This window comes from Tursiops truncatus, chromosome 6 (assembly GCF_011762595.2).
Source record: "Tursiops truncatus isolate mTurTru1 chromosome 6, mTurTru1.mat.Y, whole genome shotgun sequence".
NCBI classification, from domain to species: domain Eukaryota; kingdom Metazoa; phylum Chordata; class Mammalia; order Artiodactyla; family Delphinidae; genus Tursiops; species Tursiops truncatus.
Window position 1 is genome coordinate 100,461,157 of NC_047039.1, and position 144,179 is coordinate 100,605,335.

Genomic DNA, 144,179 nt, shown 5'->3' on the forward strand with positions numbered 1-144,179 from the left:
TCTCCCCTTTTCTCTCTCTCATCTCCAGCTGAACTGGACCATTGCATGTACTGCCACTCCACATGGAACAAATTTCCCTTCCTTTTTGTTCAACTCTTACTTATCATTCAAGACTCTCATTAAACATCAGATCTTCTGGTGCTTTCCACGACTTTCCCCCCCTTCCCTGTCCGATCTAGGCTAGGGGTTCATGTTGTAGACTCCCACAGCATCTTATACTTCCCACTCCTTAACACGTATCACACTTCAAAATGAATGTCTATCTTTCACTCTGAACTGCAAACTTCAGGAAATATTTGTTGAATGAATGAATATAGAGTTGAACTCTGACACCTTCAATCTCGACTGACTAAGAACAGTATTCTCTCCAGATCTGACTTCGAGACTGAACTTGTAGGTGGTAATAAATGGCTGCAGCTGTAGGGAGAGGTGGCCCACATGAGCCGGGAACCTCGCATGTCCTGCTGGCCACAGTTGCCACATCGACATGCAGTGAAGCTGACTCACCAAGTCCTTGGCTCGGCAAATCTTTCTTAGCACATTGTTTCTGCAGTATTTGGAAGAAATTTTTTAAAATATTCGCTCTGTATTTTTTCCACTAATTTAGACTCTTTTCCCCTTTGCCAGCCTTCTGTCCAACCGAACCTCCCAGAAAACTCTCCTCCCGGGTGCTTCCAATTCGCACGTGTCCCTTGTGCTATAGGCGGGATTTTAAGCAAAAGTTTGGTCCTGGGCTTCCCTGGTGGCGCAGTGGTTGAGAGTCCGCCTGCCGATGCAGGGGACGCGGGTTCGTGCCCCGGTCTGGGAAGATCCCACATGCCGCGGAGCGGCTGGGCCCGTGAGCCATGGCCGCTGAGCCTGCGCGTTTGGAGCCTGTGCTCCGCGGGAGAGGTCACAACAGTGAGAGGCCCGCATACCGCAAAAAAAAAAAAAAGAAAGTTTGGTCCTTTTCAGGATGGCAGTAGCAGCCCTTAATGTACCAGCACAGAGCTCTCTCTGCTGTTCCTGGCTGGGTTGCTAAGCAACATCCCTGCTTGCTTGGAAATGGGGTGAGGCTGTACCAAGCTTTGTCAGAGAGGACTCTGGGAACAGTCACCACTCTTCTTCATCACTTCTCTTACAAACTCAGTCTTTCATTCTCTTTTTCCCCGATTCCATTTTTATCATTGAAAAATGATGTCTTCTTCCATTCTGCCCTCCCCCTGTGTGAACTGTTGGAAGCTGGGAATTTGTCTACCTCTTGCGCTTAGTTTCTGTGCTATAGCTGATAGCCAGGGAGCCACATACTCAACAGGGGAAGCCAAAGGGCATAATGGGGTCATGACTTCAAGCTCCAGTCTCGATGCATGCCTTGCCCAAAGGAATTATGAAAGCTAACTTTTACTGAGTGCTTCCCATGTACCAAGGGAGTTCTAGGCAGGCCCTTACCTGCACTAGAGGGTGTAAATCTGTAAAGGGTGTAATGGGTGTAATGTAAAGGGTGGAAATCTGCCAAGAGAAGCATCCTCATGGCAACGGATCAACTGGGAGTTTTTATTCTCCCCAAGCGACAGATGAAGAAACTCCACAGAGGTTAAGTAACTGTCCAAGGTCACAGAGTTTATAAGAATTGAACCTCTTCAGGCCCCAGATCCCACGCTGCTAACCATTCCATCTCACTGTTTAATTTTGTGCTAAAAAAGTAAATGGTGAAACTGCACTCAAGTTACCAACCTTTTTGGTGCCTAAATTCCTCACCTGCATGATGTCGATAATAACTCTCTCCTCGGCATTTATGAGGATTGGATTAGATACATGCTAAGTACCCAGGGCATCATAGAGGAGCAGTCAACATTACATGCCTTCTTTCCCTCTTCTGTGAATGTATGCTGAATCCCATTTCCTAAGACCTGATTGACCTTACAAGGTTAGAAGGTGAAATAGGCATTTATATTCCCCTTTCCATAGACATTGCTTGAAAAAGCACATGTAGAAGTAATTTTTTGGTAAACATCTAAAATTCTTTTTTTTTTTGTTTTTTGCGGTACACGGGCCTCTCACTGTTGTGGCCCCTCCCGTTGCGGAGCACAGGCTCCGGACGCGCAGGCTCAGCGGCCATGGCTCACGGGCCCAGCCGCTCTGCGGCACGTGGGATCTTCCCGGACCGGGGCACGAACCCGTGTCCCCTGCATCAGCAGGCGGACTCTCAACCACTGCGCCACCAGGGAAGCCCAACATCTAAAATTCTTTAATCACAATATAGTTTATTCATTCTGCCTTTCTGTCTTTGTGTCACTGTGAGAGAAAGAAAAATTGGTTTGCATGTTATGGTCAAGAACAACAATTCTGGGACTTCTAGGATAGGCGAGATACAAATAGCTTGAGAAAGTGGGGTGACAGCAGGAAGCTGAATGAGGAACAAGGAAGATATCTTTACACACCCCCACCCACTGTCTACAGAAGTCATTCTCCATCCTCCCCAATTATCCCAAAGATCCCATCCAGCTCTGGGGGGGGATGGGCCAGGGATAGATTTCAGGAGCCTTGGATCAGACTGGTTCCAGCCCATGTTGAAATGTAGGAATAGGCCCAGCTGGAGATCAAAGGCCTCCTCTTTGTATGCTAGGCATGGAGAACAGACTATGGCGTTCATCTCCCGCTCACCACCTGCATACTTCACTCCCTCAGCACTGCTTTCCCAGAGAAGAGCAATGCACAAATCAATAGCACTTTGCCCAAAGAGATGGTGGACCTACCTGGAGCCAGCAGGCTTCCCTGAGGTGTCTGAGCAGGACTATGAAATGTATCTGGGCTCTGTGCCAGGTCCTGCTCCTCCGGATGGAAAATCTGTCCTAGACAGCCCGTTCCTCCTGGGTCCCTGCTGAAGCTCTGACTCCAGGAGTCAGTGCATTTAAAGCTATCTGGGTACCCTTGGCTCTGGCTCACAGAGGAATTGAATGGTTCTGTAATAAAACAGTGGTGCCAGATGCCTCTTAAGGTCTGGATTATGCTTATAAATAACTTTGTTAGGCCACGTATTTTCACTAATTGGGGAAATCGTGCAGCATACGTAAGAGACCTATTTTTGGAGACTGGCAAATCATAATTCCATCACTAGCTGTGTGACCACAGACAAGTTATTTCATCTTTCTAAGACTCAGTTTCTTCATGTGTAAGCTGAACTGATAATTCGACCCCCCCTCATTGGGTTGCAGTGAAGTTAAATGAGTAACTCGCATCAAATTGTTACTGTGGTGTTTGGCTTGTAAAATGAGCCCAACTGATGTTAGCTAGTATTATGAAGAATATTATTTTGCGTATCTGTCTATCTAAAGTATATTTTTATTTATGTCACCTGTTTAACAGATAGGCATCCTATATGCCAGCCACAGTTTTAGGCTCTCAAACATATGTAATTCTCATAACCAACCATGTTAGAGAGAACCTGTTAAGAACCTCATTTTCACAGGAGAAGAAATTGAAGCACAGAGAGGTTAAACATCTCAGTCAAGCAGCACAGGTAGTTAAGTGGATGAGCTCTACTTTCTCTTGTCTCCAGGCTGTACTCTTAGCTACAGCCCTAAGCTGCTAGTTATTTTCTCATGTCAGGAATAATGTTGACTATAATGGTTAAATCACTCACCTGGAAGTTGGGGGATCTGAGTTTTAATCCGAGTTCTAATCCAAGGTGTCTAATAATTCAGGAAAACCCAGCTCCTGGGTCCAGGCTTTTAAGCACAGCATCCTTTTGCACACTAACAAAATGCTAAGTGATGTTATTATTAATTTAAATTATACATTATGCAATTACCACCATATAATTAACGATCCCTTGGCAGCGTTTGTAATCACCCTCTAATTTGTAAGAACGTTACAGTTTCCTCACTGATGCAAGCCTGTGGCAGAGTCACACCAATCTTGGGTCCCTGGTTAAGGTTTGCAGGGATCACTTGACAGGGAGAGCACAGCCATCCCCGGTGACATCAATAGGAAAATTTATACCAGTAGCTTGGGAATCCCTTCTTTCCCTTATCAATCAGCTTGGAAGCTTTTATTTAAAACTTTTGTCAAAGCCGTTTTCTTCTTGGCATAAATGGCTCCATGTAGAAGTTTTATGGAGACTGTGAAATCTTGACTGTGGACAGGCTCCTTGTTCATTCTTAGGATTCTTAGGGAAATATTGGCCCTGGGGTGGAGCCAGTGCAGTTCCGGTTGTGGACACTTACCAAGCAAGGAAGTTTGGGAGTGGAGGTCAGATACTCAAATGAAAGTCAACTTGTGACTCATGAAGCTCATTTGTTTATTCCAAGCTATTTAATGGAGGTTTTCACTTAAACTGATTTCACACTGTTATAGAGTAAATATCTGTGTCCTAATATTGATACATTGAAATCCTAAACCCTCAAGGTGCTGGTATTAGGAGGTAGGGAGGTGATTAGGTCATGAGGGTGAAACCCTCATTAGTGGGATTTGTGCCTTTATAAAAGAGACCCCCGGAGAGCTCTCTTGCCCCTACTGCCACGTGAGGACACAGTAGGGACACAGCCCTTTATGACCAGGAAGTGGATCCTCACCAGACAGTAAACGTGCAGGTGCGTTAGATCTTGGAATCCCCAGCCTCCAGAATGTAAGAAATAAATGTTTGCTATCTGAGCCACTCCATCTATGGTATTGTTGGAATAGACTGAATTGAGTAGGACAAACCCTCTCTCTTTCAAACTTCATGTACTATTGTACCAGGCTCAGTGAACCAGACTCTCTCTCCACTGATGATGCAGTACTTACCAATGCATGCCTGCTCATCCTGTAACCAAGCTCATTACTTTCTGGTTTAGAGACCTCTTCCTTTTAGTTAGTGCTTATACAGAATGTATCTACTTCATACATTTGGGATTTTGTATATTTTGGGTTTTATTAACGTGACCATAACTGTCATTTCCATTAAGGTGTTTACCTGTATGTTACTTTTTTTTTTTTTTTTTTTTTTTTTTTTTTTGCGGTACACGGGCTTCTCACTGTTGCGGCCTCTCCCGTTGCGGAGCATGGGCTCCGGACGCGCAGGCTCAGCGGCCATGGCTCACGGGCCCAGCTGCTCCGCGGCACGTGGGATCTTCCCAGACCGGGGCACGAACCCGTGTCCCCTGCATCGGCAGGCGGACTCTCAACTACTGCGCCACCAGGGAAGCCCTACCTGTATGTTTAAAACTGCCTTCCCTAAGGGCAGGATTCAGCTATCTGAACTACATTACCTTGATATGAGATTCTAGGCCAAAATATGCTTGAGATAGGGTAAAGGGAACTGAACCCACGCTCAGTGTTCAAGACTTTTAGGACAACTTTGGGTGCAACTCCTCATCTTTGAAAGCTGAAGTGTTAAATTTCGTAAAATAAAGGTCTAGGCGAGACCAGAGGCACTTACTGAAGGTTTGTAGTATTCTAGAATGTTCAAGAAAGATCATTAAGGGATCTGTGAAATATTATTCAAAAGTGTATGTGAAGTCTCCATAAAACAGTCTCTGTAAAACTTCTACATGGAGCCATTTATGCCAAGAAGAAAATGGCTTTGACAAAAGTTTTAAATAAAAGCTTCTGACCACATTTTTATTGGGAAAGAGTCCAGAGCCTTCACGTTTCTCAAAAAGATCCGCAGTTCCCCCAAAAGTAACTATGACTTTTGAGTTGATTTCCTCCCCATTGGTTCCAAACTGTCCCATCCCATTCCCTGCATCTGTCTTGATCTGTGAGTTATTGGGAGGAAAGGGGGTTCCAAGCCAGTCAGAGAATGTACCATATGCCTTGATGCTGAATGCTTACCATTAGATCCAATACTGAAAAGTGAGGGATGACCTTCCACTTGTAACTTCAGGCCCTGATAATGATTTGGAAACACAGGGATATTGAGAAAGGAGAGTTCATTCAGGTAACCTCTTCCGTCTGTAGGTTCTCAGGTTGGCAGAGCTGGAGCCACTGGTATTACTCTGTTCTTAGGAAGAGAGTACTCTCCGCTCAGCCTGAGCTCATTATAACCAACCAAAGATTTGCATTGATCTTCAATTGGAAAAATGCCTATATAGAAGATTTTGGTGACATAGAAAAGAAAGATAGAGGAGAGAGAGAGGATATTTGCATATGAGTTTCTGTACATTATTAGCTTATTAGTTTAAATGTCATGGAACTGATTCTTGGTTAGGAGGTTGGACTGGACAGTCTTTTACTTGGAGGTAGTGAAAAGACAACTGTAATCATGATCAGTGTTCAAGACTTGTAGAATAACTTCGAGTATAACTCTTCATCTCTGAAAGTTGAAGTTTTACAGATTCTTAATGACCCCTTTAGCCTAAAGAGTCTATGGTTCTATGTGTCCACTCTTCTCTCCACTTTCCCTACTGAATTGACCATCTTTAATCCTAATAATGTGTTTTGCCTTAAAGTCCACTTTGCTATTAACAGTACTACATCAGCTTCCTTTTAGCTAATATTTGTCTAGGATACCTTTACGCATCTTCTTATTTTCAAACATTTTTCCCATTACTTTTTTTTTTTTTTTTTTTTTTTTTTTTTGCGGTACACGGGCCTCTCACTGTTGTGGCCTCTCCCGTTGAGGAGCACAGGCTCCGGACGCACAGGCTCAGCGGCCATGGCTCACGGGCCCAGCCGCTCCGTGGCATGCGGGATCCGCCTGGACCGGGGCACGAACCCGCGTCCCCTGCATTGGCAGGTGGACTCTCAACCACTGCACCACCAGGGAAGCCCTTTTCCCATTACTTTTAAAAGTTATAACTTGTAGTCTGACCACCTCTGTCTCTTTACTGGCAAGTTTTGTCCAAGTACATTTATTGTGATTATTTGTGTGGCAAGTTTTGTTATTATGTCTGTTTATGTATTCAGCTATTTTAATGATTCTTTTGTTTCTCCTTTTCTGCCTTCTTTTTAATTAAAAAACTTTCCCCCTATTAATTTCAACGTTACACATTCTCCATCTATTATTTTAGGGGTTAATTGCTTCTCATGCTTTGACTCTCTGATAGCTTCCCCCAATCATTTATCACCATCTAGTGGATACATATTATTCTTCTCACTTTCTTTCCACAAACAGAGAATAGGAGAAAATGTTTGTCATTGAGATAAGTTTATCAACATAGACAACCCAATAAGATACTCTACATTTAAAATATATCCTTGGAATCGGATAATCCCAAAGCCTCTTTCCCTCTTTTGTGTCAATTTGTTTTACTTCCTAATCTTTCTTCCACTTTGTGACATGTAGTGCCTGTGCAGCTATGATTTTAATCAATGAAGGGAGACTTTGCTGTTAGTGTGAAGTCTTCTTGTCCTCCTCTTTGAAGGGGGCAGATATGCCAGGGTCCAGAATTTTCCAGTGATTTTATTTGATAGCTAATTAATGGCCTTCTGTGGTTTCCATGGCAATGCCATGCTTTGCTGCCAGGCTTATCCAAATGGGTACTCTGTTCACTCTTTTACCTTAGCATCAGCCTGTTAATCAGACACCATAGGTCCTTGGTTGCTGCATCAAACTGGTAAACACTAACTGAATTAAAATCTCACTTGAGGGCTTCAGGCTTCTCTTCCTCCCAGCTGGAGGGGAACCTTGTTAGCTCAGAGCGGGACCCAAGCAAGAGATACTTGGAAATCCACATAACTTTGTGTCCTTTTATAGAAAGTATTTTCACTTCACCTTTGAACAGATATTTCAATGTCTGAATCTCTGAATCTCTGTGTCCTTGAAAATTTATATATTTCCCTGATCTTTCCAATCATTTGATATTGCTGTATTCTCTTTGTAATATAAAGTGATGTAATTACTGTTGTTACGGTAATGGGAAGAAACCTTTCTTGCACACACACAAGCACACACACACACACAGTTGGTGAAGTCTGGGGAAGAACTCGGGTTGAATGCTGTAACTGAACTCAGATGAGGATTAGGTAGCACAGTGCATATGAAGATTGTCCTGTTACCTGTAAAGGGCTGTGTAAATATAAGGGGTTATTACGTTACGCGTATTTGGAACTTCTTGGAAGGTAGAGATGAAACAGAAAGGAAGAGAGACAATTGAATTCATTCTTTAGGTTATAAGGCTTATGGATGGTTATTTCAACTTCTCATTAGAGTCGAAATCCTCACTTTCCTTGGAAGGATTATCATTTAAAAGGATACCCTTTGACACTATTATTTTTACTATTTTAACTGACCCTCAAGTACCCATACATATTTATTCCTTTGTGCTTTCGCATTCTCTGTTCCTTTGGCCCTTCTGCTCCTTGTTATTCGCCCAAGTCCTGTTCATTTTCAACACTCAGGATGAACATGTCCATATAAAGCCCGTACCAACTGCATGAACAGAATTCATAACTTCTTCACGTCTCCTCCCTCCCTGTGTGTGACCCCACAATAGCACTCATCATAGTGCACTGTAATTACTGTTTACTTTTTAATTGGTTCATATGTCTCTTTCCTTAATGTGTGAATGGCACAGAAGCATGGACCATTTCCTTCCAAATCTCATTTTTCTGGCATGCCTCATTCATCTACTAGGTGTTGAAGACACGTTTAATAATTGACTGACTTTCTGCAAAATCTTGTGCTTGATAAATAGCTGCTATGTGACCTCTGGCATGAAGAATTTCCAACCTAAATGAACACCGAATCCTCTCAAAATCTGAGGTCAAACAACTATGTTGGTGTGAAGTGCACATTAAGTGTTAAAGTTCGTATCAAAATATATGCTAATTCATACTAAAAACTGGAACATTACATTTGGAATTTCACTATGCAAAACACAGGATAGATCTTCCCCTCCACTCCCCCCTGCGCACTCACACTGAAATAAGCTAGATAATTCTTTACTTCTTCTGCACTGAAGCCCTCTCCTTTCATCTTAAAATAAACTATAAGGGGGCAGGTATTCTCCTTGAGTCATATTATTACAGACTCTGGTGACCCCTGAGATAGTTTTTGTATTTTATCTACAAAAGCATTGACATGAGGAAGAAATGCACATTCTAGGACTGGAACCAGTGAATGGAAGGTACACAGAAGCTGGTAAAGGTACAGAGAACCATCTAATAATTAGCTCTATTTTATAACACAAGCTGGAATGAGCACTATTGCTCTCCCCCAGTGAAAGGGGAATCCAAGGAACGTGGAAGATAGATCTAATGAGCTTCCTGTTCCTGGAATGGTCCAGTTAGCAAACAAGGGTATCTCCCAAAGACAGACAGTAAAGAGATTTGCACTGGGCAGACGTCGAGACCAGAAGAGTCCTATTTTCTCTCCCAACCCTGAAGTGTGTGGTCCTGTTTCTCTGCCAATTTGGAAATGAAGATTCGAAGCACCTCTAGCTAGTACCACCCTAGCAAAAAGATAAATGCAGAGTTCCTGGAGAACTGGTAAGAAATGGTATTTGCCCAAATCCTCTACAGAAGTGCTTTGAGTTTTCTTTCTTGCATCTCTCCTTTCAGTTTAAACCCCACGTCCCAGACAAGGCTTCTCAGTTTTCAGCGATGCCCAAGAAGTGGCAGTGTTAGTGTATTTGTGTGTCTGTGTGTATGTGTGTGTATTGAGTTAAAGGTCCTTTTTTTAGATACCTACCTGGGGAAGTCAGCCTGGCAGACCAATGCAATATCAAAACCTACCCTATTTTATTTTGGTTATTGATTTTTCGTCAAACTAAAGTTTAATATGAAAAGCATTTCTAGGAAATCTGACATCATTTCTTTTTGGAGATGGTAGGTAAAAGGGGTTTCTTGATTAAAGAAAAAGAACTATCACAACAACCTGAGACTGAGAAACCCTCATCCCTTGGCAGTTTAGTCGGAGTAAACACACAAGTGGCCAGCATGATTTAGACGGAGTCAGAAGGCAGGGCTCAAATCGCTATTCAGGCAGTAACCATGTGTAGCCAAGGGCTGCCATTTCTCTCTGAGGCTATTTCCCAAACTGAATCAAGGAGGTCACTAAGCTGATATCCAAGGTTCCTTACTGTTTTGAACACCCTGTGATTATGTGAATGCCTCTCTCCCCCAGTCCCACCTATTGCCCAGCTTCGATTAGCTTCAGTTTATGCAGCGTGAAAGAAGCTATCTGGGTGAGACAGAATTGTCATTGCATCCCCACCCTTCTGTGCAAATGAATCAAAAGAACCACAAGGAATTAAGGATAAAGAGGAAAGAAATCATAACCGAAGAAATATCTTCTTTATCTATGTCCATTTCCTCCCACAAGGAAAAATGGCAGTGTCGGTTGTACATTACATATATCTTTCTTTTTAGTGTTTAATCTTAGCACCTGCACAGCAGAGATCTTTACAATTCATTGCATATGCTCTCTCTCATCTCCCCCCTCAATACAGCACCTGAGGCCTAAGAAGCAACTCCCTCCAAGCCCCTCCCAAGGCTGAGACCCTTCTTCACGACAGAGTATAGAAATAACAAACATGCCCAACGGTTTTATACAGTTGCTAGAATGTTTTCGTTTCCAACGAATGAAGATTTTTCCTCCTTTCCTTTGAATATTAATTAATTACATTTTACAAATTTGTGTTTGTTTTGCTTTGCTTGGTTCTGTTCTGTTTGTACAACAAAAGGGAACGTCCTGTGGCAAAGAGTCCAGGTTAACAGAGCTTGGCTGTCATCTGGTCTGACTGTTTGAGGATCTCGGTGTTGTAGAGGTCCAGCGCGTGGTTCACCCTGATGATCTCGCTGTTGGTCAGTTTCAGGCGGTGTTTCAGCATACACGAGAACAAGTCCAGCTGGGGCTTCCCCGGGGCCACAGGGGGGGCCAGGCGATTGATTCGGTCCCGAATATCTAACAAGAGGAGCATCACAGACGAAGAGGAGTAGAACTGGCCGCCCTGCGTGTAGGACTGGTTGACCTGCTGCACGGCGCTGCGGAGGAGGTCGGCGTTGAACCTCAGGCTGTACCCGAACACCTGCACATCCGAGATCTTGATGTAGAACTGCCTCTTGGAGGGATCGGACAGGTCCACAGGGCCCTGGCCAGTCTCATTCCGTAGGAGGGTAGGTAGCCGAGTCCGACTACGTAGGTAGATGTGGACCGTCTCAAAAAACGTTTTCCACCGATTGCCCAGCAGGAGGGTCCAGTTGTAGCACTGGCTGTTCTGGAGACGGATCTTCTCCCAGCGCGGGTAGCCGAACTCCCCGAAGGGCATGTTCCAGCCCTCCGAGTGGCTCCCGCTGAAGGGGTTGATGTAGACGAAGAACATGGGGTCCAGGCTGCTGTTGCGCATCTGGCAGATGCGCATGGACATGCCGATCACCATGTGGATGAAGTCCATGCGGTTCTTGTTGCTCTTGAGAGTGAGGGACATGCGCTTGCGCCACCGGGGGTCAAAGAAGGTGTCGAGACGGATCTCGTTGCTGATGAAGGTGGTGTGGACGTAGAGGCGCGAGTCCATCTTCTGCAACAGGTACTTTAGCTCCAGGTCCTGGAAGTCCAGGTCGGTCTCGAAGCTGATGAACTGCTCGCTCCGCTCCGAGTCCACGTTCTGTGGTTCGCAGCGGCCTCGATACAGCTTGTAGCCCTTGTTGCAGGAGCCGCAGAGCGAGATGTTGGCCAGGCTGCACATGGCACAGCTGTTGTTCCCTCCGATGATGCAGGGGATGGGGCGCTGGCACAGCGTGGTGCTGCCGTGGCACACGCAGCTCCTCTGGCTCTCCAGGAAGGTTCCCCAAAACCCGTTCTCATTGCAGTAGAGAAGCGACTGGACCCTTGCAAGCCACTGCTGAATTGTCCTGAGGGGTAGAGGTGAGATGGAGAATGTTAACCATCATGGGTGGGCTTGTGGTTGTCCAGCTAGTAATGCAAAGTGGGGCTATGCTTATCCAACTGCTAATGCAAAGTGGAGCTGCCCAAAGAATGAAAGGACTGGGTAGAACAGTTATCATAGGAAGGGCACCTATGATAGTACTACAAGAACTACACTGTAGTTCCTGGTAGTGCCACAGAGCAGCTACTCGACCTTGTACTCTACCCTTCTAATGTTCAGTGTCCTCATCTGTAAAGGGAAGGGGTTGGAGTGAATGTTCTTTGAAGCCCTTGCAGCTCTATAATTGTATTACTCATTCGTCCCGCAGAAGTTTGATTCAGAAAATTAAAGCATATGAACTCAAAAACCCCTGCCGGATGACAACAGATTGTAAAAGACCGGCAATAAGAAGAATTTAGGGGTTAATGCTTTTAACCTGCGCCAGGTGTTTCAACCCTCTTCACAGATTCCTCCCATGAGGTTATATAACATCCAAAAACTTCAACAAAAACAAATTATATTTTATATTACTCTGGAGATCAGGAAGTGCTTCCATATTTATGGTCTTATGTGATCCTCCTAGTAGCTTTTCAGAACAGGTAAGAAAGATGTTATTTCCCCCATGTTTTCCAGAGCTCCAAACTCTCAGGTCAGTGAAATTTCCATCACAACATGTACCTCTAGGCCCCCCTCTCCACAGCCCCTCAACACGTTTATAAACAAACCCAAGCCTGTCCGCACATTCCAGCCTCTGAAACATTCCAGTGAAGGTACATACTAGATCAGATAAGAAGCAACAGAAGAATAGGTAAAAAGATGTAAGACAGTCAGCTTAGTGGCCTCTCATCTTTCCTCATTTCTGTGCAAGTCCCCTCTTCCACGCTACAAATAATCCCTTACATGTGTCTAGCACTTTTTACCCTGCACAGGGTACATTCACTCCCATTTCCTCACTTGAGCTTCACAACCACATCCCCAAAATAGCCTGGGGCTTGAGGTCAGTCCGAGATCGCTTCAAATCCTGGCACGTCCACTCCTGAGCCCAGGGAATTCCCCCCACACCGGGCTGTGGTGAGGATGGCATGAATTGTTTTGTGAAGTCTTTGTCCCTAACTTGGTAGGTGTTAGGGACTCCATAAAAGTTAGTTCTTGTTATTCCTGCCAAGGGACTCTCAGCTCCACTTTCTAGACATGGTAAGAGAAGCTCAGAGGTGAAATCATACAATGAGTGAGTAGAGGAATCTCCTGGCTCGTAGCTCTTCAAACAAGAGTCAAGGAAGCCTTTCTTAAGGCTCTCACGTGCTGTGGTGATGTTGACGATGATGATGACCGTGGCGGCAGTGGCTCCTGATCCGCATTTTTGAAAACTGGAAATGGAAGCCCTTTTGCATTGTACTGCGTCTGGCAGGAAGTGCTAGCGATCTACCTATTCTGTCATTTCCACTGCCAAGCCACAGTCACCAAGCCCAAGAACCATGAGGTAGGCAGTACCGCCTGATATTGAAAAGCATGTGTGTTGGCCCAAGCAGAACTGAGTTCGAGGCTCAGTTCTGTAACCAGGAACAAGATACTTCGTGTCTTTGAACCTCAGTATCCATATCTAAAAAGAGAATAATGAAGCCCATCTTAGGCAGTGAGGGAGAGGATTGAATGAGACGGTGTATTTAAAGCATTGAGCACAGAGCCTGGCATAGACCAATTATTAAAAAGGTAATAAGAAGTACTCTCATCCCAGAGAATAAGCTCTTCCTTTGAAGGCATTGAGACACTCTCAGGGATTTCACTATCCCTCTGGGGTTGGAGGGAAACCGTGTGGTTACTTGGGACATTTGGAAATGGATACTGTTGAAACGGCTTCCCAGGATGCTGTGCTTTAAAGGAGGTGCTTATCGGCTGAGAGAAAGCGGAGGAATAATTAGAGCGCTCTTTGAAACAGCTCTGCCTTTTAACTTCACAGAACGATCCTGGCTTTGGCAATGAAACCTCCCTCATAACATTCAAAACACTGTATTGAAACCCCTGGTTTTTTGGTCAGTTTCCCCTCCAGGCTCTAAGGCTGGAGAGAGGGGACCCCTCCTTCCCTGAGCATCTAGCTCAGAGCCTGGCTCTAAATAAATGTTTCCTGAATGAATGAACAGACAAAAATTAATATTTTTCTTATTTATCACTTAAAAAACAAACAAACAAACAAACTCCTCTTCTCTCTCCCGAACTGCAGAATTAGTTTTCAATACCTTGCACCCGCACAGCTCCAGGCCTCCCCGCTCTCTGCTTCGTGGGACCAATCCCATTACAGCCTGGAGAACAGCAGCGGGCCCAGCCTTCAGGAGACGAAGCTGGAATGATAATGAGCCGTGCGGCTCCCAGCTCCCCAACCAGAGCATTGACTGAATATCGGCTATGAGTCATCTGATATTTTTGTGAGCCGCAGGGGCACGCCACACGTCTCTGATTGCGTGTGGTTCCATCTGACAAGAGCGTCATTTCAAAATGCCTCTTTCAAATGGCCCACACTTGCCCCGTCACTCCCTCTCCAAGTGACAGGACAGTACCCCATTTACAGCTCCTCTGTTCCCATCTGCAAGGCATTCTATAACCCCGTAGAGCGCCCCCTTTCTCGTGTCTCATCATTGGGACCCTTTGTCAGGACCGCATCCCCCCACTCCTTGAATCAATGCCTCATTGTGGCTGAGCTCTCAGCATTCTCAGTGAGGAAAAGAGGAAGATGCAAGTTCCCGGTGAGGCTGCCACAAGCAAAAGGCCGAGTGGCCAATTAGGATTCCAGCCCCGTCGAGCAGGAGGGACTGGGGACAGAGGCCCTCTGAGGCGCAGCAGAGAACTGCCTGGCACCTGCATCTCCTGACCCCAGAATAATCGTGAGGTTGTGGGCTGTATCAAAGAAGGCATTAATGATACTGCGAGAGGACTAAGAGGCGGGGCACGGGGAGGGGGGCTGGGAGCGCGAGGCCCAGGGAGAGGAGAAAGAATGGAGGAGAGAGATGGGGACTGGGGAAGCGTGAGGAGAGAAGGAACGGCCTCAGTGATGGAGGTGGAGGGGGAAACAGGGAGCCCGACCCAGGTGAGCAGACGGGGGCTGTGGACGAGGAGGGCTGGAGAGGGGAACGGTGACGGGATGAAATTAGTGTGGGCAGGATGGAAACGAAGACACTCAGGCAAGCCTTCATGCGTCGTAGCTCCCAGGGCCACGGGAGGGCAAACCATCCTTTTCTGAAAGGGGGGTGGGGGTCAGACGGAGAGCAATGTTATTGGTGAGCCCCGATTCCCAAGGTCAGTGAACGTTCCTTAGATTTCAGTCCTTCATTTTGAAGAGAAGAGCAAAACCAGACAAAACAAGCTCGTCCCAGTTTTTTGCATGCTTGTCCTTAGCACAAGCAACTTCTGATAATGAGGAGTCCACCTCAATCAGGGCAATCTCCTACACCTTCTCCATCTCCAGCAAGTGCTCTGGGTAGTAACTGCTGATATTCAGAAACCCTGCCACGCTGGAAGGCATGCAGCACCTTAAATCAGCCAAGGAATCAATGGCTCACAACCACCGAGCGCTCACTGTGTACCAGGCGTTGTGCCAGAGCTCTCCCAGAGCAGCATGGAGAACCGTCCACAGCACAGGTGAAGAGAGTGAGGCCTTGACAAGTGGGCTAAATTGTCTGACATCACAGAGTCAGTCCACATTCAAATACCAAGTTCTCTAACTGCAGCACCAGTGCACTTTCCGACGTACCACAACGTAAAATTATAACGACAAAGCCAGCAAGAAGGAGGAAGCAGTCCACAAGAAGAGAAATATATTGAAATAATGGAAAAATACTGAAACTTTGAATGTGTGAAGGGCCTATTATCACACTCCTTGCTTCCCCTGGACCTGCCAGGATCCCTCTCCTCCATTCACAGATAATTGGAGCTCACCGACAAGTGCTCAGGGAGAGGCTGGGGACCAGGGGTAAGCGGGAACGCGGTCTATAAATACCATTTCCCAGGCTGGCTGGTGACAGCCCACCTCAGCTCTGGCAACAGAGGAGCGGCTTAATAGGCCAGCTCCAGAGAGATGGGGCGGGGGCAGTTTTCACAGAGGGCTGACGCAGACCCACTGCAAGGCATTCAGTGTGTGGCAGTGAGGACCGCGATTTCAGATGCTTTTCTCTGTCCCTGGGGATCCAAAGCATCTTCTCTTTGCAGCCAAAGCTGAACTCCAATACATCCAAATCAGCATCTTTCTGCTGGATGGGATTGCAGTTCATTATGATGGGAGGGGTGGGGGGAACAGGGGTGAGGGGAGGGCAGGAAGCTGCATTTTTATTCCTAAAGCTGGAAAACCCTGGGGCCTGGTAAGTAGGCTCCCACAGAGGTTATACATGAAGCTACTTGGACCACAGAAGCAGAAAACCTCCGAGAAGCAGCCTTGGAAATATCCAGCCCATCTCCCTCATGTTGAGACCTGAACATTGAGAGTTAGCTGCTTAGGTGGGGGATCAATGTTTCTTGAGTGCTTTCTATATCATGGCAGTCAGCCTTTATCCTTACATCAGCCCCATGAGATAGGACTCCTTTGAGATGAAGAGAGGGCATGAAAGACCAGAGAGGGACTGTGACTTTCCCATGGTCACACAGCATGGACGTAGAGCAGAACTCAGGATTTCTGGATCCAAACCCTGTGTTCCCTCCATTCCCCGCTGTACTTTTCCTACACTCTCAAACCCAGGCTGGAGGAGAAGCTAGGCTCCGGGCCATGGGGACACCTCTGCTGCTCCCCTGCAGGCTCTGTCTTTGCCTCAGCCAGGATTTTCTGGCGACCTGACAGGCCTCCTGGTGACACAGCTGGAGTCGCTCATCATTTGGAGGACAGAGGCTATGCCACCCAGGGCTTCCCATCAGTGCTTTCAACAGGGCACGCCTCCCTTTCGGAACCACCTGGTGGGAAGCCCAGGCTGGGATTCCTAATTCAAGCAAACTTCCTGCTGATTTTAATTGGAGGTTTTGCCCAAGACAGGAATGCAGTGCCAGGCCAGTGGCATTTTAGGGAAGATCATAGGAATCGAGTGCCAAGGAGAAGGGGGGGAACAGATTTAGGCTAAAATAGAAAACTATAATCCGTAAGTCCCATTTGCCTACCAGGAGTGTTTATTTAAAAGGGAGAGGAAAGTTTAAAAAATGAAATCAGAGTTCTGAATCAATCATTCTTCTATTAATTCCTAAGACTCTACAAATTGTGTACTCTATAGACCAGAGACTAGTGCTGGACTGGGAAGACAAACAGTTGTTTTTAGGTTTCCGATGATGCACTGTTTAGGGGGTGTGCTGTGTATGACTCTGTTGTGTGTGTGTTACAGGAATAGTGCTGATACAAGATGAATATATCAATGGTGTCAGAATGCTTGGGGCTCTACTGAAGGAAGCCTCGATTTATGGATGTGCTAGGGTAAATTATAACTGGCCATCAGACCCAGTCTGTGTTCATTTTCCGCAGATTCATATTTAGCTTTAATCATTCCCCTCCTTGAGTTTCTATCATTGACTTAATAGTTTGTTTTCCTTCCTTCTGATAGTTCTTCACATAATGTCAAAGAGCCTCATGGAACAGCTCATAGCGATGGAAGAAAAAACCCAAAGAAGAATTTTGTGGTCCCTTGCCACGATGAAGATGCTTTCTGGTTTGGAACTGTGGAATGAAGGCAATAGGTCTTATTGGTGGAGGGCAGAGGCAGAGGGTAGAAGGGGGGAGGGGAAGAGCAGCAAAGAGAAAACCCGATGGAACCTTTAAATTAGGTTGTCAGGAGTTTAACTGGGGAGGATTATGAAACAATTTTTGCAAATTACATAGCTCTGTGTCTGGAAGGAGGTGACAGGCAACATCAGCTACATGTTCAAATTCAGCATTTTGCTTTGGGGCATGGATGTGCTGAGGGTAAGGAGGAAGGATCCAGAAGCTTCTTTAGGGCTGACAGAAATGCTAAAAGCGGCAGGAAGCTCCCAGGTGGAGAGCTGCCAGAGAGTTTTATTCTTCCTGGGCGGAAGTCAGGCAGGAGAATGACATACAGACCAAAGGTGAGAGAGTGAGAAGGGGCTAACCAGGTGTAACGGACCTCACCCTGAAGCACAGTGGTGGTCATCTAGATCAATGATCTGGGCAGTGACGGGGGGTGAGCCAGTTAACAGACATGGGAGTCAGTTAAGGAAATGCTGGATCTGCTCTACCACTATTTTGTTGTGGATATTTGACCTTGGATAAATCACTTCACCTCTTTGATCCTCAGTTTCTTTATCTGTCAAATGGGAAAGGTAACACCTACCTTACACTTTAACTTCAGAACAAGAATCAGATACGTGAAGCTCCTGGGAGGTTCGCAGTGAAAGGAAGCTATCTGTGATTGACCATTAACTATAATTATTACTGAGGGCAAAGGAAAACTGTGTTTTATATTCCTCTCAGGTAAAAATATTCCTCTCAGTTACTACAACAGCCCAGTTGATTATAGCTTAATGTCCTAGTCTCCCTGTCACTCACCCTCCACAGTTCTAATGAACGCTGTCACCATGATGCTTGAAGAAAGAGCTAGATGTGGGCTTTGGAGTCAGAAAAGATGGGGTATTGAATCAGAGCTCCGCTCATTACTTAACCTTGAGCTAATTGCTTGTCCTTTCTAAGCTTCAGTTTCCTCAACTACAGAATGGAATAATAATACATTACTTGCAGGACTGTTTTGAAGATCAGATAAGATAATGTATGTAGAGCTTCTAACATAGGTAGGTACACATTGTCTCTCATGAAAACAAACTATTGTGCTCCTCTTGAGCTCCCAAAGAAAATGGTCCCTTTGAAATAAGTATAGATTTAAAAATCCAGGGGAAGAATTCAATAAATATTGTTGGGTCCATTGAATATTGATATTAAAACAGCAACAACAACAAAACTCTCATTGATACTTAATCTCTTCTATACCCCAGAATCATTAACAGATGGATTGCAGATCTAAATGTGAAAAGTAAAATAATAACATCAACAAAACACCTTTTAGAAGAAAACACAGAGGAGCATCCCTATGACATTGGAGTAGTCAAAGATTTCTTAACACAGCTCACCATAAAGGGAAAAAACATGTTGATTAATAGGGATATATTAGGATTAAAACACATGAATCAAAAGATACCATTCAAAGAGTGAAAAGACAACCCTTAGTTAGAAGGGTTAGTTAGAAAATATATTTGCAATATCTTTACCCAAAGACTATACTTATAGTACATAAATAACTCCTACATTGGCTGGATGCTGGGCTAGTCAAAGGCATTTCATGCTGCCTGAGTTTGCCACTCCTTCCTGGGTCTCTTTAAACCAGAGTAGATGCAATTATCACAACTTATATTTTTCTTCAGAAGGTTCTCACTAAACTGTCTAATAAATGTGATTTGTCCCAGAAAAAAAAAAAAGGACCAAACAAGAAAGTAGGCAACTGATAACGATGACATGAACGGGCATGTCATAAAAGAGGATATTCAATAGGCTAACAAGCACATGAAACTCCCCGTCATTAGTCATCAGGACCGCGCCAATTAAAACTGCGATGGGATACCTCTGCAGCAGGATGGCTGAAATAAAAATAAAAAGGATGAGAAACACTAAGTATGGGCAAGGATGTGGAACAATCAAAACTCTTCTATGCTACCTGCAAGAGAGATCATTCGTTCAGCAAGTTTGGAAAGTGGAATTAACTACTGAAGTATCTGTAAAGCTGAGCGATCCCCTCCCTAGCAGACACCCAACAAAAATGCACATAGACGTTCACTCAAAGGCGTGTGGGAGACAGCAGCACTCCGCCACAGCCCCAGCCTGAAGACTGTGCAAGTGACCACCGCAGCAGAATGGACGTCTAGAAACACAGCGGAATACTCTTGAGAATGAATATGCCAAAACCACACAAAACAATATGAAGGAATCTCACGGAAGAATGAAAGGTGAAAACAGCCAGATACCAAAGGGGCCACACTGCACAACGAGAGGAAAAACTGAGCTACCGTGTGTGGAGCCATGAGAGGCATAATTCCCTGGAAGAGAAGGCTGATGGTATCGGAAGAGGACACAGTGGGTTTCTGCACCGCTAATAACGCCCTGTTCTTTGATCTAAGCGCTGGTTACATGTGGGAATTCATTCTGCGAAAATTCATCTTGCTGTACACTTAACGATATTTTCACTTGCTACATATCTCTAACACTTCCATAAAACATTTACCCCAAAAAATCGTCCTTTAAAACAACCAGAAAAACACTATTAAGGCAGCAATATGCTACATTTTTATATCACTTTTAAACTTTCTAAAGCTCTTCTGTTTGGTTCTCTGATTTAGATCTTCACGACTTTTCTGTGTCATAGGTTGGGTTGAGGGGTATCAAGGATTTTTAAGGATATGAAAAACTGGGCTCAGAGAGGTGACGTGACTTCCTGAAGGTCACCAGTGAGCTGTCCCATCACTAAGATTACAACTCACCCGGATGTGAGTTTGTTGGTCGATTTGGAGGGTGGAGGTGGGCAGGAGCATAGGGAAATGGTGCTAAAGAGGATAAAGAGCTACAGAAATTTTAAGAAATTAGTTCTATTTCTGACTCAATCCTCTAAGCCTCTAGATTTTTTTCTGAACAAGAAGCCACTTCTGAGCCCCAGGGAAGGAAAAAAACCCTGAAAATCTAAAAGCAACAAAAAGGGTCTGGAGAGACTTATTTTCTTGCCTTACATCAACCAAGGGAGTCAATTCCCTACTTGCTACAGATGTACAGTGACAAACAGGGATGGGCATGGAGACATCCCTGGTAGCGCTGAGCTGAACAAACCCTGCACATCACTCATGGTGAAGCTCAGCTGCCGACACGCAGCTCCCTGCCCCTCACCCTGACTGTGCATCCTTGGGTTGCCATGGGGTTAGGACTTACTGCCTTCTTAACCTCCGTAAATAGAAAAGAAATGCACAAGATATTCTTAGTGAAAAGCTTCATTGCCCCATGGTTGGGAGGGTACTTCTAGGATTCTGTGACTGACAGCAGGCTACCCCGAGCTAGCCCAGGGTTATCTGTTGGCTTGTACCTCTTCCTCAATAGGACAATTTAGTACACACTCAGAATAGGTCCTTGCCATGAATTTGCCACCTCCTCCCAGGGTGCGTGCACCTGTGCGTGCACGTGCACGCACACACACACACATCAGTAGGTCAGGGACTGTCAAAGTAGCAATTAACTCTGGTAGGTGGAGCTGTCTGCGTGTTTAGCGTGGCAGATTTTCAGAATTCCGGAGTGGAATGATGCCTAGACAAGGCTTAGTCCACGGGAAACAGAGCTTATGTGACTTGCCTGAGGTCACACAACTAGTACCTGGAAAGCCAGAGGCAGAATCTTTCCCTTGAGGAAGGAAGGACCCTGCACACAGCCACAAATGTAGACCGTTCATCTTTCCCCAACCTCTCCCAAGGGGACCGACAGCCCTTTACCTGGGTGACTGTGCATTGGGGGAAAGGAAATATTCATACTTTTCAAGGATTACTGGACACTGGCTTTGAACTGATAGTATTTCTAGGAGACACAAAATGTCACTGCGGTCTACTAATCAGCATAGGTGTTTATGGGGGGGGGTCAGGTGATCAATGGGACTTTGGTTCAGGTTCTTCTCACAGTGGGTCTGATGGTTATGTTTGCATTCCAGAGTGCATGCTTGAGATGAATCCATGATTGGAATTCTCTGCAACGGGCAGAAACCCCTTCCTTCCCACTTCTGGCATCCCCACCAAATAATAAAACTTATATCATGGAATATTCTCTCCCTTTAACCAGCTTCCAAGAAAACAAAACAAGACAATAAGAACAACAACAAAACACGTACCTAGGCCGAAGCATGTTGCAAGGGGCATAAGCCATACGATAAATCCGCTAAAACAAACTCTGTCTTGATTGACAAAGGTTCAAAAGGGCAATTTTGTATTACAAGATATTTCTTCATAAGGTCTCTGAAGAGTGCACGAACCTCTGTACTAAAATGTATCACAATGGAAAAATAAACAAATGACAAACCCACAATGTACGGCGGGTGGCCACGGATCCTTTGACACCCCTCCCATAGACAGGAGATCTCTGTTCCCCTCCCTTGAATCTGGGCAGATTCCACCACTCCTTTGACCAATACAGTTAAGGCAGAAGTGATTCACTTAGTTTATGGACTCAGCAGCAGCCTCTACTTCTTGTCTCTTGGAAAACTCCCCCCTTAGAGCTCTGAGGCCACTTACAAGCAGGCTGACCACCTTGCTGAAGAGACCACATGAAGGGACCCTGAAGAGAGAGAGCTGCCCAGCTGAGCCCAGCCTTTTGCTCACCTCTGCTAAGGAACCAGATATGCGAGTGAAGCTCTCTTAGAACCTCCAACTCAGCCCAGCTGCCACCTAAATAGCAATGAGTGACTTCGCGTCACCTCATGTGGACAGAAGAATCGCCCAGCCAATTCGGGCACAAATTTCCGACTCATAGATCATGAGCATAATATAATGATTGGTGCTTTAAGGCCCTAAATTTGGGTCAGTTTGTTAAACAGCAATAGATATTCAAACTATTATATACCATGAGCCCCCAGAGAGAACTCAGGATCTCTCTTCCTCCTTCCATTACTACCAAGCTATGTAACTGTACCAGGCAGAACTTGAAAAATGTCCTCCCTCCCCAAGATTCCAGGCTCTAACCCCCAGGACCTGTGGATGTGGTGAGAGATCACTCCCAAGACTGTGTCCTGTTATTTGGCACAGTTGATGTAAAGATACTGAGATTATCTAGGTGAACCTAATTTAATTAGAGGTGTCCCTTTGAAAGCAGAGAGTTTTCTCTGGCCGTTGGCAGAAAGAGAATTGAGAGAGATCCAAAGCCTGAGAAAGACTTGCTGGACCTCTGTTCCTTTGAAGATGGAGTGATCCATGTACCAGGACTGGAGAATAGCCTCTAGGAGCTAAGAGTGAACTCTGGCCAATGACCAGCAAGGAAAAAGTGACCTCAGTCCTATAACCATAAAGAAGTGAATTCTGCCAACAACCAGACTGAGCTTTGAAGTGGGTTCTCGACATCTTCGTTTCTGCTTGTGAGACATCAGCAGAAGATCCAGCTATACCAGGCCCAGCCTCCCGACCCATGGAAACTGAAGGATAATAAATGCATGTTGCTTTCAGCCTCTAAATGTGTGGTAATGTGTTACAGAACAATACAAAACCAATATAGTTACTCTGGCCAAGACACACTCTGTTCTATTTTATTCTTTAATAAAATGACAGGAATCGATTAGATGATCTTTTAGGTTCCCTGACAGCCACGACATTTTATGATTTTGTAATTTTAGGCTATTTAACCTTCCTGAGCTTCAGATTCCTAAGGTAAAGCACAGGTGCAGAGGCCCAGTCCTGTGCTGGTTTTCTTTTACCTGCTAGAGCTCAAGATCTCTGTAAACGGAGGCACCCCTGTCTTATTCATCATCTACCAAGACCTCATGCATAACGCCTGGCACTTAGTAGGTGATCACTAAATATCTGCTGGATGAAGGAATGCATGGATAAATGAAGATTCAGTATAAATATTAAGGTATATATTCTTTGACAAGAACAAAGGGCTATGCTTATATAGGATGGCAACAGAAGAAGGGGTATTATTTCATAATGTTGGACCAGTCATTAATTTCTGTAAGCCTTAGTTTTCTCACCTGTACATGGGGAGTCTAATCCTTGTTCTAGCTCCGCCCAACCCCCAGGTTATTATAACAATCAGCCCTTTGCAAAATAAAATAATCTATACGTAAGGTATCTGTCTTATACATTTGTCTTAGTAATAGTTTACTTTTTAGAATTGGGAATATATCTAAGCCAAATGAGGTAAATTTATTCCCTAATTATACCAGAGACTGAGTACCTTCCTGCTGTTATTTTGGCCGCTGCTGGTTAGCAGTCTTGCCACCTCTCAGCAGCAGTTCTACATGCTGGGATACAGAGCCATTAGCATCTGTTTAAGCAGAGGTGTTGGAAACTCAACTCGAAGAAGTCTGGCTGAAGGATGAGGATCTCTATTGTCAGGAAATCACAAGCTGTGGTAGCACACCAAATAACCTGGGTCATTGCCTCTTAACCTGGAGTAAATCATTCTTTTCCAAGGCTGTGAGCTGAGGAACCCAATCCCTTAAAAAGAATTCAAAAAGAATGGTTCTATGGCCAAACAAGTTTTTTTAAAAAATGCATATGACCCCTTCTCTATTTAATTATTTTTTTAATTCAACATTTCCTAAACTTATTCAATCAAAGACACCACTTCCTCCCCTCCCCCCATCCCTTCACCCCTTCCCAATATCCTATCAGTTCCCTCAAGGGAACTAACTTTTGCCTGGTTTTGACCAAGTGCACATACTGTGAGATGAGAACATATTTATGGCAGTGAAGAGAGGCTTCTAATCCAAGGTTAGTTCGGTCCCCAGACCAGCCATATCAGTATCACCTGGGACCTGGGACCCAACCCAGATCTACATAAGGAATCAGAAACCTTGGGGTGGGGTCCAGCCATCTGTGTTCAAAAGGCCCTCCTGGTGACTGTGATGCCCGCGCCAGTTTGAGAACCACTGCCTTAACCCACAGATCTGTGGTAAAGCTCATGTCAACACAGGACATTCTCTCTACCCCAAGTTCAAAGCATCATCATCCCTCAACTTCCGTCTCAAATGGTCCGTCACTTCAGTTCAGCAAATGCTGTGTCCTTCTATGCCAGGCACTCTACCTGTTACTGCGGGGGTTGGGGGGATACACTGGTGAACAAGAAAAACAGAGTCCCTGCCCTCACAGAATCTGTCGTCAAGTAGGGGGAATCTAGGATTAAACACACAATTGCAAACGTGCCGGGGGTAGAAGAAACTTCCACGCAGGATGCAGTAAAGACATACTGTTGACAGTGCAACCTGGTCCAGTGTGCCAGGACAAGCATCACTAAGAACTGAGGATTTGATCTGAAATTTAAAGGATGAACAGAACAATCCAGGCAAAGAGAAAAGGCGATTCCTAGAGTCTTCCCGACAGGAATACATTTCTCTCCTTTCTTACCTTTACTGCTATTCAAATTCCATGTTTATACAATGGGAAGCATAACAGCATCTATTTTACAGGGTTGTTGTAAGGATTCAGTGAGTAAATTATGTAAGGCATTTAAAGCTGTGCCTGGTACATAATAAATAGTTATTATACATTAACTATTATTATCATGGCGAGTTAGTAGGAATAAGAGCTGCTGTCTCAGGACAAGCTCCTGAAATTGACCTGCCTGTAGTGACTTGGCACACAACTGACACTCTCCCTTCCATCTGATCAGAGTGATGTGTGATGCTCTTGGCACACTGAATAGTCATGGCGGGTCGGTTACCCTCCTACAAAGCCCACGTGCTTCTGGTCCCTCCAAGTAACAAGCACATTTACCAAGAGTCGTTTTGTTTGTTCCCAAACCTGCTTATGCCAGTTGTATTTGCTATTATGTTCCTGAGACCAAAGTATTCTAGGAATGTGTCTTCTACTTTATGAAAAGTATGTTTAGATCTCTATTTTTGTGTTTGGACAATAATTGTAAAACGCTACACAAAAGCATAAAAATGTCTAGGATGAGAAATAATATTAGCTTATAAATTGTATTGGCTTAAACACTAAAGATGTAAGCAAATTAGCTTTAAGTATGCCATTTAACTATCGCTCTCCTTTCTTCCAAAGCGATTAAAAAATTAAACTTTTTGAAATTAAAAAAAGTCAAATAAATCAATGAAATGCGAGCTTTTTTCTGTGGGAACTCATTCTGTGGGAAAATTCTATAAAGACCAGTTGATGAAAGAATTGCCACCCACTTAAATAAAGGAGAAGTACCTGGAGAAGACTGGGAGGGTTCATAAAAACCTACAGACGTTTAGGTGTTGCTTCTTGAGAGTCTGTAAACTACTGCTCCACTCTGAATAAACCAAAGTTGGAAATACTATACTATAATTACTATACTATACTATACTATATATAGTATATATAGTATACTATACTATACTATAGTATACTATACTATAATTACCGGTGTGGTTTATGCAAGAAAGCCAGGAAAACATCAAATGGAATATATTATACAAACACCCTCAAAAAAGATTTTGGCCCGACTTCAAAAGGCTTGCCAAGAAATATATATTTATATTTTTTAAGTTAAAATAAATTGTGTTTATATATGTGCAGCATTGCATACATTTTAGCGTTCCTTATTTTAACTTTTTCTGTTAATTGAGAAATCATTGGTTTCGAAATCTGTCTGATAAGGAGCCTGTGCTTGACTTCTTACTATGTGCTAACAGTGGCATGTATGTTCTTTTACTGATTTTTCCGATGGTGGGTATCATTTTATCTCCACCATGTCAATTGGAAAAATGAAGTTCAGATGACTTAATACTGTACCAACGTTCCATTGTTAGTAAATGGCAGTCTACACCTTGGTCTGTCAGATTCCAGAGTCTAAAGCCTTAAGTGTCTGAAATTTCATTGCCTCTCTACTACGTTATTACATTTTGTTGGGCTCATGAATTATTTTCTCCAATGGAAAGATCTGTGTCTTAGAAGCAGAAACAGTGTCTTCATCAAAAATCTAGCATCTACTACAACTGTGATCTTGATTATATTAACATTGCATCTGTGCATTTCTTTATAGGTTATGAAGAGTTTTCACATATAGTATCCAAATTGACTGAGACATCAACTCCATAGGGTAGCTTTTCTTATTATCCTGATCATACAGGTGAGGAAACACAGGGCTCAGGTAGGTTTCGCGATTTTTTGAGGTCACACATCTAATAAGTGGGAGAGCAGGGACTGTCAGCCTAATAAACTGACACTGACTTCAGCTCAATAAAAGATAAGAAGTCACACCCCTCTGCCCCCCAGCAGGAGTCTGTGGAGATTAAATCCAGAGGCAAGTAAGTATAGGGTTCAGAGAGAAGAATCAAAATCAGTGTGGATACTGAAGGTTCTCATAATAGAGAGAACGATTATCCTGGTAGCTGGACTCTTTCCATAGACACCAATTAAACGCTGTCTGGAGCAGGAAGTTTGTAGAAAGCTGACCTGGGCTCAGAAGCTATGGCCCCACGATTGAAGCCTGAGGTGGATGCCCTCAAGAGATCTTCATCCGAACAATGCATAATTACATTGTGCCTGGCTAAAGCCCGGGGGCTGGGTCAAGTCCACGTGAACATGAGAAGTAAAAAGAAACCGAAGACCAGGAGTCACTGGAAAAAGGCCAATAGTTATACTGCCTGCCCTCAAGTTAAAGTTCCATGAATCTCCTTTGTCTTACAATACTATAACCGCTACAAAAATCAGGACAGGGTGTGGGGAAAAATATCAAATCACACTGTCCTAAAGCACCTAGTTGGTGCTAGGAATTTCTTTTCATCTCACTGAATTTAGTAAACTCTTAGAAGTGTCTATTTTTGTCCTTTTTTTTTTCACTAGGGCACATTTCCCAAAGTAGTGGACTTAACAACAGATCCTTGAAGAATTTGGATGCAGGTCAATTAAAGACAATCTCAATTTGCAGTTTCCATTTTACTGCCTGGACTGTCACAGTCAGAGGGTCTGAATTTTAATCACGCTCTGTTCACACATTCCCAGAGTGACCTTGAACACGTCACAACTCCCTTTGGCCTTAGTTCCTTCCTTTGTAAATGAAGAAGACAATTTAAACCACATACAATGTAGTATGCGAAAAATCTGTAGATTATTTGTATGGCAATGCATACAATTTTAAAATATTGTGTCAACATGTTTTGGGGACCCCAAGTAGAAAATAATTTATTTGCCCATTCATTGAGCACATTTTAAAAAATATGTGCCAATTACCATGCTAGGGAGTTATACTGTTAAAGTGATAAAAAAAACATGGGTCCAGATGCGTACATGGGGCTGACGGTCTCACAGGAGAGACAGGTGTTAATAACTGGGTAAACAAAGGTACAGTGGTAAACTGAGATTTGGGCTTCATTTGGGAAATCAGATCGCTAGGAAAACATATTAAACAAGTCCTGATACAGCCTTTCAATGCAAGGAGCACAGGCTTTTGAGCTGAGATCTGAAAGATGCATAGATACTATTGCAGATAAGGAAGAAGGAAGAAAGCTTCAGGGAAGAGCCTGTGTGAAGCCTATGGGGTGGGAGGAGTGTGCACACCTAGTGAATTGAAAGATTAGTGAGTTGGCTGAGCGAGCCAAGAAGAGGTGTGAAACACAGAGTAAGAGGCAGGCAGAGGCCAGATCACGACAGACCTGTAGGTCATCTTAAGAGTGTGCCCATTCTCCTAAGAGCAGGGATTAGTCACCAAAGGCTGTCGAGATCAAATTTGCTTCTTAAGTAATAATTCTGACGGCCTCCTGGAACATAGATTAGAAAGTGATTTGAGTAGATTTTGGGAGGCTTAGCTAAAAGGCTACTGTCATTTGGGGCAAAAGATCTGAGTTTGAACTGTAGGCTACTCATGAAAATTGACTAGCATCATCAGAAAGCAATATGGTTCAAAGATTCAATTTCCATTCTTGTATCAATATTTTGGAGTTGAACAGTTACTCTGTCACTCTCTGTGAGTGATATTTCTCCTAGGAGTTGGGAAGGACCTCAGAGATAACTGAGCCCAGTTGTTTTCAAATTGTTTTAGCAAAAATTAAAAAATCACCTTATTTTCCCAAATGAGTTTTAACGCAGAATTCTCATAAAGAAAACGGCTAAAGAGCTGCCCTGGTTAAAGGTGAGGTGCACCTGGTCTCTGCTCAGCCTGAACCCGCCCCGCAAGGCTCCTTTTTTGCACCCAGCGTTCTCATTCTGAAATATATGCTAACAGATCCAGTGTGGACTTAGTCGGGCTCACAACAGGGCCCAGCCAGGGGGACTTGAACTCTGGTTCAAACAAGTGTCCTTCTCAAAAGCACATCCTGAGGCTAGATAATGATGCTTTGAAGACAAAGACCCCTTCGCTTGTATCTTTAAGTGTCTTACAGTGTCTGGCATAGGACGGGAGACCAGGTAGTCAGTAAACATTTATGGAATTGCACAGAAGCCAGCAGAGTTCACTGCTCAAGGTGATTTTGTGCTGCTTTTCTTTTTTCTCTCCCTCTCTCCCTTCCTCTTTTCTTTCCTCCCTCCCTCCCTGCTTCCTTCCCTCCTTTGCAATGAGAGGTGATTTCCATCACATTGCAGTTTGTAGTTTAGGCAGGTAATCTGAACACCTTGGATCATCCTGCCTCAGGGGCAGGTAGAATAGCATAGATGTTAAGGGAAAGGACTCTGCCAGGGTTTGAATCCTGCCTCTTATATGATGTATAATCTTCAGCGAGTCAATTAACATCTCTGGATCTTAAACTTCCCCATTCATAACATGGGATGAGTTGATGCTGCCAGGTGAGTTGTCATGATGATTAAATGAGGTGAAAGTGTGTAGGACAGTGCCCGGGGCAAGAGAAATGCCTTAGAGTGTTACCTTGAACCTAAACTCAGCCCCATTCTCTTCCTGATGAATTTAATTCCAAGTTCACCCTGCTTGCAGAGCCCCCTTTCACAGAGCACTCAGAGTTTACACAGTGCTGGCAGACATACCATCTCAGGTGAGCCAGAGACCCTCTGAGGCAGGATGAAGAAATTATGCTGCCTGTTTCACAGATGAGAAAACCAAGGTTCAGAAAGTCTAGTAATAGTGACCAAACTCAAAGCCCACTTCCCAGTCTTTCCGCCTTTTTAACTGCAAAACATAAGGACATCCTGGTAGCGAAACAATCCACAGGAAACTTCCCTGTGGGTCCCGCCTTTCTTCGACCTGTCTAACTGAAGTACTGTGGTCTGACTCTAGGGCCAGCTCCTGCACAAGCCAAAAGAAATCCACCACAGTATCCCTGGGACCTCCCAAATTACCTAATACGTGATGGAAACCCAATCTGGTTGGGTGTTACATTCCCCATTGGCAGGTGTGGTCTGGAATTAATCCTGCTACCATCATCCCAACAAGCACTGACCCTTGGGGGTGGGATGGGTCTTATTTATCTTAATGCTTCCAGAGCCCCACACAGAGTAAGTTCTCAGGAACTCCTTGCTAAGTTGACCTGCACTGAACCTGACCTCTTCTCTGTACTTACAGGGGCTGTGTCTGGTGTGTCTGCCTGGGCTCTGGAGCTGATTCCGGGTTCTACAACTGGTGCCGTTTCTTGAATCTCAGCACACTACACTAGGGTCTATAAAACTCTACTCCTGGTCTGTCATCACCCACATGACCTTGAGGGGCTCACCCTGCCTGTGACATCATCCTACACTCAGGCCAAGGTGCCCCAACCCAGCGCAGCCGCCTCTCCTGCTTCTGCTCGCCTCCTAGAGCCTGCACAGGGCTCCTGACCGCCACACCCACCCATGGAGTCAGCAAGACCCTTCCAGTCCTGCTGCTTATCTGCCCTGTGACCTTGGACAAGTTAATTTAATTCCATCTCTGCCTCGTCAGTTTCCTTACCTATAAAACAAATCCAATCGCATCCACTTCATAGAGATAATGTGAAGATTAGATGAAAAAAATATACGTCATCATCAACACTCAGACTCACTGAATATTACTGTGGGCTAAGCAATTTGTATGCAAAATCAGTGCCTGGTAAAAATAAGAAAAATAGCTTAACACGTATTGAGTGTTTTCTGTGTGCCAGGCCCTGTTCTAAACAGTTTATGTGGGTTCAAGCATTTAATCCTCAGAACAACCTTATGAGATTGGCACTGTTATTAGCCTCATTTTATAGATGAGAAAATTGAGGCTCAAAGGTGGTAGTAACTTCCCCAGGGTTATAAGGTGAGCAGGCAATAAATCTGGGATTTGAACCCAGGCAGTCTGACTCCAGAATCTTTATACATAGCCAGCTCTATTGCCTATTATAATAGCTGCTCAGTTAAGTGTTTGTTATTGCTCTGTGATTGTGATTATTATTATCATTCATCTTATTTGCCCTACATATAGGATAGTCACCTCTACCTCCAATTATACTCAATTTATCCTGTGGTGCTTAAACTCCAAAAAGATTCCCTCTGCCCCCAGTGACCCACAACCCCCAGCATTCACCTGCTTGAATCTGGGCTGGGCTTTTGGCCAACAGAATATGGTGGAAGTGATGCTCTCTGACTTCCAAAGCTAAGCTGTAAGAAGCCTTACCGTTTCCTCTTAGTCTCAGGAGGCTGTCGTGTTTCAAGAAGCCCAGGCCACCTGGAGAGGGTACGTGTAGAGCCAGCATCCTGCCAGCCCTGGGAGTGAGCCATCTTGGATGTCCAGTCAAGGCCCCCTGTGACCCCAGCCCCAGCCGACCTGAGGGAGCCCCAGCTGTGCCCAGTCAGTCTACAGAATCCTGAGAGTTGATAATAAGTGTCGTTTTGAGCCCAGAAATCTTGGGTGAACTGTTTGGCAACAACTGATACACAGAACCCCCCTTTTGCCGTCCAGCTCAATATTAAAGTTCCAGTATGCCTTCAAACCAATTATCTATATTTGACTTCTCACTAGATTTTATAGGTAAACACGTCTTTGAAGTAACAATAAAATAATATTTATTGCCCTTGGGTACATTATTAAACCGTCTGTGCCTCAGTTCCCTTATCTGTAGAGTAGGAATAGTAAGACCGTAAGAGTACCTAGTCTGTAACGCTGCAGTGAGGGGGAAGTGAGTTAATTCACATGAGACGCTTAGAACAGTGCCCGATCTTTAGAATCCATATACAGGTGTCCCCTGCTTTTCAAAAGTCTGCTTTATGCCACTTCGCTTTTACAAAAGACCTTACAAGAGACATGTTTTCACTAACCTAAAGAAATCCAAAGATTTTAGCTTTTATGAAGAAAGGTAATTGCTTCTTTGCTTTATGGCATTTCAGCTTATGAAAGGTTTCACAGAAAAGCTCTATTTTCGGATAGTGGGGGAAACCCGCACTCAGTGACAACTCTCTATTAACTGAGTCAGGCTTTTTACTTAATCTGAAGGCTAGCGCAATTATCCCACGTTGCAAATGACGTACATAAAGCCCTGTGGCTAGTAAACGGAGCCAGGATTTGGATCCAGTCCGTGCGCTGCTAAAGACCCAGGCTCTTTCCCTCTCCCACCCCCGCCCAACAATGCCACCCTTCTTGACACAAGTGATGGCATCTGCTTGGTGGACTCAGCCCCCATGGAGCCCAGGACACAGACAAACCGCAGCAGAGCAAGTGGTTCATTTGCAAATTCCAGCTTGCTCAGCTCAGGTGGCCCAAGGTCCCCAGTGTTAGCACCTCTGTCTGACACTGCTTCGTGGCAGAGAGGTGCCCTGCCTGCTGGTGTGAGAGACGCTCATTAAAGCCTCTGGTTCAGATGGCAGGAAGCAGCCCACAGCCAGCAAGGAGGTTCAGTTCTCCTGGGAAGGCTTCAGACGAATCAGCACAGCTGCATTTCTATGTCCCCTGCCCACCCCAGTATCCAATACATACTAAATGAATATAACTGAGTGACATGCCAAAGTGGAATTCCAGGCACCCTCTCCAGGTGAGTGAAGGAGGGATGTAATGATTAGGGCAAGTTTTCTTATCTCAGGAGGAGAGATGACAACACTGCGAGTTCTTTCTTTGCAGGTCCCAGCGGTGGCAGGGTATTTCTAGCTGTCTGTGCCTTGCAGAGGAAGAGCAAATTACAGATGTGGACAGGTTTTGCACTCAGAATAGTGAGGCGACCTGCTCAAGGTCCACAGCTTGCTAAGGTTAGGGTGCAGTCTCATCCAACCCCCGATTCTGTTCCGTGTTCTTCCCGTTACCCGATTTTGTCCCTCCTTCCTCCCTTCTAAGGCCTGTCCAGCTCCTCTCTCCTCTGGAGCCCTCCTGAGCCTTCCCTAGACGCAGTGTGCTCAATGGTGCTCTACACTCTGTGCCCTGGGCACTCTGCTCACCTTTAATCAATGTGTTTTCCCCGTGTCTTTGGGCTTCTGGACTTTCCACTTCATTTTCTGGAGTGACAGCCAGCAACACTGACAGGTGCTTTTGTTTAAAGTCTGGTAATGGTTAAGTATGAACTCTTTTGCCCAGGTGCACAGCCAGTGTGGTCAGCCTGGGGATGCACCATTTCTCCACTTAGGGATCTGATCAAAAGCCACCTCTTGTGGTGTCTAGGCTCAATTATATCCCCCCAAAATCCATACAGTCAAGTCGTCACCCACAGTATCTCCGAATGTGACTCTATTTGGAGATAAGGTCTTTAAAGAGGTAATTAAGTTAAAATGAGGTCATTGAGGCGAGCCCTATCCCAATAGGACTGGTGTCCTTATAAGAAAGGAGGATTTGGACACAGATACACAGAAAGAAAAGACCCTGTGAAGACACAGAAGATGTCTAGCTACAAGCCAAGGAGAGAGGCCTCAGGAATAACCAATACCTCAGTCTCAGACTTCCAGGCACCAGAACTGGGAAAAAATGCATTTCTGTTGTTTAAACCACTCAGTCAGTGGTAGTTAGCTGTGGCGGCCCTAGCAAGCTAATATATGTGGGGAGTTCTTCCCGACTGCCAACAGATCTCCTCCTCACTCCTCCTTTAAGAGACATCTTTCACGGCACTGTCACCGCGTTCACTTCCGAATCTCCCCCAGTCCTGATGCAGGTCACTTGACTGATGCTCAGTGGGTCTAAATGGAATCCACTTCAGACCCTCACTCATGGTGGCAGTTTGGGCAATTGTCACAGATGACAAGGGAGCTATTTTGTGACTGGGCCCCTTTCCTAGTCCCTGGTTCTGCAGCATTTCAACAAGTAAGCCACTGCTGGCCGAAATTCCATTTGTTTCACAATGATCACAAGCTAGATGAAAAGAAAGGGGCTCCAAGTTGGGGGGAATGGGGAGAACAGAGATGAGCATGGACGAGCGCAAAAGGAGAAGGTTTTATTATGGGAAATAGAAGAAAATCTGCTGACTAATGTGTGGGTTTTAGGTTAATGGGAACTTAAAATAAGGGGCCCTCCATATTGGCTGGTGTAATCAGCAAAGACTTCCTGAAGGAGGCAGCATTTGATCTGCGTCTAGAAAATCGAGAGGAAAATGAGTGCTTGGGTGAGGGTGGTTGGTACAGAGGAGGGCTTTTTTTTAAAGAGTTTGGTGCTTTTTAAATTTTGAGTGCATATAGAGCAGGGTGATTAAGAACACAGTACTTAGAGTCAAAGAGTCGGGGTATCTTGTCTCTCGTTCTTATATCAGCATCATTGACTTTTGGGGCCAGATCACTGTTTGTTGTGGGGACTGCAGTAGCACTCACATGTGTTATGACACTCAGAAATGTCTTCAGACCTTTCTAAATGTTCCCTGGAGACAAAGCCACCTCCATTGAGAACTACTGACTTACACTGCTGTTTTGGACCAATTCCTTGCCCTCTCTGAGCTTCAGTTTTCTAATCTGTACAATGCGGGTAGCAATTGTGGATAAAATATGTGGCTGACACAGAATCTGTTAAGTGAAGGTGACTTAGCCTCAGTCTTTTTAAGAGTGGATCTATTTTCACTGAATAAAGTTGAGTGTGGAATCCCCAAACATGAAACAGATGAACGCATCAGCGCTCTGACAGACGCAGGGTGGACAGACCCAAGCCTGCTTTCCTACTCTTCCATGATGCCTTCATGGAAACCCTGGAGACACAAATACAGAAAACCCCCAGATGTAGCTCATGAATGCCCTGGGAGAGTGGAGTCTGAGAGACTTGCATTTGAATTCTCGCTCTTTCTCTGTGGGTCCCTGAGAAAGTTGATAAACCCTAGGTGCTATGAGGGCATGAGCCCTGTCTGGCTTGTTCACCCCTGTGCTCTCCATCATTCTTCAGAATACCTGGTACATCGCGAGCAGGGCTGGGACTAGGGTGAGGCCAGCGAGGCAGGTAGGCATTTGAGGAGGCGCTCCCTCCCAGGTGAGGACCCTGTCCTCGCATGACCGGGGGAGGGAGTGCTTCCTTCATGGTAGGTGCCTCCTTTGCTTCACTCTACTCCAGCCCCTGAGCAAAGGCCCTCAGTCAATAAATTGTTTGATTCATCAGTTAACCCAGTTTCTTCACCGTTAAGATGGGGATGCTAAAATCTGCTTTGCCAAGTAATTTTCAAGTTAGGTAATACATTTAAGCAACCAGAAAATGTCATGTAGCAGTCAGGGCTACTGCTAATTTCCTTCACCTGTCAGATGGATCAGACAGACTATAGAGGCTGAAAGTTCAGGGTATTTTCAGGAAACAGAAATCCAGTGCAGCCAGAGCCAGTAGGGGAGAAGCCAGAGACAATCAAGAAAACTGTGGGTCAGGACCATGCAAGGCCACGAGCTGCAGATACATCTTCCGTAGTACACGTGCCCCCGCGCCAGGTCTGAGCCTGTGGAGGTGGCAGGTGGGCCAGCACTTACCTCTCTCTAGGCAGCTGGTGGTTGGGATTGTGGCGGCAGCGGACGCTGAGGCCGAAGAGCTTGCGGGCAGTGCGCTGGATCTTCTGCCTCTGGGCCTCCGTGGCGCTCTGCAGGAGCTTGTAGCGGTTCTGCAGGTCCCAGTCGTTGCCCCAGTGCTGATGGATGCTCCCAATGGTCAGGAAGTGGTTGCTAGGGAGACGCTTCATGAACGATTTAAACTCATCTAGCAAGAGACAAAGGCCAAGAAGGCGGGCTGAGCATGACACAGCCCCCACCTGAGGCGCAAGTGCTTAGCCCCATCCACAAGCAAAGCAGGCGCACGATAAAGCCAACTTGTTGGAGGCCTGCAAACACGGAGCTAGCCTGCTCCACTCCTCGCACGCAGTGAAGAGGCCCCTGTGTTTTCAGTAACGGGTCTTTTACTTTGCTACCGCAGGAGTGAACCTGCATCCCGCATCCTTGCTTCAGACAGGGCTGCCCCAACTTCTGTCATTTGAATGCCAACTTTATGACATTCACTTGTACTTATATTTACTTGTACTTATCTTTGAATCAATTAAAACAGATTTTTATCCAATCCAAGTAGAGAATCACTATCAGATGCCCTCGGTAGAACGGGAGCTATAAAAATAAAGCTGTGAAAATAAATATAATGAAAATGATATTAATAAATTCTAGCCAAATGCTGTGGCCTGCTAGATGCCTGAGCCGCTGTGCCTGCTCTCACTTTGAAATTTAGGGAAGCAGCAGGTGATAGATGTGAAAGGATATTAGCAGCACCTGAGACATTCTCTGTGATGTAATCTTCAGGATCGACAGAGAACTGACATCGATCACCCTCCCCACCGTGTGCCCCACTCTCACTGGAAGCTGCATGTGTGGACCACCTTACATCAAGTCACATTTTGGGAAACTCCAGATGGGGACGAACTCTTGGGTCTCCTGGGTGAAGATTTCTGCCTCAGTTTGTGATGCCGAGTTTCAGTGTGTCAGCATGTGCTACAAGGTGACACAGCCTTAGAAGAAATTATCTAGGTCAGCTTTCTTGTTCTACATTTGGAGAAACTGAAGCCTCGAGTGGGAATATCATTTTCTGAAGGTAGAACAGTCCATGAGTAACAAGAGACAGGACTAAAACCTGAGCTGTTGTTTTCTGATCTAATACCTCCTACTCAATCCCCCACTCAACTATTGGGAAAGTTAAAAAATTAAGGGGTTGATCATTTTGCAGGAAAAACAGGCTAAATGGTTGGGATATCTATCTATCATCTATCATCTATCATCTATCTGTCATCTATCTAGCTAGCTAGCTAGCTAGCTAGCTAGCTATCATCTGTCTATAGATATCTGAAGCTTGATACTTTCCATAAAACCTACAAGGAAATTTCAGGTATATTAGGCATTCTTTTTTTTCTAAAAAATGCCTTCTAAGCTCTCGATAAGCACCAGGGTCAGTCTTAAACATCTACAATATATAAGTGATTTTACAGCAAACATACGAGGTGGGTGCTTTTAGTGCCCCCTTTTATAGAAAGTAAGACACAGAGAAGTTAATTAACTTACCAAGGTCACACAGCCAGCAAATGGTAGAATTAGATCTCTAGACTGGCTCCGAATCTTATGCTCTTATGTAGCATGTTACACTTACTCTCAACACATAAAGAGGATCAGTGAATTGAGAGGAAAAAAACTACATATTTTCTAATATATTAATATCTTTTCTGTTAAGGTGCTGAAACAGGAGTCTCTGACTCCTCAGGAACCTTGTTATAGACCGTTAGACATGCACGAGTTCAGACTGATTCCTGACCCTTGGATGGCTGTATAAGCATTAGTTTCTCAATGCCTCAGTTTCCCCATCTGTCAGTAAGAGCATCTAATTCAAATCTTGAGAGACGCTGTCTGCCTAAACAGTTTTCGATATCCAGAAGGTGCTGAGTGGATGGCTGTGTAAGATTGGGAGGATACACACGACGGTGCTGACGGATTTACTCAGTGGGCTGGCTGGGGGCAGGGGACTGGCCCTGATGACGCTGCTGCTCTGGCCAGTCCAGCTCTCCCCGCCACACAGCTCATCCTGCAGAGGGCTCTGCTGACCTCGGAGGAGAGAACAGTCCTTTCAAAGAACCAGAATTTGGGTCAGATATGAACACCTAATTAAAAAGTGAAAATGATTTCATTTTCTTGACTAAAAGTAGAAGGGTTCCCTCCCAATAAAGGAGGCATAGACCCCCATTTATGTGTGTAAACTAGGTCCTGTGTGACCACTAACTCTCGAGCCTTGAAGGAATCAATGGCTTTGACCTTTGGCCAGTCATCAATTCCTCCAAATTACTTGGGGCTGAGTCCTTAAGGTTATGGGTTGCAAAGGAAAAGGAGGAAAGTGTACATGTACGAGCCACATACACGCGTGGATGGATGGCTTTGTTTTCATGGGTACAAACATTTCAAATGGATGAGTTGAGTGCAGGATATCTAGAGGAAAGGTGTGCTTTTGTGGAGAGACAATCGTGACACAGAAATCATTTCTGTGGCCTTTTCAGCTTACCCTGCAGCATCTCAGCTTTCTGAATTTCCTTCCACACCCACCCACTCAAAGTGGCTTCTCTTCCTTGGGAATAAGGATTCTGTGCTAGGGATTCCTACTACTTGTGCACACAGCCTACACCCCCTCTGCTTTTTAGCAATCAGTAGAATCTCTTTTCAAAAGCATTTTATCAAATGCTTCTTTTGTTTGAGGCCAAATAATCATCATAATACATTTCCATCATGAACCTCTCCTCTTTCATGGATTCCCAGGATTTTAAATGGACTAATGGGTGCAGGTTCCTAAGGCGTCACAGCTCCGCTCGATGACCCCGTGAGAGCAGAATCACGGATGCATTCTGCGCTCCCAGAACTGGTGGGAGGCCTAGAGATCACGGAAACCAGTGGTTTTCAAACACAGCGCTCTACAGCTCCGCTTTTATCTGCGGTACACGGTGGCCCCAAGGTAAGATTTTGTTTGATCAAAGGGTTTCTTGGCTAAAGATTTAAATAAATTCAAATATTAAAAACACAAACATGCCCTCTCATTTATCAGATGAGGGAACTGAGGCCTGGGGGTGGGTAAAGTAGAATTAATAAGTTACAAAAGCTGCTATGAGCAGCGGCTTTGGAATCAGGCATTCCATTACCAGCGCTGTCATTTGCTAACTACGTAACCCAGGGGAAGACACTGGGTCTTGACACCCTCCCTCCTCTAGAACACAGGAATATCACTACTCACTTTAACTCAATCTATTAACGTTGTAATAGATTTAAGGGATATATGGTTGTGTTAAAAACAGAAACCCTCTCTACATACGTCCATTTATTTAACAGATCTCTGAGCACATATTAAATGCCAAATATCTACTTGGCATCTCTTTTTGGAAGTCTCAAGGGTTCCCAAGCTTTTCATGTCCAAAACTGAGTACACAGTCTTCTTTCCAAACCTTCCAGGGTGTTCTAGCTCTGTGAGTGGTACCAGCACCCATCAGATTGTCTAGCAAGCATACCTAAAACACATCCTTGGAGCTCACCTCAACGCCCTTCCCTTGAACTCTCAGAGTCAATCTACCATCAAGCCCTGCTAATTGTTCCTTCTAAATACCTCAGCATCTCTGCACGTGTCCCATTTTTACTACCTATACAACCCCTGTAACTCACATGGCAACCATCTCTCTCCCAGGCGCCTCCCACTGGTCCACCTGCACTCACCCTCTGGTCTCTGCACACACTCAGGTACTGAGACTCTCCCTCGAGGCGGCCTCTCCTGACTCCCTGGCCATACTGCCCTCCAACGCCACGAGATTTGCTCACAGGAGCCCCTCGCTCCTTACATACATAGGATTAGCATGTCACTATCCTCTGCAGAGTTACATGATCGGTGCCGGGATTGTCCATTAACTAGAAGCTCCACAAGGCAAAAACCCAACTTTGCACCTCACCTACTTTATGGCCTCGGGTGACTGATGTTCCTCCCCTGAAATTCATTTTTCTCAACCACAAAAACAGGAAATAGCTAAGTTACCTGAAAAGTGACTTCCAGCTATGAAAGTCTGTGAATTCGTTGGATATCTATAGCAATATCTACCTATGTATGTACATATATATAGATATATACATATCCATACTTACACATATATGTGTGTTCATTTATTCAGGGAGACAGGTATACACACGTGCACACACACACACACACACACACACACAGACTCAGGAATCAATACAACTAGCTTTGACTCCCCTCTCCAGAGGCTTCCTATGTGCTATGACGTGTTATTCTCTCTGTCGTCTGGGTACCACAGAAGCAATACATCATAGGACCACGAACTTGATTATGTTATTCAGTATTCCACTCGCTGGAGACTTACTGAGTGCCTACTCTCTGACGGCTGCTAGGACGGCTCTGGACCCTCCAACGTGAAAGGCTTGGGGGGTTACTGAGTGCTCCCCTCAGCTATACTAATTCCAGCGAGATCATTTTCCCGACTCGGCAGGGCACCATTCATGCAGTAGTAGCATCAGGCTCTCTACCTGAATTCTCCAGGTCCTTGTAAGCTTCGGCCCAAGACTTGGCCATGTTGGCCAGCGTGTACTCCATGATCTGGATGTCGGTGATGGGGCAGTTGCACTGCGGGAACTCCTCGGCACACTGGCATCTACACTGGCTGTTCTGGCACACGTATTCCCCCTCACCGTTGCACATGATGTAGCTCAAGGCTGATTGGACAAATTTCTCTTGCAGATACTGAGGGAAGATGATCTGAAGACCTGTTTGAGAATAGCAAGGAGGGGAAAAGGAAAGGTTAGAAAAGGTGTTTCATTAACAGTTTCGAGAGGTGATGCGTAGGACTCCGAAGCTGCTAGCTTTCTCTTTGTGTAACCAAACTATCTCTGGGCCTGCCTAGATCCACACAGGGCATAATTGGCAAGGCCTCCAGTTGCCTTGCTTCTAGTTAAACTTCTCAGGTCATGACCTTGGCCATCTCTGCACTGCATACTCTATTCTGTGATATTAGGACTGAAGCTAGAGCCAGATCTGTTAATATACCTTTTCCATTTTGGGAGAAAACCCTTACTGAAAGCACAAGATTGCCGTTTATTTTTCCTTATTTCCTTCTTTTCTTTCCTTTTCCTTTCATCTAATATTTATGAACCCTATTTATGAAGCACAAGCCCTGAGCTAGGCACTAGGTCTATAGAGATAAAAAAGACACGACCTTTGCCCTTGGGGAGTTTATAATATAATCAGCAGGGGTAGACATGGACACACATCATCATAACATAGCTTTATAGACCCAGAGCACAGTCAGCCATATGAGGTAACTGGACAGCAGAAGGCTGCAAATAGCATTGCTGGGATAGCAGGGAAACGTTTGCAGAGGAGATATTTGGGCTGGTTGAAAAGTGAATAAGAGATCATTATGTAAAAAAGAACAGGAAGCATACTCTAAAGAGAGGGGTAGCAAGAACTAAGACTTAACATGTCTGGGAGTTGCTGGTGAATGAAATGAATTTGATGGGTGGGGTTGCAGTGCTGGAGGAGAACAGGTTTTAGAAAAGGGCAGATGCCAGAGTGCAAAGGTCGTTATTATTATGCTAAGGAACCTGGACTCCATCCTGTGAATAATGGGAATACTTTGGTAGTTTCCTGGGTAAGGATGATAGAAATAGAGTTATATAATTGAACAGGACCACAGTATCACTCACACGTACACATAAATATCAGTGGAGAATGGCATCCAATTAAATTAATTATCTCTTCTTTGCTTAAAAATGAAGAAGGCAAAGCCCACCAAGAGGAAATGAGTAGTTCATGGTTATAAGATGAGTGCTGTTGACCACACCTCATGATTTTTTCTCTACACTTGACTAATCAAAGTCCTAAGCCAGAGGGCCAATGATGGAGAAGGATTTATCTGGGCACGAGTACTAACTACTCTTGTACCTATGAAATGTCAGCACAGCACGCCAGCGCCTATGGTGCCCAGAAAAAAGGACAACTCTGGGCTAAATTAATTAATTCAAGCACTTTTGCCTGGGACATTTCTCTCCACCTCATTTGGAGCTGCCAACAGTTTTTGCCACCAGTGCATACTGGGGTAATGGTTTTACTACCCACTGTGTAAAAGAGAACTGTGCTATTTGGATTAAATTTTTTTCTCATTCGTGCTTCAGGGACATCCCTAATCCTACTCATCAGGGATCTTCTGAATAAACTCAGCATTTCTTTCACTCTCGACTTCAAAGTTGTGTTTCTAGATTTTTATCTTTGTTTCTCTTGCTTTCAGATTATTAAAAAAAAAAACGAAGCCCATCATTTCAACCTGTCTTCATACGGCAGCTAAAAAAAGACTATTTTCAGAGGGGCCTTGTGAAAAAGAAGACTGTGCTTCTAGTATGCCTTCTGGTAGGAAATCATAACACAGTAGTTAAGAGCTGGGCATTACTAGAGTCAGGCTTCTCTACTGACTACCTAAGTCATCTCAAGTTAGTTAGTCAACCTCTCAAAGGCTCCACTTTCTCTTCTCTAAAATGGAGACACCTTTAGTACCTACATCAGAGGGTTATCGAGAGAGCTAAGTGAAATAATTCTTTAGAATTGTCTAGAACAAGTCCCTGACGCATAGCAAATGAACACATGTGATTTATTCCTATTTTTGATGATGATGATGACAGGGATGCCATTTCTCTGATTAAAGTTTTTTTAAAAGTTTCAACAGAAACTTCAGGATAAACAAAGGAACAATAGCTGTGAGTATCTAATCAGAAGAAGAAAATATCTAGAAGGCAGTGTTTGGGTATTTGGAGAGCTTCCACAAAAACGTGGGGTCTAGAATTATGTGTTTGTTGAACCAGCACTGGTGGGAGGGCTATTCGGAAAGGTGGATCCTTTGTCAACATGCACAGAAGACGTTCTAACAGACAGAGCTGAACAGCCCCGGGGCGATGCTCCATCACAAGGCTGGGTGGGTGAGTGCCACCCCAATGAGCAGAGGGTCCAAATGAGTGAGTCACTGCTCAGAAGGGCTCCTGTACGGAGGGGTATGATGCAAATACCAAAAGGTAGAGCAAATCAAATCAAGCAGTAAAGTCCTTCTAAAGCAAGTCTCCAATTCTTTCGGAGTATGCATTATTGAGTCACTTTATCTGTATCACCATGTTCACTTCCAAAGCAAAATTTATTTTTAGCTGATCCCAATCCCCTACAGGCATCTAAGTCTATGGATTGGGGTTAAGTTTCTGTTGCTTAAAGACATTCTACAGACTATACTCTCAGTCCTACTTTTCTAGCTTGCTCATCATTTTCTTTCTCCCCCTTTGTACGGGATAAAATATTCTATTCTTAGTCCCAGCCCAAAAGGAGTCTGGGGAGAGCATTTTTCAAAAATTGCATTAAATCATTTCTCCATCTGGCAAGGATACAAAAGGCAGTATTACCTACCCCATGTAACGCAACTGAAAACAGATGAAGTTTGGGATTGGGGGGTTTCTGGGAACAGCTGAAACACAAAACTGGTTGCTCTTTAAAAATGGAAACCCAGAACCTGCCAAGCTGTCTCTGAGGCGGAATCTCCTGGGCAAATTTGAAAGAGAATAATGAAGACATAGCAATTAAAAAGCACTTTTCTGCAAAATGTCATTACTGTTTAAAGTTACATAACCATTTCTCCAGCAGCGGAGGTTCACATAGCAGTCACCGGCAGTGTCGTCTCCCAATGACCTGTGTCCAACAAAGAGGCCCATTGCTGAGCACCTCCTACATGGGCGCCTGAGTCCTGCCGGCTTCAATGGGAACCATAAATAATCTGGAGGGGAATTTGGCCTGGGGAACCACAGTTCGAAAGATATACAGCTGCCGGCTGGGGTGGAATCTTCTGTCCCCAGAGTTCCCAAAGATATACACACACACACACACTCACACACACGGAAAGGAAAACTGAGAAAATGAGAGAGAGAAAAGTCCACCCTTGGTGCCAAGCATATAAATTTGGCCTCACAAAACCCAGGAAGGCAAGAGTTGAAAGCGCCATTTGCACAGCGACTATCCCAAGCTAAACATATGGACTCTGCACCCCCAGCCCAGTCTTGTTATACTTAAAAAAAAAATCTTGTACTTTAAAATGGCATGTTCTGCTGTTCCACAGTGGGCACGATGTCGATGTGGGAACCCCCATGTCATCTGCCTTCTCTTTTCCCGATTTCTGCCCCATCTTCCTCAGTCCCCCCTCCTGCCTCACTTCAACACGCACGTTGCACGATACCTTTTGTATTTTACGTACAGTCTCTGTGCTGTCACACGAGAGGGTATCTCTATTTCACTGACCGCGTCCTTTCTCTTCTCTCCTTATCCTCTCTTCTTTTTTTTCAGGACATACGGGCATCCTGCCCTTTTTCAGTCCCTCTTTTGTGCCAGTCTTATTCTTTCTACAGTCTCTGCACTTGTCCTCCCCTGTGCCTAGAATATTCCTTTTCCAGATCTCTGCCTGGCCCCCTTGTCCTGCCATCCAGACTTGTCCAGACCACCCGAGTTAAAATGTCTCTTCTATTTGCTTCACAGAATTAGTTTCTGAATGAAATTACCTTATTCATTTGTCTTCATTTTTGTTCCATCTCCCCCATTAGACAGTGGGCTTAAGGGGGACAGCCCACTTTTTTATTGGGGAGATGGGCTTTAGGGGGACAGAGGCTTATCTGTCCACGACAAGCCCCCAGAGTGTAACTTAAGACCAAGCCTGGTGGAGGTTTCAGACTCTCATTTGTTGAATGAAAGAAGCATCCCCTTTCTCATCCCAACTGAAGAGAAAGTTGTCCCTAAAACCTCTGAGGCCATTAGAATTGAGGACATGTCCATAGCTCCACAACTATAGTAAAAGACTCAGGACTTGAATCTCGGAATTTGGACTGAATTCTGAAACACTCGCAGGTCCTTCCGCATCTCCAGTGGGTACGTGTGGAAACCGAGACGAATGCCTGGCTTGGGGCCTCTGTGGTAACTATGGCACAGAGTGGCCTCTGGGAATGTCTTAGCCCCTCTGAAACTCAGTTTTCTTGCCTGTGAAGTTAAAAATTCCAATAACCACCTTCCAGGGCCGTTGAAAAGGGTAAATGAGGGGAGAAAAGCCATAAACAGCACTTTAGCAAACACCTGACTCTTATGGGCTGAATGTTTGTGCCCCTCCCACCCCAATTTCATATGTTGAAACCCTAACCCTGTCCCACCTTGTGATGGCATTAAGAGGTGGGGCCTTTGGAAGATGATTAGGTTTAGATGAGGTCATGAAGGTGGGGTCTGCACAATGGGATTAGTGCCCTTATAGTAAGAGGAAGAGACAGGAAGGCATGCACCCTTGCGCTCTCTCGCTCTTCCTCCCTCTCTCTCTCCCTCTCCCCCTCCTTCCCTCCTTGCCTCCCTGAGCACACACTAAGAAAAGGCCACGTGAGCACACAGTGAGAAAGCAGCTGTCTACAAGCCAGGAATGTGCCTTAATCGGACACTGAATCTGTCGGCACCTTGACCTTAGACTTCCCAGCCTCCAGAATGGTAAGAAATAATGTCTCTTGTTCAAACCACCCAATCTATGGTATTTTGTTATAATTAAGTGTTCAATAAATGTTAGGTTCCTCCATTTACACCCTATTAGAACATAATCCATTACCTGGACCAAACTTGAGCCCTTCTTGGAAAAATCCTTCTTGAGTAGCCCCATTTAGGCTAGTAGGAAACATGCCAAGAGTGCAACTTGTCTTAATAGCATTATAGTAATTATTGTAGGTGCTCATTATTATTGTTCCATTGTTTGTACTTCAATGAATTTTCCTTCCCTCCCTCCCTCCCTCCTTTCCTTCCTTCCCTTCTCTCTTCCATCTATCGTCGTCTTCTCTCCATCTCTCTTCCCTTCTTTCCACACATATTGCTTAAGCTCTACTGGGTGGCAGGCACTGTGCCACAGATACCAGGGTGAATAACGCAGGCAACTCCCTGCCCTCGCTGACCTCACGGTTAAGGAAGGAGACAGACCTGTAAACGAGCTGCTTGGATGCAGTGAGACCAGTGCTTTAGCAGAAGCACAGGATTGCTCGGGGAACACACGGGAAGAATACCTAGCCCAGCATGGAGTAGGGGTGGTCAAAGGCTCTCTTCTAGAGGAAGCAGCATTTAGGCTGAGACCCAACGGATTAACAGGAGTTAGGGGATGGGAGATCCACAGGAAGAGTGTTCTAGAAAGTGGAAACAGCATGTGCAAAGGCCTCAGGAAATATTATTCTTTCCAACTAAGAACCAACTTAGCCATCACCTTTCTTTCTGATTAAGGTTCATCTTTTTTTGTTTGTTCATTTACTTCCAAGTTCCCTAGAGAAGAACAACTTCCGGCACCTCAGAGAAGATCACAACTCTGAAGGGAAGAATAACACAGAGCAGAGATCTGTCAGCTCATTAGAGGAACAGCGCTTCTTACAACAACAAAGGTCAAGGATCCTGGTCTCTTACAGGCAGGGAGTGAACCTGAGATTCAGAAAAAGAAAGCGGCTCACTGTGCTTCTGAGTTTCAACCACTGGGGGGCGCTAAAGTAACAGAACTTTCAGGGTAATCTTACATTGGATCCCTGGAGACCTTTGAGGACATTGTCAATAGTGCTGTTGTCAATATTGCTGTGTAAAGCAGGCACCTGGTTCAGGTGACTGTGCTCAGTGAGCTACGGAACACTTAATGTCTGGAAAAGAGGACACTATCAACAAAAGCCAATCCAACCTTCATCCCTGACCCTGACCCTGCTCCTCTGCTGATAGGACCTCTTAGCCACTTTCTCCTTCCTTCAACAAGCAGTACCTGAGGAACTGCTGGACTAGATGTTTCCTACCTTCTAAGGACACAGAAGTGCTACTGGAGATTCAAAACTAAAGTTCAGAATCCAAGAGACAAAAGCCTTAACTGATGATTAAAACATAAAGTTGTATGATGTCTGGTAAATAGTAGGTGTTCAATAAATATATTTCAAATATTGAATAAGCCAGTGATCTATTATGAAGATGAAAGAAAATAAGCCTGGGCATGATAATTATGGAAGACTTCGTGATGTGAGTGGGATGTGGGCAGAGTCTTGAGACACGAGCCTGGTCTCAGTAGATAAAGAAGGGCATCCCCAGCGTTCCATGGAGAAGGCATACGCTGCACAAAGTTGGGTCAGTGTGTGCATACCTTGTATCAATCTAAGTCTTGTTCAAGGCAAGAGTTCTATATCTTCCTTTGGTTTCCCTCAGCTTTGTTTTTATTTTATTCTATATCCTAATTACCTAATATAGTAATATTTTTGATGGATTTGCTCTTTTCTGACCTATTTCATTAAACATTAAATGTACGATCTCTTACAGTGCTAAGAGGAAGAGGGAAAAATACAGGTTCTGTTTTGGTTGAGTATAAATATTTTTCTATCCTGTTCTTGCATCAGAATGTGGCCCCCTGTAGATCTCTCAGAGCCCTATAGGAGTCCCACCTGTTGTCTTGTACCTGCTAAGTTCTGCTTGTCAAATTCTGTCCATTTCTGAAAAGCACGAGGCGAGGAGAAGGACAGCAAGGACTGTACCTTTTGCAAAAAGTCAGCCTGACCCCCTTCCTGTGAAAGCCCAGGGATTTCAGACTGGCAGATAAAGGACTTCATGGTTGCAGCAGTCATTCTGAACCTCAGTGTAATGAAGGCGTGCAGGTCAATTACCCATCTGTTTGTGTTTCTATTGCCATGAATTACAGTATCTATCGCTGACAGCTCATTGGAGTGGAATGGAAATAAGATGATAATTCACAGGGTGAAACTGTGCAGAAAGGGCAAAAAGGCTATGATCTCATTCAGAAGCTCAGCCCTGTCTCCATGACGGGTCATTTGCACTCCAGGAAATGAAGAAGGGCAGCTACCTGGGGGGAAAAGTGGGTGGGTTCTGGCTCCCCCTTCTGGATAGAATAACCCTGCGGGATCTTGAGGAGTAGACATGGAACTCTTGGAGGAAAAGTACAGGTAAACGATATTCTGCACAATAAAATGAAAACCTTTTTAAACCAGCAGAAGTTTTGAGGGGTGACTGGCAGGATAGAAAGGTGACCCTGTAGGGATGCTCCAAAGAACCTATTAAAGCGTATTCAGTGCCCCTCCCTGCAGTGTCCTGCCTTTGAAAAGTTACACACTCCCACCCTCTGAACTCAGATAGGTTCCCGTGACATGTTTGGGTTAATGAAATGTGCAAGTGATGTTTGCAACTTCCAAAACGAAGCTACGAGGACCCACATATGGATCCATCAGATTCTCTTTTCCCATCACCACAAGAACAACAACGTTCCCTCTAGAGGCCACTGCTGTTCGCCAGATAAATGCCTTCTTCATTCTGTGAAGCAGAATCACAAGTGACTTGTGACCATGACGTAGCATCAGTAAGAAATGAGTATTTACATTTGCCAGCCACTGAGATTCAGGGATTGCTTGTTCGCACAACATAACCTAGCCTGTACTGATGGATACAGGAAGTGGCAAACGGGGGCCCGCGGGCCTATTTTCACAAATTAATTCTATTGGAATGCAACCACACAGATTGAAGTATTGTTTACAGCTGCTTTCACATTACAATGGAAGAGATGGACAGTTGCAACAGAGACTGTGTGTGACCCACAAAGCCTAAAATATTTACCATCTGGCTCTTTACAGAAAAAGTTGGCCAGCCAGTGTACTAGTTGTTCATGAAGATTCTTTCAACCTTGATTTTGAGTCTATTCTGTGCTGGTCTTATTTCAATTATTAAGCAAATAGGTATCTATTAGGTGCCAGGTACTCTTTCAGGCACTGGCGAAAAGGCAAGGAACTAGAAACAAAATCCTTGCTCTCATGGAACTTACTTTCAGTGAGGCAGACAATCAGAGGAGGATTTAAACTGGCAAAAGGGATTGGGGGCAGGGAGACTTCTAAATGACAGTTTTAACTTTGAAAAAGAGAATATGGTCTAAACTACGAAATCGCTAACGATAAGGAGGCCAAAATACTTTTTTTCTCCAACATAATTTAAAAATTCAATTTCATAAAATTGCAACATGAAGATGCCCTTGAAGCTTTAAGAAGGGGTTGAGTCAATTTAAACCTAAGCTTCTTCATAGAATTCATGATAAAAACCAAATGACACCTCTAAGATTCTGTGTCACCTGATCCCTAGGTCAGCTGATGTCTGCAGATTCTTTTCTCATCTAACTCCCCTTTTTTGCTACATCCTGTACCACTACCACCGCTGTCCCCCAAATGCTCCAAATTCTCTTTGTTCAAATTTTGGCTCCAGCTCTGATTAACGGCATGACCTTGGGAAGTTAAAACTAAGAGGCTTAACTTCTCTGATTTTCAGTTTCCTCATTAAAGCTTCCTGTGTAGGGTTTTTGTAAAAGTTAAATGAACAATTTTATATCTTGATTGTGGTGGTATCTTGATTACATGATTGGATATGTCTGTCACATTCATAGAACTGTTCACCTCAAAAGGGTGAATTTTTCTGGATGTAAATTATATCTCCATGAATGGGAAAACAAAATCAATTATGTAACCCATGTGAAGCTCTTAGTACATGATAGTTATCCAACTAACGTCATTTCCTGTCCTCACCCTGTTTTCTATTGCTTTCTCTGGAAGCCTTTGACAATCTGAGGCATTCTCTCTGTGGGCAACCAAAGCACCTAGCACATAACTCAAATTCTAGTAGAACACATATTGCATCATACCATGTGTGTCTATATTCATGTTCCTCCTGGTCTGTGAGCTCCTTGAATGCAAGAGGCAGTACCTCATTCACCCCCCACTTCCTTGTTATCTGGCACATTAGTGTGTACCCAGTAGTGAGTTTGAATGAAGGTGAATTTAGAGAGGATGGGCTTCAGAGAGGACTGTGTTTCTCTGTTCTGGGCTTAGCACAGCCTACCTCCCTAGAGCCATTCCTCATGAGCAGGACCTGTTTCATCTTTCCCAACATCATAGCTTGAAACCTGAAGCTACTTTAACTTCAGCTCAATAGTGAAGGGGACAGGTGCTCAGAAACATCTGAGTGAAAAAATGCACAAATTGAAAAAACATCCTAAGAGAACAATGATGCTAAAAGGCCTTGACCACTCATTTCAGCACATATTTTGTTTGGGATCCATTGCTACAAATTATGATTCTTGAGAGCTGTAACTGCCTTTTCATTCTTTCCATGCTATCAAGCACAATACTAGATCACAGTAGGTGTGTAAAAATAAAACTGTTCAATTCAGCCACTCTTAGGAAAGTCCTTTCACTCACCATGTTATTGAGGCAGGCACTGTACTAGATGTTAGAGATACAGAAATGAATAAGATGGTTTCTGACCTCAGGGGGCTCCAGTTGGGTAGGAGAACAAAATTCATAAATGTACAACTAAAATAAAATATACACACATTTCAGCAAAAAGGAATAAAGAAAAGACCTCTACTTCTGTAAGAGTAGAGGAGTTTGGAATAGTTATTGTGGACAGGATTGAACCCAAGTGAAATTACAGTCCAGCATTTGCCAAGCTGTATAACACAGAATCATAGATCTGCAGATGTAACCAAGATCAAATACATTCAGGAAACTCTGTATATTTAATCCAGCTCTTGAGACTCCTAATACACATTAGCCCAGTTGAGGCACTGAGAAGTCCTGCAGTAAATAAGTGTGGTTTATGTTATTTAATCCAGTGTTTCAGTATTATTGAGCTTTTGCTACATTTCTGTTTCCTAACAAACAGCCTCCAAATCCCAGTGGTTTACAACCACAAAGGTTTATTTCTTGCTCATGTTTCATGCTGGCTGGGCTTTGGCTCTGCATCAGATGTCTTCTTCTTTTGGGTCTATACTGAAGGAGTGGCGTCTCTCAGGTATATGCCATTCTCAAAACAGAGGGAAACAAAAGCCAAGCCAGGCAATGTCTCCTCAAGTGTCTTCTAAGATGAGGCATGCATTATATTCTCTTACATTCCATTGGCCAAAGCAAATCCTATGTCCAAGTGCAATGTCAACTAGGTGGGGTGTATACATCTCCCACAGGACAGCATTGCCTGTCACACGCAATGCACTGTTATGTATAATTCTCTCAGGGAAGAGAGAGATGCAATCACGCAATGTACCACAAAATAAACTTATTTTTCCACCAAAGCTTATTTTTTAAAGTTGAATTGTCATATGATCCAGCAACTCCACTCTTAGGGTATATACTCAAAAGAATTGCCCAGAAGTATTCAAACAAAAACTTGAACACACTATTCATAGAAGCAATATTAACAAAAAGGTGAAGACAAACTAAATGTCCATCAACTTATGAATGGATAAACAAAATGTGGTCTATCCACACAATGGAATCTTAACTCAGCCATAAAAGAATGAAGTACTGTTACGTGCTACAACACAGATGAACCCTGAAAACATTTTGTTACATCAAAGATGCCAGAAACACACACACAAAAACATATTGTATGATTCCAATTATATGAAATGTCCAGAATAGGCAAGTCAATAGAGACAGAAAGAAAATTAGTAGTTGTCTGGGGCTGGAGGGAGTGGGGAATGGGAAATTACTGCTTAATGAATATGGGATTTCCATTTGGGATGGTGAGAAAGTTCTGGAACTAGATAGTGATGACAGTTGCACAACACTGTGAATATACTCAATGCCCCTGAATTGTGGATTTTAAAATGTTTAAAACATTAAACTTAGTGTGATATATATTTTATCACAGTAAAAAATTAAGGTTCAAAGCAAACTGATTTGACAGTTCAAATAAATTTAAATCAGTAAATATTTATCGAGCATATACTACAAACTAAACACTGAAATAAGTGAATAATGAATACGTTAAAAAGGATATGATTCTACTTTCAGGGCATTTAATTGCAATTTAGTAGAAATATGAACAATTGTGCACATGAAACAAGGTAGAATGTATCTAGAACACAGTAGAAGTGCATCGAAAGTGCTGTATTTGCAGTGCCAAAGAAGAGCTTAATTGTGCCTAAGATGTATTGTGAGGGAAAAAAATAAAGATTGACTTAATAATCTTAAAAAATAAACAGGTACTGTGTTTGAAGAGAGTCAATGTATAAAAATTTCCACGGGTGATTTATTTAGGTTTTGGCCATCCTGACGCCTGATTTGTGTACAATCAGAGACCAACAAGGAATCAAGTGGGATGTGGTGGTTAAAGTAGGTCAAACTGTCACACTGATCACTGATCAGTCAGGAGTTCCATGCTGCACACTCGGCCACAAGTTTATTGAAAGGTATAGCCCCACGTGACCACATACCAAATGATAAATCTTCTGATATTCCCCCCCTCAACACCAGCTTATGCTCCATTAGCATTTCCACCTCTTTCTGTACAAGTCTGAGTCTTGAGTCACCAAATTATTCCAGATTTCCCCCAGTCAGAGGCAGCCCTTTTTATAGTCATCTATACCTGGAATGTTGCGAGGCTTTCATAATCGTCTGTTATAAAGGTATTTGATCTTTTCTGGTTCTGGATTCTTTTGAGAGTATGAGAATAGCTATGGAAATGGCACACCTACGCACATCCACAAGTTGGCAAGTAATTTTAGGAAAATCGCAGACTTTCTAAAGTAAATAGCAGAACCTATCAGCACATAGAAAGCGCTATACAACTACTTGCTCCAATAAAAACCATGATTATATGTTCCAGGTTGAGACACAATATGCTACACACTTTAAGAGCACTGGCATTGAGTGGACCTGTGTTCAAATTCTTGCTCTGCTGGCTACAAGAGCGTTACTAACTTCTGTGAGCCTCAATTTGCAAATCTGGAAAATGGGTCTGTGTTGAGGTTTCTGAGAGATGAATATAAAGGAATGAGCTCTATACCTGGCACGAGAGAACTATCCAGGAAATCACAGCTATGATTTTGTATCCGCCCTCTTGGGTTTTAGGTCAGGTGCTTTCAACACATTTTTCAAATAAATGCAGAACCATGACTCCGAGGCAGTGGTGTTTTTATTCCCATTTATTAGAAAACCTAGAGAAGCTCAGAAACTTAATTAATTAGTCCAAGGACTTATCACTATCACATGTGCTCTCGTACACTCCCTATTTGTCCTCTGAGTTTTTTTTCCGCTTTTTTTTTTTGCGGTACGCGGGCCTCTCACTGTTGTGGCCTCTCCCGTTGCGGAGCACAGGCTCCGGACGCGCAGGTTCAGCGGCCATGGCTCACGGGCCCAGCCGCTCCGCGGCATGTGGGATCTTCCCGGACCGGGGCACCAACCCGTGTCCCCTGCATCGGCAGGCGGACTCTCAACCACTGCACCACCTGGGAAGCCCTCTGATTGAGTTTTAATTGATATCTTCAATCCACTTCTTAAGAGGAACTTCACTTCTCACAAGGCAGAGAACATGGTGCCCCTTGGCTCATAAAGTAAAACCAATACTTGGAGTCAAGCAGTTGGGTGGAAGTCAGCAATCCCATTTGTCATGAAGGCGCTGCTCTTTTATTCAACAGGCTTTACAGACAGCGCCACAGGAAGACGGAAACACGGATTCCCATCAGTGCCTCCTAGGCCCCGGCTAATCGGCAAGAAGGGCCTTTAGTCGCAAGCCGTTGCCGGTGACCCCGGGCTAATTCTTAATGAGGATTCAGCCCGAAGCTGCTGACTAGAGCAGGCTCTGGCAACAATCACTCCGCCTTCCACTGGGGTCACAAGGCCACGTTGGGTGACGGGGCTTCATGAAAAGAAGGCCTGATGACGTTCCTTCCCCTCTTCCTCGACTACTGCAGTTGGGCAGGGATTTATTCCCATTCTACCCACATCTAGAATGTGTTGTGCTGACTCAAGGCTCCCTGAGAAAAGTAATCATGGATCCCAGGCGGCTAGGACCCAAAACCCCGGGGGATCTTGGGAAAGTGACTTCACCCCTTGGGGCCTCAGTTTCTTCATCTATGTAATGGGGAGTATGATCCCTATCTCTTAGTTGGTGGGAGGGATAAACTGGCTCATGGATATAAACACAATATGCCTAAGAAGGAGTAACAGCTCAAAATAACATACATTTTAAACAGTTCAAATACTCTGTTCCCCTTTCTCTATTACTTGTTGCAAGATGATTTTAAAAATCATTATCTTCGGGCTTCCCTGGTGGCGCAGTGGTTGAGAGTCCACCTGCCGATGCAGGGGACACGGGTTCGTGCCCCGGTCTGGGAAGATCCCACATGCCACGGAGCGGCTGGGCCCGTGAGCCATGGCCGCTGAGCCTGCGTGTCCGAAGCCTGTGCTCCGCAACGGGAGAGGCCCCCGCAGTGACAGGCCCGCTTACCGCAAAAAAAAAAAAAAAAAAAAAAAAAAAAAATCACTATCTTCACTCCATTTATGCCTACGGAGGAAAGGGATTATTGATGCTACTTCTCTTCCTCATCCTCCCTCTGCCTTTCCTCTATTTCCTCCTCTATCCCCTCCCTCCCTTCCTCTCCCTCTCCCCTTCCTCTTTCTCTCCTTCCCCCATCCTTCTAGTTCTCCCCTTTCTCCTGTCCCTGTAACGCCAATCCTATGCAAAATTTCAATTCAGCAAATACATATTGAGTCCCAATGTCCACAGCATTCTGTTGAATACAATGAAACACAAAGTTGGCAGAATCCCGTCCTTAACGAGGCCAATCATCAAATCTAATAGAAGAGGTAAAACCCAAATGCAAAAGAACATGTTGCAAGATGAAGTTTTTAAAAATGCTGTACAAGAGGTCTTAAAGAGGCTTCTCAGAAGAGGTGGCATTTGCAGGAGTAAAGGGGCATGACTCTTGCCTGAAATATGGATACATCCAACGCAACAGAAAAGGCACATGCACTTTGAAGAATGCTATCCATGCAAGAAGGCTCCTGGTATAGAGTAAGCCCTCAGGACATTGTCCTTAGGTTGAACTGGATCCAGCATGCTGGAGAATGAGAATCGTAAGAATTCAGAGAAAGGAGCTCACTATGGGCTGGGCGCTTCATTCATTTAATTATTTATCCATTCACTTATAAATTCATTTAACAAATATCTTCTGATCATTCTTTATGCGCCACCTTCCATACATCATGCTAGAGATAGAGATGGCTCTTACCAGTGAGGAATTTATATGCCAACTGGGGAGTCAGATTAATAATAGGATGATTATACTATTGCATGACAAATCCTAGGGAAGAAGGTGAGCAGGGTGTCTAACAACCAGGGCAGAAGCATTAAGAGAAGTTTTCCTGGGAGAAGTGAAAGTCCAGGAACTAGAGAGATGATGTACAAAAGTTTGAAGCAATAAAAAACAAAAAAAGATGCCTGTAGTAAAATGTAAGAAATTCCACAGGCCTGGAGTAAGGATATAGTACGTATTGGATGACGGAATACGACAAAGCCAAGAAAATTGGCAAGAGTTTGATTATGAATAGCCTGGTGCCCAGGTCTATTCCTTATACCCATATCAGAGACTGTGAAGGATTTTAAGCAGGGATGTGACAGTATTTGATTTGATTTTAAGAAGAGCACACTGGCTGCTTCGATGGGGATGGATCAGCAGACGTGATCAGAATCAAGAAGGCTGGTTTGACAGTCACTCCAGGGAAGAGAGAAATGATGATGGGAGGAGGTAAGCCATGACAGGGGTAAAGAAAGAAGGACTTCTAATAAGGGGATGGATATTAGTGCTGGGTATGGAAAGATGGACTGAACTCAATAAAAGAGAGAGGGGAAGTCATTTAGGGCGTGAAAAGATTCTGAGTTCATGAGTGATAGGAGATAGAGACTGGTCTGGAAGAAGCTGAGGTTTCAAGAAGAGACACAAGGAAAGTAAAGAAGGGGTAAGGAGGAGGAGGAAGAAGGAGGGATGAAAGAAGAAGGAGAAAGAGGAGGAGAAATAATTTAAGATCAACGAGTGAAATGGGCCATTTGAACGTGAATATTAGGAGGAGGCTCTCAAAACACAGCAGAGTCTTGGGTGGCCTCTCTGGAGGTGCAGAGTGTAGATGATGCCTGGAGTCTTGCACCCCATATCCCCTCACTGCCTAGCATCCCATCTTTTCAAGATCTTGACTGTACTCTTGTCCATTTTTCTCTTTTGGAAACTGAGAGTGGGTTAGTGACTTCACTCCTTTTTCACTGAGGAAAACACTACGTGTCATTGAATCTAAGATGCCACTTTTTGTAAAACGTATCATTCTTTTGCATACACTAAGAAAATAAATAACCTGCCAATTAAACTATGACATACCATCAGTTATAAGAAACATACTAATTTCAGAGATATTACAATCTGAAAAATCTTGTAACACATCTATGAAAAGTGATCAGAAGTAAAGTTTAAGAAAATGGTCCCATTACCACAACTGTGAATTGTACCCACCCCATCTATGGGTCCATAGGTTCTCCCTCCCTTCACTCTGTATGAACTTGCAGGAGCTCTTATCTAAGGCAAATAATTCCAGTCATATACAAGATCCTATTCACTCTTCCCTGCTCAACTATGACCCTAAAATAATCCATCTTACTCATAGAATCAATGTTTCCCTCTCTGAAGAATAACTCCCATCAGCATATAAAAGTTTTGTTGCTTCTATATTAAAAGAGAAGAAAAACTCACGCACTCCACGTCACCTTCTGTGTTGCTTCTATATTAAAAGAGAAAAACTCATGCACTCCACGTCACCTTCTGCTATTGTGCCATTCACTGCGAGATTCCTTCGTAGAGTTTGCTAAACCTCTACCTTCACTTCCTCTCTTCTTATTTTCTCTTGAACTCACGCTACTCAGGCTTCCACTCCCATAATTCCATTGAAGCATCATTGTTAGGGTCACCCATGACCTCCATGATGCTAAGTCCACTACTCTGTTCTCATCTTCATCTTTCTCATCCTGTAAGTGGCGTTTGACACGGTTGACAACGACCTCTGCTTTGGAAAACATTCTTCCCTTGGTTTCCAGGATACCACACTCTCTTGGCTCTCGTCCCACGACACTGCCACCCGCACCCCTGGCCACTTCTTAGATTCCTTTCCTTGTTCCTCATTAGTATGCCTTTACCCCAACTCTTCGATATTAAATTCCCCATGGCTCAATAACTGGATTCCTTCTTTTCTCTATCTACACTCTCTCCCAAGGTAATCTTGTCCAATCTCATATCATTAAATATCATCGCTATGCTAATTTATATCTCTGTTCTCTCCCCTGACTTTCCAAATGTCCACTCATCATTGACAACCGTATATATAACAGACTTCTCAAACCTAGGTTCAAACCCAATTAGGTTCGAACCCAATTCCTCATATCCCATCTGAACGGATCCCTCCCACAGTATTCACCACAGCAGTAAGGCAATGCCATCATTGCTGTCACTCAGGCAAAACTTTGGGAACATCCTCGGCTTCTCTCTTTTTCTCACAAGCATTTTCTCAGTCCATTGCCAACTAATGTCAGCACTACTTAAAAATATATCCACAATCCAATCATTTCTTACAACCCTCATTGCCACTGTCATGGTCCAGGCCGCCATTTTCTCTCACCTTGATAAACACTATAGCCTCCAAGCTGGTTTCTGTGTATGTGGTCTTGCCCTCTACAGTTCTTTTCTACATAACAGTCATAGTAATTCACGTAAAATGTAAGTGAGCTCCAGTTACTCCACTGCCTGAATTTCCAGTGGCTTCTCATTTCATTCAGAGTAAAATCTGAAGTCTGTTCCATGGTCTACAAATTTCTAGATGACCTATTCCCACACTACCTCTCTGATTGTAAAGAAAATATATTTCTTTCTTTCTTTGTTTCTTTCTTTCTGCTCCCCCAACACCCACACACTAAATATAAACTCCAAAATGACTGAGACTTAGCTTATTCACGTCTCTACATCCCGCTCTTAAAACAATGTCTGACATATAGGTGATGTTCGATAAATATTGCTAAATGAATAAGTGAATGTGTGAATGAATACATTTCTGGATTATCCCTAGATTTCAGCAAAAGACTTTCCCTGCATCTGTTTCCACTTCAGTGAGCTACAAAGGCAGAGGTCTGCTCTGTCTACATCCATCTCACCAGATGGATACTAGATTAAATTACATGACAACGTCGGTAGAACACTCAGTGGGCTTCTTGGAGAAAGGAGGATAAAAATAAGAAGTTATCATTATGCCACTAGCATTATTACAACTAGTTTAGTTCGGTGGTGGCTGCTTTGACTACTAATAGCCTCTGCTCATTTCCACAATCCTTTCTTCCTCATTTTGAGTCTCCTTCTCCAATCTTCCTCTTTCTGTTTCCTATTTCCCTCCATCTTTGCCCTGTTTTGTGAACCTTTTATGAAACACCACAAAGTGAATGTCATTAGGCTGTCATTCGTATCATCCTCAATCTACCCAAATAAGCCTCTGCAGAATCTCACGCCAGCCTCATTCAGAGGCTTTAGGAGGAGAACAGAGGAATACAGAGCAACCCGTTTTGAGAAGGAGAAACTCTGAAGTCAGGTCAGGTTAAAATTCTGGCTCAATCACTTATTAAGAAACCTCTCTCAGCCTCAGTTTTCTCACCTACAAAATGGGGATGTTATTTATGCCTTCCTTATAGGAATGCTATGAAGATTAAAAATGTTATAAATCCAGTTATACAAAACAAATAAATAAGAGTTAAAATAAAAACAAATACATAAATGTAAATATAATAAAAATAAATTAACACAGTCCCTGGCACTCAAGGAAGTGTTTTATAAATAGTATCTATTATTTCTGGTTCCTCCACTCCTCAGTCCATGCAGTTTCCCTTCTAGCTGGGCTGGATCACCTCCTGATCATTTGTCTCTGTTTTATTCATGTCTTCTCTTTGCAGAGGATGTCAAGATAGAGCACATTATTAAATAAATTTTTAATAGCTGCATATTGTATACACAGAAATGTACACATATAAATCATGTGTGTACAGCTGCATGAATTTTCACAAAGTAAACACGTCCATGTGTGGCTACTGTGATCAAGAAACAGAACATTGGGTTTCCCTGGTGGCGCAGTGGCTGAGAGTCCGCCTGCTCATGCAGGGGATGCGGGTTCGTGCCCCGGTCCGGGAAGATCCCACATGCCGCGGAGTGGCTGGGCCCGTGAGCCATGGCCACTGGGCCTGCGCGTCCGGAGCCTGTGCTTCGCAACGGGAGAGGCCACGACAGTGAGAGGCCCACGTACCACACACACAAAAAAAGAACATTACTAAGACTTCCAGAAACCTCTCTCATCTCTCTTCAGTCACTTCCCCATTCCTCCTCCACAAAGGTTAATGCTCTTTGGAATTCTAAAGCAATGTATTTGTTTTACTGTTTCTGAGCTGTGTAAGAATGGAATCATACAGCATTTCCTCTTTCGTGTCTGGCTTCTGTTACTTAATGTTGCATTCATGAGATTCTTCCATATTTTTGCATGAAAGGGTAGTTGATTCTTTCTCATTTCTGTATTGTAGCCCATCATGTGAATGTATGACAAGTTATTTACCCATTTTTCTGTTCATGGGCATTTGGGGCTATTTCCCTTTGGGGGACTATTTTGAACAAAACTCCTATGAACATTCATGGTTTTTGGTGAACAAAGGTCACATTTCTGTTGGGCATATTCCTAGGAGTTGTAATTGTTAGGTCATAGGGTGAGGACACATTGAGTTTTCAGTAGAAGCTGCCAAAAAGAGTTTTCCAAAGTGACTGTACTAATTTATTCTCCCAGGAGCAATGCATGTAAGTTCCCAGTGTTCAACATTGTCACTCCTTGATACTGTCAGATTTTTCAGTTGAGCCAGACTGATCGGTGTGTTATGACACTGTTTTAATTTACATTTTCTGAGGACTAGTAAAGTTAATCACCGTTTCAAATATTTATTAGCCATTTTGATATTCTTGTTTGCGAAGCGCCTGTTCATGCCTTTTACCCATTTTCTTGTCTTTCCGGATTGCCTGCCTTTCTCTTATTGGTTTTAGAGGTTATTTACATATTTTACACATGAGTTCTTTGTCAGATACATTTATCACCAATATTTCCTTCCACTCTGTAACCTGCATTTTCATTCCATGAATAGCATCTTCTGATAAACAGGAATTCTTAATTTTAAAGTAGTCCAATTTATCAACCTTTTTCTTTTACTTGGTGCTTTACGGATGCTATTGAATAAGTATCAGCCTATCCAAAAGTCATGAGATATTCTTCTGTCTTATATTTAAGAAGTTTTTTTGTTTTACCTTCCACCAGGAGAATATTTTTTCCTCCTTTCTATGATTCCTCTACCTAGACAGACAGAATGGATTACCTCCTTTTCCACATCTCTGTAATAGTACGCATTACTTTTACTAGCTCTACTATATTACACACTACCTTGAATCATATGTATTTTCCTGTCTGTCGGCTCTCTTATTCCCACTCTTCATTCACTCAAATACCTAAATCTTTCATGGTCTTTTCACTGAATCCTGGTAGTGACACCTCCTAAGTAACTCCAAAATTGGTCTATTTCTCTCCATCCCAACTGTTGCTTCCATGGTTTCAGTCTGTGACATCTCATCTTCAATACTGCAGTAGCCCTTAACTAACCGGTCACCAACCTCCAAACTACTCCTCTCTAATTAATTGACCACACAGTAGCCAGAGTGATCTTCCAAAACATTAATAATCTCTTCCTGCTACTTTGTTTTTTAAAACCCTTTTATGGTTCCCATTACTCTCAAATTAATATTCAACTCATTAATGTGTTACAGAGGCCTTCTAGGATATGACATATTATTTTGCCTTTCTCACCATTGATATCTCTGCTTTAATCTCTTAAGATCTTTTCAATTTCCTTGAATGCCATTCACGAGGACTCTGCTCCATAGCTATGTCCCTGCCCCCTTCTCCACTCTTCAGGTCTCATTCTGTGCATCTTTTTATCAAGAAAACTTCCCTGATTCTCTAGTAGGTGAACTCTCCATACTACTGGGTATCAAAGAACCGTCACGATTTTTTTCCATCCAAACTCATTGCACATTATTATTCGTCTAAACCCATGTTTTTTGATAGAGTGTATATTTCCTTGGGGTAAAAAGTATGTCTGTCTTGTTCACCACTGTTTTCTGTGCCTAGCCCAATGACAACATGAGTTCTTGAAAAATATTTGCTGAATGGAGTTGAACTGATTTGTGCTCATAGGCCCAGGATCTAGCACTGAATTTGGCACATAGTCAGTCTCGATAAAGGTTTGTGATTCAGCATCTTCCTAAGCATCAGTATCGATTCAATCACCAACACGGTGGAATGATGATTAAATAGTTTCTATAACATCCCTACCAAACGTCACCAACGTATAAACCTAATAACAAGAGAGTCACTATATGCTTCAGCAGGACATTCCAGGTTTGGACATGAATGTGCATTAGAAGATCTATTTTATACTGAGTTTAAACTGAGATCTAGTTTAAACCTGGGATCCTTGTAGTTTCCCACATGTAGATCAGGTTTGCCCCATTTTATCCATATTATCGAATTTGACTAACTTTTCTGCAAGACAGCCCTTCAGGTATCCACAGACACATCCTTCTGCTCTAAGTCCACCTTCATCAGTTATGTATTATAAGACACTCTCCTTCAGTTTCTTGATGTCCCTCTTGAAATGTGCTGCCCACACTTGGACCCAATCCACCAGGTGTGCTCTGACCAATCTAGAACAGAACAAAGCTGTCATCTCCTTCTTTTGTGTGAGTAACATGCTGCTAATAATGTAACCAATGGCAGATCTGGGTTTTAGGACTGAGGCTTAGGCTACAGGTGCTTATTGAGAAACGGAATTCAAAATTACATGTGAACATGAATATGCAGAATGAGAAAATTTAGGGACTTAGAAGGTGAGGGAACCCTGGATCTTAAGCTTCCTTAGCTTCACTGTAAATCAGCTTCTAAATGGCCCTAAGATCTTAATAAATTCCTAGTGAGATCCTGTTAATCCCAACTAATTTACTCTGATTATAACTCACCTCCTACGTGCACAGCAGGGTGACCAGACACAGACCGGAGCCGTACTTCCTGGATTCAAACCCTGCTCTCATCCCACAAGCTCACTGTAGGCATCACAGGAGCTAATATTGAAAATCCTGGTGCACCCAAGGTAGGTCTGTCTTCCTTATTCATTTCTTATCAGGCATTACCAAACTCATCTGTCTACTCTTTTGTCTACTAAAGGGGTGCAGGATTATTCTTCATGTACTTGACGTTTTGTTTTGTTGGCTTTTGTTTTAATGCTAGACCACTCTCTTGGCCTGAATTTTCCTGATGGATTTTCATTCATTGCTCCCAAGTGACACTACCAAGCTTGCTCTGTACCACTTTCCAACCATCTTCTATAACAGGAGCATGAATCAAAGAGTTGCCAAGGAACCAGAATATAAAAGTCACATTAGGCTCTGTTTAGCTCGACCTGCCAATCTCAACCCAAATTTCCTCCCACTGACATTCAGAATCACCTTTATCAGATACCTTTCTAAAAGGTCACATTCTTAGTTCGCTCAAAGTTAAAGCATATGACAGTTTTTATGACTATAAAGTTAATACACGATCATTGTAGAAAAGTTAGAAAAGGAATTGGAAGACTAAAATAAATCATCTCTAACCTAATCATCCAGAAGTAACCTCTCTTAACATCTCGCATAATTCCTTGCAATGTTATTTTTCCTTATCCTTTTACATGAAGATCATGCCATACATTCAGTCAGAAACCATCCACTTTTTAATTAACATTATAGTAAATCATTTTCACGTATCCTGAAAATTCTTTATAAACAACATTTCAGCACCTGCCTAATATTATGTTGTATGGATGCTACACAATTCATTTAGTCTCCTCATGTGGAAAATTGAAATCTTTACATTGTTTTTTTCTTTACTATTATAAATTATGCTTTTTAAAACAGCACTATCTATACTTAAAGTTTTATCATTTTTCCCCCTACAATCTCCCCTCCTCTTTATGATGAATTAATCAGGATAAAATTAATCAGGATAAAAAAATCAGGATAAAAACTATTTTAAAGAGCGTATTTTCTTCAAGGTCTTGAGTATATATGGAGCACATAACATGTACCTGACATATAATAGATAATAAACAAATACAAATATGTATGTATTTCAACAAATTAATCCTTAGAATTGTTGCAATTTCACTAGCCATGCCTAAGAGGATCCGTCTTTCTATATTCCAGCCAGCACTGAATGTTCTCATTTGTAAACTCTGCTGAAAGCACACACACACATACACAAATACGTATGGGTGTATGAATATACTGAAGACCACTAATGATTAACAAATAAGGAGAAAGAAGTTGACATAGAACCAAAAATTCTATAAAATGCCCTATGGTTCTTGGAATTCAAATAATATCTTGGAATTCAAAATATATTGAGAATCAAACACAATAATGTAGGAAATTCAGAGGCTATGATATGAAACTTTAATATATATTAGATCTGGAACATCTATAAATAACACTGTTTAGACATTTTCATCAAAATAATCAGATAAAGCTCACATTTCCATACTTTATATCTGAAAACTAATTAATAACCATGAATTCAATGTCCTATATATGTTAAAATTTTTAAAAAGACATCATATCACAACTGTCTTAATTTGCATATTTTTATTTTTTGTTGGTTTCTCTGCCTTTCATCTTAGTTTTCATTCTCCCTCCACATCATGCCTCCTGATACCCCCTCATCCCTCCTCCCCCAGGCTGCTCTCCCCTCCCCCTCTCTGTTCCCATCATTTCCACTGACATCCTACCTTGAAGGTGCAGTTTGCTCTCCGTGCTTTGCAGAAGGACGGAACTCACAGAGTCCAGATTGTCATAGCTGTTACAGCCCAGAGGCCCAGTGCGTGTCTCTGTGACCTGGAGTGGACATCAAGGGCGACAGATGTGAGACAGATGCCCTTGTCTGGGACAGATCCTGCATAGTCAGCCCCCAGCAGAGCTCAGGCAGCAGAGAAAGCCTGACCTGAGCCAGCGGCCACTTCTTGAGCCCCTTGCCTGTGTCAAGGACCATGCCTGACTGTTGCCAAGCAGACAACGGGAGAGCAGGGCAATCTAGCAGACTGGAGCCAGGACGCCCACGTTCTATCCTTGGTTCTCACTGCACAAAGCCATTTCAAGTATTATATGAACTAAAAATAAGTGGAAACACTAGAGTGTATTTCAAATGCATGGGCTTTGGAGTTAGGAGAGTCAGTGTTAGATCCTGGCTGTACCCTTTATTTGCCGTGTGCCCTCAGGCAGTCACTTCTGTAAGCTCCCGCAATCTGAAGCTAGTAAATCCTTCCAGGAAGGTGGTGAGACTAAACCTGATGGGTGTAAGCGCCTGACACATGGCATATGTTCAGTAACTGACATCTTATTACCAAGAGTCTCTATAAATTGTAACGTGCATTATCGATGAGTACATATGCGTTATCATTAGGCAAGAAAAATAAAATTATTCCCATTTTCAAAAAAAAATAGCAAACAGCACAGTCAGCTCCACTGCAGAATGATCACCCCAATCCCCTGGTGGTGTGTTTCTCAAACACTGTCTTAGAATAATTGAGGTGGTGGACAAGAGGGAAACAGCTATTCTAAAAGATAACCTTGAAATATGAATGGTTTAGTATGTAAAGTGGTTTCTTCATGTCTTTAGCCTTCACTTTCCATTATTTAACACAATCACTTGTAGGCTTGTTTTGAGGTTTGCATCCAGCTGTAAGGACATAGCGCTGACTGTTGTCAGGAATGATGACTTGGGATATAGTCACACAGATCTCCCAATGCCAGCTCGGCCCCGTCCAGTAGCAGAGCCTTGGATCACTAACTCCTCTTTCTAAGCCTCAATTTCTGCATCTACACAATGTCAGTAATACTGTTACCCACCCTAACGGTAAAGGGACCGTATTTTTGAAGTATCTAGCACTTAGGAAACATTACAAAAATGGAAGGTTATTAGGCTTTGCTTTTAAAAAATAATGTATTCTTTTTTGTGTACAGAATAATGACCTCGTTACTGTTCAATGAGATTCAAAACTACCAATCCGTCTGGCTAAAGATGCTCGGGAAGAGAAACCACGGGCAAAACTTCCCCACCTGGGTCAGCTGCTCATCTTAGACAAAGCTGGCAGCGAGACCAATTCTAGCCAGCTGGGTCTTGAGGTAGCGTCAAGAAATGGCTAGAAAAACCCAAGTGCCAGATTGAGTGTCGAGGATGGTGCTATTCCAAGAATGGCTCCTTGAGTGGCCTGTGTGCAATTTCTCTAAGAAATTCCTCGTGAGGAGGCACACTGCACTTCCGGGATGCACAAAAGAGGATTACCTTCCGACAGAGCTTCAATATCTCAATTCCGCATCCCATCCCGCGGGGAGGGAACCATTTGGTGATAATGAAAACCAGGCCTTTGCTTCACTCAGACTCCGATGGCTTCATCAAGTTCCATCTCTCTGTGCTGAGCTCCCTAACACCATAATCCCCCCAATATAGGCGATTCTTCTCGGATAAACTGGCTCTTTGTTGATCTGATTTATTTCTCCCCTTCCTCCCTCCCTCCTCAGCAAGTCTCTCCCCTCCCACATTTTTTCTCTTCCCTTGGTCAGTTTCTGACTCATCTGCCTGACATCCACCAACACTCCCCGGCAACCCCTCACCCCTTCACACACACACACGTTTTCCCTAGAGATACCTTTTAAAGTCTTGATATAAGACTAGGTCTGCATTTTATTCAGAAGGAAGATGCTCAGGAAGAGAAAATAGACTGAATAATGAGGTAAAATGCAGGTATAATCTGGTTTAAGAAACTTTGAGATGCAAAAAAATCTTCATTGAAACCCTCCAAAGAACTAATCCTTTTTAATCAAAAATGTCCTCCTTTATTCTCTTTATAAAGGTAATCCTTGAATTTACTGCATTTAAAGTGGAATTTTTTTAAGTACCTATGCTCTAAGGCATTGAACTGAAAGTCTCCACAGCTGTTCTTACCAATGTGGCTATTTAAACTTAAATAAATTTAAAAAAAAAAACACCTTACAAATTTAGTGTCTAAGTAGCCACATGTCACATGCTCCATAACCCCATATGACTAGTGGCTCCTGTCTTGGCCAGCACAGATACAGTCTCTCCATTATCTTGGAAGGGTCTATTGGACAGCGCTGGGGTAGATGAGCATGGGTCGGCACATGACAGACTGCCTGATTTATAAAGTTTTATTGGAACACAGCCATGCCCATTTTTTACACACTGATTGTATGGCTAATTTTGTGCTACAGCAGCACAGCTGAGTTGTAGTAATACCGATCATATGACCTGCAAATCTTAAAATATTTACTATTGACCCTTTACAAAAAATCCTCGTGGATCCCTGGTCTAGAGAGTAGAGTTCTAGTCCCTGTTAATGCACTGGCTAGGTGTGTAACCCTGAGCAGAAGTCTTTAACCCTTGGACCTGAGTGTTCCCATCTGTAAAATGGGGAGGGAGGATGAAAAACACAGGTGTTGACCAATTACTGACCTAGGCATAATCTGACTCTTGAGAGCTCTGTGACCTTTCGAAAATGATTTACCCACTGTAGCCTGTTCCTTCACCTAGAAAGGGAGTCTGGAAATCATCCACACAGAGCTTTAAGAGTGAAGGAGAGTAAGCTGGGACAAAGGGAGAGAGTGGCATGGGCATATATACACTACCAAATGTAAAACAGATAGCTAGTGGGAAGCAGCCGCATCGCACAGGGAGATCAGCTCGGTGCTTTGTGACCACCTAGAGGGGTGGGATAGGGAGGGTGGGAGGGAGACGCAAGAGGGAGGGGATATGGGGATATGTGTATATGTATAGCTGATTCACTTTGTTATACAGCAGCAACTAACACACCATTGTAAAGCAATTATACTCCAATAAAGCTGTTTAAAAAAAAAAAGAGTGAAAGAAAGTACTATGTTTAATTCTGCCATGATTACAGCCAGGGTTGCCCCAGGAAATCAGTACATGTGGTCGCCTTAATGACAATGCTCGGGGTATTATGGGGCACTTGACAACCTCAGGCACCTCAGGCAGAGTGGCTGCAGGGGGGCACTGTTAGCTCCCTGGGTAAGAAGCCAGGGATGTCATCTGCCCGTTGACTCGCAGACTACGTTTGTGCAGTGCTGTTGTCTGAGAGCCTGCCACCCGAAGCCACCCGCAAGCCGTACCTTGATTGCTCCAGTTGATATCTGGATCTCATGGAGCCTCCTCATGGTACCATCACGGTCCACAAAGTAGGATGATGCCAGCTGGTGCAGAGCTTCAACACTTTGAGTGGCATTCCCTGACTTCCTGTCCAGGCGACTTTTGTCCATGTACATGGTCAAGGCCTCCTCCCCTGCACAGAAAAGGAAAGAAGCTCAGGCAGCCCGTTGAGCTTTGGGATGCGTAGAAAGCCTTCATGGCTTGGATGCCGAAAATAGCTTCAGACCTCTCATTCATTTTGCCCAAATTTCCTTCTGCCTCTGAAAATCAAGAGCACAATGAAAGCAAGACAGTCCAGAGGTGTCTGTAAGCGCCAAGCTCCATCAGGACGAAGATCATGGAAAGCCTCTTAGTCGTCAAGTCCAGCTCTTACTAATCCACTTCATGGTTCTCACCAGCATCATCTCGTAACACAACTCATTTCCTGTCTTCAAGGCTCAGGCTTTTCTGTAAAATGATGGATTCGCCATAGATGGTCCCTTCCCATTCCTTTCTTCTCCTCTGTTTCCTCCTCATCATCCAATTCCACCTATTCCTCCTCTCATTTCTCCCCTCTCTTCTTCCCTTGTTCTTTCCTTTCTCTCTTTCTCCTGCTGCTACCCCTTCCCAGACAGATGGACGTACGAATGGATGCATAGATAAATAGAGATATAGACAGGGAGAGAGGGAGAGAGATAGAGAGATAAGACATAGTTCAAACACAGATACAGACAGATAGATAGGAAAAACTAAACTGTCAGCCCTGTGAAGTCAGACACTGTCTATATTAGCCACTGCTGTACCCCTTGTACAAAGCCCAGTGCTTGGCATATAGTAGATAGTAAATAGTTAATCCATCAATTTTTTTCATTCATTCAATAAATATTTCTTAAGTTACATCTTGGGGAGAGAGGAGATGACATGAAAGTTAGGCATAGGGTGGAAGAAACAGACAGAGAGAGAGAGAGAGAGAGAGAGAGAAATAGAAAATCTTATATAATTTACCATGAAGTTTTCCTTAGAAATACATGCATAGATTACTAACAGTACTAACTAATGGTGCATTTTATTTTGGACAACAAGATGTTTCACCAGAACTTCATAAAGGAAGCTCCAGATATGCCACCTAAATAGATCTGATCATTGTACCGCTGGTTTCACTCTCAACTAACTGTGAACTTGGGGACATTTCTTAACCTCTCTGATTCTCAGTTTATTCATGAACAAAATCAGGAGAAGAATAGCACCTACTGCATAGAATAATTAAGAAGAATAAATTAATTAACACACGTAAAGTCCTTATATCATTGTCTGTTCGTTGTAGCAATCAAAAATCATTTGGAGTAGTAGTAGAAGGCAGTCTCTAGAACTAGACTGCCTGGACTTGAACTAGCTATGGGAACAAGTTACCTGCACTCTTTATACCAGGGGTCGCCAACCCCGGTCTGCGGCCTGTTAGGAACCAGGCCGCACAGCAGGAGGTGAGTGGCCACGAGCTCTTCATCGCTCCCCACCGCTCCCATCACTCCCCACCGCTCCCCACCGCTCCCACCGCTCCCCACTGCTCCCACCGCTCCCCACTGTTCCCATCGCTCCCCACCGCTCCCATCACTCCCCATCCCTCCCCACCACTCCCATCACTCCCCACCCCTCCCCATCACTCCCATCACTCCCCACCGCTCCCATCACTCCCCACCACTCCCCACCGCTCCCCACCGTTCCCCACCGCTCCCCACTGCTCCCATCACTCCCCACCTCTCCCATCACTCCCCACTGCTCCCATCACTCCCCATCGCTCCCCACCGCTCCATCACTCCCCACCACTCCCACCGCTCCCCACCACTCCCCACCGCTCCCATCACTCCCCACCGCTCCCACCACTCCCCACCGCTCCCATCACTCCCCACCACTCCCCACCACTCCCCACTGCTCCCATCACTCCCCACCGCTCCCCACTGCTCCCCACCGCTCCCCACTGCTCCCATCACTCCCCACTGCTCCCCACTGCTCCCCGCCGCTCCCCACTGCTCCCATCGCTCCCCATTGCTCCCATCGCTCCCCACTGCTCCCATCACTCCCCACTGCTCCCCACCGCTCCCATCGCTCCCCATTGCTCCCATCGCTCCCCACCGCTGCCATCGCTCCCCACCGCTGCCATCGCTCCCCACCGCTCCCCACTGCTCCCATCGCTGCCGTCGCTCCCCACCACTCCTGTCGCTCCCCACCACTCCCATCGCTCCCCACCACTCCCGTCGCTCCCCATCGCTCCCCATCACTCACATTACCGCCTGAACCGTCCCCCACCCCCATCCGTGGAAAAATTGTCTTCAACGAAACCAGTCCCTGGTGCCAAAAAGGCTGGGGAATGCTGCTCTATACTGCAGTTTCTGCATGTGTAAAATTGAGAGTACTAACTGTACTTTCCTCCTAGGGTTGTCATAGGATTGGATCCGTTAATGACATAAAGCACCTGAGCCCTGCCTGGCACATAGTAAGCCCTGAGGAAGGGTTAACCACCGTTATTCGATTACCACAAAATACCAGTCGTATGAGACTTATCCTTACTTCTAGTCAACCCAGTACAACAGGATAGTCAGAGAACAAACATTACCGATACTTTCTGAGGACAAAAGCCTGATATCTAAGATAACTGAAATTTCTTTAGAACGCTGATGATTTCTGAGTTGAATGGAAAACACAATTTACTTTCAAAAGAACAGTGGTTATCCTAGGATGTGGGCACAGTCCTGATCCCTAGGTTAATTCTTCTGCCTCGGACCCCTCCATGACTGCTTCTAGAAAGTGGTTTCATTGTCATTCAGAGTTCTCCACGTGCAGCCTCCAGCCTGTCTTTTCAGCCCTGTCTCCCTCCCTGTGTTCCAGCCAAACCATTCCTTCTGCCTCCATGGTTTATTCTTGCCAATTCCTCTCAGGCTTTCCTCAGACTCTTTTTTATTCTGTTTGGAATACCATTCTGTCCCTCCCCTAAATGGCTGACTATTGAAATCCTATCCAGCATTTTGGGACCAATTCAAACATCACTTCCTCTTACTGCCCTGTGTCCTTGACCTGGCATCTCCTATACACTCTTCAGAGCCTGCTCGGCTGGCCATCACCTTACAGGCGAGGTTTCCCCAGCCACACCCTCCCCCCCCCGCCCCCCCCCCCCGCCGAGAGAGCTGTCATCACCTCCGTCCATCACGCTCTAGTGTGTCCATTACGTTTAGCTCAGCATGCATGCACTGGGTATTCCGTGTGTTCTGAGCACTTTGGCAGGCACTGGGTGACAAATGAATAAGACAGTGTCCCCGTTCTTAGAGTCACCCAGTGACTACATGCATGCTGGCCAGTACAGGAACCACTGGCCAAGTGTGGCTACTGAGCATGTGAAATGCAGCTGGTCCAAACTGAGATGCACTGTACCTGTAAATTACACACAGCAGAGTCCCAAGATCTGGAAAATGTAAAAAAACTAAGTAAAATATCTAATTAATTAACAAATGCTGGAGAGGGTTTGGAGAAAATGGAACCCTCCTGCATTGTTGCTGGGAATGTAAACTGATGTAGCCACTATGGAAAACAGAATGGAGGGTCCTTAAAAAACTAAAAATAGAGTTGCCATATGATCCAGCCATCCCACACCTGGGCATATATCCAGAGAAAACTATAATTCGAAAAGACCCATACACCCCAATATTCACAACAGCCAAGACATGGAAGCAACTCCAACACCCATCAACAGATGTTTGGTTTAAGAAGATGTGGTATAAGATCTTCTTAAACCAAATATAAAACCAAGCCATAAAAAAGAATGAAATAGTGCCGTTTGCAGCAACATTGATGGACCTAGAGATTATCATACTAAGTGAAGTAAGTCAGACAGAGAAAGACAAATAGTATATGATATCACTTATATGTGGATTCTAAAAAATAATACAAATGAATCTATATACAAAACAGACTCACAGATAGAAAGCAAACTGATGGTTACCAAAGGGAAGGCAGGGGAGGGATAAATTAGGAGTATGGGATTAACAGATACAAATTACTGTACATAAAATAGATAAGCAATAAGGATTTACTGTTTTTTCAGAATTTTTCAGAATCTGAAAAAAAGTATATATAACTGAATCACTTTGCTGTACACCTAAAACTAACACAATATTGTAAATCAACTATATTTCTATTAAAAAAATAGAAACAGAACTGTAACGGAAAAAAGAAATAAAAATATCATTAATAGTTTATTAGTTACATGTTGAAACGATGCAGGGTGCCTGCATCCCTGTAGATAATGTGGGACCCAAGACACTGATGATCTGGTCTCTCTAGCTGCATCCCGTGCTGCTCTCTAGCTGTGCTCTATCCTGTACAAATGTGCCCTATTTTCTCTTATGGTTGGGACTCTGCTTTTCTGCTTTTCTCCTGGCTAACTTCTACTCATCCCTCAGGTGTCACTTAAGACACCTCCTCTAGGCAGCCTTCCCTGAATCCCCCACTGTTTACCTAAACTAAAGTAAGAACTCTAACCACGGGCTCCCACGATCTCTTTTATTTCTCCAATATGTTACCTGTCACATTTCCTGGTGATTTCTTGTTTAATAGCCTCTCTCTTTTACTAGAGGAGAAGCACTGTGAAGTCAATGAGTATGTAGGAGTCTTTCGTCATTTCACTGTCTTTGCCTAGCACAATATGGGCATATATTATGTGCTTAACAAATGATCAGGGTATGTGTGGGTAAATGGATAAATGTGGAAGTGGTCCAACTCTACGGTGTTTGTTGATTGACTGCAATCTTCCAGTAAGAAGATTCATCATTTTCAAAATTAATCTCTGGGTTCCACATGCCTAGACTCAAGTTGAGTTCAGAATAAAAAACTCATATATGCACCTTCCCATGAAGTCTTCGCCAGTTATGCAGGAGGACACGATTGTCCACCCTTTGGACTCTGCAGTAACCTGAATAGACTTGGCTTAAAAACGACTTTATATACGATTAGACATTGAGTTCCAGGTGTGGTGAGTGGTGGCCTGGGGCAGGAAGGACTCTGATTCTTCTTTCTAATGCTCCCTGTGCTTTTCCCAGGTCAAACAAAGAGCAAATGTTCAGTTATCATTTGATGGATAGATGGATGGATGGGGAGATAGATGACTAAATGAATAGGTGAATAGATAGGTGGGTGGAGAGGTAAATGATTAAATAAGTGAATATACGCTAGAAGTTAGAGCCAGGAAGCAGAGGATATAAATATTACAAGTGTCAGCTCAGGCTCGCCAAGGGGCCTGTGAAAGAGAAGGTGAAACAGCTCAGTTCCCTCCGGACTGAGAACGGGCAGAAGCAAACCTTAGATCAAGAGGGGTTAATGGACTTCTTGCTGCATTATTAAGACTTAATTTCTTGTTTATTAAGAGAACATTCTGTTTAGAGTCGCTTTCCCATTTAGGCATTCCTGCAAATTGCCTCTTCACCCCTTTCCTCAATCTTTCTGTCTCTGGGGGCTTTGTCTCACTCTCTGTAGCACTTCTTTCAGAGGGGAACAAAGTGGGACACGTAGGAAATGGGGGATGTGGGGGCAAGTCAGTCATCTTATCCTTTGAGTCACCTGGGGGCACTGTTCCCAGAAGAAGGAAGGGGATGTCTGGATTTCAGGCCTCTGGGGCATCCCTCATCCTTTCCTTCTGAGACCCTGTGACTTTATTCTTAGCCTTCCTCTTAGCCAAGGGGAGCTCTCCCAAAATACAGGGTGGGGAACGAGTATACACACAAACATACACAAGCACAAAAACGTGAGTGTTCACCCATCAACAGACATTCATGCAATATACATACATTCACATACATGTGCAAGCTTACATATACACATATATGTGTACATTGTACTCATATACATGGGTGTAAGATGTATGCGTGTGTGCACTGCATATGTATGTATGTATGTCTGCATATAGATTAACTTTCACGCAAGCACAGGCAGGCGTCTGTGCACATCCATCTGTGCAGGGAGACATACGCTCCCGTGCACGTGTGCAAGCTTAGCTGTATATATCACACAGACACCCACCTCCAAGGTGTTTCCTTTAATCCAAAATATGATCTTCAGAGGGACTAAGGGAACTTGCTATCCCTGTATTTATGTGGGTCATTCCAGACCCCAATTTTTTCCCTTTACCACCATCCATAAAAAAATCACTCATACCAATTATGTTGAGTTTAACGGATTTCACCCCAAGAGTGAGGATCCCATGGAAATGTCTTAGATGTCAGCCCTCCTGCCAGCTCCACTTCCTCCTTCTCACTCCGCTTCCTTCCTCTTCCCTAAACGCATTTACTTGTCCTCTATGTGACAGTTTAAGAATCATCTTTTGTTGTTTGAGCGTGCCCGCAGGAACTCACCTGACACCCCAAACAGCTAATCAAAGGATTTCCTCTAAGTGAATACGGTGTTCTCCTTAGGGAAAATTACAGTGAATACAATTCTCTGCACCTCCTTATATTTAGATGGAAAAACTGATAGCCAGACAGGAAAGTGAATTTCTCAATGTCTTCCATTCATCTAGTGAGTGGTAGGAACGGGTTTTAATCCCAAGTCCCCCAATTTTTTAGTCTCACTAAATGATAATGATAACAATAGTTATAATAAAAACAATAATAATAATAATAGCTAGAACAACAATAGCAATGATTTGTTAGGTGCCAAACACTTTCAATGCATCATTTTATTTAATCTTCACAATATACATGAAGTACTAGTATTATTTCTATTCATAAAAGAGGAAACCAAGGCTGAAAGTATTGAGTAACCTGCCAAGGTGACCCAAAACTGGTGAGAAACAGGCGATCAAACTCCAGAGCCTGCCCTTGCATGCCCTACAACCTACCGCCTCCATTCTCTCCCATTGCATGGGAAGGCTCTTAAGAAATACTTTTCCACAAATGAGTGAATGAAGTGATGATGTAAGAAGGACCTCACACAGTTGCTGGGTTGCTGCCACACTGTGTCCATCAACAGTAAATCCCCCACCGTCACCCATGCTGAGGATTCAGGGAACATTTAGGGCTTGCTGTCCAACACCGGAACTCAATCCAAAGCTTTGCATATTTTAAAATATTGTGCTGTGAAAACAGGAGAGGACCAAGGCTCTGTGAATAATTCAACACCTCGCCTCAGAGAAATTAAAAATATATTTCACTGCAAAAGAAAAGTCTGTTATTTGGGACTTCCGGGGACTTGGACAGAACACAGTTCCTAATGGAAGCACTGCATTGATTTCAATAATTGTTTTTTTCAAGTGAAATGGGAGATGGGGGAAATTTAAAGAAAAGGGTACAGGTTAATGCCACACTCAGTGTAGAAGTGATTTCATTTTCACTTTACAATAGAGTAGAATTTATACTACATGATTTAACACTCAAATGTTAAAGAATACATGCTGGCTGGTTGGTTGTTGGATTGGGTGGGTTGGCAGGTGAGTGACTTGGTTAAAGAGATGACAGATGTTGGGTCAAAAAAATAACACAGGCTTTGTGGACAGAAAACCCTAAGTTCAACACTTATTTTTGTCACTTCTTAGCTATACCTCTTGTAAGTCTCAGCTTCCTTATCTATAAAATGGAGATAATATAACTTAACTTGCCATTTTTGAGGACTAAAGACTATGTACAACACCTGCTATGAGTAAATACTCAAGAAAGTGTAATAGGAGTAGCTAAGTAGTGGATACGAATGAATGAATGAATTTGCCCAACCAATTTCTCCACCCAAATTCTCCACATCATTGGTCTTCCTTGAAATGCATACCTAGAAAGCTTCCCCACCCTCCTCTACCCAGCCAACTCCTACTGAGCTGAACTGCCACTTCCTCCAGGAAGTTTATACTGACTGCTCCAGCTTGTAGCACTCACCCTCCTCTAAAAAAGATCACTTGTTATAAGCATGCCTCAGTCTACCCACCTGCCTCTGTCAGTACACCAATCTTGTTCAGCTGACAGGGGCCTTATCTAAATGCATAACTTTGCAGCTCTCTGAGCAGGTGGCATGGTGCTCCACTGCCCAACGGGCTTTCTCAAAATTCAGTGGACTTAGTCCTTGTGGCAGAAAACTGATGGCCAAAGGATTGTAGCTCATTATATAAAATGATGCACGCAGGCAAGACCCATAGCATCTAAGTGCACTAGCCTCTACCATTTCCCGTTTTCTTTGCATTTCTTTCCTTCCTTTTATCCTCCCCTCTTATCTTCACTCCCTTGAAGATGAACTGGACATGATGGGGAGGGATGGGTAAAGCTGAGCAGGGTGGAGCAATTAGGCTGCTTTCCTACTACTCTACTCCAAACCCATATAAGATACAAACGATACCCCATTTGTAAAAAGATAACCTCAAGTTATCAACCCCTAAAGCAGACTTCAACAAACAAAGGCACTTCTCTAAACATCATCTGAAGTTATTTCCCCAGATTACACTGCATTCCAAAGGAACTAATATAATGATACGATTAAACATTCCCAACGAATTGCGCAAATTCCAAGGTGAAGCCGTATTTCCACAAAAGTTAGTAAACTCTCAAGTTAGACTGTCCCAGAGAACGGAATCAACCAAGACAATGTGGCTTATCTGGCAACATATACTTCTGAGTGACATACGATGGCAGAGATGTCAAGACGGCTTTGATCCTAGGCCATCCCACCGTCCTCTCCATCTCAGACTCAAAGTCATGACAAGGCTATGGCCCAGTGGCTGCTGACCTACCTCCCAAGGTAGCGGAGATGAGGAGGTGGGTGCCGTACTTTTTGATGATGGTATCGATGAACTGCTGAGTGGTGGGTCTCCTGCCAAGCAGGCGGATGCTCCTTTGAAACTCCGGCATGAGGGGCACTGGATGACGGACCAGGTCTCTCCTCTCAATGGCTGTGTTCCTCACCTTCCAACGGGCAAACTCCCTGGGCAGGAGACATGAGTGAGACTTTCCACTTACCACCTCTACCCCCAAGCCAAAGCCCACCCAACCATCCCATCCAGGCGTCTGTCCTTAGGTGAGAGAGTGCCCACAGCTATTTTTAATATTTGTGAACTGATACTTAGATCTGGAGCCCTCAGTCTAGATCTAAGTATTGGGTACTATTCTCATCACTGGGATACTGCAGTGAACCAGACAGATGCAGTCATGTTCTCACGATGCTTACAGATCATCAGAGATACAAAAATCATTGTCATCTAGTTGCTTATTCATCTCCCTCACTAGACTGCGAATGAAACCAGAGAGATGGGATCTTCTTAGGTACATGGTACATGTTACATGGTGCGAGTCACAAGTATGCTAGCTGGATAAATAAATAAGCAAAAGAATAAAAGGAAGGAAGGCTGTGTACCAATGGACAAGACGTTAAGGCACAATGCAACTTGAAACCTGTTCTAAGACAATTCCACAACCCAATAATTAGTCCAGAGTTCAGTTTCATTCGAAATTTTCACATGCATTCACTGAGCAAATACTGTTTGGAAGAAATTAAGCTTTGTTCTGACCATGTAAGGGAATTTCCACTCTTCCCTTCACTAATGACAGAGAAAATCAAGACAGAAGAACACTGAACTTGGGAGTCTAAGCTCAGGGTCTCGCTCTGCCTCTTGTAAACTATGTGGTGTGATCTTGGGCAGAGGATGTCATTTCTCTGGATCTACAATTCCTTATTTATAAAATCCAATTAATATTATCTATTTCCTATTGCTGGTGCCCGGATTACATGAAACATAGGGTGTGAAAACACCATTGGAAATGCCAGGCACTAATCCAATGTGAGAGTTTTATAACTTTTATTCCCTCACACATTCACAGATACATAAATCATTAAAGGTTCACGTGTAATGAATGAGGAGAATGCAAACCAAATACAAGTAGACATTTAAAGGGCCTTGGTTCAGGTTGTTTTTGCTTTAATAATGACCTCTGCTCCTACCAAAGATGGAGCTCCCCCTGAAACAACCAGTTCTCCAACCTGAGTTACAAGCTCCAGGTCCCTTGAGAAAAACAGACTAGCCAAGAGGACTGTAAGGTCAGCCCAGATAAATGATGGGAATGAGAGTTTAATGAAAAGGTCTCTCACTCCTGCCACAGATGGGAGAGATGAATAAAGGAAGGGGCACAGAGCAAGAAGAAGCGGAACAGGGTGGGAATCGGGCTGGAATATGTCTCGGTAATTCAGTGGTGGAGTCTGACCCCTGATGCACAGAAAACTGTGTCTGAGGAAGAAGCTTTCCAATTGGAATGCATTTCCAAGCCTCAGAGCTTATAGTCTGTGGCTGCTTAACAAATCTCTGTCCATAATTCATAACACAGTTTGAATTCTAAATAAAATCTCAGTACTCTGCACATCTTAGATATGTATTAAGTCAATCAACTGCACTCAGTGAACCTTGCAGGGCACCTACTAAATGCAGACTATCATTTGTACAGGAGGGGAGTGGACACATCCCAGTCTCAGAAGCTCACAGTCTGGCAGGAAAGGCAAGACATGTCCAGCTTATTGTAAACCAAAGACTACAGGATGCAGAAGAAGGAACACAGACTTCTGAGGTCTCTAGGGGAAGCTTCAGTGAGGTCTTATCTTAACTATAGTTTTGAAGTTCACATGTGATTTAAATAAACAAAAATGTTGTTTAACATTTAAACAAAACCCAACAATCCACATGGATGAAAGGGCAGGAGCAGAGTGAGTGAGAGGGGGATACATAACACATTATGGTAAGAGCTGAACAGGAAGGAAAGTGTATGAAGAGGGTGTGAAAGGGGACAAAATGGAGCAAGGGGGTTGACCAGACATGAGGAGAGAGTGGGGAATGCGAGAGCCAGCTGAGGGGAATCTTATAGGTGAGGTAGCTGGCGACACAACTCCCCAAGATTACTGCTCCCTGATGTTCACACCCTGTGTAATCTCCTCCCCTTTAGTATGCGCTGGACAGGACCCAGTGATTTGCTTCTAATGGACAGAATTTGGAGGTGATAGCATGTTAGTTTTGTGAATAGGTTACAAAATAGTTTTGTGATTAGTTTACTTCTCACTCAGCCATAAAAAAGAATGAAATAATGCCATTTGCAGCAACATGGATGGACCTAGAGATGATCATATTAAGCAAAGTAAGTCAGAAAGAGAAAGACAAATACCAGATGATATCACTTATATATGGAATCTAAAATACGGCACAAAAGAATAGGTCTATGAAACAGAAACAGACTCACAGATATAGAGAACAGACTTGTGGTTGCCAAGAAGGGGGTGTTGGGGAGGGATGGACTGGGAGTTTGGGATAAGCAGATGCAAACTAGTGTGTATAGGATCGATAAACAACAAGGTCCTACTGTATAGCACAGGGAACTACTGATATATTCAATATCCTGTGATAAACCATAATGGAGAAGAATATGAAAAAGAATATCTGTATCTATAACTGAGTCACTTTGATGTACAGCAGAAATTAACATAACATTGTAAATCAACTATACTTCAATAAAAGAAAAACAAAAAACCCCATAACCCCCAAATATGGCAACTTCCGTTTTGCCCCTCCCCTCTGTCTCTCTCTGTCTCTCTTTGTCTTTGTCTTGTTCTTGCTACCATGTTGTGAGATGCACTGTTGAGAGATCTATACCGGGAGGAGCTGAGGGAAGCCTCTGGCCAATAGCTTCTGAGGAACTGAGACCACACAAGGGACTGAGTTCTAACAGTAACTATGTGCATGAGCTGGGAAGCAGACCCTTCCCAGTGGAATCTTCAAATGACAATAGCATGGCAGGAGCAAGGGCACCCCATTGAGCCACAGCCAGATTCCCTACCCACAGAAACTTTGAGATAATACATAGTGTTATATTAAGCTACTAACTTGTGGGGTAATTTGTTACTCAGCATTAGATGACCAATAAAAGGCAATGAGAATCATTAGATACTTCTCATCTGCTTATCCCTGAAATTTATTAAGCTATGTACGTGTAGTTATGAAAAAAATATATATGTATATATGCATAGAAACATACACATATTTCAGTATAATAGACATATCATTCTACACTATTATGTTATAAATTATAGTTATGTTATATACAGGGATATATATAGAGAGAGAGATATATAGATATAGAAATATATAACATTTATTTATAGCTTACAACCTTGGGTTACTATTTTTTTCATGTGAATATGGCTACAGTCCTCAAAACTGACATGCATTACACTCAGAGAGGTTAAGTAACATGTCAAAAGTCACACAGCTCATTAGTGGTAGAACTGGGGGTAGAAAACTTGTATCCTGACTCTTAAATCACACTTTTAATGTAGATATTGAAAAGTAGACTATAAAAACCATAGTAAAACCAGTACTGACACAAAGAAACAATACCACCCCCACCATCAAATTATAAGCCAATGACTTAATTCCTTTTTCTTCCTTTCTTTCTTTTTGTTTTTTTAAACAGCCTCCACATTCTTTCTGATGTTCACTAGCTATACACCCAGGGCCTGCCATCTGTGTTGCTTCCTTGAAAAAACTAAGGAGGAAGCCAGTGCTGGGTTCCTGGTTCCTGCCTCACAGGATGGATGCAAGGCCTAAGTAAGGGGATGCATGTGACCCACTGAGCACAGTGCTGGGCACTTGGGAAAAGCTCAATAACTGAGGGGTGTTATTATGAAGTGCTGACTCTGCCAGGCACTGCCTGTTCAGCACCACAGACAGCTCCCGATCCTAAGGAATTTCCATCTTACTGAATGATGTGCTATTTGCAACCGTCATCTTAGTCACAGAGGAATCAGACAGGAGGATCCCTGACCTAGTCTGGAGGAGCAGCTGGGGTGGGAGCGGGGATGTCAAAAAATTCTTCTATATAAGTTGAATCTTGACGAGAGCATAGCATTTGGCCAGACAAAGATAGGGGAAGGATATTTCAGGAAGAATAAGCTCCACGTACAAACATGGAGAAAAATAAGAGAGAACAAGACAGTTGGAGAGAGAGGGATGTGTGTGTGTGCAGTATTCATGTGTATTGAGTGCATGTGATATATAAATGATAAGAGGTAAAGACAGAGAGGTTGTCAGCGACCACACGATGAAGGGGCTTGTGTGTTGAACTGTGTTATTAGATTTCTATCTATAAACTCTGTTCTTTTTTTTTTTTTTAAGATGTTGGGGGTAGGAGTTTATTAATTTATTTATTTATTTTTGCTGTGTTGGGTCTTCGTTTCTGTGAGAGGGCTTTCTCTAGTTGTGGCAAGCGGGGGCCACTCTTCATCGCGGTGCGCGGGACCCTCACTATCGCGGCCTCTCCCGCTGCGGAGCACAGGCTCCAGACGGGCAGGCTCAGTAGCCGTGGCTCATGGGCCCAGTTGCTCCGCGGCACGTGGAATCCTCCCAGACCAGGGCTCGAACCCGTGTCCCCTGCACTAGCAGGCAGACTCTCAACCACTGCGCCACCAGGGAAGCCCTATAAACTCTGTTCTTAATGGCCAACAGTCCAGACTAAAAATGTTCTAAAAATGAGTCTATGTGACTCTATGACGATCATGAGAATGTTGGAGTTAATACTGTAATAGCCACAAGATTCTACAATTTTATTCTCTTTACCAAAATACACTTCAGTAAAAAGTCTTCACAGTACCTAGATCTATTCAGAAGTAGATTTAAACAACATTAGAACTAAAACAGTTCATTTATGCTTTCAAAATTTGAATGCTTATATTTTTCCAGATCTGAGTATACAGCAATAAACAAACTAGATAAAAGTCCTGCTGTCAAGGGGCTTACATTCTCGTGAGAGTGGACAGACAATAAAAGGACAAATGTGTAACATGTCAGAAGGAGAGAAGTGTTATGAAGATAAATAAAGCAGAGGAAGGAGGTAGGGATGCCCTGGGGTGGGGTGAGGGCGTAGTTCTATATAGGTGGTCAGAAAACGCCCTCCTAATTTGATGACATTTAAGGAGACTTGAAGGAAATAAGGAAGAGACCATGCAGCCACCTGGTGGAAGAGTAATCTAGGAAGAAGGAACAGCAGGTGCAAATGTCCTGAGGTAAGAATATGTTTGCCAGGTTTGGGGAAGATCAAGGAGGGAGGATGCAGGATGAGATAAGTAGATGAGTAGAAGAGATGTTATGAAAGGAAGGGCAAAAAGAAAAAAAATAACATCAAAACATGGGATGGAGTTGGCACCAATCTCAAAAGGCCATTCTAGATTTAGTAAAGACTTTTTATTTTTAAATTCTAAGTAATATGGAAAGTCAAAAGAAGGTTTTGAGTAATGACACCATCTGATTTATGTTCTAAAAGAGGAGTAGGCAATCTTTTTCTGTAAAGGGAAAGATAATATTTTAGGCTTTGCAGCCATAAGGTACCTGTTACAGCTACTCAACTCTGTCCTTGTAGTGTGAGTAGCCACAGACAATAAATGAATGAGTGTGGCTGTGTTCCAATAAAACTTTGTTTATAAAAGCAGGTTTCAGGCCTGATTTGGCCCATGGTGAGTATGACTCCTGTTCTAAAAGCATCACGATGACTCCTTTCATAGAAGTCATCCAATCCAACCCACTCAGTTCATAGATGGCAAAACTGAATTTCAAAGACATTGACTTATTTTCCCAAGATCCCACAGCAAAATGCTTGGCAGGACTGAAATCAGAGCCCAGGGCTTGTGACTCCAAGTGCAGTGCCCTTTCCACTGCAACATGCCACCTTAAAAAAATAGTAAAAGAAAATAAAAGAGAGAAAAAGCCTGCTTTTCATGTTGTCTAACTGCTCTGCTGACCCAGGAACAATTTTATGTAAGTTCTCAGTGAATTGAGCACAATATAAAATATATCTTTCCTTCTGAGCCCACAGGACAAGCAAATTCCCCTTGGAGGAGAAGGCAGAACTCACAATGGCATAGGATATGTTTATGCCCAATTAAGCATCCCAGCAGGGCGGGCAAACCAATTAGACTGAGATTCAAAAAGGATCCTGGATGGAAGGCATGGGGTAGCTGCAGCAAGGCTCATCCCACTAGGGGAGCGGAGGGTGGGAGGGCGGGTGAAGACAGAGGCAGAGGATGGATGGAGACTGGATCCAGGGTCACAGGACTTAGGATGAGGGTACAGAGAAAACCACAAGCCCAACGCTCTCATTTCAGAGCACTGTTTTTATAGTAATACTCCCTTGTCCCCTTGGCTAACCCTCTGTTTCCTAGACACACACACACACACACACACTCAATGACACATTGAGAATGAGGCTGCACTGAAGAAAAGATTGTGAGACAGGCAGGAGAACTGGCTCTGTGCCCTTGTGAAGGTGTGTGTTTACTCTCCTGGGAAAAAAGTTGATAGTATTAGATGATCTTCAGCTTTGTATCGCTCAGCCAGGGCCCCGGCAGATAGAAATCTTGGGTTAAAACCTGACCCTGCCATCAGTTAGCTGTGAAATCGCGATGAGCTTGCTTATACTCCAAAAAAATGTAGATGTAATCTAGGGGAAGCATATCTACCTTAGAGGGGTGGGTTTAGGTTTATATTAAATCACGGAGCACAGTATCTAGAACATAAAAACCCTGAATAAAGGTAGCGTTAAATTTATTATCTATATTACCATTCTTGTCATGGTCATAGCAGAGGCTCCAATGGGAAGGTGGGGAATAGTGGATGATGGATGGTGGGTAGAAGACAAGAGGAAACAATCCTGCTCTTTTTAAAGCTATCAGTAGGTAGAACTTTTGTGGAGGGATTTGATTCCTGATTCCCGTGAAGTATGATAAAAGTACTGACTGCATTTAAGAAATGGACTGAAAGTTTATAAACTTCCTCCTACTCTATCTCCTCATATATGTGATGAAGACTAAAAACATGCATCTCCCAGATTGTTCTGAGAGTTAAATGAAAGAATGGCTAGAAAACCTCTTTGTAAACTGCAACAGGGTATGGACAATTGTAAGTTGTTGTTTATTATTATAATTTAGTATTATCATTATATCTATATTTAATATTATTATATCTATATATTAATATATAAATAATATATATTATTTAATATTATTATGATGATATTTAATATTATTTGCATAGGGCACAGTTATAACGATATTATTATTCCTTAAAATGTTTGCTTTTGTTTCATCATGTGTAAAATGGGGGATCACAATTTCTACTTCTCAAGGTTATGAGGAGAACATCTCCAGTAGTGTTGGGTCCTTAATAAGTGCTGGATAAATGTGAGTTTCCTCCATTGTTTCCTAGGTAATCAAAGTTACTAATTACCTCTAAGGAAGTGAAGGGTTGCTTTACTCTTCTTTATGAAACATGTTTTGCAGCTTTTTTAAAAAAATTGAATCTGATTGCATAGCAGAACCAACTGGAGGTGGTTTTCAAAAACACACCTATTGTATAGACTTCAAAAATAGAACAATGGAAAAATAAAGGGAGGAAAACAAAATGAATTTGGAGTTAAAATTAGCATGCAAAAGCAATCCTATAAAGTCCTGAACACTTGATAGAAGTGGACAACAAACGTCTCTGAGCTTCCTTGCAGCCAAAGGAAAAAGGGAATCACAGACCAAAGAGCCACACAATCAAGAAGAAAACAGAGCAGCTGTTGTTCAAAGTTGTTGGAGATACAGAGAGTTCCCGGATGCTGTGATAAGATACAAACATCTCCTATGGTTTCTCATAAAGAGATGGATGTAGTTGATGCCGGTGGGGAATGTCCTCACTGTCAATGTTTGATTGGCTCAATGTAGCCTAATGCATATGATGAAGCACCACTTGGTAATGCAACTCCATGAGAGACAAACATTACTGTTTAAAGAGGAAGTACTACAGTGATCTGACTTAATCCAAGGATACATTTTAGAATATTTTATAGACATTGTATCCTCAATAAATGTTTGCCGAAAGCATAACTGATTAAGGTTACAGGATGTTTGCATTTGTTTATTCCTGGGTGGCTTATTCCGTTGGTTGCATTTATTTGGAAGTGAAATAAAAATAAGCCGCTGAATGTCTGGGGCTGGGGGCTGAGGAGGATCTGGGACCACTTCCATTACTGTTAGCAGAAAATTATCCCCAGAGATGAACAAGGGAAATCATAGAGGAGGGGACTGAGGAGGTGAAGTCATTGAACCGAGAGAGAGAGAGAGAGAGAGAGAGAGAGAGAGAGAAAGAGAGAGAGAGAGAGAGCGAAAGAAAGAAAGAGAGAAAGAGAGAGAAGGAGAGAGAGAGCATTTCTCTTGCCTGCTGTTCCCAGCCTCTCCCCACATGTTCCCCAGCCAGCTCAGGGAAAGGTGAACGCAAGGGCACATGTGAAGTGGAAATGATGCATCTTAACAAGTATGGTGTCCTCAACAAATCCCCTGCCTGTCTCCATGCCTCAGAACATAAGTGAGAAAGCAGCTGAGGAATCCCAGCATCCAAGTGGTTCTCCAGGGTAATTTAGCTCTAGAAGGGTAAGGAGAGGAAAAGCAGAAAACAAATAAACAAACAAACAACCAAAAAGAGCTGTCTCTGAAAATGTGATTATGAATAGTGTTGTTTTAATTACAAGTAAAGACACTGACTTAACTATAGAGAAAATAATCTTTGCTTACAATTTGTATATAAGTCTTTCTATTTTCCAAAGTGTGTTCATTTAAGTAATGGCCTTTTTATTTTTCTACTAACCCTAGTAGCAGTTCTAAAGGCTCCTATGGGAATAAAGTTCAGAGAAATGGGGGCAACTAATCCAGGGTAAGCATCCTGGAATTGGGCTACATGCTTCTCGTTGAGTGGAAACTGGAAAGGAAAAAACAGCAACACAGCAAGTACACTTGAATGGCCCAGGTTTGATAGAAATGGACCATCTCTAGAAAAGCAAGTGGGATTCTTCGTGGAGCACTGTTACTGAGGACAGGGACCTCCACGGGGGTTATGGGAATTCATCACGGGGAAAGCAGCTTAGAATGTTCTTGCTTTATTTTACTGAGCAGACAGAGTTTCCTTAGATACCCTCAGTCACCTGAGCTACCTCGCTGCCATACAGAATCCAAAACATCAGAATGAGGATGAAAGGGGTTTTGGAACAACCATCCAAGGACGTTGCTGTCATTTCACAAATGAGGAAATTGAGGCTCAGAGAGAGAAATGGACTTGCCCAAGGCCTCAGAACCTTTGATGGCAAGAGGGACTAAAATCTGGGTTCCTGATCTCAGGTTCAGTGTCCTCTATCCCGATCCGCTGTCCCATCCCATTATCTCAACACTGTGGGGTCTGTACTGCACTTGGTCCTTTACAAAGCTCTGTCATCATATACATTATCCTCTCAATAACCTGGAAGTGGGGGGCATTTCCATCCCCATCACAAGTGGGGGAAACTGAGGTCCAGGGCAGTGAAGACCACATGACAAATCCATGTCAGAGCTGGGACAGAAACTCAGCTTCCATGATTCTCTGCGTGGGCTCTTCCTTGCTTCTTCCTGCCCCCTCATCCTCTGCCTACTCTGGCGTCACCAGGCCAGTGGAGGACAGATGTTAACTGTCCCAAACTGCCTTGTCGGGAGCACCCGCGACGCTCTGCAGAAGAACGAAATACGGCATTTCGAGAAAAACCAAATGACCCACTGAGCACCTGATAAAGCGGCACAAAACAGGTCCTTTCCTGACATTGTGGCAGTGCGCGAGGAGCTCAGAGTTCACAGCCAGAAAGGCCTGGCTTTGAATCCCAGCATAAAGCCACTCATTAGCTGAGTGATCCTTTGCAGATCGCTCAGCCTCTCTGAGCTTTCTTTATCAGTACAATAGGAATCCTAGTACTCACCTTGCAGGGTTACTGGAAGGATTAAGCATAATGAATGCAATTAATCTGGCAGTAGTAGCTACTCAATAAATGTGAGCTATTTATCCTTTGGCAAGGCATTCTAAAAGGGGAGTTTGTCTCATAACACATAACTTTTAATGGATATTTTAAATGATCTTAATATGCCCATGGGCTCTAGGGATTACACAAACTGCATATAAATAAAATATTTAAAATTCTGTTTACTCGATTTGTCTCTCTGCTTATTTCCAAAACATCTATTGTGAAAGCATGAGTCATAACTAAATATAGATTAATAAAAGTTTGGAGTAGCAATTATTTTCCAATTGTCATAAATCCCATTAAACATTGCAGTTAGATGAATTTTCTTTTTCAGATCACAAAATTTGAGAGCTCCAAGGGACCACAGAGAACATCTTGGTATTGCCTTCGATCTTTAGATGGAAATATGGAAACTCTGAGAGGGGAGATCATTTTCCCAGGGACACACAGCTATCAGTAGCTGGTTTTAAAATCCAAGTCTTGCACATGCTCATTTCCCTCTGCCACAGCACATCTTTCTAGGAGAAAAACGAGCAAACTTCTTCCCTAGAAAGTAATACTGCATTTAATTGCCAATTTTTTTCTCGTTAAAATATTTTAGGATTAGCAAGTATGCCATCATCTGAGAGCCTCCCCCAAATCTGCATTCCCAGCTAGGTCCTTCTTTTGTTTCCCTATAGAGAAAGCTTTCCTGTCCCTGCTTTAAACTCATTAAGAAATACCTTTTTCTTCAATCCAATCAACACACATTCACTGAATTTCTGGTCTTATACCAGGAATTTGGGGTCTAAAGCCATCCTTTACTTAAATGTATCAAAGTTCTTAAGAATGATTTAACTCAGGGGTCGACAAACTATGGCCCACAGACCAATTTTATCCCTCTGACTGTTGTGGAAATAAATTTTTATTGGAACACAGTCTCACTCATTTGTTTACATATTATCTATGGCTGCTTCTGCACTATAATCTCAGGGTTTAATAGTTGCAACAGAGACCACAGGGCCCATGAAGTATAAAATATGTACTATCTGTTCCTATACAGAAAAAGTTGGTTGATCCTGATTTAACCCATTGAGCTGGCCAGTCAAATAATGTATTTTAAGGAAATAATAAAAAATGCCAGATCAAAGATTTATAGATTGAGCTACTCAATAGAGATAGATAGATCATTAAATTCTGTGTGTTTTTAAAAATTCCTTTGCCCTAAAAATATTTTAAAAACATTGGGCAAAAGAAAATTAGAAAATGAGGATGTTTCCCACACAGCCTGCTTGAATCTCCTTTAAAGCCTAAATAACAAAGTCATTATTTACATACAAATTAGAAGGAAGTGATTTTCTTAAAAATGCCTGGATCACACCTGAGTTAAGAAAATAAACACGCTTCAAGTGGAATTTATGATTTGATGATTAAACAAGGTAATTGACTTAATATACAAAATGATGAAAAAAATACCTTCTGGGGGGGCCTAAGGCATTCTCAGAGGTATTTGATTGCCCAAGCACTGAACGAAGAAGGAAGATACCACCAATTTTCCTAGTTGGTGGAATCTGATGAGTTGTAACGCCATGAAAACCTGGCTCCAATGGCTAGAACTGCAATGACCAGGAAGAACTGACAGCAAGATAAAGTCCCACTCAATATAGCAAGCTTTTTCTTATTGTCACAATGAATCAGGATAGAACAGGGAAGAAGGGAGCCCTTGTCTAAAGATATCAAAGCAGAGTCTGAGTAACTAACTGATTGACAGAGATGCTTACAGAAGGGATTCAGAACCCGCACGGTCACTGCAGTGTTGCTATTGCTGTCTTTACCCACTCGGAGACCCTACGTGTTTCAGGAAAGAACATGAGCTGTCTTCTGAGTGCCCAGGTGAACTGAAATGTTTCCTTGCAATCCCTGACAGCTATACTGGTCTCACACAGACACCAAGATGAACTACAGTTATGGAAGAGATTACCTATTTAATTTTTTTTTTTTTTTAACCTCTGAGTTAGTTGGATGACACTCCAAAACACACTGAGAGACGTCAGCCCCGTGCTCTATCCCATGGCTACCCCCAGACTCTGAATTTTCATTTTATTTTTTCTCCTAAAGCACCTAAATAGGGTTCCGCTCCATCACATGATCCTTCAGTTCCTCTTTTTTGTGTGCCCATAAATGACTAGCAAGTGTTATTTTTCTTGGGCATAAAGGTATTTTAACGGCCATAGGCTACGAAAGTCACTGCCAATCAACCACTCTTCTGCAAGTTCACTTTACTTTCCAGGAGAGCCTAGCTCCCTCTCTCTCCTACACAGATGCTTATCCACCTAAATCCATAGACTCAGCCACAAACAATATCTCTTTTCTAACACTGGACAGGCTTGATTTTTCAGATCCATACGCCTAAGTGTAAATATATATTCGGCACCGAATATGGACCAGGTGCTTTGCATTAAAGCACAAGCACCCTGGGAGGTGGTTATAATCATCCCCATTTCACAGATGAGGAAGCTCAGATTCAAAAACCCAACCAGGTTTAACTCTGTCACACTATGTGCACACCAGATGTGACTTATGATTACTTGCAACCCAATAATCTGTCTAGCAAGCTAATTGCTTGTTATGACTTTATATGAACTATTCTTAAACTAGCTTGTACTTCTTACTTATCTCTTGCATTTTCAGTGAGGGACTGCCAACATTTTGGCCTCCTTAAAGGCTAACATTGGGTCTAGAAGAATGAGGACTGGCCTTCGAGCAAAGGCATCATAAACCTACCATCTACTCTACCATAATAAGCTGGGCTACCTTAGACAAGCCATGATTCCTCTTTGGATTTCACTTTTCCCATCTGTAAAATGGACAGTTGGGTCGGACGACTGGCTTTCAGACTTTTGTTTAGACATGAAACATTTGATTCACAAATTCATTCTTTCAACTAAGTTTTTGTTTGTTTGTTTTAGAGGATTTACCATGATTCTGTCTCTATTTTAGGTGCTAGGGCTCCAGAAGTGAACAATACAAAGAACTTGCATTTTTCTGGGGAAAACACAAATAATAATTTTCCAATAAATGTTTTGCAAAATAGATAAATTTGATATAAGTAGAGCTTCTCCAGGAATGGGGATGATTGCAGAATCCTATCTCTCCCCTCACCACCACCCGCCTTCAGGCTAAGCTCAGAGCCCAATTTGAAAACTCAGACTCAGATTCTATCTGTGCTTTGTGAGACGGAATCCATAAGCCACCTGCACCAGAATTTGGTGGGAAGCCATGTTAAAATACAGAAACAACAGCTCACTCAAACTTAGCAGAGTCTCAGCCTCTGCCTTTCTAACAAGCTCCCAGGGGACCCCTCTATAGAGCGAAATTGAGAACCTCGGGACTGAAGGGCTCGGATGTTTCCCCTTCTCTGGACAATCTTCCCATCATTCCCTCCTAGTAAACTCTTTCCCTACCTACTAGGTCTCAGCTGAAGGTCACTTCTACAGGAAGCGTTCCCCATCTCCCCAGCCAGCTCTGGTCCCCCAAGCCACTGAACTCAAGTGGCAATCGTGGACATGTGTGACAATTTATTGTCATCCCCTCCTCTCGACAGTAACCTACATGGGGCGGGGGCTATATTCTATATTCTACTGGAACCTTAAAGTGCCCAAATAAATAATTCTTAAATAAGTCAAGGCAGTACAAGTTTGTGAATATATTTTCTCTCCTTTCCAGCATTAAGAAACTCATGTTTTTGAAGTACCCTCGGCAATCAGGTTGTTTCACTGCCGATGCTTAGCCCCTGGAGTCTGGCACGTTACCTTAGGACTCTGTTTCCAAATTACCCAAGTCTTCTGTGACTTCCTGTTTCTATTTCTTACTGCACCCTGTTCCACGCGTAGGCAGAGGTGGCAATTTAAACCTCAGAAGTGAGGAATTTTGGAATTAATCTTCAACACCTTAGTGGTTTCATTTTTCCCTTTTCCAATCAGTAGCACAGCCACTAAGTCCAGAGATCTGCAGGAAAGGACTCTTATGGGATTAAATAAAATGAGGTTCTTAGCCAAAACACATGGAGGTGCAAACACCGCCCACCTGACTCCCCTGCTTCCACCTCGACAACTCTGCGATTCTTGCTCAAGAATTCTCTTCTCAAAGTGTGGACTGGCTCATGATGCCGCCTCCACCTTGTTGGGAAGCCATCAATGAGCCCTCACTGTCTACAAAATAAATAGGAAACTCTCTGGATTCCTATTCAAGAGTCCTCATGACCAGAGTTAAACCTGAAAGTCTCAGCTCCTTCTATTACCCTGTCCTTACTCCAGTCAAACTGAACTGCTCTGTGGACCCATTCCTAATATCATTTCCTTACGTTTTTCTTTTCTTTTAAATATTTTTCATTTTTTATTGAAATATAGTTCATTTACAACGATTTAGGTGCACGACAAAGTGATTCAGTTATACATACATATATATATATATACATATACATATATATACACTCTTTTTCAGATTCTTCTCCATTATAGGTTATTAAAAGATACTGAGTATAGTTCCCTGTGCTATGCAGTAGATCCTTGTTGTCTATCTATTTTATATATAGTAGCGTGTATCTGTTAATCCCACATTCCTAATTTATCCCTCCCCACCCCTTACATTTTTATGAACATTCCAGACACAAGCCACCACCTAAACATAGCCCAGACCTCTTAATTCTGAGTGGAATGCCTTCCATGCCTACTTAATTCACCAGCTTCTTCTTGATTCCTAATCTCCCCCTGGCCCTGGCCAGTACACAGCTTTATTTATTTATTTATTTTTGCGGTACGCGGGCCTCTCACTGCTGTGGCCTCTCCCGCTGCGGAGCACAGGCTCCAGATGCGCAGGGTCTGTGGCCATGGCTCACGGGCCCAGCCGCTCCATAGCATGCGGGATCTTCCCGGACTGGGGCACGAACCCGTGTCCCCTGCATCGGCAGGCGGACTCTCAACCACTGTGCCACCAGGGAAACCCTACACAGCTTTATTTTTTATTAAGCTCCATCAAGTATACAAACCCACTCTTACATCCAGGCTTTCCTACCTTCATGTACTATTTTCTGCTGGAAAAATGATTCCCCTACTTTACCTGGTTCCTTCTTACTCACCAACAGAGAGCACTTTGCACTTCTCAATCAAAGTATATATTACCCTGTACTACAATTACCTGTTTACTTCTTTCTGTCCCTGCTCCATGATGCTTTCTGCCTGAGAACGGGAAGAAGCTAGCTTGTTCAGGCTATTCTTAGCACTTATCTTAAGACCTGGCATATGGTAAGTTCTGAAATAATTGAGGTGATTCCATGAATTCCCATCTATTCATTCACTCAACCAGTATTTTTTGAGCACCTATATGTTCGATGTAATTTCTAAATGCAGGAGATAAAGCAGTGAAAAGAACAGGCAAACTATTAAGCTCACATTCTAGTAGGAGAGTCAATCAATAAATGAAGCAATGCTTATGCAATAAAATGCCAGACCACGGTAAGTCTCATAGAAAAATGAAGCAAGGTAAGAGGACTGAAAATGACACAGGTAAAGGGGGCTCACTTTTGTATGGGGACACTGGAAACTCCTCTAATGAAGAGAAATAGGACCAGAGACCCAAATGAGGTAAAGAAGACTTAGATTTGTTTCAGGCAAAGCGAAAAGCAATGGCAGAATATCCAGTGCTGAGAATGAACTTAGAGTATTTGAAAAATGACAAGACGGCCAGTTTGGAGAGGGAGGGACAGGTGGCAGGGCCTACAGAGAGTCAGTCCTAGTGGACCAAGATGAGGGTTATGGATTTTCCACTAGGAGTAATGAAAAGCCACTGGACAAGTCTGAGAAGGGTGACAGGATTCGAGTTAAGTTTCAGAAAGATCACTCTGGCTGCTTTGTGGATGAGAGCTGAAGATGGAAAATGACACAGCTGGAAGCAGGGGTGCCACCAGGTGGCCACTGCAGTGGTCCAGTGGAAGCTGACAGTGGCCTGGATGAAGGTAGCAGTGGTCAAGATACAATAAAACTGGAGATGTACTTTGTAAGTAAAATCTATAGCATTTGCTGGTATAGGGGTGTGAAGAAAAGAACCATGGAGGCTCTGGGTTTGGAGTAGAAATAATGGGGTTGATAGTGATGTCATTAGACAAAAATGGAAACATTGGTAGAGGAGCACATTTGAAAACAGAAACCAAGAATTCTGACTTTGATGGGACACATTTAAGAAGGCTATTAAACGGTTGGGTGTATGAGTCTAAGTTCAGGGAGAGGTCTAGGCTGGGAATATAAATGTGAATCATCGGAAGAGACTCTATAAAGCCTCGAGAACAGATAATAACAGATGAGATCATCAGAACATGGACACAGGAAAGGGGTCCAAAGGCTGAGACCTCAAAGTGCTCTAATACCTAGAGACCGGAAAGAGAAGGATCCCGCAAAGGCACTGAGAAGGTGATCCAAGCGAATAAGGAGGAGCAATGGGAGGGAAGTTGAGTAAACACCGTGATTTAATTAACGTCAAATTGACTCTCTCTACCATAGCTCACATGACCTGCTCACAGGATCTGCTCACCTCTCTAACTTCACCTTCTACCGTTCTTCTCCCATTAACTGCACCGCTGACCTCTGTGGCCTTCCTCAGATCGGCCTGGATGCTTGGCCCTCAGTGCCTCTGTAGCCTGCACGGGGCACACTCCCCTCGGATGTCCACAGTGCTGCCCTAGCCACCAGCTCAGAGAGGCAATCTCTGACCACCAAAGCTAAACCAGCCCCCATCCCATTACCTGATTTTCATTTATTTAGGACAAGTGTGTCACTATCTGCAATTTTGTTTTTTCTTAAAGAAGATGTTGGGGGTAGGAGTTTATTAATTTATGTATTTATTTTTGCTGTGTTGGGTCTTCGTTTCTGTGCGAGGGCTTTCTCTAGTTGTGGCGAGCGGGGGCCACTCTTCCTCGCGGTGCGTGGGCCTCTCACTATCGTGGCCTCTCTTGTTGCGGAGCACAGGCTCCAGACGCGCAGGCTCAGTAGTTGTGGCTCACAGGCCTAGTTGCTCTGCGGCATGTGGGATCCTCCCAGACCAGGGCTCGAACCCGTGTCCCCTGCATTAGCAGGCAGATCCTCAACCACTGCGCCACCAGGGAAGCCCTATCTTCAATTATTTTATCCATTTGTTTACACTTTGTTATCTTCCTCTATACACTGTCCAGGTCCAGCCCTTTTCCCCACTACAACACAAACTCCAGGAGGACAAAGACATTGTCTTATTCATCGGATGGTTCACTGCATGAGCCTATTAACCCTGCCCAGCACTTATAAGGTGCTCAATAAATATTTGTTAAACCCAAAGAATTCACCTGTCCAAATGCCATCCATTAAGATCAAAATAAAGTCCTACTTCACTTATGGAAACTTCCCTAACACCTCCATCTCAAAGCAGAATGTGAGAGACGGTAACATACAGCAGAAAGAGGACAGGCCTGGAAATCAAGTCAGAATGGGGTTCAAGTTCCAGCTCTGCTTCTAATCAGCTGGGTGGCTTTTCACCCATCATGTAAATTCTCTGGGCTAATTTCCTGCACAGTGGGGATGATAAGGGCCCTTCTTCCCCAAGTTTCCTGTTGGAGATAATAGATGTAAAGGGTTGGCCATATAGAGGGCTCATAAATGGTGAGTATTTTCTTATAATCATTGTCCTTCCCTCCCCTGCTTTCCCAATGCAGGTACCTAAACCTCTCATGACCCTGGATTACAAGTCTTTTGCATTTGGGGTTTGTCCCCATAAAATACCGTGTGATGATCAATACCAGTGCAACTCTGTCTGAATGCAGTGACTTGCCATTTTCTAGATTCCTTGTAAATGCTTGCGGAATGATTCACCCTCCCCTTCCTTAGGGGCATGAAGCATTTTTAGCCTGAGTTTCTTCCACTTCATATTTACTAGTGTCTTATCCCGTCCAGTACTTGCATTGGGATTGTGGGAGTTTGCCCATATAATCCCCTGCTGGACACTCTTACTTCATGGTTTCTCTCCAATTTTTTAAATTCTTTCTCCCCTCCCCCTTTTTAAGCTAACATTTATACAGTGCCTTCCAGTTTGCAAAGTACCCTTCAAATACCTGAGTTTAATCCTCAAGGCCACCCTATGTGTTGCGATTTTTATTTGCTCCATTTTTTAAATGCTGAACCTGAAGCTCCATAGGTACGTGACTTTGAACACTCTGCTCTCTACACTTTGTCACACTGTCCACTCATCCATCCAATTTTTCATTTACTCATGCATGCATACATTCACTCAGCAAATATTTATTAAGTCCCAGACACTGTTCTAAGCACTTGAGATCTATCAATGGACAAAACATTAACAGATCTTTCCCCTTTGAACCTTCTTTTCTAGTAGGAGGAGACAGACCAAAAAATGTAAATGGTTTAAGCAAGTAAAATAAAAAATGATAAATACTATGGAAAAAAAAAAAAGTAAGGTGGAACAGCGTAAGGGAGAGGGGAAGTGCTGGCAGAAGGGGGGGGCGGTTTCAAATAGGATGGTCAAGGTCAAGGTCACTGATAAAAGACCTGCAGGAGGTGGGGAGTGAACTATGTAGATTTCCAAGCAGAGGAGACACCAGGAGAGCTGGTGACTGCAGAGGAATGAGTGAGGGGCAGGGCGTAACAGCAGGTAATGTCAGGGAGAGAGGGTCTGACCATGGAAGACCTTGGTGAGTACTGTGATGTGATGATGTTGGGTTTTATCCTGAAATAAGTGGGGAGCTATTGCAGGTCAGAGCTAAGTAATTGGCATCATCTAACTTACATTTCACTCAGTGCTAACAGGAACATGGCAGAGCAAGAGGAGAAGCAGGGGGATCATACAGGAGGCTTCTGCCATCATCCAGAAGAGAGAGAACAGTAGCTTGAACCGAGGAGGAACAGGAAAGGGGACAAGCAATGGTCAGGCTCTGGGTTTATATTTTCAAGTTAGTAAACATAGGGTTTCCTGAGAAATTAGATGAGAGGTGTTAGAGAACAAGGGGAATCAAGGAAGAGCAAATGGCTTTTGGCTTGGGCAGCTGGAACTATGGAGCTTTCATGAACTGATATGGGAAAAGCTATGGGATAGATCTGGCTAGCGATGGGGAGGGGCAGTCAGAAGTACAGGTTTGGACCTGATATATTTGAGATATCTACCCAAAATACAGGTGAGAGGTCCAGTGTGCAGCTGTGTATGCAAATCTGCATTTGAGAGGGAGTTGAGCAGGAAATATTAGTGATTCGTCCCACTCACTTTCAGAAATAATCTGAGTGAAGATTTATTCAACTAACCAATGTGTGCCCACTATTCACTAGGAACCACACTAGAGATGGGTGTTCATATGTCTGGGAGAAAATGGACATAGTTCCTGCCTTGCAGTGTTTACAGTCAATCAGGAAGACAGAGTCAGTATAAGAAATAAATAATTACGATAATTAATTACATTACGATATGATAAGGTCTTTGGCGGAGCAAGTACAGGAAGTAATGGTATTACGTAGCTGTGACATCTGACCTAATCGAGGGGTTTTCCTGAAAGCTTGTTGGAGGAAGTGAAAAGTAAGAGGATACCTGCAGAAATATTTAGGCCGAAGCACACGAACAAGAGGAGTATTTCAGGCAGAGGGAAGAGCCCAGAGGTGAGAGAGAACATGGAGTATATGAAGGAATAAGAAAACTTTAGAGGGGATCAGGTAGGTGTAGGGTGGAGGGGTTGGTGGACGTGGTGAAAAAGGATGCTAGAAAAATGGATGATGGGCAGATTAAAAAGGGATTCATCTAGAGGACGATAAAGAGAATCACCTAATAAGAGGGCGGATTTAGAAAGTTTAGAAAGAGCTTTCTCTGGCTACAGATTCCCCTTCAAAGGGAAAGTCTGTGAGATGTTTAGCAAAAGGATTTTGTTCATGCCAGTTGTTGGCAGAAGCTCTCTGATGGCTACTCAAGACTCCATTTACCTAGGGAAGGGAGGAACGGAGGGAGGGAGGGAGGGAGGGAGAACAAGAGATCCCGCTGGAAGGCCAGGATGTGGAGTTACTGTGGGAAGCTCTGGACCAGTCTTTCTTATGCATTAACTGAAGCTAAACCCAAGCCTCCTGGGTTTGAGCAGAACGTGAGCAGGCAGATTGGGCACAATGGGAACTGGGGACTGCCACCAGCAGAAGCCTCACGTCTGGCAGGAGGGGACGGGTGCTGGGACAACCTCCATATGAACCACATCACTGAAAACCTGCAAGGGAGAGAAGAGGGACTGCTCACCAGTGAGACAGATTCCAGGAGAAATCATGAGGTGAGACTTATGGATTTTCACCCATTCATTCAACCTGTGGACACCAGCTGCTGAGGGTGACATGAAGCTGGTGATATTAAGATAGTATTTGCCAGGAACACAAGGGTCTACAAACCCTGCCTTAGATCAGGATCTCTTCCCAGAGACACAGCCTCTGTCACCAGCGGTGCTTCTATTCTCAACGCAACTGAATTCAGCGGTCCCCCATGTTGAAAGTTGTTTCTGAGCCAGATCAACGTCAACAGCCTTGAACCAAAGCTGATCTGAGGGCCTCCTTTCCCCACCTCTACTCCACAGCTGAACGCAGTCTAGAGCTTCCCATTCCATTTCAATAACAGGATGTACGTGCCACGGCAAAGCAGAAGGGAGCACAAGAGGCCATTTCCCAGAACAGGCTGATCTCTCCTCTGAGGCTCCACCCTGGAACACACCAATCAAAGTCCAATCAAAGTCCATGACTTTGACCAATCCTGGGTAAAGGGAAGGGGACAGGTGGGAACTTCTCAGGCTGGTCCAGCTGGTGCCCAATGTGACTCGTCCAGCAAGTTCTCTGCTGGGTGCTGGGGACCTAACGGTTAACAAGATGAACCCTCCCTTTCAAGGAATTCGATCCAGTGGAGTAAACTTAAACTCTAAGCTCTGTAACGTCAGGGAAAACCAGGAGTTCTCTATTTACTGCATCATCCCCAGAGCTTAGCCTGTGCAGACCCTCAGTATTAGTACTTACGGAATATGGCGCACTCTAAACTGGGGAGAAGGGTGAATGGGAATTCATGTTGGAAAATCATACGGTGTCTTCTGGAGGTGGCGGCAGTGGAGATGGTACCTTCAGCAGATATGAATGTGTAGCACTGGTGGGTGAGCAAAGGGATGGATGGGTGGATAGGGTCACAGAGATGCCCAAAATTATTTACAGTCCGGGAACTCAAGTGCCTTGCGTTCTGGGATTGAAATCACTCAGTTCACTCTTTGAGAGCTGCCTGAGGGATACCCAAATGCCTGAAGCATTTGTGTCCAGAAGTCCACACACTGTAGGAGAGGTGACGTCATGAGATGAAATGTCAGAGCCCCTACCATGCATGCTGGACACTCACAGCATCACCCATGAAGTATTATGACCAAAAGGATGTATCCTGTATCTAATCAAGAGTCTAGACCCAACCTCCAGTTTACAGGAAATATAGGGGACAGGGGGTGGGTTAAAGAACACCACATAAAAGCAATCAGACAAATCCAGAATGGAAACACTCTATATAAGTATTGCTCTGGAGTCTTCACAAAGTCAGTGTCATTAAAAAATAATAAATAAAGGCTGGGATGGATGGTTTTGGATTAAAACAAAAAAGCAATGTATGAACTTTGATTGGATCCTAGAAAGGAAAGAAAAAAATAGCAATGAAAGAGTCTTGGAGAATATTGAGACTATCTGAATAAATATATACTATTTATTAGATTGTATTATGGAACTATTGTTAATTTTCTATGGGGTTTTAATAGTATAGTTCTTTATTTGCTATGAAATGTATGTATTTATTATTTATAGGAGGATGTATTATTTATATGAATAGATTTATTTATTTATTATTTATGCACATGCTTATTCTTAGAAGAAGATGCCTAAATATTGCGGTGGTGGGATATGACGGCTGCATTTCTGTTATTTCAGAGAAGGAGAGAGAGAACAAAGAGAGAGAAAGCAGATGCAGCCAACATGAATGATTTTCAAATCTAGGTAGAGTAGATACAAAACAAACAGATTCACACACACAGAAAACAAACTTCTGGTTACCAGAGGGGAAGGGAGAGAAGGATAAATGAGGAGTATGGGATTAACAGATACACATCACTATATGCAAAATAGGTAAACAACAAGGATTTACTGTAGAGCACAGGGAACTATAGTCAATATGTTGTAATAAACTATAATGGAAAAGAGTCTGATAGAGAATATATATATATACACATATATAAAACTGAATCACTTTGCTATACACCTGAAACTGACACAACATTGTAAATCAACTCTTGTCCAATAAAAAAATTTTTAAATAAATAATTTTAAAAAGTGTATATATAGCTGTTGATTTTCCTTTCCATTTTAAAAATTTTTCAAAATTTACTTTTTTTTGAAATATTTCAAAAATATATATTAAAATTTGGGGGAAGTTATTTTTGAAGACAAATAGAATATTACACTTTGTTACATATTAAATATACATGTATACATGTGTATATGTGTATGCACGTGTGTGTGTAGATAGATAGATAGGGAGAGTACTTCAGAGTGGCATCTTGTTGGGTGTGCTGATCTGGGGCATCCACGTTGAACTGAGTGTGTCAATGCTGAATTCTTAGAAGCAGATGAAAGCATTCTCTCCCAGAATACTGTGGAACATGCCTCAAGGGTCCCACCTGCAAGTCCCAACGAGCCAGCTCCCAGGATAAGGAAAGCCAGCTACCCAGACACAACCTAGGTTGTAGGGGCAGCCCGGAGGGGACACAGGCCCTTTGTGTGCTGAACTTGCTACTTCCAGGCATTTTCTTTCCACACCTTTTCCTGCTCTAGCAACAAACATCAAAGACCAGCTTTCCTCGGGGCCAAAAGGGTCTCAGCGGCCACACTGTGCAAGTAGACGCTTCTCTGTGACAGCTGTTTCTGTACCAGTGCCCTCTCTTTTTCGTTGAATAGCTCAGGGTAATCTGCATTTATGTTGTATTTACTCATGTTTATAAAAGTGAGAGCAGTTTGAACTAAGCCTTGTTGTGTAAGCTCTCTGTCCATAGAGGCGGTTGTCAGGTCAGAGAATGCGGACCTGGGAGAGAAGTGCGTACAGAATCCCTGATCCCCTCGTACATGCAGGTGCTGGAAGCACACCAGCAGCGTGGGGCTTCAGGGCGGCTTCCTGAGCACAGTTCTAGCAGTTGTTAGCACCCACTGCCTGGGGAGTAGAAAATAACGGTCACTCTAGACATTGATAACCTACACAGGAGATAAAACTCAGAGAACTCTGGAAAACAGAATGAATGTAGGATCCTATTTCTGGCTCTATCATCAAAGAGTTCTGTGAACTTGGGCAAGCTGTTTCTCTTCCCTGGACCTCAGTTTCCCCATCCATAAAACAGAAGGTTTGGATGGTCCTTGTCATTACATACTATAATTCTTTGCAACAATTAGAGGGCAAATGAGTGTAAACCCTGGCTAATTTTCTTTTTTTTTTTTTTTACTGAAGTGTTTAAAGTGATTTACAATGTCATGTTAGTTTCTGCTATACAGCAAAGTGATTCGATTACTTATATATACATATTCTTTTTCAGATTCTTTTCCATTATAGTTTATTACAGATATTGAATGTTGTTCCCTGTGCTATACAGGAGGTCCTTGTTGGTTGTCTATTTTATTTATATTAGTGTGAATCTGTTAATCCTAAACTCCTAATTTATCCCCCCGCAACCTGCTTTCCCCTTTGGTAACCAAAAGTTTGTTTTCTATGTCTGTGAGTCTATTTCTGTTTTGTAAATAAGTTCGTTTATATCATTTTTTTAAGATTCCACATATAAGTGATATCATATGATATTTGTCTTTCTCTGTCTAACTTACCTCACTTAGTATGGTAATCTCTAGGTCCAACCATATTGCTGCAAATGGCATTATTTCATGTTTTTTAAATGGCTGAGTAGCATTCCACCGTGTATACACACCACATCTTCTTTATCCATTCATCTGTCAATGGGCATTTAGGTTGCTTTCATATCTTGGTTATTGTAGATAGTTCTGCTATGAACACTGGGGTGCATGTATCTTTTCAAATTAGAGTTTTCTCCAGATATATGCCCAGGAGTGGGATTGCTGGGTCATATGGCAAGTCTATTTTTACTTTTTTGAGGAACCTCCATACTGTTTTCTATAGGAACCCTGGCTGATTCTTAGTCTGAATCCAAAATGAGGCCAGAGAAGCTGGGCAAATGGAAGGGCAGGACTTTGCTGGGGTTGTGGGGGTGGTGAGGATTTGAGTGAGAAGGAAAAGGGCTAAAGGAATTCCAGGGGTGAGAAGCCCTGTGAGCAGGGCAGGGAGGCTGGACTGAAAACAGCATGAAGGAGGGTGGAGGGGGGGAAGGTCACACAAGCATTGGCCCACTGAGTCCAACTTATCCTGCAAGACCCAGTGCCAGCACTACTTCCTCCAGGAACCTTCCAGATCTCCAATATCCACCCTGCCTCTCCTGCCTGAATGGATTGGTCCTTTATAATGACCTCCTTAGTACTCATTAATAGATACCAATTACTGACCACTTACGCTGAACTACGTGTTTCAAATACTGTCTCACTCAACTGTTTCAGCCAAAGGCCAAGGTGAAGATGCAAAAATATCAGGCACAGAGAGGTTATGTTACTTGCCCAAGGGCGCCCAGCTAGACCAAATCTCTTTGCCACTATTTCATTCTATTTGTCCATTGCTTATATTCCCTCTGGATGAAGACAAGGACAAGTCACCTCTCTACCTCTGTATTCTCAGGTCCCGACACGGAGCTGAAGCTGACTTATCAAAATGCAAACTCGAATGCCTTGGCCTAGATACAGACGGTAGTGGGCCAGGAAGCTACAAGTGGAGAGCGAATGCCATTGGCAATCTTACCCTACTGAGTCAATCATATTCTATTTCTCCCGAGTCATCCCCCAGATCATCCAGCCAAGGAAACCTCTGCCCTCTCTCCTCCCACCCACCAGCTGTGTTCTCTAAGTGGCAAGTGTTTCCCAGCTCAGAGGAACAGAGAGCACATCACAGGAAATGCGGACGTCCTCTCACAAACTTCCACCCTTTTCTCTTTTCCTCTTCACCCCTCCTACTCCCCTCTGGTTTCTCTGTCTCTTCTCTCTTTTCTTTTATTGCTTATCTCCTTTATTTCCTTATCGGTTATCTTTTCTTCCTCACTCTCTTCTTCTTCCCTTCTCTTCTACGTTTTCTCCCTCCTGGCAGCCAGACAAAACATCTTTACTTGAGGACTCATTTTCCTGAAATATGTACAGCAATAATCTTAATTGGGTACTTTCCTAAACACATCTAAAACAAGGTCCATAAGTTTCCGTCATAATACTTCCTAATGACAGTTCACTTATGTTTAACTATCCAAGCAACATGTGAATGCAGTTTCTTTGTTTTTTTTTTAAAAAAGGTTTTAATTAAAGATAATCACCATTATCAGGGTAAAACCGTCCTGATTTTTCTTTTTACATTTACAACTGTATAAATATACTCTTGGAAAATATAAGTATTGCTTTGTGTGTGTGTGCGTGCGTGTGCATGCGTTTAATGTATGTGGGAACGCTACCCTGTGGATAGCTCTCTAACTTGCATTTTTGTCCCCACAAGTCCCCTATAGAACTTTTTTTATGTCAATGAAAAATATGCTTTATTCTTTTTAATGGCTTCAGAGCATTCTACACTATCAATAAACTGCAATGTATTTATGCATTAACCTCCTAGTGGATATCTAGGCCACTTCTAATATTTTCACTATTATTTTACAAATCATCTGGCAATGAACACCTTGCTCCATACCTCCCAGTATAGGGGGAGCATGTTTTCTCTAGGGAAGCTATTAAGAGAAGTTTTGCTGGATCAGAGGATTTGCACATTTTAAATGATATAGATACAGCCCAATTGCTTTCCAAAGCAGCTGTATAAACATATATTTTTTCCTTCTTAATTTCCTTTAAAATTATCTGTGGAGGCCCCACAGTTTGCTTATCCATTCACCTGTTGAAGGACATTTGAGTTGTTCCCTGTCTTTACGTTTCCCTTCTTTCTGTATCACTTCCTCTTTTCCTTCCTTCTTCCTTCTCCCAATACATTAACTTCTGCAACAAACTAGAAGCAATGAAACCTCCATAAATGAAACCGAGAAAGCATTTCCAGACACTGATTTGCAAAAGTCAGCTCCTAGTGACTGAAAGCTGATTCTGTGGTCCTCTTCTTAATGCCACATTTAGTGACATCGAGCTGGTAGCTTGACGGGGAGAGTATTTCCACCATGGAAAATGGCAAATACTAATCATCAGAGCTTTTGTAGTGCAGGAAGGGTACACATTGTTAATGGTTGTTAAACACTGGGAACAGCTGTTAAACATCTACCAGTGTACCACTGATTCCAAGAGAAAAGCCCGCCATGACAGAACTAGAGAAAAAACCCAAAACCAGTTATAAAAGGTCCCAACTGAATGGTACAGCTTAATACAGATGAATGATGAGTGCTTGATGGTCAGAATTAGGTGCCTTTCATATTGAGCTAGGACAAAAAGGTTATAACTTTTCAGGAAAAGAGAAATGTTCTTAGAAGTTTAAGTGTCATGGGAATCTCGCAAGGCAGGAAGTATGGCATCTATGATAAAGGCCTTGAAGATCATTGTGAAGACAGCTCACCCTACTTCCCTTACTCCCCAATCCCCTTGTTGGGTGTATTTTCAAAAGAGGTCACCAACCTCTGCTTAAAGACCTTTCATGGAAGCAGAGAGTAAAATGGTGGTTGCCCGAGGCTGAGAGATGGGGGAAATGGGGAGATGTTGGCCAAAAGGTATACAATTTCAGTTATTTATGATGAATAAATTCTGTAGATCTAATCTACAGCCTGATGACTACATTTAATAATACTGTGTTGTATACTTGAAATCTGCTAGGACAGTAAGTCTTAATTGCCAAACAAACAAAACATGGGAACTATATGGGGTGACAGATATGTTAATTACCTTGACTGTGTAATCATTTCATAACGTACACATATATCAAAACATCACGTTGTAGACCTTAAATATATACAATTTTTGCTGTTAATTTTATCTTAATAAAGCTGCGGGGGAAGAACCTTCCAGTAGCTGGCAACTCACCACCTCCTCAGGACTGATCCTTGTCTGTAAGGAATCTAGCTGCACCCCATGGCCTTTGCCTACTGCTCCTCTCCCCAGTGCTTGGGCAAGGTAGACAAACCTTGTCCCTTGTTCCTCACCTTCTCTGGGATGTACTTCTGTATTCACAATTCAGAGTTTGTACTGGATGATGCCTCACGTCTCTTCCAGCACCCCTGACTCCTCTGATCCCCACACCTCTCCTTTCACAGACCCCTCTCGACCTCCCTGCATCCCCTTCTGCAGTCCTGCTGCACCGAGGGCACTAGCTGTATTTAGAGCCTAACTTTCCTGAACTATTTCCCACACTGTTAGAGGCAGCGTTGCCTCCCTGACTGACTGTTCGGTGATTTTGTTTGGCATTTTTTTTTTTTTTTTCTGGCCTCATATAGAGCTTACTAGGGAACCATTTCACATTCCACAGATTATATTCGTGACTCTGCTCCAGTGGGGAGCTTCAAACTAAGAGATGGGACCCCTGAAGAGCTAAGGGAGGCCCTGTATGAACTGAGTAAATATGACAAATTCATCCACCTCCCTTTTTTTTTTTAATTGAAAGCATTTTTCTGTCAGTTGACTTTTATATACTCATAACACCCCAAATAAGGAAACAGATATAACTCTTTATTTCCATTTCATTGATGAGACAACTGAGGTTCAGATACATACACTGATTTGCTAGGGCTCAAAGTGAATCAATAACAGAGCCAAGCTTATCTCTGATCTTCTTAGGTACTCTCCAATGTTCTTTGTAGAGAAGAGAAATAAAGCAACAACTTCAGGCTACTTGGGGAAAGTTCAGTCTGCCTTAATGAAAAGGCTGAGTAATTTTATATTTGACAACAACCCAATACCATTTAGTACATATAGTAACTAGAACACCTGTCCTTATTTAAAGTCTTGGGTTGGTAAACTCCCACTCCTTTGAAACTGAACTCAGCTCTATGATTAAACCACTGCAATTCTGCCCTGGCCCCTGGCTGTGCAGGGTGCCCCCCAAGGGGCTGCCTGCGTCTTATGAGACTTGAAAGCCTAGAGAGAAGGGTCTTGTGTCGTATACATTGTCTTCAGCACCTAAAATAGTACGCAGCAAGTAATAGGTGATTAACACATATGTATCACATGAAACTAGTGGGGGACTCTTCACAGGTAACCAATGCCGCATTCACATCAATTGTGCAGAAAAAGGTGGAAATTAGTTAAACAAGTGTTGATCATTGAAACCTGTGCTAATGAACTGATGAGAATAAATTATAATTAACATAGCAATTCTGTATACAAGAAAATGATGCCTCTAAAAATGCTTAGAATGTTTGCATGGAAGACTGTCAACAGCACTTTGGAAATGGTGTTCGTGCCAATTTATTAGTTAGCGAATTTCCTTTCAACAAGTCAATGAAAGAAAGCTGGCAATCTGTGTATCTTCTTTGGAGAAATGTCTGCTTAGGTCTTCCCCCCATTTTTGGATTCGGTTGTTTGTTTTTTTGTTATTGAGCTGCTTGTAAATTTTGGAGATTAATCCTTTGTCAGTTGCTTCATTTGCAAATATTTTCTCCCATTCTGAGGGTTGTCTTTTGGTCTTGTTTATGGTTTCCTTTGCTGTGCAAAAGCTTTTAAGTTTCATTAGGTCCCATTTGTTGATTTTTGTTTTTATTTCCATTTCTCTAGGAGGTGGGTCAAAAAGGATCTTCCTGTGATTTTTGTCATGGAGTGTTCTGCCTGTGTTTTCCTCTAAGAGTTTGATAGTGTCTGGCCTTACATTTAGGTCTTTAGCTGGAGAGGGTGTGGAGAAAAGGGAACCCTCTTGTACTGTTGGTAGGAATGTAAATTGATACAGCCACTATGGAGAACAGTATGGAGGTTCCTTAAAAAACTAAAAATAGAACTACCATATGACCCAGCAATCCCACTACTGGGCATATACCCTGAGAAAAACCATAATTCAAAAAGAGTCATGTACCAAAATGTTCACTGCAGCTCTATTTACAATAGCTAGGACATGGAAGCAACCTAAGTGCCCATCGACAGATGAATGGATAAAGAAGATGTGGCACATATATATACAATGGAATATTACTCAGCCATAAAAAGAAACGAAATTGAGTTATTTGTAGGGAGGTGGATGGACCTAGAGTCTGTCATACAGAGTGAAGTAAGTCAGAAAGAGAAAAACAAATACCGTATGCTAACACATATATATGGAATCTAAGAAAAAAAAAATGTCATGAAGAGCCTAGGGGTAGGACGGGAATAAAGACACAGACCTACTAGAGCATGGACTTGAGGATATGGGGAGGGGGAAGGGTAAGCTGTGACAAAGTGAGAAAGTGGCATGGACATATATACACTACCAAATGTAGGGTGGATAGCTAGTGGGAAGCAGCTGCATGGCACAGGGAGATCAGCTTGGTGGTTTGTGACCACCTAGAGGGGTGGGATAGGAAGGGTGGGAGGGAGGGAGACGCAAGAGGGAAGAGATATGGGAACATATGTGTATGTATAACTCATTCACTTTGTTGTAAAGCAGAAACTAACACACCATTGTAAAGCAATTATACTCCAATAAAGATGTTAAAAAAAAAAAACAGGGGCTTCCCTGGTGGTGCAGTGGTTGAGAATCTGCCTGCTAATGCAGGGGACACAGGTTCGAGCCCTGGTCCTACAGGATCCCACATGCCACAGAGCAACTAGGCCCGTTAGCCACAACTACTGAGCCTGCGCGTCTGCAGCCTGTGCTCCGCAACAAGAGAGGCTGCGATAGTGAGAGGCCTGTGCACCGCATTGAAGAGTGGCCCCCGCTCGCCACAACTAGAGAAAGCCCTTGCACAGAAACGAAGACCCAACACAGCAAAAATAAAAAAATAAATTCATTAATAAACTCCTACCCCCAACATCTTCTTAAAAAAAACAAAAAATCAAAAACATGAGTGGGAAGGGAGGAATAAATAAACCAAAAAAAAAAAAAAAAGAAAGCTCGCTACCTGCTCAAATCAGCACAAATTCTGAATTACTGGGGTCAAAATAAATGAGGCTTATAAGAATGTTCATATGCTTTGACCTAATAATCCTTCTACTGGGAATCTATCCTAAGGAAATAATTCAAAAGAAGAAACGTTTTATGTGCACAAAGAGGATCCTAGCAGCTCTGGATACAACTTTGAAAAGATGGCAGTAAAATAAAATGTCCAACATAAGGAAAATGGTAGATGATCTCGGGAGAGACTTCTTGGGACCCAGGCAAGTGTTGAACAGAGCAAGAGAGGGGAAGGATGCAGTGTTTTAGATCGTGAGAACATGAGTAAAATATCTCATCTTTGAGATGCAGTGGAATTACGCCCAATTGAGATTTAATAGTAATCATTTAGGAAGCCTAACTGAATCAGGAATCTCACTACTCAATTTATTGCCTAATCACTCCCTCACCCCAGTCCTTCTTTATGTCATTTATTGAACATCTACTATGTATGAGAAGAAACTTAGGAGACCAAGGAGACATGATTCCTGTCTTCAAGGACAATCTGGCGTAAAGTATTGGTCCCAACTGAGTGTAGTACAATGCAACATCTAATAACTCTTCCAATAACAGAGTAAGTGAAGGTTGATTAATTCTGAAAGAGCAGCGATGTATGAAAGAAGATTTTTCAGAGGGGGAAGCGTTCAGCCAGGTCTTGAAGACTGCTTAGGAGTTTAATTGATGGCAGAAACATAAGTAAAGCCACAGAATGTGTGTCTAAGAAATGGGGACACACTCAGAGCCACCAGCACAAAGGTACAGAAAAGGGAGGTGATGGGGATAAATTGTGGTTTGGGGATGGATGATGGAGAGACCTTGAGTGCCAAGCCAAGGAACCCAGCCAGCACTGCTTACACTGGTTCCCCGAGTGTAGAAATGAGACAGGCTACCGATAGGTCAGGAATTACATACAATTCTCATTGCTCACTGCCTTTCATGCCTGGCCTGGCAGAGATACTTCTCCTCATATGGGATGTTTTATTCTGTTTTTAAGAGCTCTTCATTTGTCATTTGGGACAGAAAGTTGGAGCTGGTTGCAATCTGCAATCAATCAGCCTGCCTTTGTGGAAGAACTACCAGGAAAGGAGCATTCTTCCTCTGCAGGTCTTTTAGTGTTGATGTAAGCATTCAGAACTCACTTAAGCAGTGTGTATGAGGAGAAAAGGAAGGAAGGAAGAGGCAGGGAGAAACAGAGAGATACAGAGAGAGAAAGGGAGATTAAGGATGAATGGGATTTTCTATGACCATGTGGGAATAAATCACCATTAACAGGGAGTATGAAGACTGGGGGAGGGGCATTCCTTTTTGAAAAATATTAAAATCACTCATTGTTCTACTAGTTTACTATATATCTTTGTACTTTTGTTTCTTTTACTTATGCTAATATAAATCTAGCATCACTGCCTATAGACACATAAAAATTTTTTAAAGCAAAAATTGGGTCATGTTGAGTATCTGCAACTTGCTTTATTTTTCACGTGATGATATATTTTTTTTCCAGATGAGTACACAAAGATTGCCTCCATTCCTTTTAGTGGCTTTGTGGTATTACAAGGATGTTCCCTAATTTATTTGACCAATCCTTATTGATAGATATTAAGGTTGTTTCCATTTTTTGGTTCTTTTTTGGCTAGTACAAACAGTGCTGCAGAAAACGCCATTGAAATGCACCTCTGTACACACTGTATTTCTTGAAGATGATTGCTAAAGTGGAATTACAGAGCCATAGGGCATAGACATACTGAATTCTCAAGAGTATAGATTTAAGCTTCTATCAGTCAGGTCTGGAAGTGTTGGCTTCTCCACATCCTCTAAGGGTTTGAAGAGTTTGGTCAAAGCCTTTTGCTCCCTTGCCTCCTTCCCGCCCCATCCCTTGCCTGAGAATTATTATGCATAGCAGAGACACTGCTGCTGAATAGAGTGCTGAACTCGAGGGCAGTGTTGAGATGGAAAGTGGTTGAAATTCACTCCCGAGAGGAGGCACCATGACACTTGGGTCCAGCGTGGCCCTGCAGTTAGCAGTGCCCAGACGCTGGCCACAGCCCCTCCTATAAGACCCAGCAACACAGGGTTGAGGCGCTCTGGACCTTGGTTTTCCACCTGAGAGACAAGCAACTTGATCTTGATGATTGAGGGTCTCTTTTGACATCCAGTGATTCCAGGAAAGAAGGAATGGAGGGAAGGAAGGATACAGGGAGAGGGGGAAGAACAGAAAAGTAATGAGGAAGAAGAAGAAAAGTGGGGAACAAAAGAAAAAGGAAGAAACCAAAGAAAGGATGCAATGAAGAATAAGCCCATCTTCACTCACTGTTACAGAAAAGCCTTTTAAAAATTCAATATTTAGCAACACCAGGAAGAAAGAGGATGGGATTACGAAAGGGAAGTGAGGAACAAGAATGCTGCTTTTTTATTTTCAAGACCCCCAAATTTAAATTTGTCCAGAAATTTTTTTTTTTAATGTTGAGTGAGAGGGAGAGCACAGGGGAGAGAGCGACGTGACAGATGTCAACTCTCAGGTTGTGTGTTTCCGTGTGCACCACAGACACAAAAGCTCTCTGCCCCTGGCGAGAAGGCACGGTCTTTTCTCTTTAATAGTATATTAATCACAACTGCCCAAGGCATCATCCTCACTCACCACCACTTCTTAGATTCCTCTTAAACCTTTGTCAGGACAGAAACTGATGCTAGGACCTGACCCAAGATGCAGAGCTATGGAGAAGTAGAAAAGGAACTGAACTAGAGGTTAACAGAGATTTGGGCCTAAATCTGCCCCTCAACGGTTCTATACCTGAAAATGAAGTCATTTCGTCTCTCTGGGCCTCTTGTGACGTTTCCTAAAATGAAGAGGTTGAAACAATCGTCCTCAAAGTCCCTGGACGGACCGGCAGCATCACCTGAGAATCTGCTAGAAACGCAAAATTCTTGACCCTATCTCACACCTACTGACTCACAAACTCTGAGTGGGGTCCAGCAATCTCAGCAAGCCCACCAGGTGATTATGATGTAGGTTTAAGTTTGAGAATCACTGAATCAAAAAATTACAAAGGTACCTGCTACTTTCAGGGACACAAGCTTAGCTCTAAGGATTAAAAAAAGGGGGGTGAGGGCTTCCCTGGTGGCGCAGTGGTTGAGAGTCCGCCTGCCGATGCAGGGGACACAGGTTCGTGCCCCGGTCCGGGAAGATCCCACAATGCCACGGAGCGGCTGGGCCCGTGAGCCATGGCCGCTGAGCCTGCGCGTCCGGAGCCTGTGCTCCGCAACGGGAGAGGCCACAACAGTGAGAGGCCCGCGTACCACAAAAAAAAAAAAAGGGGGGGGGGGAATTGAAAATCCCTTTCCTAGTTTTCAGATCCCCCAGGTCAAGGGCTACACAGACACGTGATGCTATCAGCCCTCCTGGTCCCCCCTTAGGCTGTTCCTTACCACCTTGCTGCTTAAACTGTAGTCCCTGGATCAACAGCATCAGTGACATCTGGGAGCTTGCTAGAAATTCACAGTCCCAGGTCCCACTCCACACCTGCTGAATCCAGAGGGTACGTTACATAGGATCTTGAGCTGCTCTGAATGCGCCTTAACATTTTCAAAGTCTGCCACCAGATCTCTTTCGCTCCTTCCCTTCCCTTTCTTGATGCTTCCACTCGCTCATTTTGCATCTATCTTCTTTGTCTTTTAATTACCCTTGGAAATGCCCTTGCTTTCTAGAGGCACGGCTTAGACCTAGGCTGACCATCAGGTTTAACGAATCGCCAGCTACCCAGACACTTGAATATCAAATTTCATATTCAGGGCCAATGGCTAAAGAAGCTGCACTTTCCTTCTCTCCCTGTGGGAGGCAGTGTGGGACAGGCAAGGGTCTTGAACTCAGCCGTCATCTGATCAGAGTTCCAGTCCCAGCTCACCTCTGTCTGACAAAAACATTTAACCTTTGGAGCCTCGTTTCTAAAATGGAGATACTCATCCTTTTTTCTTGGGTTTGTTTGTGAGGATCAAATGAGATCATGGAAATGAACGTAAAAGGCACAATTCAAATGCAAGGAACTGTAATGCTGATTACCAAAGCCACACTTTCCCTCCCCCTTTCCCCAGAGCAGATCTCAAACTCTTGCCCCCTCACCAGATGCTGCTGAAAAACAGGCACCAATTTCCACATCCTCTGTCCCTGGGTTTTTATTAGGAAAGCAAATACTGGATTGTTCCTCCCTCTCCTTCTCAATAAAAGTGTTTATCACCCTGTAAATTCCAACATATCCGTAGCTTGTTACAGAGAGAAAAGGTCGCTGCCAAGAAAGATGTGTCATTCCACAGGAAATTTGGGTTTAATATGTACAAGGAAGCCGGCACATGGAAATCTCTTTGGAAATGATAAAGTCCTATAATGAAAAATACCACTACAATACTGGGCTCATTTCAGCAGATAAATATTTAATATAGATCAGCCAAGATTAATTGCCTACTGAAACGCTCCCGTCCTCTGGCTGGTGAGGAAAAGAGCATCTTTACGTTAATTTATGACAGAGTGTTTGAAACAAGCAAAGCTTAGCTTGTTCCAGGTTCATTTCACCTGCCATTGAGAAATGCATTGCCCATTTCCCAAGGCCTTCTGCTCTGCGCTGGGCTCCAGCTGCAGTGTGGAGTGTACCGGCCACTCCTTCGCATACTAATCAAGTTCTCGCAGGCATGGGGGAAAAAAAAGTTCTAGAGAATCAGTGAAATCAGGACACGGTACAAACCAGTGAGAAAGGCTGTCTTGGTCTTCATGGGACTGGTGCTGAACGGATCTGCATGTTCAAAATAGATCAGGGACCACAAAGGGAATCCAGCAAATGAGGGAAGTGCATGCACGTGTCAGGAACTGAGGAATTTGGCTTTAAGCACTTACCTGCATTTAACCCTCACCAGCTGGAAAAGGTAAATCAGAATGTCCCCATTTTATAGACAGGGGAGCACTGAAGCTCACAGAAGTTGAATGGTTTACCCAAGGTCCACACAGCTAAGTGGAAGAGGTACAATTTCAATTTAGAGCTTTCTGTGTCTGATTACTCATCTGCCTGCCAAAGTTTTGTACTTGGGGATTAATACCTCCCAGGAAACTTCAAGTTCAGACTTTTGGCTCCTAGACTCTTTTTATACCTCGCCCTTCTTAGTTTCTTTCTATTTATCCATCCTCTCTCTCTTTACTTTTCCTCCTCTCCTATCCATCATCTTTCGGCAAAAGGTGAGCAAACTAGAAACAGAGTAATACTTCTCCTCCTCCTCCTCCAATTAGCAGCACCTTCAAAATCATCATCCCTATATCTTTGTTATCATTAAAACATCAGCATTGGCACCAACTGGAGAGACTGTTATCACCAACAGAATTGTTCTCATTGATCTTTGTCACCGCCAACATCAGCAACTTTTTTCACCATAAATTATATACCCTCTGCAGAGCTGAAGACACCAAGAGTGTCATCACCATCATCATTTTTAACAAAGAGCAATAAATTTAATGTGCACCTACTATGTACTGGAAATACAAAGAATAAAGGGTACAGCCTTTGCATATATGAACTTTTGATGTAGCTGGGTAGACAAGATAATTGACAATACAAGGCTCTGATTTTAAATGCCAAAAGAGTGCCATTTGGTATTTTGAAGGATCAGAGACAGTCATACATGCTACAAGAAGCCACATACAAGAGGACAAGGGAAACTCACTGGGCAGGGAATTCTAGCCTTCTGTCCATCATTAATACATGCATAATTTTGACCAAGTCAACTAATCATTCTTACGTCAGTTTATTCAATAGAAAATGAGAAGCAAGTGCTAGATAGATTTTCAAACCCTTTTCTAGGCCTAAAGATTCTTTGAACACTTGAACTGTACTACCATGTGGTTGCCTGTATTTTTTTTTTTTTTCCAAATAGCTAAATAGTCTGGTTGATTTCACCTTGAGGAAATTGAAGGCAGTGAGAACACTGAGATGGGGGGAAAAAAACCTACCTTGCAAATCTCATCTGATTTCTCTCTCCTCTCTGAGGACCCCATCTTGGATTATTCTAAATGCTCATTTACAGGGCTACAGAGCACTTTAGTTTTAAATAATTCACAAGGTGCTTTAAGCGCTCCCTTTTGAGAGTATTCCATCATAAGAGAGACCCGGTTCCAAGGAACAGTTCTTGAATAGCATCCTTAATACATCATTGCAAGATGGAGTTTCCTCATTATCCCTACTCAGAGACAGCTCACATTTTTTACTTTTGTTCCACATAGTCTTCTGGGAGTAGATGACTCTCAATTTGAACCCCAGCTCTTCTCATCATTGTCTGTGTTACCTGGGGCAAATTCATTAACTTCTCTGAACCACATACACCTCACAGTAGAAACGGAATAGTCACATCTTTATGGTGGAGTAGGTACGATAATCTGACTGGTGACATACATCAGAACACTGAGCCTTCTACACTGAATTTTTTCCCTGCAGATCAGAGAAACAGGCATATAAATAAGGCAATATAAATGACCTAGGGAATCAAAATCTCAAAGGTTTCCAGGGTCATGGAAGTAATGTCTTAGTGGTGATGTTTGAACAGCATCCACATCTGACGACAGCAGCTGTGACACAGTTCCAGCCCACTGTTGATCTATACAAATGGTGACAAAAGTTTACCAGACTTATCTATGTTTCAAGAAAAAAACAGATATTTGGATTTTTCTCTGAAATCTTCCTTATTTGTTTGTTTATTTATTTTTAAAGACAAAGGCCCAAACTTCTGTTTAAAAACTCACTCTAGGCCAAGTAAAAGCACGTCTTGTCTTTGGACCAAGATTTATATATCACATATCCATACACAGAACAGATGGTAGGGGTAGTTGTTAAATGTCTGTTCTATTTGCATGCAAGGACTTCTTCCTACCATCCTTTTTTCTTCTCATCTCCCCTGAAGAGACTCATTTCAGGAGGACAAATGACTTCAACCTCATAGTCACTTTCTGTAAATAATTCACTGTGAATGATGCTGTCAGTACGTGACTCTTGGAGCCCAGATATATGAGGCAACAGTCACCACTCAGTCCTTTTTCTTCCCTTTTTTGGGAGTAACTTTGCTGTATCTCAGACATAAACTGGTGACCTGATGCATGCAAAATACAGCGCTGAATGCTTTGGAGACAGAATGCATGACTAGAACTTGGGCCTTGACTTCAACAACCCATAGACTCCTTGTAATGAGAAAAAGTGGGGAAGAGTGGCAGAAACACAATATAGAAAGCAAAAGGATGTCTTTCAGCAGTCATTGAATTAAGCAACATCCAATGAATGCCTACTATGTGTTATGCGTCAAGGGTGAAACAAAGGCTGGGAGTAATAGGTTTGGAGGAGAAAACTGGTAAATCTTAACAGGATCACACCATTTGTTGGTGATATCTTCAGTAAGGGGTGGGAAAGGCTTCTTACTCAATCTCATAGCCTCAGGATATAAGACAGTGCCTGGCACCCAGTAAGTGCTCAATAAAAAATATTTGAATCAATGAAAAGAGGTGAATGCATCAAAGAGGAGGTGTCATTGAAACAAAATCCTGAAGTCTGAACATAGTTTCAAAAGGCAGAAGACGGAGAGGAAGGAGAGAGAGCAAAAGACCAGGATGAGAAGAAGCACAGAGGCAGGGCCCTGTGGATGAAATGCAGGGACTGATAAATAATTGGGTGTGGCTTTGCCCTTGTGAAGAAATACATAGTAAGGAAAAAACTGGAAAAAGAAGCTAACATATCTGGATTTTAAATCTGTGAGTACTGGAAGCCACTGAAGATAGAGAAGAGGAAAAAGTATGGTCTGATTTTTATTTTAGGAAATCAGTTATGTCTGGCTGTTCTCTGTAAGGGAGAGATCTAATTAGGAGACAACCTCAATTACGGGATTGAGAGAAGCTGATGGTGTGTATTAGGGAATGGAAATAAGAGGGCAGAAAGGATAAATCAGAAACAGTAGTGTTTGATGACCCATTTGATATGTGGAGAGTGAGAAGAGACACATCTCAGATCCTCCATTAAGCTGGCTGAGAAACCTCCTTAGGGATTTAACCTCATCCAGAGCCCCAACCACTACAGATAATGTCTGAAGAGGGCTGAGGAGCCCAACAGTTACTCATTCTAAGTTCTCATCAGCTTAGACACCTAGGAGAACCCATGCATTGGCCAATAACTCACTGACATGACTCAGAAGACTACGATGTTTTCCATCCTTGACTGACCACGTGGCTTGGCACAATCCTTCCATCTTCAACCTCCTGAACTGGATGATTTCTCACAAACTCCATTACAATCTGTTACTATCTCTTGCCTGGGGAATTCTGATACCCTCTTTATGGGTCCAAGCTTTGCATTCTAGTGTCCCCTACTGGTCAATCCTACAGTGATCTTTAACAAGTAAAACGCGAACTTCTGGTAAAGGTATCAGAACAATTATAAAATCCAGATAAGTTTTAAAAGAAAAACAACAACAACAACAATTTAAAAATAATGAAAAGCACCCCAAAGCAGAAAGAGACCAAAGGAGACTTTAACCATGAAAAACTACAGCTGAAAAATGTAAGAATGACAAGTCTATAGCTTTCCAGCCTGAGGGTGCTTCCCAACCCCAAGGCAATAAACAGTGGTGGAAATCTACAACCTCACAGGCTTGGAGCAGCATACAACAGAGGTCAGGAATAGAAGAACAGAAGAAAATCATAAGGGAGAGTCTTGGTAGCAGGAGAACTGCAAAAAGAGTGAAAACTAAATTCCTGAGTTAAAAACTCTGCCCAGGGCTTCCCTGGTGGCGCAGTGGTTGAGAGTCCGCCTGCCGATGCAGGGGACACGGGTTCGAGCCCCGGTCCGGGAAGATTCCACATGCCGCAGAGTGGCTGGGCCCATGAGCCGTGGCCACTAAGCCTGCGCGTCCGGAGCCTGTGCTCCGCAACAGGAGAGGCCACAACAGTGAGACACTCGTGTACAGCAAAAAAAAAAAAAAAACAAAAAAAAAACTCTGCCCAAATCACTTGCTGGTGGCTAAACTACATATGGGTAGGAGAAACTCGGAGAAGTTTCCTACCCAAAGAGAAGGCAGAGGAAAGAAAAAAATCTACCCATCAGCTATAGAACTGCATAGGAAAAAAGCTCTGTGTTTGCTACTTTAAAAAAACTGAGTGCAGGGAATTCCCTGGCGGTGCAGTGATTAGGACTCTGTGCTTTCACTGATGAGGGCCTGGGTTCGATCCCTGGTCAGAGAACTAAGATCCTGCAAGCCCCACGGCACAGCCAGAAAACAAAAACAAAAACAAAACAAAATAAAAACAACTACAACAAAAAACCTGACTGCATACTCTAAACGTGCATACTTTGGGTGCCAAAGGTTGAATCGTTATGGGATTGAAGTTTTAGAAGACAAAACTCAAGGTAGGAAGGTTAGCTGAAAGTTAAAGGGGTAGGGGGAATCTTTAGACATAAGAAAACCAAAGAAAGAGATACTCGAAATTGAATTATACTCTCTCCCCAAATGTTTGGCTGACCACAAAATTGCATAGGCACAGAAAAGACCTGCATGGGCCAAGCTGAAAGAGCAGCAGCTGGAAGTCATGAAAACAAAGTAGGGATATCAGTGCCTGCATCCTATGGCTGAGACAAATTTAGCAGCAATAAGTTCAGACAAGTTAAGTGCATACTAAGACAGCGGCAACAATAAATATTCAAAAAAATACAGCATACTCCAAAGACACTGTGTCATATCATTTACAATGTCCAGTTTTCAACCAAAAATTACTATACTTGCAAAGAAAAAAGGAAAAAAAGGCAGACAATAGAAACTGACTTCAAATAAACTCTGATGTTGGATTTACCAGACAAAAACTACAAAACAGCTGCTATAAATATGCTCAAAATACTATATATAATATATATATATAAATTAAATATATATTAAGTATATATATTAAAGGAAATAAGAAAACATGAATAAACAGGAAAACACAACAGATGAGTGGAAACTATATATAAAAATGAAAAATTCTGGAGGAGAAAAACATAACAATTAACATTTTAAAGTTCATAACACAGGATCAACAGAATAATTGAGAGAGTAAAAAACCCCAGTAAATTTGAAGATAGAGCATAAGAAATTATACAACCAAATGAATAGAGAGAAAAAAGACTGAAGAAAATGAACTGCACCTTAGAGACATGACTGATAACAAGCAGTCCAACACATATGTAACAAGAGTCCCAAAAGAAAATAAGAGAAACAGTAGGGAAGAAAAATATCTAGTGAAGTAATAGCTGAAAACTCCCCTAACTTGGTTAAAAACATTAACTTACATGAAGCAGGTAAAGCGCAAGCAGGATAAAAACAAAGGCCTCAATTAAAAACCCCACAGCTGGGGGCTTCCCTGGTGGCGCACTGGTTGAGAGTCCGCCTGCTGATGCAGGGGACACGGGTTCATGCCCCGGTCTGGGAGGATCCCACGTGCCGCGGAGCAGCTGGGCCCGTGAGCCATGGCCGCCGAGCCTGCGTGTCCGGAGCCTGTGCTCCGCAACGGGAGAGGCCACAACAGTGAGATACCGCAAAAAAAAAAAAAAAAAAAAAACCCACAGATTAAATATTTTCCTTCTCTAAATCAGTAACAAGGCAAGGATTTACATTTTCAACGCTTCTACTCAACATTTTACCAGAGGTTCTTGCCAGTACAATAAGGCAAGACAAAGAAATAAAGGGCACACAGATTGGAAAAGAAGTAACACTCTTCACAGATGATGTGATAGTGTATGTAGAAAAACCTGAGGAATCTACAAAAAAGCTACCATAAGTAATCAGCGAAGGTGGAAAGGAGAAAACAATACGCAAAGTTCAATTATATTTCTAACACAGCAACAAAAATATTTAAAAGTAAAATGAAAATTAGATTTTAACTTGCAATATCTTTCAAAAACATGAAATACTAAGAGACACACTTAATGAAGTATTATGCACAATACTTGCACACTGGTAACTGCAATTTATTACTGAATAAAGTTAAATATCTAAATAAATGGAGCAATAAACCATGTTCATAAGTTAGAAGACTTGATGTTGTTAAGATGCCAGTACTCTCCAAATTTATATATAGATTCAACAAAGTCCCAATCAAAATTCCAACCAGTAATTGGTAAAGTGTAATATTAGTGTAAGGAATATAATACAGTGTTCACACAGAAATGGTCAATTGATTTTTTTAAAATTTTTAAATTAATTTTTTATTGGAGTATAGTTGATTTACAATGTTTTGTTAGTTTCTGGTCAACTGATTTTTAAGAAAGATGTCAGTGCCATTTAATGGGAAAAGAAATGTATTTTCAGCAAATAGAAATGGAAAAAAATGGATATTTATATTGGGAAAAAATAAACATTAACCCCTTACCTCACACCATACACAAAATTTAACTTGAAATGAATCATCCCAGATACCATGGGTCTACACGTAAGTATCTGATATTGGAAAAGACAGATCTCAGAGGCTCTTCTTACATATCTGACCAAGAGGGCTGGACAGTGACACCTTGGCTCATCTTTCTGTTTTCAGCTCATTGCAAGCTATTGCAGTTTACCTGTGCATGGTCAAGTGGGATCTGTGAATTCTTTACTCAGTATTAACTAAGCCAACACTCCTAAAATGGACAGTTAGCTTTGAAAGTTTCCTGCAAAGAAATTACCAACTGAAGATAAGACCAATAGCACAAGCAAAAGAAAATGGCAGAGCTGATATTTCTCCTATCGTTGGGGAAAGTACTTCAACAATCATGGCACAAAGTAAAAAAATCATAATGAAGCTATCATGTCTGTCAAGTTCCTTCCCCAAATTTAAAATAATTAAAAAGACTATTTGACATTGAAGTTTCCATCTATCCACAGTTGCTAATAATACACTGTTAAGTAACAATGAAAATAAATTTTTTTTAAATTTAACTGTTCTTATTTATTCCTTCATATCTTTTAAAATGTCTATAATAGTATAACAGTGAACATTACATAATAGTTCTTGTTTATAATATGTAAATGAACATAGAAAATAAGATAGAAAAAAAGGAAGCTCAAATAGGGAAAAAGTACACGAATTGGAAGACATATACAAGTTGAGAGAGAGGGAGAATGGTGAGTAATTAGATATGAAAGTAGTATATCAAGGAGATTAAGAACACAGATTCTGGAGTCCTGAATCCTAGCCTGTCCACCTACTAACTGTAACCTTGGGCAAGTTACTAATTTCCCCCATTTATGATATGAGGCAATAGTCATAGGGTAGTAGAAGGATTACATGCTATCATCCATGATAACACAGAATCTGAAACATGGTAAGCACTCAAATATTAGCAGTTACTATAATATTATTATTGTTTTCTTATTTTTACTATTACTATTACTGGATAAGAAAGAGAAATGACTCGAGAATACTGTCCAACCTTCCTTCTCACTGGGACCTCTGACTGATGCTGGTGCCATTATCTGAGACAGAGAACACAGGAAGAGAAGTAGATTGGTAAAGAAGGAGAAAAGTAAGGATTCTGAGATTTCATGAAAAAATCCAATGGAAATGTCCATTTGGCAGCTGCGTGAAAGGATTTTTGAGTCCGGAGCAGAGATGAAAGCTGAAAACAGATATTTTGGAGTTGCCGGAATGGAGGATAATGGAAGACAGGGGAGTGAGTGTGATTACCCAGGAGGAGTGGAAGGAAAAGCAGCAGTTGATTGACATCTGGAAGAGGAGCGGCTTAGGGGAAAGAGCCATAACACAGTAGGGGTGTCCCCTAGCCTGTTGATCAGACACTCAGCCCCTCCATTCATGCAACAGACTCCACATGAAAATCAGAAAAAGTGCTCTCTCCAGACAGGCCAATGTCAGGAAAGCATTCCTTGTAGGTGTAATTATGCAACCTTGGGTTGCCAAGGGTATCAAAGGTCGCTGAAGCCAATGTGCCACCTGTGTTTACATTCTCTTTAGGTCAGACTATGCTAAGTAGGATCGCTTTGGTGATGGAGAGTGACTGCCCCCTCAGTTCTATCAAGGTAGTCCCTCCCATCTTCTAGCAACTCTGACCATTAGAAACTTCTCAACTGCAAGATTGTCCTCTAGTAACCACTACTAATTCTCTCTCTGGTGCTAACCCATGAGGAACTTCTGATCCCCAGTGCAGCCTCTGTAGGCATAAGTTCACAAGCTTCCTGCACATAACAGATATTTGTCCAGTGTCAGGGGCCACTTTCTCTAGTTTTCTTTGAGAGACAGGCTTCCAAGTTAGTACTGAAAATCCAGCACCCAGTGAGTGACAAGCAGATGAGGAAGTTGAGACATCTGAAGATGTCTTTCACCTGGTCTTGTCTCCCAGAAGTAGGTGGGTGGTACTTAGCAAAAGAATAAGATCCAAAAAAAGGAAGTGAATTATAGAGTAGACTGAAATAGAACAGCATAATAGGTACAGCTATGTCTCTTCTCTCTACCATCCTCCATCAGCAGAAGACAAAAGGATCTCTACACTGAAGTGTGGTGAGTTGGTTGTTTTTTAATGATACCGCATCAATCTGCTCATTTCAAGAAAACAATCTTTAAAAAGTACTTTGTTCCCAGAGTCAGGAAATAATACTCCATGAGAGTTAATTTTCTGGAATCTTTAAGAAGCCGAGGGACCCACGGAACCACACCATGTAAGAACTGCATATACTCCATTTCTCCTTTCAAATATCACCTCTGGAATCCTTATGCATGTATAAGATGGAGTACTGCATGTTTGCAAAAATCTTCTCCATTCTCTCTTCAAAAGTATTGCCATCAACAGGAATGATGTTCCTAAACTGAGTCCCAGTGATAAGAAGGGGCTTATCAAACAAAAAGGAGCTGTGGGCGGACTTCCCTGGTGGCGCAGTGGTTAAGAATCCGCCTGCCAATTCAGGGGACACAGGTTCGAGCCCTGGTGTGGGAAGATCCCACATGCCGCGGGGCAACTAAGCCTGTGCACCACAACTACTGAGCCGGCGTGCAACAACTACTGAAGCCCGCGGGCCTAGAGCCCATGCTTTGCAACAAGAGAAGCCACTGCAATGAGAAGCCCCCGCTCGCCGCAACTAGAGAAAGCCCGCGCACAGCAACGAAGACTCAACGCAGCCAAAAATAAATTAATTTTTTAAAAAAGGGAGCTGTGGGACAGTTAAAATGAGCATTGAAAGATGTGTCGGAGGCTCAGAAGCAAGTCAGTGTCCCATCATTTACCAGGTATATCACACTAGACAAACTAGTTAGCTGCTCAAAGTTTTGCCTACCTCATCTTTAAAATGGGATATTACTACTCACTTGTTATGGGAAAGTGTCTTATGACTTTTAAAGCATTACATAGGGAAGGTATATTTCAACAGGAAAAAGAAGAATGGGAAAAGGAAAGAAAAAAAGGACATGAAGAAGGAGGAGAAATGAAATTGTGGAGTATTAGAAAAGGAAAATTTGCTCCAGTCACAAGGTGATTCAATGTCAACAATGGAGTAGGACACAGGCTCCTTGAGTCCCAGGGCTGCTGTCACTTCACCCCGCCTAGCACTCTGTAGAGCCAGGGGTTACAAGCACAGAGTCTGGAATCAGATTGTCTGGGTTTGAATCACAGTTATGCGACTTCCCAACTGTGTGACCTTGGGCTAAATACTTCTGTGAGCCTCCATTTCCTCATCTGTAACGTGGGATGAAAGGTAGTAGCTGTCACATGGAATTGTTGTGAGGATCAAATTACTTATTAAGGTTGTTAGGTTATTCAGCTATTAATATATTCAGTATCACGTCACACTAGTTCACTAGTTCCATTTTGTATGTGCTTTGTTTTTCAACATTGTCTTGGTTCTGGAATGAACTCCAACTGGATTCTGTTTTGGAATTCTTCCCACTATCTTATTCACTTCAGCTCAACTTGAAACAGCAAGGGTGGGAGAGTTACATGGTAAGGAGGTGCCCCTTCCTGAACATTCTGTCTTTAGAAGCCCCTGCTCCCTAGTAGTCCCTTCCCTTGCCCTTACTACTGCTGCTGCTACTACTACTATTAAATTTAAAAGCAGGTTGAGGGACTTCCCTGGTGGTCCAGTGGTTAAGACTCCAAGCTGCCACTGCAGCGGGCATGGGTTCGATCCCTGGTTGGGGGACTAAAATCCTGCAGGCTGCGTAGCATGGCCAAAAATTTAAATATCAAAACTAAAAAGAAACTAAAAGCAGGCTGAGCCGAAGCTGTTAGTGAGAACTCAGTGCTGTCTAAAGGAAATGCAATACAATCTACATTTCCGTTTTGCTGACAAGCATCCCAGGCCTGAGTGCCTCAGCGCTTTTTTTGGAAATCAAAAGAATATTGAACTCATTATGTTGAAGCACAAGTTATCCTTTCATCGGTCAATTTGTCTGGGTCAACTGTACTCGCGCATTGATTCGAGCCGTCTAAAAGATAGTACACGTAACAGTCCGTCTCCAATACTACAGCTGCCATTCACTCTGTTATCCTAGAATGATATTCTGAAATCGGGCTATTCCAATGCACTGATTAGGTACCAAAGCACAATCTTGCATCAGAGCAGTTAAAGGAACCCAAAGCCAATCTGCCGGTGCCAGTAAACAGAAACAACAGGGCCCACATTTACACGAAGGTGCAGGGTTTACTAAGCACATTTACTTCCTCTTCCCCTTTTGTCACACTCTACATCTCTGTCAGGGACATAAAGATTGTAAGTTCCTCTTTAAGAAGGAGGAAATCGAGGCTCAGAGAGGCTAGACATTATTCAAAGATCTAATGGAGAAGGGACAAAGAATTGAATGCAAATCTTCTGTTACAGGTTTTCTCCTCCACCCCATCCTCTGCGTTCATTTCTTCCTTGTGTTCAATAACTAAATTCCGAGGTATTCTCTCATGTTAATTGAACAGCATCTGATTTTCAAACTATGTCTTCACCCCAAGTCCTGTCTTTATCCCTAACATCCAATACCCTCAGCCTCTCAGTCTCTTGACCTACTTTATCTCAATGATCTTCACCCCTGCTCTCTTCCAGCATCCTACTTCCCCCCATGATGACTACTCAAACGTGTCAGCTCCCAAAGTTCCTCTAACTCTGACGCATTATGTTAAAACCTTCTAGTCTCCGACTTGCCTATCACAACACCTGCTCCCTACCTCTTTAAGACTGCTTGGCCCGTGACCATCTTCTTTCCCTTTAGTCGCTATCGACTCTCTTCACTTCCTTTTGGATTGACTGAGATCCAATGATCCATCCCTATATTTACCTTTGACCCATACCTGTAACTCCTTTACCCAATTGTCCTTCCATCTCATCCACTTGGCAAAGCCCACCCTGTCTGAACCCACATCCACTATCCATGATCTTACCTCAAATTTTCAGTTCTTTGGGAGAATAATATCCCAGCTGCACAGACTACAACTGTTATAAAATGTGATCACAAACATGGTCAGAACCCTAACTTCTTCCTGGTGATCCTTTTATATTTCCTTAATCAGATCTTTCTACCATTCTTCAGATTAACTATTTCATAACACTGCATTTTTTTTTTCTTTTTTTGCACTCCCAAGTACCCCCTTCCTCAGCAACTGGTTTCACATCCTACTTCACAAAGAGAACAGAAGCCATTGCAAGTCCCTTCAAATCACCAGGAGTGAAATCAACAGATCTGTCTGCACCCACACCTCTTTCCCTTCCTTCTTCCTATTTCAGCTTAAAGGCATCCCTTCTTTTACCTCAATCTAAGCTCTTACCCTTTCCCTCCCTTCCCTTTCAGGAATCGCCTCATCAAAAATAACCCCCCTCTGCCCCTCAGCACCAGTCTCTCCCTCTCTTCACCGTCACCTTCCCTCTTAAAAACCAAACAAAAACAACAAAAAAGCCTTCTTTTTATTTCACATCCCTGCTGCCTTTCAGAGCCACGCTTCTTAAAAAAATATATCTACTCTCTTGCTTCTCCCTTATTTTTCAACCCACTGCAATCTGGCTTCTGTCCCCAACATTCCATTTAAATAGTTCTTGCCAAGGTCAAGATTTTAAGTATAAAAGACTACTTTCAGTTCTCACCTTGAGTAATATATCAGATTACCTTCTCTCTTAAATATTCATTTATTTTAGCTTCCATGGCACCAACTGTCCCTGATTTTGCTCCTTTCTACTGGCCATTCCTCAACTTCTCAATGTTTTTCTCTGCACATGTTAAACAGGCTCTTCCATAAGTGAAGACTCCCAAGGGATGTTTTCAATTACCATTGGTAACCTGATGACTGTATTTTTTTTTCCAAGCACTCTCTTTTGAGGGTTAGAACCATTTATAAAACAACTACCTACCAAGTCTCTAACTGGATGTTCCAGGTAGTTTAAATTCAACATTTCCAAAGCCGCCTCAACATCTTCAGACACAAACAATGCCCCAAAACCCTCCTGGCCTTCCAAGGCTCCCTGTCTTAATAAAAAGTAAAACCACCCACCAGTTGACCAAGTTAAAAATGTTCCCCCATTCTTTTTCCTATTTAACCTAGATCAAGTGATTCATCACTTAAATTCTGACCTTGCTAAGTCCTTTGCAACTTGAGTCTTCCCTCTCTTTCAACATTCACATGCAAATACTGAGTCTTTGGTCTCCTTAAAGTATCTCAAGTTATGATTTTGTTTCTATGACATTCTTGAAATGATGCAATTACAGAGATGGGAAACAAATGAGTGGCTGCCAGGGCTTAGGGATGATAGGGAAAAAGGAGACTTGTGACCCTAAGCAGATAGCACTAGGGAAATCTTTGAGGTGATGAAACTGTTCTGTATCTTGATTGTGGTGGTGGTTACATGAATCTACACATGCGATAACATAGCATAGACTATACACACACAGTATACCCATCTCAGTGTCCTGGTTTTGATATTGTACTACAGTTATATAAGATGTAACTCTTGGGGGAAACCGGGTGAAGGGTACATGGGATCTCTCTATACTGTCTCTGCAACTTCTTGCCAATCTATAATAATTTTAAATTTTAAAAAATTAAGAAAAACATATCTCAAATCCCCATCAATGCTACTTTACTCCAAGATACTCTCCTTTCTCACGTGGGTCACTGCCGTAGCATTCTATTTTCTTGCCATACATTTTTGCACTCTCTCCCAACTTTCCCCCATCAGTGCATTCTCTCCATTTTAGCAGAAGTGATCTTTCTAAGATGACAACCTGAACATGCTTTGCCACTGGGCAAAATCCTCTAAATCCCTATTGTCCTTAGAACCTGGTTCCTAAATTGTGTGCTGAGATGCTGCAAAGTACCATAGCAAGCCACAGGAGCACAGTGGGATATTTTTAATGTTTAAGCAAAGTGAGGGATACTTGATATTCATTGGGTATCACGAAAACTACTACCCTGAGGTAGTTCACAGTTTCAACGTGAAAACACACTACATTTCTTTCAATAACAGCATATCTTTGTTAAGGTGGGTTTTTGGCAGTTGGTACAATTATAAAACTGCAGAAAAATTAACAAGGAACCGGAAAGGAAGGTGGCTGTATCGAATTGCAAGGGTTGAGCAGTAGTAACTGTGGTTATTTAAGGATAAAATAAAGATATTGTTTTTCCTTAGATTCACATGTATTATCTTCCAAATGGCTACTAAACTTTTGGGGACGTAAATACTTCATTAAGTTGTTTGTACTTACGTACTTAATAAACAGAATTATTAGTATTTCTCTGACCTTGGGAAATAAAATCACTGAGACTGTAAGAGCATCTTGAAATGAGAAAGTGTGGGAGCCATCACCTTAGGGTAAAGTTCAAAGTCTTTTATATAACATTCACAGGGCTTCGTGACCTGAACCCCTTCTGATTTCTCTGGCCTGCATGCTAACATTTTCTCTGCCTATCACTCACAATGAGTTATCTGCAGGTCCCAGAACAAGTCTACCCCTTTACAGATACCCCCTCAAAACACACACACACACACACACACACACACACACACACACACACACAGCGCTAACCTCCTTTGCCTAACTCCCACCGTCCAGATCTGAGAAAAATTTTTTCTTCTTTAAAGGCTTTCTTAATCTTGCAAGGTCAGCTTCAGCACCCTTCCTTCACACTAATACTGCATTTTATACTTCTTTCCCTGCACTCCTTATACGAGGTAGCAATGTGGTTGCTTATATATTGTCTGTTTCTTCCCAGCTACATTCGGTGCTCTTGAGACCACAGATCAGTAACACTCTGGTGTCAGCAGAGGCTAACATAGTCCCTGCCCATGGTAGGGATTCAACAAATCCTTGCCGAACTCATGCACAGGTGAGCAGTTCCTTACCAAATCAGACAATCCCAAATCATTTAGCAGTGCAGAGACTTCCATATCATTTATATTCACCTCCTTTTTTCTCGCACAAACCACCCTCCCCCATCAACGTGGTATAAAGCCGGGTGTCATACTAGAGTCACAGAGAGCTTGTCACAAGCACTCAGGGATGGAGGCTGCTGGCCTTCTGTCAACAACAAGACTGCCATTTGAGGAAAAGCAGAGTGACCCTCACCACTGTATACACCCCATCCTGAAATGCTGCTGACTACGGTGAAGGGGCTGAGGTGGGAAGCCATCTCTGGGGGCCCAGCGTCTCCCGAGCAACACACATCAAAGACAACCTGGCAGGCACCGAGAAGACGAGAGGTCGCAGACTGCTCCTGTCACCTGGGCTGATTAATAAATTAGACGCTTGCAAATCATGGGACGTGCACTGTTTACAGGAATCAATGCGTGCTGATTGCTTAAGGATGCTTTGCCAGTGCGCAGACCTCTGGATTCCTGCCACATGTGTCACAGGGCATCAGCAATCTTCCTCTCTCTTGTCCTCTTTCTGTGTTTTCCTCCAGATAAGTGTCCTCTTAATATGAGACTGGAGTTATACTGCCTTCCTAGAGCACCTGGGCTACAGTGCACACAGGTCAAGCACCCCTCTTGTGGTTGGAGGTCTCCCGCAAGCTTTCGCAGAGTTCTTAGGGATGAATTTGCAGGTAGGGGTGTTTCAAATACAAATGGGTAACTTGTTTTAGTTACTGGTCCTCAAGCACTTGCTCTCTGCTAAGTGGGATTAAACCTGGCAGAGCCAGGATTCAAACCAAGGTCTGCCTGAGCCTAAAGACTTGCTCTTCATCGCTAAACTTTAGCGGCTGTGTTATTAGGGTTCACATCAGCTTAGCTACTGACTTGCGGCTGGAAGTTTCCATCAAGGTTTGCAGAGACAAGTCAGGTGCAGATAAAGGGTGGGATGCAAAGCCTTCCTCCAAGCTAGTCTGGGAATCCACTGCTATTGAGACCTAGTAATTCTCATGCCCAGAAGGAAGGCCTTGAGAGATAAGGAAACAGCCTGGAGGCAGAAGCCTGGGCATTCTGGTTCCTTTCTTAAGAGACACAAAAGTATCCGGTGGCTGTAGAACTCTCCATAAAAGAATGCATCCTGCCACAGGGTGCCTAGAATGGAACTAGGGCAGGTAAGCCTGGATGCAACCCAGGAAGGGAGCTGCCTGACAGGTAGGTCCCAAGCAGCTTTGTTGGTGGACCTGAGTGGTACTCGGGAGTTAATGAATTCCATCTTTATAGCCTTTGTCTTGGCTCCAGTGACTCCTTCCTCTCCCTTGAATTACTGCCACAGCTTTCTAACCCTTCTCTCTCATTCCCTTCCACGCATTCCTCACGCTGCAGCCAGAGCAATATTTCTAAATGTATATCGGCCCATGCCAGTCTCACGTTTCAAACCCTTCACTGTTTTCCTGTCACCTCTATCAGACAAGGAACAGGTTCTAACCTGAACCCACAGCAAACTCTGCTTCTCAAACATGGCGCAATTTTCCACTGAGCAAAAACGTAACCACAACATAGCCTCAAAGTCAGTGTTTTTCAAACTGCAAGGTCTACCCCGTTAGTGGAGGCTGAAATCAATGAAGTTGGTAGACACCAGTATTTTAAAAAATAAATGAATCAGAAAGGAATAGGTTATATTAGAACAGTATAGAGTAGAAAATATCAAGATGCATCACATGGAGTAAGGTTAAGTATTTTTTGCATGAGTTTTCATTTCAATTACATATCTTCTTATCTCTAGGCTTATTGAGTGTCCTGAAATGTATTTCTTAGCATAAGTGAGGTCAAGAAATGTAAAAATGAAACAAACAAAAAACCCCACTGTTCTAAAGAGAAATGTACTAGTACCCTGACAATTAACTGGAGTTTGAAGGTTGTTTGAAATCAATTTGCCTTCCTAAATTCCTTTCACTGTTGGCTCCAAGCTGCCATCCAGCCTTATTTCCTATCATCACTACAGTAGGACCACCCCATTGGTGGAGGAAACATTCCAAGATGCCCAGTGGATGCCTGAGACCATGGATAGTACTGAACACTATGTATACCGTATGTTTTTCCTATATATACATACTTTTGATAAAGTTTGATACATAAATTAGGCATAGTAAGAATTTAACAACAGTAACTAATAATAAAATAGAACAATTACAGCAATATATTGTAAAAGTTATGTGAATGTGGTCTCTCCCCCTCACCTTTCTTTCTCTATAAATACCTTATGATAAAAATGTAATGCCTTTTCCACCTTAACTAAGCCCTTATCATGCACTTTGGCCATAACTTTTGCAGTCTGAGGTGTGGCAGCAAAGCTAGCATGAATTTGTTTCCTTCTTCACAATCTCACAGAAGATTCATTCTTACCATAGAGCTTAGCAACCTCAGCATATAAGTGTTTTTCCTTCCTTATTAAGTTGAGAGCTTTCACCTTTTCACTTAAAGGAAGCGCTTCACCATTTCTCTATGGCCCATTTGAATTGTCAGCACCACTACTCTGGCACTTTGGGGCTATTACTAAGTAAAACAAGAGCTACTTGAACATAAGCATTGAGATCCCAAGACAGTTGATCTGAAAACCAAAACCGAGATGGCTACTGATGAACAGGAGGGGATACACTGGACAAAGGGATGATTCGGGACCTGGGAGGGGCGGAGCTGGACAGTACAAGATTTCATCACACTACTCAGAATGGTGTGCAATTTAAAACTTTTGAGTGGTTTATTTCTGGAATTTTCCATTTAATATTTTTGGACAGCAGTTGATTGTAACTGAAACCGCAGAACATGAAACCTTGGCTAAGAGGGGACTACTATACTACTCAAAATACACACACACACACACACACACACACACACACACACACAGAGTTCCAGGATTTCTTCTGCCTCTTTGCCTTTGCAGGCACTACCTCCCTTTATCTGGGCTGCTTTTTCCCCCACTGCCTTCTCATAAAATCCTAATCCTCCTTGAAGACTGAGTCAAATACCCCTCCCTCTAGGATGCCTCCCTAGATTTGTCTTTTCCCCCCATCGTGCCCCACATTCATGATCCCAATGCCAAGGGTAGTTCTCATCCCCACCACAAACACAGCACCCAGCGTATTGATCAATCAGGGAACTGAGCCTATGGCACTGTGGTTATCTGCCCATCAGTCGGTTTTCCCCAAGACACTTTGAATTCCTTGAGGTCAGGGATCCAGTCTTTCCTCTCCCTAACTCCAAGGAACTGTCGTAGAGACTGGTCAGTAGGAATTCGGAGATCAGTAAACATTTTTCAAATGAATGAATGAGTGGCAGGTGCTCCAGATCACAGATCGGGTCCCTTTCTTTCTTCCTCAGCCAAGATTTGGGGCGTAGAGTCTGAAGCTCCAAGGGCTTGTCTTCATTCTCCTCCTAATTTCCCCAGTCATAACAATCACCATATCTTATGATGTCCGTTTTAAGACCCCGTGTCAGTCTGCCCTTTGGAGGGAGGTGTGCAAAAGCCAGTCCATTTTCAGACATGGCTCCTGACTAAAGCTGAACAATTGCTCTGCAGAGATTGCAGCAAACTAAGCTTAGCAGCTCACAGAAGCCAGTCTGGTAATGGAATGGGAGCAAAGAGGTAAAGTACTGCAAAGGTACCAATTTGGTAGCAATAAAGTTATTGGGCTTAGAAGTGGAAGATCAATTTTAAATAATCAACACAGAAGATTATCTCTGAATTGACATCAAGTGGCCCGGGAGATGTTTGCTGACTAGCCCTCCCCATCCCTCTCTATTCAGGGACAGCTTGATCCAAAACTTGGATTGAATGAGGGATAAGGTAGGGGCAAGGGCACAGGGTATTGATTCTCACCAGTGATGCCAACCTCTATGTGGCTGAAACTGACAATGACAAACGTGGGACACCGTCCCAGTCTCATCTTCTTTTGAGCCCACTTAAAGAAAAAAAAAAAGTATCCCTTAATGCACTTTGCCCAAGCTGGTTTTTTATGACTCAGGCCATGTGTATCTGAACCTAACAGTGGGTGCCTAAACATCTTACCTCCTATAGAATACTATAGTCAGATGAGAAACTCACCAAATCTCCCAGAACTCCTGGAGGAACAGAGGCTGGTTATTTCTGGGGTAGAAAACTAGTTTCCCTTAAGTGCTACTTCTCTGCAGCAGGAAGCAAAAATCAATTCACCTTCCTTAACGCATCAACTGCCACCCTGATCTGAGGGCATGTCTGAAAAGATGGAAAATCCCTTCCCCTTTGGTCCTGCAGCCAGATTGTTTTGGGAACCCAGACACTGCACTGGCACCTATACTTCATTCCAACTCAAACTCATGAGGACCAAACTCTAAAACCATTTTTTCTAATATCCTTCCCAACCATCCCTTTTCCTTTTTTCCTAAAATCCTTGCTTTAGAGCAAAGGTGCTCAACCTCTATGCTACTGGCATTGTGAGCCAGATAATTCCTTGCTGCAGAGGGCTGTCTCTGCATTGTAGGGTGTTCAGCTGTATCCCTGATCCCTGGCTTCTATCCACCAGATGCCAGGAGCAAACCGCCTCCCCACAACCGACTGTGACAACCAAAAATGCCCCCCTGACATTTCTAAATGTCCCATTAGGAAGCAAAATCACCCCTAGGTTGGTGGTTCTCATGTCTATCCTAGACCAACTACAAATCCAAATATCTGAGGAAGGACCCAGGCATCGCAATTGTTTAAAAGCTTTGCAGGTGATTCTGACGTGCAGCCACTTCTTTGCATATTAAACCAAGGTTTCACCTTCCTCTGTAACTATGGCTCTGGCCTCTGTTGAAGTTTTCATCCCCACACCCACAGGGTGAAATGCCAAATTTAGGAATAAGAAATAGTAGTGCAGAAATTTAAGAAATGAGAAGGAGGAGGAAAAAAAGATAAGGTTATTACTGGTGACAGAAAACTGAAGCTGTTAATTCCATTTCTTTGAATTATAAACCAGGAAGTAGATTTAGATCAAAGTGTTCCAAGCAAAATCCCAACAGGTAGGGTGGCTTCCTCAGCCAGGGGCCAGCTCCCCAAGTGGAAGCGGTGTCTTTTCAGATCACTTTGACACAGGCTGGCATCCAAAGAAGCAACACTCAAGCTGCCAAAGCCAGGTAGAGCCAGTGCCTCCTGAAGCCTGCTCATCCGGATTCTGACCTCTCTGAGAAAAAGAGGTGGTAGGGTCAAAGAGGTTTGCTTAAACATTGTTAAACAGTCTAGGAAAGACCTTGAAAAGCCCTGCGGTAAGGAAGCCTGTATAACTTTGCTTGGTTTTCCAAACAAATATATGTCATTTGGGAGGCAATATAGCATGGTTACACATGCAGACTCTGGAATCTGCTCGTTTGTGATACAGTCTACTCTACCATGAAGTAGCTCTCTTTCCTTGGGCAAGCTATGTAAATGGGGATGATAACAATACCTAAGCACAGGATTATTATAAGGACCAAAATCTGTTGCAGTAATTTAGACACTGTGTGTCCATGCTAGACGCTTGGTAATCTTTCAACGTTAGCAACTGACTTATCCTTATTACTGTTTTTATTATTATTTATTTGACTATGGGATTTTTTTTTCTAGAAATGCCTTTTAACATCGCACTGAACTCCAGCTCCATGTGAGATACTTTAAGAAATGCTGATTTAGACTAATTTGAGCCACACTAATAGAAATACAACCCTTGCACCATGTGATATCAAGTTTCTATCTGGAAGCCAGAGGTTGGGGGGGGGGGTCTCCTTTCAAGTTCAACCACAGCATCCTGAATGGTGGACTTCACCCTCACCACCCAAGTCTGTAAGCTCCTCGAAGCAGGGACCTGTCCACCTTATATATCATCAATTCCCCAGTGCACAGCATCTGACAAACCTAAGCACCCAATATACACTTTTTTTAAAAAATTAATTAATCTATGTTTAACATCTTTATTGGAGTATAACTGCTTTACATTGTTGTGTTCGTTGCTGCTGTATAACAAAGTGAATCAGTTATACATATACATATGTCCCCATATCCCCTCCCTCTTGCGTCTCCCTCTCACCCTCCCTATCCCACCCCTGTAGGTGGTCACAAAGCACCGAGCTGATCTCCCTGTGCTATGCGGCTGCTTCCCATTAGCTATCTATTTTACATTTGGTAGTGTATATATGACCATGCCACTCTCTCACTTCGTCACAGCTTACCTTTCCCCCTCCCCGTGTCCTCAAGTCCATTCTCTACGTCTGTGTCTTTATTCCTGTCCTGCCCCTAGGTTCTTCAGACCCTTTTTTTTTGGATTCCATATATACGTGTTAGCATACGGTATTTGTTTTTCTCTTTCTGACTTACTTCACTCTGTATGACAGACTCTAGGTCCATCCACCTCACTACAAATAACTCAATTTCGTTTCTTTTTATGGCTGAGTAATATTCCATTGTACATATGTGCCACATCTTCTTTATCCATTCATCAGTCGATGGACACTTAGGTTGCTTCCATGTCCTGGCTATTATAAATAGTGCTGCAATGAACATTTTGGTACATGACTCTTTTTGAATTACGGTTTTCTCAGGGTATATGCCCAGTAGTGGGATTGCTGAGTCATATGTTAGTTCTGTTTTTAGTTTTTTAAGGAAACTCGATACTGTTCTCCATAGTGGCTGTATCAATTTACATTCACCCCAACAGTGCAAGAGGGGTCCCTTTTCTCCACACCCTCTCCAGCATTTCCAATATATACTCCTGAATGATTTTTGGACAAGGGTCACATCTCATTCATCTCAGCAGAATCATCCACCCAGCCCCAGCCCCATTCATTTAGTGAAGTATCTTTGCCACAAAACCTACAAAAGATATTTTTGTGAAACACACGAAGGAACCATCAAGATGGTGGATTAGAACAAAGATTTATGCAACTCTGATAAATGTGCAAGATGGTTAGGCAATCAGACATGGTTTACCAAGATTTGATTTACATTCAACTTTTAGGTACTTATTTAAGGCTCAAAGGAAGGTGCACCATAAGCCACAAACCACTTGCTCTGAAACCTGTAGGGAAAACCACTCAATATGAAACCACGTCTTGTGGCACAGTGACCACCATTATCAGTGCCTGCCCCGCCCCCCCACCCTGACTCTCCAAAACCAAAGCTTAACAAAGGGTACCACAATCCTCCTTTTAAATCTACCTCTGAAATAACTGCCAAATTTACGGCAACTACTGATGATCTCAAAGTCAGGAAAAGAGAAACAGAAAAATAAAACACAAAAAGGCAGCGGGAACACAAGAAACACCCTTTGGACCAAACTGACTTTTAAAATACCACGAGAAGAAAAGAAATCATTTCTAGCAATACCATCAGCTGTCTGAGGTCAAGGAGGGAATGGCTCCTGCAAAATTCCAAGCTCTCCATGATTGACAGCTGAACTATTTCTTGCCACAGCTACACAAGGCATTTAATATTATGTCCATTTTACAGATGAGGAAACTAAGTCACAGAGAGGTTGCAACTTGTCCGTGGTCAGCGGAAGTCTCTGGGTATTTGGTCATACACTAGGTAACTAAGAACTAAGAGAGGGTTATGACAACATAGAGTTAAGGGCTCACGTTGTGGAATCTCAGAGGCCTGCTTTTATTCCTAGCTCTGCCACATCCCAGATGTGTGATGTGGACAATCTCCTTCACCTCTTGATGCCTGAGTTTTCTCATTCGTAATATGGACAATACTAGTATCTCCCTCACAGACTATTTAACGACTAATATGTGTATGGGCTTACCAGAAATTGAAACTAAATGATTCTATTAGAATGATGATTTCGAACCTTAATGAAAAAAATTTTCCAGAGATAAGAAAATTTAAATTTGCAAAGCATCTCACACCAAGTTAATCTCATCTGACCTTGTAGGTGGGACAGACATCACTGTCCCTTTCTAGAGAAGAGAATATTGAGTATCTGAGCGGTTACTTATTCATACCTCTCTGTGGAATGATAATTGTTTGCTTATTCACTCTTTTTTCCCTCCATCTTCCACCCCACCTCTGAGCTTGGTGAAAGAGGGGATGGACCTTGCAGGTTGTGGGGTGTGTGTGTGTGTGTGTGTGTGTGTGTGTGTGTATGTGTGCGAGCTTTGTTGTTTTCTTTTGGTCATCTCTATATTACCGAATCATAGCACGGCTTACAGTACATGATTGGTGTTAAATTCTAAAGCACTGGATGTACGCTTGAGTGAATGATGCATGAATATATTTGCCCAGGATGAGGAAGCTAGTAAGCAGCCCAAAATAAACACCACCTGAGTCTGCAGACTCGAAGTCCAGAGTCCTCTCCGATATCCCATGCTGTATTTCCAAATGACAATATTTCATGGAATCACAGACTTTCAGAGAAGGGAAGGATCATCTTAGCGAACATTCCCCTTCCGCAGATGAGAAAACAGGAGCTCAGAGAAGTCCCACTACTTGGCCTAAATCACACAGCGGGGAGGTGAGCGGACTGAGCCAGGACCCTGGTTCTCTGCCTCCAGGATCAAGGATGCTGTCCCTGTACCCAGGCAGATTCAAGTTGAGAAAACTCCCCGAGCCTCCACACATCAGCTCAGACTTAGGAGTGACAGAGCACGAACCTCGTGCACCCAGACTACTGTTTGTGCACAGTTTATTGCTCAGCATGTGAAGCAACAGGAGAGAGGACTTCTGCTGGGATTTAATTTGAAAGGTTCTCATCATTGCCAGTGGCACAAACTCCCCACCACGACTCTATGAGCTGAAGCCAGCCTCTGCCTGCATATGAATGAGGACAGAGATGGCCTTAACCCACTTAAGTGAGGAGAGCAGACTTCTTCCCAGTTTCTGAAGCTCCCAGATCACCCTGGGCTCTAGCCTGGATTCTAGGGTTGGGGGCACTGGCCGAAGCTTGAGGTCTAGGACATTTCAGAAAGGCTGGCTCTGTAGCCTCAGATAATATGGCGCATGCTGGTAGTAAAGCCTTTCTTTCATGATGCAAATGTCAAGTTTCTAATGTGCTATGTCCATGTTAGCACACAGGAAGACACACTTCGAATCACCTGTGGACATGCTTTAGCGTTTCAACGAAGTAGTGAAGAGAAAACGTCAATGGACAACAGCCCTGGAGAGCACATCCTTGTTGGCTTTTGCTCTGGTCTGAACCTGGCCTAGATGAGCACACCCATCTCCGGGTACCTATTTGCATGTGTGTCCAGGTGAAGATTACAACAGGAGCCACACCTGATCTTTCACACAATAGGTCCCAAATCAATGTTTATGATCTTCCAATTATGCCTATCCTGCACTTTCTCCTTTGTAGCACTTATACCGTGTGTGTGTGTGTGTGTGTGTGTGTGTGTGTGTGTGTGTGTGTGTGTGTGTGTTTAATTAATGTACTGCTATGAGAGCAAGGACCATGTTTGTTTTACTCGCCATCGTGTCATCTGCCTTAAACACGGTGCTGGGCCTCTAGCTGGTGCTTAATAATTATTTGAGGATTAAATAAAGGAAGGAAGGAGTAACTAGATGACCAGGGGCCTGACTTCTGGATTAAACTCCATCATTTAATTAACCATGTGACCTTGGTTAAATCTTCTATTTAATTTTAGAGCTAGAAAGGATCTTACAAATCAGCTTGTTGGATGACTGCAAACTTTTGTTTTAGCAGTGGAATCCCAGGAAGAGCATAGGTGAAATATGAACACAGAAGCAGATGCAAACTTTCTTTTGTATAAGGGCCAACTTTCAAACTTGGATTTGACTATTCAGCACAGAATCACAGGCATCTGCAGCTGGTAGCAAATTCATGAATCATCCATCCCTAGGTCCACAATGTCACGCAGTGTGCAAAGGAGATAGGCCCATTTTCATGTCAAATACACAGAAGACGTAAGACCTGAATTCACGGCTTCCCAGCTGCAGGTTAGGATTGTTTCCTCCACCATGCTTCCTCGTCTCCTATTTCAGTTGGCCCAGAAGTGTTCCTTGACCTTAAGACGAAGCTTAAGCTGTCTTAGAGAGAGCTCTAGAGAGTTTTTTGCATTCTCCAATTTACTTAAGTCCACATTTTTCGTGTCCTTATGATACAAGGCAGAACAAAAATCACTCTGGGGATCCAGAAATGAATTATATATAAGTCCTGGCCTCACACAGTTTCCAGTAAGGTGAAAGAGAAATACAAGAATGGTATTTCTCCAAATGGTTGACAACTAAAGAGGTGTAAGTGTAGAGAGCTGTGGAAATATCAAAGAGAGGTGATCAAGTAGAGTGGGGAGAGTCCAAGATGGTTTCTTAGACTCTCAAAGAGGAAGAATCTGGGGCTAAGTCCTTTTGGGATGAGTAGGATTCCCAAAGGCCAAAGACCAGTTCGGACTTGCTCAAGAAAGAGGTATTCACTGAGAGTCCCTACTTGTTTCCAAATGTGTGAATATGTCTGGGTAGGATATTTGCTCTATTAATAGCATCTGCAAAACAACACAGCCTACACCTGATGGAACTGACTAAAAACACTGTCTGTGACTATGCATGCAGATAAACCAGGGCTTGAATCCCAGTCCCACCACTCACAGACTGTGTGACTTTGGACAAGTTATTTCACCTAGCAGAAGCCCAGTTACCCCTTCTATAAAGTGGAGAAAACAAATAGATGCTATCTCTGATGTTACTGTAAGGTTTAATGAGATAGTGTACAAAGTACTATGCCCAGCACAGAGTAGTAAGTACTCAAAAAATATTAGCTATTCTCACTCTCCATTGCTAATCTCTTGCACAATGTAATAAATTAAATAGATGGATAAATGAATAAATAAATAGATAAATTAATAATGAAAAAGTGCATAACAGACTTGGCTCAGACACTCCTCCATACAGCAAGGCCCATGCCAATGTGTGGCCCCCCAAAAGCACTCAGTGAATGAAAAGCAAAGGCAAGCTTAGCCCAGCTCTTACCTGTATATTTTATATCTGGTTGTAAATCCTTGACGGTGTCTTTCCACAAAGGATAGGTAGCTCCTGGAGTGGTGGAAAGGCCCCCTGTCTGAAATAAGCCAATCAAATTCCTTGGAGACATGTTGGTCTGTCCCAGCTGGTTCCTGGTGGGAGGGCTGCACTGAGATACGGCCCCATACAAACAGGAAGTAGAGGAGCTCAACAAACCTCCAGTTCATGCTTTTCTGCCGGCCTTTTTCCTCTCATTCTTGCTCCATTCTGTGGAGTCCTATGAAGAAGAGAATAAAAAAGAGAGAGAAAGAAAGAGGAAACAAAAGAGGGAGAGAGGAAAGGGGGGAGGGTGAAGCAAAATAAAAGGAAGAGAGAGAGAGACAAAGGAAAAATTTTTTAAATGCTCTTAACACATCATCATAATCCTTTACATCAGTAGAGTGTGTCAGGGTTTACAAAAATCAGTGCAGTTTCTGGTTAAGAGCGTGGCATCTATGGACAGCTGGGCTTGCATTCCTGCTTTGTTGTTCACATGTTCTGTGAACACGCATGAACACGTACAAACTGCTGAATCTCTCAGGGATGCAGTTTCCTCATCCGTAAAACAGAGGACGGGCTTAAGCGCCTGTATCTTGGCACCTGGCACATCATAGGTATTCAAGGCATAAGTGTTGAAAGAGTGAAATGAATGAATGCAGAAACAGAGTCTCCTACAGCCAGGAAGGAACTTGGAGATAGAACTCCAGTATCCATCCCACCCGCTATCTTCACAAACAACCTGAATCTCACAGCAGGGACTCGGTGAATGAGAATCCCTTTCTCTCCTCCTCTCCCACAAACATGCACCAACTGAACACAGGCTTTGCTTTCGCATCATCAGGTGAGTACAAAAAGTCTTGGGATGCATCATGATCACGGCTATCCGGGTTGAATACCTTACAGATGGAGAGTTTATGGAGTTCATTCGAACGCACTTCTACAACGCTTAGTGGACTGTCTCCTTCACCCCAAGGAAATGTAACTAGAGGATCCACCCATCAGTGACTCTGAGCCTCGAGGTTCTCTCGTACTCAGAAGGGGAACTAAAAGCCAAGGAACTAGTGGGGTCTTGCCCGCCTCTTTTTTCGGTGGTAGCACAGCACAGGGGTGCCATGTTGGAGAAATGCTTAAGACTAAGGGAGAGCTTAAGTAGGGGCTCCTTGGAAAATTTACAAGTTTTGTTTTTATCATCACAACATCATTCTACTTGCTAGTTTTAACACTGTGCTGTGTCCACCACCCCACTTAGTCTAGAAGAGCTTATCTTACTCTACATTGAAAGGTAGCTGGGAATGCAGGCTCCATCAATTATAAACTGTATTATTTCAGGCAAGTGATTTCACTTTCTGGGCCTCAGTTTCCTTGTCTGTAAAATGTAGTTAACAATAGCACCTACACCCAGAACTAGCATGAGAATGAAATGACACCATTTATGTCCAAGTGTCCCATGAAGCACCTGACATTTTTAGGAAGTGCTCAATAAATGGCATCAATGATGATGAGGATACAGGTAATGATAAATCTTGATGGTGATGATGTCCACACAGTCCCTGCTGGGAGCGTCTTTGCTCCTACAGTCCCCACTGCCCCACCAAATCCCGTTTATCTTTCAGTAGCCAGTTGAGGTCAGGTCCTCAAAGGTCATTTCCTTTTTCTATTCCTCTCAAAAATTGTTAGTTGTTCCTTTCTTTCAGCTGTCATTGCTCCTTTATATAACTGTATGTTAGTACTTACTATCTTTTATTGTACTTATTTGTTTGTGTGCATTTTGCTCATGGGACTGTGAGTCTTTAACTGGCAAGAATCTTTAAAAGACTGTTTCTATATACTGCTGGCTGTGTGACTCTGGACAGTCATGGCCTCTGTCTAGATCTCAGATTTTTATGTCTAACGTTTAAAAACACGGCGAGGACAAAACCAATTTGTCGAGTGGAAAACCACATAGAAACATGAAGAAATATGATCCCTTACTTGTCTACTCTTCCAGCTGAAAATGGGAAGAAAGTCAAGCTAAGAAAGAGAGAAAATCAAAAAAAGAGAGGGCTTCCCTGGTCGCGCAGTGGTTGAGAGTCCGCCTGCCAATGCAGGGGACACGGGTTCGTGCCCCGGTCTGGGAAGATCCCACATGCCGCGGAGCGGCTGGGCCCGTGAGCCATGGCCGCTGAGCCTGCGCATCCGGAGCCTGTGCTCCGCAACGGGAGAGGCCACAACAGTGGGAGAGGCCACAACAGTGAGAGAGGCCCGCGTACTGCAAAAAAAAAAAAAAAAGAGAGAGATGTGAATTTCCGACCCAATTGGCGATTTCTCTCCGTGGTCCGACTGCACCATTTTATTATGAGTAGCTACAAAAATCTACTTGGCACTGCAGGCCCCAGCTGTCGGGGGCAAAGGAAAAAGGCATGTGAGCAGAGGAGTGGGCTGGCAGAAGCTGTGGCCTCAGGTTTTGTTCAGAGCCTACAACAAAGACGTACATGTGGAGTACAGAACTGTAACAGCTCCAGCTGCCAAAACCGTCTGCCAGAGCCCACCTGAGCGGCAAGCAGGGGGTGGAGGCGATTGTTCAGAGATCCCGGCGGGGAGCTACAGCACACTGAAATCACAGCGTGTCACCCATCCAGCCCTTCTGCGTGGCTTCTGCTGTGAGTGGGTGCGGGGTGGGAGCCTGGGAGAGAATGCCTGGCTGTTAGACTGTTCACAAGGAAACAGGATTCGGAACACTGCAGCTTTCAAAAGTGAAACAAGGCTAGACATGGAACATCAGCGTATGTGTGTGTGTGTCTGCACGTCGGAGGGTAAGACCTCAGCCCCGAGCCCTAGAATTTGCTGAAATTTGAAAGATGGAACCCAGTGCTTTCATTCTGGCAGCCATTTTGCCACCTAAGGGACATCTTTGCTTGTCCCAACGGAGGGGATGCTACTGGCATCTAGTGGGTAGAGGCCAGGGATGTTGCTGCACATCCTACAGTGCACGGGATGGCCCCTCCCCCCATGACAAAGACTATTGGACCTAAAATGTCAGTGGAGCAAAAGTTAAATCCTGCTCTAATCCAACTCCTTCTTACAAGATCAGGACCTGAGTGGCTGACTGGGCTAGACTCCTGTCTTCCAGCTCCTGGTTTTCATGCTGCCACGTTGTCTTGGCTGGGCAGTGGGCCAAGACAGGTCAGTAGCTGTGTCTGAACCTCTTTTGCAGTTGGGGTCTACGATACAATCTACATCTCAGCAAGTACACATGACTGCTTCACAGAAGAAGTCTGAATACATCTCTCTTGGCTCAGAAAATCACAATAATCCACAGAACACTAAAAATGAACATGCAAGTTTCTATGAGGTGCATTTGAATAGAACTGGACATTTTGTTGGGCAAGAGCAAGGATTAGTATGTATGTTACCTAAATATTGTCATATCACGACAGACACAGTGATTCCCATTCTGTAAAAAGGCCCAAATTCGCACCAACTGTACTGGAGACTTGGGTTAATATAAGGGTCCCATGACTGACATGTATGGAGCACCTATTGTGTACTTGGATCGAAAAATGTCTGTTCTCTTGGCAGTAGCCAAAGCATCCAATTCAGACTAGATGTTAACAAAGGTTTCTTCCCCGAGGTGGGTACAGCTCTCCCATTTAACAGATGAGCACGTTGGAACTTGAAGACATTAAATAACTTTCCCAAGCTTGCAGGTCCTAAGTATTCAAGAATCTAACCTGTGTATATCTCATTACGGGTATAGTTTCCACTACATCCCCACCCTCACCCCACCCAGCTGAAATTAGATCCTGCCCTCTAGAGATTCAAAATATTGTGGAGGAGTCACACCGAGGCCTGAGGAATTCTAGTATGAAATAGGCTGTCATAAACACTATAAGCAAAGAAAAATGTCCCGTGGAAGAATAGAGGCCAGAGATAATGTTTCTGGCCAAGAGACCTGGAAAGGATCCTTACAAGAGGTGGTGTTTGAGCGGGGCCTTCATAGCATGCAAGCTTTTGGTGAGCAGAGATGAGCAAAAGGGAATTTGAGCAGAGCAAGTGCCATACAACAAGCCTTGGGGGTGGGAGAGGGCAGAGTGATGGCGTGTGTGCCCAGAGTAGCACCCAGGTGGCAGAGGCTTGAGTGAGATTTTAGGACCCAGGTAGGGCCTTCAAGCACCTGTATCTCCCTCTGAATCCCTCAAGCAAGGACTGTATATTTCATTTCCATGCTATCCACCAAGGGCAAAGCACTGTAGATGTTCAATAAATTCATTCATTCATCCATTAACAGGTTTAGCTGGAAATTAAACAGTGAGCAGGGCTTCTTTTCTGTTGGACTGGGAGAAGTAAACAAATGAGCAGTAAATGTACGTGTGACGGTGAGCAGCGCTCTAAAGAAAACCAAAGCAGATAAGACAGGATTGAGAGTGAGGCTGCTGCTTTACATACAAGGTGTTGAGGAAAAGCTGCTCTGATGAAGTCACCTTTGAGAGGCGACCTGAAGAAAGTGAAGGAGTGAGCGATGCAGAGCTTCGGGGAAAAAGAAATGTCAGTGGAAGGAGAGGAAAGAGAGGGTCAGCAATGGTTTGCATTTCGATACAGTCAGAGGCCAAGTTGTATTTCAGTCTCCTGCAGGGACCTTACAGTTTAGTTGCGATGCAGGTCAGTTGGAGGAGGAAATCACCAATCCATTAACTGAGCACTTACTATGTGCTGCTTTACACATGTGACCTTGTTGCAATACGGAGAGGTTATGGTCCCCATTTACATGTGGGGGGAGGGGACACTAAGGTCCGGAAAGGATAAGTAACTGGCCCACCATCACAGAGCTGGCAAATGGCAGAGTTAGAACTGGAGGCTGTGCTGTCCACGCTGGGAGCCACTGACCACGTGTGGCTACTGAGCACTTGAAATACGGCTCGTCCAAATCGAGATGTGCTGTGAGTATGAAATACACACCCACCGGATCTCAGACACTTAGAGGAACCGGCTGTAAAATATCTCACGGATATTTTATGTTGGCTACATGTCGAAATAGTACTATTTTGGATGTACTGGAGTAAATACAGTATGTTATTAAAATTCGTTTCACCTGTTTCCTTTTAATTGTTTTAATGTGGCTGCTAAAACCTTAAAATTACGCATATGGATGGTATTCTATTTTCACTGGGTAAGACAGGGCGCAAACGAACCTTTTCCGCTCTGTGACACCACCTGGAAAGGTCACTCATCCATCTCCTTTTGTTTTGTTTGTTTTTTATCTTGTTTTTCAGGTATAGTTGATTTACAATGTTGTGTTAGTTTCAGGTGTACAGCAAAGTGATCCAGTTACACATACATGTATATCTATTTTTTTCAGATTCTTTTCCCTTATAGGTTATTACAAAATATTGAGTGTAGTTCCGTTCCCTGTGCTATACAGGAGGTCCTTGCTGGTTATCTATTTTAAATATAGTAGTGTTATATGTTAATCAAAAACTCCTAATTATCCCACCCCCCTTCCCCTTTGGTAAGCATAAGTTTGTTTTCTATGTCTGTGGGTCTATTTCTGTTTTGTATATAAGTTCTTTTGTATCATTTTTTTAGATTCCTTCTCCTTGCTTTTATTAACATTTGGAGAACCCAATTCACTCCCCACTATGACTGATTGAGCACTTGCCCCCTCCCTTCAAAATCAACAAACAAACAGTAAATACATTTCAAATAAAAACTCCCATGCTCACGGCCACGTCTCTCCATCCCCAAATCGCAGGGACAGCTCTGGATATCCACCACCATGCATTTTAGAACTGTTGTTTTTCCAACATTCATAAAGGGAACATCCTGCCATTGAGTTTTAGAGCCTGTGAAAGAGAGGCTGGTTCTATTTCCGAGCACCGTCCTTGACCTGACTGTGACCTTCCGTGAGTCACAGGCCGGCTGCTGTGAGGGGCTCTGGTTGGCATGGAGCTGCGGACGTGGGCTGAAGCACGGAGAGCACGTCAGCTGAACCATGCTATATATACATGCCAGCAGTGTCATTAAGGGAACGGGTTCATCCCACACGGAGCACATTCTCTAATTCTTGCCACTGTAAATTACTTACATCCAAGGAGCACACACCGGAGACAGAGGAGAGAAGGGCCTTCCAGTAGCAGTATCACCAGCTCCCCCTCTGGAGTTTCCTACAGGGACTGCTGGGCCGTAGCTCACATTCAGGCCAGAGAGTGGAAGGGGACGCTTGCTCTGTCCCCATCCCTGGGGCCCTGAGGCTGATGACCCAATCTGAGATCACCCACAGTGCCTGCATCCTAGCCTGGGTCAACCTGAGAAGCTCATACAGGCTTCCAGATAAGACACCTCCCAGGAGCTACAAAGCTGGGTGACCTTGAGCACATTAATAACCCCCTTTGCCTCAGTTTCCTCATCTGTAAAATTCAGGCAGTAATAGGAGGATGAGTACCTCCTAGGGTTCAGATAAGAATTAAAATAGGACTTCAAATACAATTATTTTAGTCTAGTTTTGAGCCAAGACCAAGACAATAGTTATTATATTCTAAAGAGGGGTGCCTGACCACTATACAGGACGTATAAAAAAGGGAGCCAAAAGGCACTTTTTGAGATTCTTAACCTCTCACCCACAGGATAACAGAGTGAGATGTCGGGATCTCCAATGGAGTCTGAGGGAGAACGGCCTGCCTGCTGTGAATCCCCCTGCCCACTCCCACACAGCTCCAGGGGAGAGTCAGGGGAGTAGCCCTGCACCTCAAGCTTCAACAAGACCCCACAAAGAACATGATAAATGTCCCAGAAGCTTGGAGGAATATGGCAGATTGGTGTCTGACTCACACGGCAGAAATCTAAAAAAAGAATTCTAAAGAGGGAATTCTACAGAGGGCTGAAACCTGGCGGCGGAGTAGAGGCTGCAAATTGGGAAGTAAGTGCTGAGCTCCTGTGTAAAAGGAATGTTTCCCTCATGGATCGGAGGTAGGCCACATGCAAGAGAAAGCTAAAGTGGAGGGAAAGGGCACGCCAGTGTGAATGAAAAATGCTGCCTGTCACGTTAGTAAACAAAGGATGTTGTGGCCATCAAGCCACTACGGCCCCCTCAACCGAAGGTGCGCCCTGACGGACTCAGGATGGGAGAGCACAGGATACTGGCCTTAGACAGCTAAGGTGCATATCAAAGGAATGATTCCAATGAGCCCAGGCTCTTGCACCTTGAGATACCTCAAGTCAAATTCATTAACTTGAGGTATCTGGTTTTCTTTGGTAATCAGTACTCTTTCGAATTTCCAACCACCTGTTCTTTGTGGCAAAAATTCTTATACAACCTGGTTCCTCCCTTACCTCTTTGGAGCAATCTCTCAGAGCTCTCTGAGGGGCTGTGTCCCATGCTCAAGTCCTCAGTTTTGTCCACCAAATGAAACATGATGCTCAACTTTTAGGTTGTGCATTTTTTTTTTTCAGGTGACACCAGTAAGGGGAAAGTGGGATTGGCCTGACATTGATCAAGGGTCCAAGGAATGAGTGGTCAGAAAGCAGTGGAAAAGACGTGTATTTTCCTTCATCAAAAGAATCACAAGTGAGAGATCTCAGGGAAGAACAAAAGCTCCAAAGATACCCACCAAATGTTGTAAGTTAAAAAGGTTGGAATTAAACGCCTGCTAAGCCCACAGAGAACTGATGCACAGTTGTCAAAAAAGTACTAGTCAAGGAAGATTCTTGCTACCTCCTATCTCTCCACCCTTCACCAAATCCCGCACCTTGAAGAAATCAAGATGAAGGTTAGCAAGGAGGAGGAGATAGGACAAAATCATTGGGAAAAGACAGGAGAAACTGGAGGAAAGTTAAGTTTCCACTTTAAATGAAATTTGATTTACTTTGTAACACACTGAACTGGAAACTTTAACTACTGAACTGAGATTATATGTGATAAGCAGAGGTGAATAGAAAATTGTTGAACATAATTTGGAAAAATCATGGACTTGCCTTAACTTTCATCCAAATGCCAGAGGAAACGCGATAAAAGTAAGTTTAAACAGAGTGAGAGAAGAATTAAGTTTTTTTATTTGTCTTTGTTTATTTCCTGATCTTACTCTGAATCCTATTTGGTCAAAGAAAAGATTTCACGTATTAAAATGCTTAACTCAGTGGCCAGCTCAATGTAAAAGTTCAATGAACTCCAACTAGTATTTACTAATCAGGGCACAGGAGCAGGAAAAAATACCAGAACTTCTAGTCACGTGTTTATTATCTACATTCAGTGTCAGCCCAAATATCAGACAGTCACAAGTCACCAATGATACTAGAATGAAGAATGCG

At 43.1% G+C, this 144,179-nt stretch overlaps 1 protein-coding gene across 1 annotated transcript; it reads right to left on the minus strand.

The window, feature by feature from the left end:
- Window positions 1-10,266: 10,266 nt before the first annotated feature.
- On the minus strand, window positions 10,267-75,730 carry BRINP1 (BMP/retinoic acid inducible neural specific 1). The gene is made up of 7 exons (XM_073806939.1): window positions 75,684-75,730; window positions 75,250-75,440; window positions 66,485-66,654; window positions 63,070-63,175; window positions 39,795-40,031; window positions 35,235-35,457; window positions 10,267-11,754 (listed from the first exon to the last, which is right to left on the minus strand). Exons 1-7 carry the CDS (start codon window positions 75,728-75,730, stop codon window positions 10,614-10,616), a joined length of 2,115 nt encoding a protein of 704 aa, XP_073663040.1. The 3' UTR covers window positions 10,267-10,613.
- Between the last annotated feature and the right edge of the window lie 68,449 nt (window positions 75,731-144,179).

Excerpts from the sequence above, each read along its gene's own strand:
- BRINP1 (XM_073806939.1), bottom strand. The coding sequence starts at position 75,730 with ATGAATAAGCAACTAGATGACAATGATTTTTGTATCTCTGATGATCT. Across the intron at positions 66,655-75,249 it reads CATCTCCGCTACCTTGGGAG|GGGAGGAGGCCTTGACCATG; the intron begins GTAGGTCAGCAG and ends TTTTCTGTGCAG. Across the intron at positions 63,176-66,484 it reads TATCAACTGGAGCAATCAAG|GTCACAGAGACACGCACTGG; the intron begins GTACGGCTTGCG and ends TGTCCACTCCAG.